General features: G+C 42.2%; 4 protein-coding genes across 5 annotated transcripts in view; 2 read left to right on the forward strand and 2 right to left on the reverse strand.

The window, feature by feature from the left end:
• Positions 1-3313: 3313 nt before the first annotated feature.
• On the reverse strand, positions 3314-3705 carry LOC311132191 (guanine nucleotide-binding protein G(T) subunit gamma-T1-like; the record flags this gene model as incomplete). The annotated part of the gene is made up of 2 exons (XM_084165411.1): positions 3314-3442; positions 3607-3705. The coding sequence occupies 2 exons, from the start codon at positions 3703-3705 to the stop codon at positions 3314-3316; spliced, it is 228 nt and encodes a 75-aa protein (XP_084021537.1).
• Positions 3706-7023: 3318 nt separating this feature from the next.
• Positions 7024-13791, forward strand: LOC311132312 (tissue factor pathway inhibitor 2-like). Its single transcript, XM_084165561.1, has 5 exons — positions 7024-7194; positions 7615-7785; positions 8094-8273; positions 10767-10940; positions 11729-13791. The coding sequence occupies exons 1-5, from the start codon at positions 7119-7121 to the stop codon at positions 11830-11832; spliced, it is 705 nt and encodes a 234-aa protein (XP_084021687.1). The 5' UTR covers positions 7024-7118; the 3' UTR covers positions 11833-13791.
• Positions 13792-61250: 47459 nt separating this feature from the next.
• On the forward strand, positions 61251-107240 carry LOC311132073 (calcitonin gene-related peptide type 1 receptor-like; the record flags this gene model as incomplete). Its single annotated transcript, XM_084165245.1, has 15 exons — positions 61251-61295; positions 66915-67074; positions 72502-72609; positions 75234-75337; positions 76047-76281; positions 78512-78622; positions 79502-79614; positions 83440-83531; positions 88584-88710; positions 92765-92918; positions 95954-96014; positions 96167-96233; positions 99668-99886; positions 100429-100470; positions 107016-107240. The coding sequence occupies 15 exons, from the start codon at positions 61251-61253 to the stop codon at positions 107238-107240; spliced, it is 1863 nt and encodes a 620-aa protein (XP_084021371.1).
• Positions 107241-142905: 35665 nt separating this feature from the next.
• The window catches only part of LOC311132398 (syndetin-like), a 214882-nt gene continuing 213608 nt past the window's right edge, over positions 142906-144179 (reverse strand). For both annotated transcript variants that reach the window (XM_084165674.1, XM_084165673.1), the window contains one exon: positions 142906-144179. This exon is cut by the window's right edge and continues 461 nt beyond it. The gene's annotated coding sequence lies outside the window, so the exon portion shown is untranslated.

A 144179-nucleotide genomic window follows, 5' to 3' on the forward strand; every position in this document is an offset into this window, starting at 1 on the left:
TCATTGCAAAGGGTCTGAATAATTATGTAAATAAGGTATTTCTGTTTTTATTTTTAATACATTTCCCAAAAAATCTAAAAACCTGTTTTTGCTTTGTCATTATGGTGTATTGTGTGTAGATTGTTTAATTGAATCCATTTTAGAATAAGGTTTTAACGTATCAAAATGGGGAAAAAGTAAAGGGGTCTGAATACTTTCCGAATGCACTGTACAAAGGTTATTGTTGACTGGTAGTGTTGCATACCAGAACAATTTCACACCGCAGAGCTGTGAATTGTGAGTCGGGGTCAAGAGCACTGTCAAGAACACTACTTTCCCCTGACATGGTTGTGTTTTACACCAAGCTGGATACAGTGCAATAACCTTCCAGTAACATCTGGGCAATTCCACTCTGATTGGATATGCAATGTGATTATGACCTTGTAGTCACTCAAGGATTTCTCGTAACCCTTTTGTGTACCACTACCAAGTTTACAATGCACGGAACCCTCAACTGTATTCTTTTAATAAACTACAGTTCCTATATTTCCCACTGGTGAGTTGTATTCATATTGTTCCGCCTTTCCTTTTTCCTTTTATATCCTTCCTATTCTTTCGCATGTCCGTTTATCTTTAACCTCCCTGCATCCTTTGGGGTTTGAATCACAAAACAATTTTGCTTCCATTTACCGCTCAGTCTTTGTTTTTTTGTTTTTATGGGGTCTCTGTATGTATTTCGAGATTGTTGTCCCCGGTGACTGTCTAGTCTAGCAATGTGGAAGCCAACCATAGTCTTGAAGGGCTGCAGGTAGGCTACTATAGAGTTTAGCTTATGCCTTGTTCCAATTAGGTACAGTATCCCTCGTCATTTAAAGAGTCACTAATGATAAACATTAATGATTGGCTGAATTCCACTTACTGGTCTCCCAGGTCTAAAATAAAAAGTGTAGGCTCTATAACCAGAGAAGAAGAGGCGAAGAGAGAGGGTTTACTCTGCCCAAAATCTGTCCACAAAAATAAGACCACGAAGTGAGGAATTTCTGCATGGAAGTCAATGTGTGTTGAATTTGGTCAACAACAAATGTAATTGCTAATGTGCTACGTCAGGCTTATTTGAGCGAATAGAACGTGAGGCTTATTTGATCGAATAGAAGTTTCATAATGGTTGGGCTCTCGCCTGCTCCCGCCTGCATTCCATCTTTGAGGATATGTATTTCCATTGTGAGAGTGGTCACTCGACTATCTTGTTAATAATAGATCATATTTGCTATAACTCAAACACCTCAGTATCTGTGGCACTCCAGGACCAGGGTTGCCTATAATAAGCCTGATTAATATGAAGGGCAGGTTTATCAAGCAGATTATTGCTCTGCTGTTTTCTGTTTCTCAAGGAGTAAATTACAGGCAATTTGCTAGTTGTTCCTGAGGAATAAGTGGGCAATAAGGACTACAATAACAATATACAAAGTATCTATATCAAGTTGATGATGTAGAATGTTACCATCCTGCAATTGATATCACTTCAAGTTCAAGACAGACGTCACGTGACAGTCAGTGGATATTTTTTTATCCCACAAGGCTGTATCAAAACAATGCGCGGCTTTTGCTGTTCTGTTTAGGTTGAGAAGCGTATAATATTGGGAAATATTGTTGTAGGACATAACTGAAATGTTATTCATATAATACGAATAGAACCTGAGTGGTTTGTGTCAACATAAAAAAAAACTTGCTGATGTTGATGGACACAGCTCGAGCTGAATTAGCCTTTATGCTAGTGACCTCTTACCTACTTTCACGTTATGTAGTGTTACTATCATTTGTGAGTTATATCACAAATATCCATACCCACGAAAGCTATATTAGTTAACTTTCTTTGTGAAATTGAATCATTATTTATTTATTCTGTTTCTGTGTTTCATTGTTGTCGTGCTATGCTTTGATAGCTAACTGGCTAGCTAGGTTAGCACTCTTTCATACCTTTTTGAGAAACTCCTTCAGTGCAAAATGTTCTATTGTGTAGAGTAAATGATCAGCCGTTGTCTGCGAACTACTGGTGGCTTTGGGTTTAGATGACACATTTCCAGTCAGCTTCATTGTACTGCTAACCACAACTCATCCAGAATGCCGCAGCCCGTCTGGTGTTCAACCTTCCCAAGTTCTCTCACGTCACCCCCCTCCTCCGCACACTCCACTGGCTTCCAGTTGAAGCTCGCATCCGCTACAAGACCATGGTGCTTGCCTATGGAGCAGTGAGGGGAACGGCACCTCTGTACCTTCAGGCTCTGATCAGTCCCTACACCCAAACGAGGACATTGCGTTCATCCACCTCTGGCCTGCTGGCTCCCCTTCCTCTGCGGAAGCATAGCTCCCGCTCAGCCCAGTCAAAACTGTTCGCTGCTCTGGCACCCCAATGGTGGAACAAGCTCCCTCACGACGCCAGGACAGCGGAGTCACTCACCACCTTCCGGAGACATTTGAAACCCCACCTCTTTAAGGAATACCTGGGATAGGATAAAGTATTCCTTCTAACCCCCCCCCCCCCCCCAAATTGTAAAGTGGTTATCCCACTGGCTATAGGGTGAACGCACCAATTTGTGAGTCGCTCTGGCTAAGAGCGTCTGCTAAATGACGTTAATGTGCCCTTGAGCAAGGCACTTAACCCTAATTGCTCCTGTAAGTCGCTCTGGTTAAGAGCGTCTGCTAAATGACTAAAATGTAAATGTAAAATGTAACCAAGGTTAATTTGTAGAAATGACGGCCACCTACAAAGCTCCTTCAAGCAGAGCCATTTCTGTGCAAGTGACAGTTGTGTGTGCGTTTAGGATTCGCTCATGCGCAATTGTCGTGTCAGGTATAATTGCAGTTGGCATAGGTTATGCCAGGCAAAGTATCAAGGTGTAGCGTACCAAGGCTGAACTTTATAATGGCAGGTGGTGACTAAAACATACTTGCTGCTTACTTTCCCGTTGACCTTTTTCCATTGAAAAAGCACTTGAAGAAAAAAACTACAGATGGTGCACACTCTGCAACATGGGAGACAAGCACTTTACTGACAATATAAACCATCCAACAAAGCTCTGACAATCATTGTCAAAAACAACTCTTATTCACTGCTTCAATCCAGGGAGATTCATTTACATGGGTTCATGAGGTTTATATTTATATATTCAGAAATGTACATCTGTTTATTTTTTTATTTATTTTTTTCGCTTCCTCTCGGTTGGCTAATGGTGATCCAGCAATGTTTCTTAGGTAGGGGGAATGTCCTTGTGCACTAGAGAGGGTCTAATCGGTGAAAGGAAAGCTCCTCTGTCTGTTCTGACTCCTGTCCTCTTCAGCAGACGACACATCCACCTTTCAACTCCTTGAATGGGTTCTTGTCCTCTGCGATGCCTTTGACCAGGGTGTCGTCTTCCACACCGGCCTGAACGGCCTCCATAAACTCAGTACAGCACTTAGACGTCTGTCGTACGAAAGAAGGGTAAACCGTTAACACACACAACTGTAATATCAAGAATGCCATTACAGTCTCATTTGATGACCAATCCATTCCACGTATTGTTATTACATAGATATTACTTTTACAACTGGAAAAATTATCAATCAAAGTAAGCTGGTCGAATTTACCAGCCATCTCTCAAGCTTGACTTCAATCTTCTTTTGGTCTCTTTCCATTTTAGCCTTATCCACATCTGTCAACTCGTCCATATTTATCACCCCCGGCATTGTCTGTCAAATAAAATAAATACATTGTTGCCGAAGGGAAGGTAAACATTATTCTTAAAGTAGAGCCACACTCACAAAAACTATTTTAAAATGTGTCTCGTAGAAGCTAAATAGTCATCATTGCATGCATTAGGTGGTACTTCATTAGTTGTTTTGTTGATTAGGGTTGTGAATATTCATTGATATTTTTTTTTTATAGTCCCCAATCCTACGCTCAGATTATCCCTTCCCTATGATTGCTAGATTAATTAATTAAATAATATTAATTTATCAAATATATATTAATTACATAAAAGACAAGGAACAAAAAGACTTAAAGCGTCTTACAAGGACCAGTCTTCCACCCCTGAATACTGCCAGAGAAATCCCTCTCCTCTCCCTCAATCCGGGTTATAAAGTAATCTGCATAAACATCCTAATCTCTTAATCTGATTAAAACCAGGCCCTTTATTCCAACACTGCAGAGGCCAAAGGTTCACTCTCCGAAGTACAGGTGTTATGAGTCTCTTTTGTTTTAACCACATGGCAGTTGTGTTGTTGAGACGTCGAAGAGTTGCAGTGAGAGTGGAAGAATATGAATAACATGTGGATACGTACAATATGTTGCCTGTGATTGTCTTCACTGTTCCAGTGCAGATAAGGGTCAAGGGGAATGACACAGCAGTTAATGTTAGCATGATAAGAAGACTAATCTGTATTTACCTTCAACCTGTCATGTTGAAGGATACATCATCATTAGGATCATCTGCATTGTTGGAAAAGGACCTGTAAGTAAGCATTTCACTGTTAGTCTAAACCTGTTGTTTAGATATAAGGGATGGATGAGCTTGAACTGAAATCATAGAGATACGGCTGCATCCATGAGATAAACTGGCTGGTTCGAGCCCCGAATGCTGATTGGCTGACAGCCATGGTGTAAGGGTTGGTGTGAGGTGTGACCCAGGTGCGGTGCAGGATAGACAGTAGGCAGTAGGCAGAGATGGTGAAACCAGGATCTTTACTGGTGGTCCCAAAACCAGGATACAAAATAACGGACTTGTCACAATAAAATAAAGGAGGAGCAAATTGGTCTCCAAAAACAGGCTGAAAACAACAATGAAACAGGGAGAACACTTCTCAAGTACCTGTACATATGTCTCGCGATCAGACACTGATTAGTACTGTTTGGCATTAAGAAACTAGCAGAGAAAACAGAGCAAGGGAACACAGGGAAGTGAGGGCATAAATACACAGGTGAACAGGTAGACACAGGTGACACCAATAGGGTCATGATTAGTTCAGACTGTGAGTGAGGAGGTGCCTAAGGTTGTCGGAGGATGACACCTAGTGGGTCGCTCCGGAACTGCGACCCCCTCCTGTAACACCGTGGTATGTGAGACCATATACCACGGGTATGACAAAACTTTAATTTTTACTGCTCTAATTACGTTGGTAACCAGTTTATAATAGCAATAAGGCACCTTGGGGGGTTTGTGGTATATGGCCAATATACCACAGCTAAGGGCTGTATCCAGGCACTCCGCGTTGCGTCATGCTTAAGAACAGCCCTTAGCCATGGTATATTAGCCATATACCACACCCCCTCAGGCCTTATTGCTTAAGTATAGTCTAAGTAACTATAAGTCTACATTTTCTATGGCTTTGGGATGAAGCAAGGTAACAAGCGTTTTCAGTGTAGAGTCTAGATCTAGGAAAGATACTGCAACTGATGCATCCATGAGATGTGTTCCTATGTATCTATTAGCCTACATGTTCTATGGCTTTTAGATGTAGCATAGTGGTCACTGGTCAGACATTATCCTGTCAAGGGAGAAAGAGTATTGTGCCATGGCGAGAATGGGGTGGCGAAGGTCATTTCTACTGAAAGGATGACAGCCTCCTCTACAATATACTGAGAGAGATGGGATCAAGGTTTAACTAAGAGGACAGTCAGGGAGAGAAAATGGCCTTGGTTTAAAATGAGTTTGTGAATGGGTTCATGTTATGAAATCATTCCCCCCTCCTGTTGCTGTTCTCTACTAGCTCTCCACCTATGTAATTGAAATGTATTGAGATTGAGGAATAGGCCTTTCTCTTCTTAGACCAAGGCTCCTATTCAATATTCAATCAATTACAGGTCAGGTACTGAGGATAATTCTGCAGTCTAGCCTACATTTGAATTGTGCTGCCTGTACGTTTTGGATTCAAGCACAGAACAAAACAGGGTGTACAGTGTGAAACAGAAAGAATCTCCACTGCAAATGAATTGGAACATGTTTGGTGCTCTGCATGAGGGGAGACAAGGTAGGTTTCTATCCAATTTGCGACAGATTTTCATGCATATATTCTAAAATCTGCATAAAACAATATGTGCATTTTCCCACCTGGTATGTGTTTCTATCAAACGGACTTTTTGCAGATAGAAGGCTGTGTGTGATGACATCGTGCACATAAAAATTACTTTTGCGGTTAAATTCCCATGTAATGAATGAAAAATACAAGTTAAATGTTTGTTTTTTTCTGTACTTTTTAACCACTTATTCGTGATATTCAATTGGTAGTTACAGTCACAAAATATGCTACAAAAGGTGGGATCTTTTTGTGTCAGTAAAATTAATTATGCAAGAAATTGCGGTGGCAACGCTTTTATGCACAAATATTGATATAATAACCATCATATTGAAGAAAACTTGGAGTCACGTGATGACATGTTGCGTGGTCCTCCCACTACAACTCGGGAAAGCATGCAGTTTATTAGGCTACAGATTAAATAAATTAGGATGAACTTCACAGGGTGGTGAAAGTGAATGGGGATGAGTTTCATGCTCATTTCCAATAAATATCGAGGGTCTTATTCTGGTGACATGATGATCGATGCTTTGCCGTTTGACAAATACAAATAATCTCGCTATTTTGTCCATAATAGTCTCATTATGTAGTAGGCTATACCAGCACTGTATCTGCGATTTGTTGGCTAGAGCGCACGTGGCAATACCAGAGTGGGCATATTCCCTATATAACTCAAAAATGTTTGTGACAAAACCACCAGTAGAGTTCAAAATGCGATGGAAACCCATTTCAATTATATTTTTTATTCGGTACATGGGAATTTAACGACCAAAGTTATTTTTATGTGCACCACGTCATCATACACAGCCTTTTATCCTCAACAAGTAAATATGTTGGAAACACATCTCTGATGGGAAATGCGGAATTTTAGAATATTCGCATGAAAATCTGTTGCCAAACCTGGCTAGTTCACACACATACTGTACATCTATATAATTATATGGAAATTACAAATGAGTCATTATCAGCTATAGCCCGCCCCTACGGTTCGTTGGGAAAACCTTTATAAGAGTATAGATGTCTGCACTTCTCGTGCGTAAAGTTAGAAGAGTTTGGATAGTTGAATTTGGAACCGATCTACAACAATGGAGTTCAGTTTATTGATTTTTCTGATGCTTTCATGCTCGCTTTGTTACGTTTTTGCATTGTCACCGAAACAAGGTAAAGAAAAATGTGATTATCTTGTATGAACTTTATTCTTAATACCGTGACTGCTAGTCACATGTTGATTGTATTCGTTTTGAGAGTTCTCAAAGCACCAAACTACCTTTCAATCCCATGATAATCAATTAAATAGGCGTTGGCTCATGCCTTTCTAGTAGTGATAAAGTTGTTGTTGACATGTACTTCAGCATGTGAAATTCATTTACCTAGGGGCTCTATTCGATCCGTATCGCGGAAATACAGCGTTTCAGTTTGATTGACAGTTAAAGGCAACGTTCCCTCATTAGCGGAGACCGCATTCATGGTAAACGCTTCAGGTTTAATAGGAATTTACCTTTCAATTTCTAGCATGCTATCTGTAACGCTAATTACAAAGCCAGCAATAGTGTTGATGTTGTGTGTTTCTTCTCATTCCAGAGGTGTGTCTTCTTCAAGTAGATGATGGACCTTGCAGAGAAGATATCCAGCGTTACTACTACAATACAATCACTCAACAATGTGAGGAGTTCAGCTATGGAGGCTGCCAAGGGAATGAGAACAACTTCATGAGTTTTCAGGCATGTAAGAAAGCATGTTTTAGGATACCAAGTAAGTTGACCTTTATTTGTATTTTTTATAAAAGTCTGTATTCGTTTAGCAATTTTGCCTTTGCATTGAAAAGTTTGCTATTTTAAATAATGTATTCATTTATTTGATATGCCATCAAGACTATTGTAACCATTCAAATCGTGAAGTTTGTGGAAATCTGGCCATTAAAGCACTATTTAGTGTTTTTGAAAACGTTTTGAAATGGACACTTAAACTTATTTAGGGTAAATGGCAATACACCGTGACACGTTTCACTTTTTAATAGTTCTTCTAAGAATGTGTGTCTTTGCACCTTCTCCCCCCACCAGAGATCCCCCAGATCTGCAGGTTCCAGAAGGAGGAGGGTCCCTGCCGTGCCATGCACTGGCGCTACTTCTTCAACATGACCACCATGCAGTGTGAGCAGTTCATCTACGGCGGATGCCAGGGCAACGAGAACCGCTTCCAGGACCAGATGTCTTGCATGGAGTACTGTAGACCACACAAAAGTATGTGGAGAATGGTCAAAGTCAACAGTCAGGCTGTGTTCTATCAGCTGTGCTGCACGATAGGGAAAGCATTTCCACATTCAGTGTTGAGTACATAGGCTCATTCCACGTAAACAATGCTATTTAGAAACAGATTCTACTGTGTTCTACTGTGTTCACTCTGTTGTGTTATTAACTTTGTATTAATTTTGAGGAAACATATTTAACTTTGCTCGCAAGAATTACACAAGGAATTATGTAGAAACAAGATTAGAGGAACCTTTTTCATGAAATCGGCCGAGCAATTTGATTGTAAACACCCACATCCTCGTCACACCCTAGCCATGAGGTCATGTAATAGTTGATGTTTACAGATGTAGGATCTTAATTTACATCTTAATTTGATCACACTGTTGCAGGACAACTTTCCTGCAATGCAGGACATTTTAAACTTGTAGTGTATTTGAGGTTTAAAAAGGCTTCTGAAGTTTGTAATTTCCACTTTAAAATGTCATACTTGATTTTCCCTTATGAAATGTATCAACCCCTACAAACATTACCATTAAAGATGCACTATGCAGAAATGGCTTCACCATTTCCTGGTTGCTAAAATTCAAATAGTTAGCCTAATTTCAGTTTATGTGACAAAACAAGCAAATATAGTGTAGAGAATTATTGTACCATTTAAACCATTGTGAAATATATTTTCCATTACCAAAACTGTTGTATTTTCAGCTGTTTGAAGCTGGTGTACAAAACCGAAAGTAAAAGACGTAAAAATGTAACTTAAGAAGCATAGAATTAGCACACATAAAACAGATCTACCGCTTCTTAGACTTGCTTTCAGAATGACAGATCTACAGTGAGTTAAAAAAGTATTTGATCCCCTGCTGATTTTGTATGTTTGCCCACTGACAAAGACATGATCAGTCTATCATTTTAATGGTAGGTTTATTTGAACAGTGAGAGACAGAATAACAACAAAAACTCCAGAAAAACGCATGTCAAAAATGTTATAAATTGATTTGCATTTTAATGAGGGAAATAAGTATTTGACCCCTCTGCAAAACATGACTTAGTACTTGGTGGAAAAACCCTAGTTGGCAATCACAGAGGTCAGAGGTTTCTTGTAGTTGGCCACCAGGTTTGCACACATCTCAGGAGGGATTTTGTCCCACTCCTCTTTGCAGATTTTCTCCCAAGTCATTAAGGTTTCGAGGCTGACGTTTGGCAACTCTAACCTTCAGCTCCCTCCACAGATTTTCTATGGGATTAAGGTCTGGAGATTGGCTAGACCACTCCAGGACCTTAATGTGCGTCTTCTTGAGCCACTCCTTTGTTGCCTTGGCCGTGTGTTTTGGGTCATTGTCATGCTGGAATACCCATCCACGACCCATTTTCAATGCCCTGGCTGAGGGAAGGAGGTTCTCACCCAAGATTTGACAGGTACATGGCCCTGTCCATCGTCCCTTTGATGCGGTGAAGTTGTCCTGTCCCCTTAGCAGAAAAACACCCCCGCTGCAGGATTTCAGTCCTTCACGGCGTAGTGTGTTACCAATTGTTTTCTTGGTGACTATGGTCCCAGCTGCCTTGAGATCATTGACAAGATCCTCCCGTGTAGTTCTGGGCTGATTCCTCACCGTTCTCATGATCATTGCAACTCCACGAGGTGAGATCTTGCATGGAGCCCCAGGCCGAGGGAGATTGACAGTTATTTTGTGTTTCTTCCATTTGCGAATAATCGCACCAACTGTTGTCACCTTCTCACCAAGCTGCTTGGCGATGGTCTTGTAGCCCATTCCAGTCTTGTGTAGGTCTACAATCTTGTCCCTACCATTAAAATTATAGACTGATCATTTCTTTGTCAGTGGGCAAATGTACAAAATCAGCAGGGGATCAAATACTTTTTTCCCCTCACTGTATAACTGACATTTCAATGTGAATTTAGTCAGGTCGCCCAAAAAGTTACATATTGCAGCTTTAATTATAATCTACATACTAATTCACATTTCCTGTTGCTGTAAGATTTTTTTTTCCTGCTGGCTCAAATTAAGATCATACATCTGTAAGTAAAGAGGAAATTAAACAAGATAAAAGGAACAGTACAAAAATACCAACCCTGACTCTAACAGCCTGCTCTATCAATACAATACTCAAGGGTCTCACAGTATGCGAGTTCCTTAATTTTCCGCAAAAATTGCCCTGAAATTATTCCATATGGCCCTCTATACAGTTGTGCTTCTGTTTATGTTCAGAAGCCGGAGATGAGCCTCTTGGTCTAAAATGAGACAATGCTAGCCGAAGAGTAGACTGCAATTACAGAGTTCTTGTTGTCCTTTTTTTTAGACACCTTTATTCCGAAATGATTCCATCCAGTGCCCTCGCTCAATTTTACATCTACTAATGTTATTAAGACACCAGAGATTAGCTTCTTGGTTTAAAACTAGATAATGTTAGCTGAAGATTAGCCTTCTCTCTCACAGAGTTCTTATAGTTGTTTTGTGTGATTGCCAGCTACTCCTGTGCTCTGCCTGGATCCCCTGGATAAAGGAGGCTGTGCTGCATCTATACCACGCTACTACTACAACTCAGCCTCCAGGATGTGTGAGCGGTTCATCTATTCAGGCTGTGGAGGAAGCAGCAACAACTTTATATCCAGGCAAAGCTGCGTGGACGTCTGTGCTAAAGGTATGATAATGGTCATGACACACATACGCATGCACATACGTGCACGCACGCACACACACACACCTACCCACACAGGTGTACCTGTGTGCATATGCACGCGCACACACATACAAACACGCACACACAGTATCCTCTATTCTTTGTTTATCTGAAGATAGAACTGGGGGGGGTGTTGTTGAATATAATGAACAACAGACTTATTACATTTGTCAGCCCAACAACCATTTACATGTTCCCCATAATTGCAGTAATGGCTACAGGGCTTCTCATTAGCGCAAGCTAACACACTGAATATATTTTTAGTATCCCAGTAATAATTTAAATGTGGCAGTTTATAGACAGGTTAAAGTTACATGTAGCTGTGTTTTTTGGTGATTATGTGACTGGAATACTGAATAGATGAACCGCTCACACATCCTGGAGGCTGAGTTGTAGTAATAGTGCGGTATACGGATCAGATTATAAGAAAAATGCTTTATGACTTTGTCAATTTCTAACTGGGGATCAAGCGCAGCCAGCTTTCAATGCAGTACAGTGCCCCAAAACAGCTGGATTACACCTCAATCTCTCAATATTGGCCACATTAATTGGATATTTGAGTAATATAAAATACAATTATACTATAAATGACAAGTATGTGTTGTTTAGATTAATCTGCACACAGTTTTCAATAGTTTTAGATGGTTTTAGTCGTGGTCAGGCTCTTCCTGCCCCCCAGCAGGCAAACCGAACGTTCTGCACGTGACTGTGATGTATTAATAACCTGTATGTCATTTTCTTTGTTTCAGCTGGGAAACCATGGAAAATCAGAAAAACAGGCATGAAGAGAACAACCACCAAAAACCGCATTAGAATAAAGCCTAATAACGGTATTAAACGGTCAACAATTTGATTCAGTGATTTTTATTCAAAGGGACATGAATTGACTGTAAATGAACAGACATTGATATGTTGAATTGTATGTTTTTTACTGCACCAGAAGTAACTAGCTACTTGCACTGCCTTTTCTATAGACCTAAACTGTGATGCACAGATGAAAATAGCGAACCAACCACTCAAATGTGAATCAACCTACACCAGCAGTATTTTTGCTGAGTAGCTTTCTCAAGACAGTGTCGGGGGCCAGTATGAAAAATGTATGCACTCACTAACTGTAAGTCGCTCTGGATAAGAGCGTCTGCTAAATTACTAAAATGTAAAAAATTTAATGTATTGTAGAATACATTTACCATGGCAACTATCATACAATATAGCATTTTATTTTTGTTAGCAAAATAATTAATGTATTTTTTGTGTTTTTAACATAGTACTTTTCAACAAAAACCTTTGGTTAGCCTTATATGGCATATTTTGGCATATTTAGGATATTATTTAAAAAAAAGCTAAACTTTGCCTTGTCTGGATAGTCCTGTTATTAAGTATGAATAAGAACTGAATGTGTGTTAATACTTCTTCATTTTCCTCTGGCTCCTCATTTGTCACGTATGCTTGCATCGTCACCTTGTCCCTTCTGGGTTTCCACTAGATAGCACAGCCACAATGTCCAAATTGGCTATTATCATAAAAAGTAATGAGAACAAAAATGCGCTTTTTGGTCTTCATTTAAGGTTAGGGTTAGTCATAAGGTTAGCAGTGTGGTTAAGGTTAGGGTTAGGTTTCAAATCAAATTTCAAGAAGATAAATAGAGAAACAGGCAGGTTTTATGACTTTGTGGTCACAAAGTCAACACAACAATGCAATCTGTGGTACATAATAACACACGGACACATTCCCGCCCATTATACAATAACATGACATGACATTTCACATGTATTTAGTTGTTTTGACATGAACCCTAACTTACAAGTTTTTGTTGAGAAACAAACATCAGAATAGAAAAGTAATAACCTGTTCTGTTTACTCTCATACATTTTATTGTATCTGGAAATATTCGTTTTGGCAGCATAATCAGTATACACAGTGCTTGACTTGGTCAGGAGCTCACCGCAACTGAGTACTGGCACCTCAAAATGTCTACTGCTTCAGTTCCTGCACCTCTGATAGAATATTGGCTTAAAACTATTGCAGAGTTCCTGCACCTAAATACAGTATAAACAGTACCGGCACACAAAATGAGTACCGGGACCAATTTCAGTCCAAGTCAAGCACTGAGTACACAGACATGTCTTTCTTGTTTTCAGTGTTGTTCCCTACCATCTCAGACATGGAAAAAAGTTTCATACATCTTCTCAAGTAGAGTCTCATAAAACTGGGCCTAGGAGCCATTTGTTGTCATCCACTCCGTTTTACCCATCCTGTGCTTTTTTCACATGATTCAATCATCCCATAAAATAACAGTTGTGGCGCTGTGATCCAGCGGCAATAAATATTTATGGAAGTCATCAAAGGTAAATTGCTAGCCCATTCAGCTGGGATATAAATAGCATAAAACCTGTCTGACTGGTTCTCTATTAGGAGTCCAGGGTAAATCATCCATTACTGAGGAGATGATGTCATAAATAGACTATATCTGGCCGTGGCTATCTCCCTGTCCTTAGATGGAGTCACAGGATGCTAGCGTTAGGAAGGAGGCGGACAGTGACACAACTCAGCAAATCCAATAGAACACCACCGGACCAGAAACGTAGGAAGCATTAAAAAGGATTTAGAAGGAATTAAAATGTTCCCATATTTTTCTGTATGCAAATTGCTACTTTGAAGTTTGAACTCCTCGCTTTTGTCAAAAAACAAAGACACATTTCAGAGAAGATCGTTCTTAAGTTTAATCACATAGAAAATGTATCCCTGTTTTTTGTTGCTTTGTTATGAGATAAAACCTCCAGCAAAAGCCATTAAAAGCTGCCCATCTCTGTAATAGACTTGGTGGTTTATTTTCTATTACAGACAAACCATCTGAAATGGAACCTATTCATTCTAAATGGTGCTGATTATGAGAGATTTGACTCACATAAGAGTACTTGAGGCCACTGTATTAATCACAGGACATTAGGTAGGGCAATTTACTGGTAATTCATTCACTGTTTTAATTAAATTACTTTTATATAGAGAACCATGAGTTCCATGTGCTAATCAGTCCATTTCATGAGTAATCAGACCCTTTAGCCCTATACCTTACATAATGTATAAGCCTAGCCTGTTGTTCTAGGGCAATTTTCAGTTCTATATACAATTGTCATTCTCAGACCCGTCGCCAGACCTCAGTCTTAAGGGGGGCATATGAAATGCATGGGAGGGCAGGGCACAATTATTATTAGCCTACAGTACGTATATTTAATAATAAATTCCCTCAAGTGGGGGGGGGGGGGGGGCACAAGCATTTTTGGGGGTGGGCCCGGCCCCCTATGGCCCGCCCATAGCGACGGGTGTGGTCATTCTATATACATTTAAATAATAAAACATGAGTATTTTTCATAAAAGCGATTGCATGTATACCAAATAATCATGTGTTCTATAAATAATATAATTGAAAGTGCTGGAAGCTAAAAGATGGTAGTTAACCAAGTTTGAGGATGACTTGGGGACTTAGGTAACAGAACTTTAGGCGCCTCCTCGTGGCAGAATTACACCCGTTACAGCTGCCCTTGGCAAACAAAAATGGATGTGCATTCCAAATGGCACCCTATTCCCTGTATAGTGCACTACTTTTGACCAAGGCCCATAGGACTCTGGTCAAAAGTAGTGCACTATATAGGGAATAGGGTGCCATTTGGGACGCAGACACTGTATGCTTGAGAAAGTGGAAAGCTATGCAACACAGGTAAACCATCCAGTAGCTCCATGTGGACTGTATATTAGTATCCATAATAAACAGAGTCTATTACCAGCATTATACCAGAGTATATTACTTCTAACTACTTTATATGTGGATGGATACGGTCCTCCGTCTGTTAGGACCTCACAGCTTGGCAAGCAGGGCCCAGAGCATAAACAGCCACTGGGTGGGGATCCAAGGCAACGTTTATTAACTGCTGGATTGAGCACGCAGCAGCACCCCTCTCCTTTCCATCCCTTCATCATCCCTCTGAATTATCCCAAAAAGGGAATCAAGAAGTTTGTTCATGTTGAGGTGACTGATATAATAAAGAACCGAATTAAATAATCCTATGAAAGAAGTACATTTTCTGACCTTTGCTCACCAGCTGGCACTTTTTGGTGTCAGTCTCCAGGTACGTCTTAAATGGCACCCTATTCCCTATATACTACACTACTTTTGACCAGAGCCATATCAGCCCTGGTTAAAAGTAGTGCACTACAAAGGGACTACAAAGGGAATAGGGTGCTATTTGAGATGCATCCTAAACCAGGTGGTCCTCTGTAGCTCAATGTGGTCCTCTGTAGCTCAATTGGTAGAGCACGGCGCTTGTAACGCCAGGGTAGTGGGTTCGATCCCCGGGACCACCCATACGTAAAAATGTATGCGCACATGACTGTAAGTCGCTTTGGATAAAAGCGTCTGCTAAATGGCATATTATATTATTATTATAAACCAAACATCTTCTGACTGAGTGCTCTGGCGCCTGGCTGTTTCCGTACCAGCACATGGCATCACACTTTCCCCAGAGTCCATCATCCAGTGTGGGATTAAGAGGAGTGTCTCTCTCTCTCACCCCTGCATGAATTGATCTCTCTGGTCTGGTCCAAGGCTGGGCTGGGCTGGCCTGGCCTGGCTGACACTCCCTGTCTATCTGTCTCACCGCCTACGTTCTCTGTCACGTGGCCATGTTATGGAAACACAGATCAACTGTACTGTATACCTCTGCTGTAGTGGTGAAAAAAGTAGTTGTGGTGAAAAAAGTTACTCTCCCTATACTTTCAATGCATTTTTCTGCAAAGGGTGGGTAAACTGTCAAGCAAAAAAATAAATAAAAAACTGGGTAAACTGCGTTTACTTGCGTTTACCCTCCACTACACTACTGCTCTGCTGTAGACATTGTAATGGGCTACAGGACTATGCATTGCTGGACTATGCCCGCCCCCACATCCAGAAAGCTTGGTATCTTAAGATCTACATGCACAAAATAAGAGCATTAATGTGATTTGAATATTCAAAGGATGTAATCAAAGGCTCTATCATTTCATCTGAATACCTACGAGAAAAGTAAAACTCCCCTAAATTAAATATTCTGCATTCACTGAACACTGGGTTTGATAGTGAATATTTTATTTTAAATCATCTGTGTTTATTCACAGACTTTTGTTATATGATGGGCGGAAGCATATACCTTTAGTCTGTAGGTAGAATCTTCCTTTGTTTTATGATAATAATATGCCATTTAGCAGACACTTTAATCTAAAGCGATTTACAGTCATGCGTGCATACATTATTTATTTTTTGTGTATGGGTGGTCCCAGGGATCGAACCCACTACCTTGGCGTTACAAGCGCCATGCTCCACCAGCTGAGCACCTTTAGTCTGTTGTTAGAATCTTCCTTTGTTTTATGATAGGCGGAAGCATACACCTTTAGTCTGTAGGGAGAATCTTCCTTCATGGCACACATGCTATGACTCTCAATGGAGATAAAGTAGATCCACCACTGTAGCCTGCATGCTGCTCGCGTGCCAGTTCGTTTTCAATCAAAGTTTGGAAGATTAAAAATTACTCAAACAAATCCCCTGAATACAGACACATTTCTTTAACCTGATGGATTTTCCAACACATTCACAAAGTAAAGAGAAAAACTTTTTCAATCTGTGCACTCCACGTGGCAGCCTCCAAAGGTTAATAACTTTATATCAAAAAGAAATGTCATCCGTTCTCAGCAGACTTGGCGCTATTGTATTCGTGTGTCTTACTAAAGTAATATTTTTTGTTAGGTTTGTGGATGGAGGCTGCTCTAGAGTGCTCCACCTCCTGAGAGCTGAACTTAGAACCCCTTGAATAAGCAAGGCGTATGCAGATGAGAGGCATGGAACCATCCTTCTTCTGTGATTACCTCCGTAGATCAAACAAAACGTTATTCTGCCAATCGAGCAAAGCTCAGAGGAACGGTCACAAAATGCTGGCCTGGCACCAGGGGAGACTGAGTGCCTCCAGCCTAAGGGTATATATGCTTCCAGCACCACAGTTTCTGGAGTAGAGTTGTAGTGGGTCTACAGCAAATAGAATGCGTCCCACAGTATTGCCACTACAAAAAGTGAGTTTCATTGTCTACACACAATAAGTCAGACAACATTTTGACCATAAAGGTCTTCTCCAGCTGATGGGATTGAACTCGGTGGCTCTACAGAAATTGTAATTTCTCATATGACAGTGACATGTGATGTGTGTGACATCACTTACCCCACTGTGCGTAGACCTGCAGGTCTTAAGATTGTGACTTTGATAAACAAATTTGGGAGGTTTGAATCTGGATGGGCATCCGTCATTTTCGACCCTTCCATAATCAAGGACCTGTAAATTCAACACAATCTACAGATTTGTTACCAAAGATGCAAATTGGAGGAGTTGGAGGAAGTCTCCAGATTTTGCCAGAGGGATCCTCTCTGTGGATCCAGACAATTGATGCCCGTGACATTATCTGCCAACGGTCGCCAGTACATGCCTTTATTTTCACCTCTAGAGCCTGAAATGTAGCATCTCCTCGTGAAACAGCTGCCGGACTCGTTCCATTTCCTCTCTACCTGGCTCAAACAATGGCCATGGTGGGCTTAAGCTGGCTGAAGATCTCTCCCTTGCTTTTGAAGGTCACTGTGGCTCCCTCATATCTATTAAAACATGGAAAACAGTGGGCGGCTTAACCACACTGCTAACCTTATGCCTAACCCTAACCTTAAATTAAGGACAAAATGCTAATTTTAGTTTTCATTAATTTCTACGAATTTGCAAATTTTGACTTTGTGGCTGTGGTAACTAGTGGAAACCGCGGCTTTGGCTTTCTAAGAGGATGCTGCCTGATGAAGGGTCAAGTGAGGACAGCTTGGCTCAGTGTTTCACGCCGTCTAAACCTTCATCCAGGTGTAATTGCCTTTTTAAAAGACCAACTCTCCCTGGTCTCTAATGGACAGATGAACTAGGGGAGAAAGGCTGAGAAGCTGGTGAGAAAGCCCCTGTGTAGTGTGGTTATTATCACCAGGGCTGTGTCTGAAATGGGACCCTATTCCCAATTCCTACATAGTGCACTACATTTGACCAGAGCAATGGAGGCTGTTGTCAAATGTAGGGCACTATATAGATAATAAATTGCCATTTCGAACGCATGCCAGGAGTTTCTTTTCTCTACCTTGTTAAATGAATATTGTGGCATCACTGATGCGCAGTGTGTATTAAAAGCATCACTAGGAGATGGGAGTTTAATTTGATATGCGGCAATTAAGGTTAATCAAATGATCTCGTGGAGACATGAACAAACACTCCTCACATATATGGAATTACTTGTGTGCCTTTAATATCAAGCAAACCTTTTGATTTCAAGAAAATTCTTAGTATTGCAAACAAAACGAATGGTTCATCCTATTTTTTTATATCCCAGCTAGCAGCTTAAAACGATCTCTAATACAGTGATGTTAGATAGCTACCTAGCTGGCAATGCTGAGAGGCAACAGTATTTTCTGCTAACTAACCAGCTAGTGTATAAAAAAAACCTTCATTGTTTTTTATTTAACTTTTCCATTGCGGATAAAAAGGGCTCAGTGGCTACTAGCTACCTAGCCCACACTGGAACTGACTAGCCTAGCTAGCTAACGTTACCTTTACAACAAGGAGGACATCGGGAAACACCCATAGGTAAGTGTCTTCTGTGTCTTGTAATTTCCCATTTAGAAGATGCATTAAGACAATTAGCTAGCTAGCTAATGCACATGGTTATATAATTGTTATTGCAGCCAGCAAGCAAGATATGATGCACTGAAGTTACTCTGAAGTTACTCTGAAGTTACTCTGAAGTTACTCTGAAGTTACTCTGGTGGTATGTGGCTATTCAAGAACAAGGGCACTACAGGTACTAGCCCTTCTCATGACTCCAGTGCTGTATGGCCTTTGGTTCTCCAGAGCTAGGTCACTACTATCTGAAAGCTTTTCATTAAATAAAATAAAATAAAATAAAATTGTATTTGTCACATGCGCCGAATACAACAGGTGTAGACCTTACCGTGAAATGCTTACTTACAAGCCCTTAACCAACAATGCAGTTTTAAGAAAATAGAGTTAAGAAAATATTTACTAACTAAACTAAAGTAAACTTTTTTTTTTTTAAGTAACACAATAAAATAACAATAATGAGGCTATATACAGGGGGTACAGGTTAGTCGAGGTAATTTGTACATGTAGGTAGGGTTAAAGTGACTATGCATAGACAATAAACAGCGAGTAGCAGCAGTGTAAAAACAAAGGGGGGGGGGTTGTCAATGCAAATAGTCTGGGTGGCCATTCGATTAATTGTTCAGTAGTCTCATGGCTTGGGGGTAGATGCTGTTAAGGAGCCTTTTGGACCTAGACTTGGCGCTCCGGTACTGCATGCCGTGCGGTAGCAGAGAGAACAGTCTATGACTTGGGTGACTGGAGTCTTTTACCATTTTTTGGGCCCTCCTCTAATATATAGGTCCTGGATGGAAGGAAGCTTGGCCCCAGTGATGTACTGGGCCGTACGCAATACCCTCTGTAGCGCCTTACGGTCGGATGCCGAGCAGTTGCCATACCAGGCGGTGATGCAACCGGTCAGGATGCTCTCGATGGTGCAGCTGTAGAACTTTTTGAGGATCTTGGGAACCATGCCAAATCTTTTCAGTCTCCTGAGGGGGAAAAGGCATTGTCATGCCCTCTTCACGACTGTCTTGGTGTGTTTGGACCATGATAGTTTGTTGGTGATGTGGACACCAAGGAACTTGAAACTCTCAACCTGCTCCACTACAGCCCCGTCGATGTGAATGGGGGCGTGTTCGGCCGTCCTTTTCCTGTAGTCCACAATCATCTCCTTTGTCTTGCTCACGTTGAGGGAGAGGTTGTTGTGCTGGCACCACACTGCCAGGTCTCTGACCTCTTCCCTATAGGCTCTGATCGTTGTCGGTGATCAGGCCTACCACTGTTATGTCGTCAGCAAACTTAATGATGGTGTTGGAGTCGTGCTTGGCCACGCAGTCATGGGTGAACAGGGATTACAGGAGGGGACTAAGCATACACCCCTGAGGGGCCCCCGTGTTGAGGATCAGCGTGGCAGATATGTTGTTGCCTACCCTTACCACTTGGGGGCGGCCCGTCAGGAAGTCCAGGATCCAGTTGCAGAGAGAGGTGTTCAGTCCCAGGGTCCTTAGCATAGTGATACGTTTTGTGGGCACTATGGTGTTGAACGCTGAGCTGTAGTCAATGAACAGCGTTTTCACATAGGTGTTCATTTTGTCCAGATGGGAAAGGGCAGTGTGGAGTGCGATTGAGATTGCGTCATCTATGGATCTGTTGGGGTGGTATGCAAATCTGTTGGGTCTAGGGTTTCCGGGATGATGGTGTTGATGTGAGCCATGACCAGCCTTTCAAACCACTTCATGGCTACCGACGTGAGTGCTACAGGGTGGTAGTCATTTAGGCAGGTTACCTTTGCTTTCTTGGGCACAGGGACTATGGTGGTCTGCTTGAAACATGTAGGTATTACAGACTCGGTCAGGGAGAGGTTGAAAATGTCAGTGAAGACAATTGCCAGTTGGTTCCCGCATGCTCTGAGTATACGTCCTGGTAATCCGTCTGGCCCCACGGCCTTGTGAATGTTGACCTGTTTAAAAGTCTTGCTCACATCGGCTACGGAGAGCGTGATCACACAGTAGTCCGGAACAGCTGGTGTTCTCATGCATGCTTCAGTGTTGCTTGCCTCGAAGCGAGCATAAAAGGCATTTAGCCCGTCTGGTAGGCTCGGGTGACTGGGCAGCTCGCGGCTGGGTTTCCCTTTGTAGTCCATAATACTTTGCAAGCCCTGCCACATCCGACGAGCGTCAGAGCCGGTGTAGTAGTTTGTCTGAGGGCATAGCGGAATTTCTTATAAGCGTCCGGATTAGTGTCCCGCTCCTTGAAAGCGTCAGCTCTAGCGTTGAACTCGGTGCGGATGTTGCCTGTAATCCATGGCTTCTGGTTGACATATGTACGTACGGTCACTGTGGAGACGACATCGTCGATGCACTTATTGATGAAGTACACTATACATTATACACTATACAGTATTATAGACAATTTTGTTTAGCATTTGTTTCTTTTTTTTGTGGCCTGGCTCTCACACTGTCTGTCCTGCCTGCCTGCCTGTCTGTCTGTTTAGGAGTTCCAGATGTGGCTGGAAGAAAGTGGTGGAGGGCATCTTCACTGAGTTGTGGGCACATGTAGGAGCTCATCCTCATGGAATTCATCTACACCAGCTGATAGTAGGTATTCTATATTAGGTAGGCTTACTACTACTTGGATAGATAGGAGGTGGAGGTAGATAATGTCTACAGTATCTAACGCTACAAGTCATTACTTGGCACTGATTCTCCTCATAGGTAGTACCAATATGAGTTTGACCTAAAAGTCATGTTATTGCATCCCGATTCTCCACCCTTCTCCCCAAAGTGTCCACTTGCACACTTTCTTGCATGGATTTAGCAATGCCAGGGTTTTTTCTGGATCAAAATGGGGTTTAGGTGGTGGGTGTGGTGGGGGCGTGGCCAACGTTGCACTCCAAGACCAAACATTTTTTCAGCCCTCCATACACATGTAGCAGAAACGGCAAAGTTATTTTCAAAGTTGGAAGAAGAAAAAACATAAATGAAAAGATTGCTTGCCCACCCCGTTCTCCCCAGTGAATTACATGTCTATCTTCTCAGCATTGTGTATCGCTGCTGTTTGAGACTAAGAGATGAGGCATAGAGATGACAAGACCATCATGCATTTCAGTATAATAATATGTCATAAATATGCAGCTTCACGCCCCCATAACCCCCTCTCTGTGTGTGTGTGTGTGCGTGCGTGCGTGCGTGCGTGTGTGCGTGCGTGTGTGTGTGTGTGTGTAGAATACAGACGGATAAATGCTAAAGCTGTAATGACATTGACGTCAGTCGAACAACTGGAAGTGCACTAATTAGGTGGGTATAGAAAAGAAAGAGCGCCAGTCAGAAGAAAGCGCACACTGAGATGCTCGCGCCTCGACGCTCTGTGTCTTTAACAGAATGCTGAAACCTACCAGGCAGTCACAATCCTAGGAGGAACTCCGCGAAACCGGAGGCAGTTAGATGCACTTGGATTACCGGTTGGTGAACTGTCACAGAGTTAACGGCTACAGACTGGTGCATTATCACCGCAAAAACGTAAACCACGCGTCAGTCATAAAAAGTAGCTTTCATAGATGCAATGAAATCAACAAAGGCAATTGTCGCAGTTGATTGATTTTATTATTATTTGTATATCGAGTGGATATTCCTTGTCCGGGTGAAAAAAAATATTGTAAATTGACATTTGGTTGAGTTAAATAGAATCACGGACGATGGAAGTCATTCTCAGAATAAGCCTGTCTACATAGGCTGCACCACCGCGCTCTATTGGACCCCTTACAGAATTTAAATCTTTCAACCAATTTTTTAGCAAGGTAAGAGCTTTCAATTATGTTGTTGCATTTATTCAATCCCATTTGGATTCATTCACTACTTTTAACGTGACTGTCACAATCGTAAAAAAAAAAAAAACTACAATAAACGAGTATAGCCTGCCAATAAACCTGATCATTGTTCAATTTTGCCATTTGACATAAATAAATTGCGTGCTCAGCTTGTGCTGAGCGGCTGGCAGTGACCTTTGCTTTCCATCAACTCTGTTTATAATACTGGCTGATATGGCAAGAATGAGACCAAGGGAATACAATGTTCTAAACACCAAAGAAGCATAATGGTAAATGTTTTATGAATTTATCCGTGACCATAAAAGGGCATATGTGTAGGTCTACTGGTTGGTTTCTGATTGATGAGCTCCCTACACTCATTAGTCATTAGTCAATGGGATGGCATATTTCGTTGACCATATCAAGCAATCGGTCTCACACAATTTAACATGGTTTGTAGGAATGTGACATTTATTTAATATCATAACAAAACAAATCACAAAATTAAATGCTGTATTGACTTTTAGAATGTTTCATACCTTAAAAGTCTACACCCATCCCTCCCAAATAGACTAATGCTGTTGACACATATTCTAGATTTTAGTTTCAGCATGTGAAATATGCTGATTCTCCCAAAGCTTATGTAGAAAACATTGCTTAGCCTACAATTTCCCTTTCCCATACCATACTGTATAGCCACTCTCAAGTCATTTGGGCAGATTTGTAAGTATAATCAGTTCAGGGATCTAGCAGTACCATTTAGTGGAGCACATCATTTTACATGTGAATCAAAGTAGCCAGTTGAGCATTAAACATTGTGCAGCACTTGCCCCTCATGAGGAGTGTGTAAAGGAGATGTCATTGTGATTGGGACTGGGGAGACAAAAAGTGTATCATTGTCAACCACCAGGCTAAATTATAATCAGTGTGGTATATCTTAGTATTATCAAAGCACCACAAGGTGTCCACTCAGATGATTTGATAGTGAGAAGAGAACTGCTGTGACACAACCTGGAACCATTCCCATTATACATTGTTGTAGCATATTTATGAAGAAGATCATTAGCAATCAATTATGTCATTCCATAGGCTACTTATGTCAAATCCATACTCGTAGAGCATCAGTAAGGCTACGTCCCAAATGCCTCGTTGAATAGATGAGTTCTGTTAATGTAATCATGTTTAAGGAAATGTATTACCCTCTGTCTGTCCGTCTAACTTTCTGTCTGTCTGTCTGAACGGGCATTGATTTGAGACGGGATGATGGGCTGAAGAGGCGATGTGCACAAATATGATGGGATCCTGTCAGAAACACGCATGAACACACACACACACACACACACACACACACACACACACACACACACACACACACACACACACACACACACACACAAAGTTGCAAAGGTCTGGTTGCTCTTTCTATCTGTGAGATTGGGGAGTGATACATCAGCTGTCTGATCAGTGACGAGCAGAGCGGCAAATATGCCAGACTGACGGGACAGCAGAGAGAGCCAGGAGGGAGATCAAATTTAAATGAAAGTTAAACCTCGGTGCTCTCATGCCCTGAAATGGCACACACACACAGAGAGAGATTGAGATTGGCACGCACGCACACACGCACACACACACACACACACACACACTCACACTACCCACCCACCCACTCCCCTCCTCCACACACACTACCCCTCCACCCACCCACTCCCCTCCTCAACACACACAGGCGAGGACACAGGACACAAAGACATATGTAACTAAGAGCTCTCTGTCAACGGAGATCACCAGTGTATACAGGCTGAGCTTGTTGTTCCTATGTATTAAACAAATTCTTCATGTTTTATTCATTTATTAATTATATCATGTACGCCACTCTGCCTCTCTCTGTCTGTCTCAGGCTATGGCTCTGTTGTCTACAACGCTCCATTCATTGCACAGGGTAATCTGACAGAGCAAAGATACTCGTCATAATTGTTTCCAGTCTAAATAGAAATGCTGCCCATTTAAAGGTACAGTCTGGGATCCGGGGAATCCGTTCAATAGTAACATTAAGACTAACATTAAGACTAGCATGTGCAACTTGGAATGAATGTAAAGTGAACTCAGATGAACAGTGGAGAAGACTCTTGTGCTGAAACTCTACAGAATGCATACTGCAGATAAACACAACAACAACCTCGCCACACTCATTCTTCCATGTTGTTGTCTTTCGAATCCCAGACTGTAGCTTTAAATGAAATGGGATTGAAATATGTTAGTTGTTGTGGGGACATGTTGTCCTTCGGCCTTTTGTGTAGTGTAGGTCGTGTGTAAGACGTGCTTTTGTGCAACTTCATGTTGAAATAGTTTTCTATTTGTCTTCCTCTTTCATTGACCTTGTAAAATTTCACAGCATCAAATTGTACTATGGGCTAAGTCAAGACGTTAGCCAGCCAGAATGACGTGTGGAGGTTTTTCCATTATAAAATACACAGTAGTGCATGAAGCCAGTGTGAGAGAATACAGCTCCCTTTCGGATACTTGTTCTCGCGGATGTGTGGATGCAGCTGCTCTCACAAACAATTATTAAGTCCCCGTAACATAGTAAAGACATTTACAGAACTAGCGATGATATGATGTAGTTATTACATTACATGTGTAAGTGTTTCAATATGTGTGCTGTCATTTTGAAATTAGTGCATATCACTCATGTTCTTGAAGCAACACGATCGGCTGTCTTCGACCTACCCATGAAATGACACCGTGGTGAAATATTTTCTTAACATTTCCTTATTCATTAAACTGCTCCAACACAAAGAGGAGCTGTTCTCTCTGGGTCTATTTTTGGATAGTCCCGGTGCGCCAGTTCTCCCCACCCTAATCGGTGAACAATTTCCAGTGATTGCCCGCGCTGTGTCTACCTAACGTTTACTCCAGGGAGAAGTTTCCCCTAGGTACAATTCTAGGATCAGCTTCCCCTCCTTCATTCCTAACTTTAACCATTAGTGGGGGAAATGGACCCAAGACCAGCGTCTAGGGGGTTACTTCCCCCTACTCTCCTATACTACAGTGTCTATAATATACTGAACACTAGTGATGGGGGAAAAATCGATACAGTTACATATCACGATATTATTTTTTATGATATAGCGTATCGTATCGTTTTGACAATATCGCAATATTATTTTTGCGCTAGTTGGCTGTACCTGCACCAAAACTTTTTCTTCATAGGTTGTTCTCCATCTTCTTTTTAAATAGGGAGCCAATTTGTTTTCAGCACTTTTATTTCCATGACTGATCAAGACTCATTTTCTCATGGCTCTCTCTTGTCTGCAGCAGACATATGGTGAGCAATACGTTTTCTTACATCGAATCGGAATAAAATCACAGTATCGAATCACAATACATATAGAATCGTGAGAATCGCAATACATATCGTATCGGCACCAAAGTATTGTGATAATATTGTATTGTGAGGTCCCTGGTAATTCCCAGCCCTACTGAACACCCCGTCTGCATCAGTAGATGGAGCTGATGCACAGTATAGTTGCGTGCTACGATCACACTTGATCCTATGCAGAGCTTATCAGAGTAGAGATATAGGCTATGATTCAGATGTAATGTACTCCAAATGAGGGAGTTCTATGTGTTCATGTAATTTTACTTCGAGGCATTTTTCTATTTGTGAAAGGTGTAAAATTCATTCCAATTAAGAAATGTCAGAAATGTGTTTATGTTTTTATCATAAAAACATGATGGACCGACTCAGAACCCAGCCCATAGCCGTTCTTTCTCATAGGGACGAATACACTTCTACAGAGAGGCAATTTGCTTGGACAGTTGCAGCAACCATGCTTTCATACTCCAGGATTGATACAATGCACCTAATGAATCCAATCTAAAATGCTTATGTTCAGTGAGCAGAAGACCGGAGATCACTAAGCCATAATGAAATTCAGCCATATTCTTGTGGTTAAAGGGATTTTGTTGTTGTTGTTGAGTATGTTCATTTGGGCCTTTGTGGAAACACAATTGTTTGTGCCAGAGAATTTCTTTAGAGCGTTCATCGCCTTCATGGACACACCTGCATATATTTGTTATCAGTGAGGCACCTCATCTTTCAAGACTTGAAAAATGCTTGCATTCTGTATGGAAGCCACACAAGCTTTCTTAGACAAAGTACCTCTCTCTCTCTCTCTCTCTCTCTCTCTCTCTCTCTCTCAATTTCAATTCAATTTTAGGGCTTTATTGGCATGGGAAACGTATGTTAACATTGCCAAAGCATGTGAAATATATAATAAACAAAAGTGAAATAAACAATAAAAATTAACAGTAAACATTACAGTCACAAAAGTTCCAAAAGAATAAAGACATTTCAAATGTCATATTATGTATATATACAGTGTTGTAAATATGTGCAAATAATTAAAGTACAAATGGGAAAATAAATAAACATAAATATGGGTTGTATTTACAATGGTGTTTGTTCTTCACTGGTTGCCCTTTTCTTGTGGCAACAGGTCACAAATATTGCTGCTGTGATGGCACACTGTGGTATTTCACACAGTAAATAAAGGATTTTATCAAAATTGGGTTAGTTTTGGAATTCTTTGTGGATCTGTGTAATCTGAGGGAAATATGTGTCTCTAATATGGATTTAAAATAAAAATATATTGTCCTTTTTTCACCCAACCTTTAACCTAAATCCAGTGACATGGTGAAATGTTTTGTTTATTTTCGCGTTGAATTCACGTTAGTTGACCAAATGTAAACCAAAACTAGATGCTGAAATGACGTCCGTGCCCAGTGGGAGGGTTGAAATCTGTCTGCAGATTATTTGAGATCTCTGTCGTGAGGATGTTGACCATAGATATCTTTTGATTAATGAGCAGATGTTCTATGCGTCATACATCTACGTACTGTACAGTATATCATGAGGTTGGGATGAAAAAAGCAGAATGGATCTGTCATCCTCTGATAAAACTGAGGAAAACACTGACACAGTCAGAATTGAAATCTTAGTTCTCATTCCAGCCGTAAGAACAAGACTTTGCCTAAGTAAAAGGCCTCCCCACTGTTTTACAATAAAGGTCTTACACAAGTCTCTATCAGAGAGACTGGAATAACTGTCTGGTTGCAAATTATAATTCATACAGCTGTATGTTTTCTCTCAGAGATTCCTTAACAATTGGGAGACGTTTATAATTCTGACTGATTATGCTTCCCCTTTCCAAGTCTCTTGGTCAGGATAATCCCTCAATGGGAATTGATTTTCCTACTCCTAATTGATTGTGCTTTGCCTGGCCACCTATACGTACAGTTGAAGTCGGAAGTGTACATACACTTAGGTTGGAGTCATTAAAACTTGTTTTTCAACCACTCCACAAATTTCTTGTTAACAAACTATAGTTTTGGCAAGTCGGTTAGGACATCTACTTTGTGCATGACACAAGTAATTTTTCCAACAATTGTTTACAGACAGATTATTTCACTTATAATTCACTGTATCACAATTCCAGTGGGTCAGAAGTTTACATACACTAAGTTGACTGTGCCTTTAAACAGCTTGGAAAATTCCAGAAAATGATGTCATGGCTATAGAAGCTTCTGATAGGCTAATTGACATCATTTGAGTCAATTGGAGGTGTACCTGTGGATGTATTTCAAGGCCTACCTTCAAACTCAGTGCCTCTTTGCTTGAAAACTCAGTGCCTCTTTGCATGGGAAAATCAAAAGAAATCAGCCAAGACCTCAGAAAAAAAATTGTAGACCTCCACAAGTCTGGTTCATCCTTGGGAGCAATTTCCAAACGCCTGAAGGTACCATGTTCATCTGTACAAACAATAGTACGCAAGTATAAACACCATGGTACCACACAACCGTCATACCGCTCAGGAAGGAGATGCGTTCTGTCTCCTAGAGATTAACGTACTTTGGTGCGAAAAGTGCAAATCAATCCCAGAACAACAGCAAAGGACCGTGTGAAGATGCTGGAGGAAACAGGTTCAAAAGTATCTATATCCACAGTAAAACGAGTCCTATATCGCCATAACCTGAAAGGCCGCTCAGCAAGGAAGAAGCCACTGCTCAAAAACCGCCATAAAAAAGCCAGACTACGGTTTGCAACTGCACATGGGGACAAAGATCATACTTTTTGGCGAAATTTCCTCTTGTCTGATGAAACAAAAATAGAACTGTTTGGCCATAATGACCATCTTTATGTTTGGAGGAAAAAGGGGGACGCTTGCAAGCTGAAGAACACCATCCCAACCGTGAAGCACGGGGGTGGCAGCATCATGCTGTGGGGGTGCTTTGCTGCAGGAGGGACTGGTGCACTTCACAAAATAGATGGCATCATGAGGAAGGAAAATTATGTGGATATATTGAAGCAACATCTCAAGACATCAGTCAGGAAGTTAAAGCTTGGTCGCAAATGGGTCTTCCAAATGGACAATGACCCTAAGCATACTTCCAAAGTTGTGGCAAAATGGCTTAAGGACAACAAAGTCAAGGTATTGGAGTGGCCATCACAAAGCCCTGACCCCAATCCTATAGAGAATTTGTGGGCAGAACTGAAAAAGCGTGTGCGAGCAAGGAGGCCTACAAACCTGACTCACCCAAATTATTGTGGGAAGCTTGTGGAAGGCTACCCGAAACGTTTGACCCAAGTTAAACAATTTAAAGGCAATGCTACCAAATAGTAATTGAGTTTATGTAAACTTCTGCCCCACTGGGAATGTGATGAAATAATTAAAAGCTGAAATAAATAATTCTCTCTACTATTATTCTGATATTTCACATTCTTAAAATAAAGTGGTGATCCTAACTGACCTAAAACAGGGAATTTTTACTAGGATTAAATGTCAGGAATTGTGAAAAACTGAGTTTAAATGTATTTGGCTAAGGTGTATGTAAACTTCCGACTTCAACTGTAACTGTCATTTTGGCACTTTAGTGCAGCAGCCTATAGTTATTCAATGTCATAAGGTACGCCAGGAACACCAGGAAAAATCATCCCCAGATTGTTTTTTTCTATTCTATTGATTATTAACCCTAGGGACTTCTTGGTGACTTCAAAGGAAGTTTGCATCCCAAAGGGCACCCTATTCCCTATATAGTGCACTAGTTATGACCAGGCAAAAGTAGTGCACTATGTAGGGAGTAGGGTGCCATTTGAGACGCCCCCGAACTGATTAATATTATTTGTTAAACCTTCTTAATCTCCTGTTTGTGTGGGGGCTATTTCTTCTGGGTAGGTATTCGAGAACGAAACAAAAGTGGATACTGAAGACGAGTTAGAGATTTTAGATTTTTTTTTTCAAATGTTCAAAAATATTATTGAAATGTTTTGTATACTTTACCAATTGTAATCTAATTTAGGCTACTGTTTTGTGAACACTGTTTACACAGTGGAATTGTCTCCGCCTAAATGAATATGCTACCAATTTCCATTGGTAGCAATGTAAATTATGCAACAATGCTGTGGTATCAAATCTCTATATACTCTCTATACTTGATAAATGTATTGGTTTTAGAATTGGTTAAAAACAATTGATTAAAAGCTATTGTTTTCGACATTGCAGCTCTAACATGCATCAACTCAGCCTTAGATAACCAACAATAAAAGGGTCTGTTGAGCATTACTAACCATAGTCAGTGTCGAACAGGCCCTCGGCTACCGTTAAACAAGCTTGTCAGAGCAATATAGCGGCCCGACTTGAGTTCTCCGTCCCAGAACCAGAGCGTGCTTCTCAGTGAACTATTTAACGAGAGACCGGGGGCTCGTGATTAAATAACTAGTGTCCTCTCTGTACATTGACACTGTTCTCTCTCTCTCTCTCTCTCTCTCTCTCTCTCTCTCTCTCTCTCTCTCTCTCTTTCTCTTTCGCCATCTCACCCCCTCAATATTTGTATTTTATTTCACACAGCAAACTCTTGTGATGTTTTTTCTGAGACTCTCCTCCCAGCTCTGGTGCTTGTTTTAGTTTTGTGTGTCTGTGATAGCTGGACCGTGCTCCTAGCTCATCTGTCCTCCTCTGATTATCCACACCCCACTACATCCAGATGCAGCCCAGTTAGTCCCACACCCAAAAGACTATACTGGAAAGCTCAGTGCAGAAGGGAATCCTAATGCTTCTCGGCTTATCTCGAGCCACACATTATTTTAATCGCTTTTCCCATTTCTGCCAGCCGCAAGTATAAGCCTACTTCCTCAATGATTACATGTGGGAATTTGTCTTTCAGGACAAAGGGTGAATTTTGTTTTGATTAATATTTGGATATGAATTTCGCCTACACTGCATCTCAGCAAGTTGTTTTGTTCTTTTGATGAATAGTTTTTGAATTTATTCAGCATTTGCCATGCCGATGTTCAGAGAGATAGAACCTTTGATTACAATGAGGTCATTTTCTCATGATGTGGATAGATAATGATATATGCTGCCTCTGCCTGTCTTTGCCTGTCACTGCCAGGTTGAGATGATGAGTGATAGAGGAGAAAAAGGAGAAAACGTTAGAAAAGCGCATCACTCCGTCTTCGAGATGGAAAGGGAGGGAGGGTAAGAAGGGATTCTTGGGAAAGGACTTCTCTCCTGGTGATAATTGAAAGCACACACTAAAAGAATGTGAGTGAGTTTTTCTTGAAAAAGGAGGATATCAAAGCTCATGAGTTATGATCCACAGATGGATTATCATATATAGAAAGGCTTATACTGAGTCAACATACAGTGCCTTGCAAAAGTATTCATTACATTTACGTCATTTAGCAGACACTCTTATCCAGAGCGACTTACAGTTAGTGAATACAATTTTTTTTTTTTATACTGGCCCCCCGTGGGAATCAAACCCACAACCCTGGCGTTGCAAACGCCATGCTCTATCAACTGAGCTACATCCCTGCCGGCCATTCCCTCCCCTACCCTGGGCCAATTGTGCGCCGCCCATGAGTCTCCCGGTCGCGGCCGGCTGCGACAGAGCCTGGATTCGAACCAGGATCTCTAGTGGCACAGTTAGCACTGTGATGCAGTGCCTTAGACCACTGCGCCACTCAGTGGCATCCCCCTTGGCATTTTTCCTATTTTGTTGTGTTACAACCTGTAATTTAAATTGATTTTTATTTGGATGTCATGTAATAGACATACACAAAATAGTCCAAATTGGTGAAGTGAAAGGAAAAAAATAACTTATTTCAAAGAATTCTCAAAAATAAATATCGGAAAAGTGGTGCGTGCATATGTATTCACCCCCTTTGCTATGAAGCCCCTAAATAAGATCTGGTGCAACCAATTACCTTCAGAAGTCACATAATTAGTTAAATAAAGTCCACCTGTGTGCAATCTAAGTGTCACATGATCTGTCACATGATCTCAGTATATATACACCTGTTCTGAAAGGCCCCAGAGTGTGCAACACCACTAAGCAAGGGGCACCACCAAGCAAACGGCACCATGAAGACCAAGGAGCTCTCCAAACAGGTCAGGGACAAAGTTGTGAAGAATACAGATCAGGGTTGGGTTATAAAAAAATATCAGAAACTTTGAACATCCCACGGAGCACCATTAAATCCATTATAAAAAAATAGAAAGAATATGGCACCACAACAAACCTGCCAAGAGAGGGCCGCCCACCAAAACTCACAGACCAGGCAAGGAGGGCATTAATCAGAGAGGCAACAAAGAGACCAAAGATAACCCTGAAGGAGCTGCAAAGCTCCACAGCGGAGATTGGAGTATCTGTCCATAGGACCACTTTAAGCCGTACACTCCACAGAGCTGGGCTTTACGGAAGAGCGGCCAGAAAAAAGCCATTGCTTAAAGAAAAAAAATAAGGAAACACGTTTGGTGTTCGCCAAAAGGCACGTGGGAGACTCCCAAACATATGGAAGAAGGTACTCTGGTAAGATTTCTGGCCATCAAGGAAAACGCTATGTCTGGCGCAAACCCAACACCTCTCATCACCCCGAGAACACCACAGCCTCATGCTGTGGGGATATTTTTCAAAATAATTAGGAATACACTGTTTTTGATTTGCCAATATAGAATGAATGACCATTGTTATTTTTCATGAATTTGTTTAACTAATTGTTCTATCCATTCTAAATCATACTAGCTAATTCAAAAGTAATACAATGTACATTCCTTCACACTAACTATGAAACTCCAGGCAGAAAAAATATAATATTCTACAGCAGTTCATGAAATATTATTATCAGCCTATCAAACTCTCAAAAATACACCAACGTGTCTGTGATCTATAAAGACGTACAAAACTCGGCTCAAGTCTAGATTGACATAATTTCACTTGTGGCATGCTCACCCTAATGCCAAGTCACAGACTCAGGGCCAGGGAAGTGGTTATCAACATTTTCCTGGACCATCCGACGTATCTTTTAGTGCCAATGGAAGAATGAGAGGAGAAAAGTTGATTTATGATGTCTTAAAAAGATAACCGCTACTTTTGCCACACTTGCAGAGTTGTTATATTGCAAGAAATACAAATGTGATAAGGAAAAATGCACTGGCCTGCTGGTGAACACCAAACAGCTTCTGGCTGAGAAGGATTTATTGCCTTCTCTTCTAATCAATGCAACACAATGGATGGCCATTCTTCATCATTAGTTTTCTAGAATCAAATGTCCCCTGAGACTTCCCAACACTGCTAAATAGTCCTGATTGATTTGCATCTACTGTATTATCGGAAACAAAAATGCTTTAAGACTGAATAAAAAGAATACCATCACAAAGGCTAATGCCTCAACGTAATGATTTCACATTACATAGCATTGGACCACACATCGTTATAAGATAAAATCAGCAAAGTCCTTTTCATTTGTTTGCCTCACCTCTATTATTTGTACTTCTCCACATAAAATGATTCATCTTAGTTAAATCTGTGCAGTGTATCTCACCTTAGACAGACCTGGGAAATTAGCCTAAAAGATGGGGGGGGGGGGGGACAGAGAAACTGTATGGATGTATCTCTGTATCTCTCTCTCTCTCTCTCTCTCTCTCTCTCTCTCTCTCTCTCTCTCTCTCCTTTTCACGTGGAAGCCATTTCTTTAAGGGTTGTTTTGGACACAGGACATGCAACTGTATGGATGTGTCTGGCTTCATTGAGAATCTCTCTCTCTCTCTCCCTCTCCCTCTCTCTCTTTCTCTCTCTCTCTCTCTCCCCTTCTCATGTGGAAGCTATTTCTTTAAACGGAACGCAATTCCTTCGATTGAACATTCCACCGTAACAAAAACCTTTCTCATTGTGACATTAAAGGATCCTGGATTCAAGGTATGCAGTGATCAAAAGCCGCTCTCCCACATGGCTCGGAAAGGCATAGCAGTAATCAGGTTAATAATAGATTTCTCCCTCCAGTGTTGTTGTCACATGTAGTTCCGCTTACGTCCCCAGTAGGGGTCGATATGACAGAATGCACTACAGTGAATAGGGGACGCTAGCGCCATAGAAATAGAATAGGGCATTAGAACGGGATCAATTATTACATTTTGATAGAATTAGATCCATTATTCAGGCTCAATTAAACTGGGGAAGAATGTGCTGCTGGCGCTGTTCGTTAATGATTTGGGAAATCTTTCAACGTGGCCACGTTCCAGGACTGGGAATACAGTGGCAGCTCCGCTCTGATCTCGTGTGACTGACGAATCTGCTACAGAAATCAGATCCTTTCTATTCCCAGCTAAAAAAAACGATTGACTATTGACACAACATGTGATTGAACATGTGGCAAATAGGTTAAATGTTTTATTTTATGGGTGTGATTAATGATGAGGATTAGTTGGCCAGGGAGAAGGGTCCAGGGCTGGGCTGTCTTCTAGAGTGACTCTGTCCCAACGGGTGCCAATGCAGCTGAACTGTCTGTGTTGCCTGACAATGAGCAGAGCTTCAGAACCAGAACCCTCTAGTCTCAGGCTACATTAACAGTTTGGGACCATCACTCATTTTGATTGAGATTTACTGTAATACTTTTATTAAAAAGCTGACAAAGCGATGAGTTTTGTCATAAAATGAAGTGAAATGTAGGTTTATAATCATGGTGTGTTTAAATGGTTTATTTTAGCTGTACATCTTTAAATCATTTTGCAAAATGAAAAAAGGCCAGTGAAGAGAAAAGGTCGACGTCAGAATCACAGCTGAACTGTACATGCACTAGTAGACTAGCATCCTATACACCTTTCATGTCTCTGTCATTTCTGAAGGAAACTGGGTGTTAATAATAGGTTTATCACGCTGAGTTAGGGATTCCTTCTTTGGCTGTCCCTGAAAATACATCAAAGCTGGAATAACCATACAAAAATATTGTATACACTGTATAAACTCTAACATACACAATGTTATGGTTTAGTCACTGGTAATGTGTTTATGAGAGTGTGGAGGAGAGAGAGAGAGAGAGAGAGAGAGAGAGAGAGAGAGAGAGAGAGAGAGAGAGAGAGAGAGAGAGAGAGAGAGAGAGAGAGAGAGAGAGAGAGAGAGAGAGAGAGAGAGAGAGAGAGAGAGAGAGAGAGAATGCAGGCAATCAATTCTGTGGTTTGGTGGTAGCTGGCATGCTGACTGACTGATGCTCAGAGAACCAACAGAATAATGAGATGATACCATTCCATTCTTCTAAATTCTCTTTAACCCAACCTCTGCCTCTCTTTTCTCCTCCCATACCTAATGTATATCTGTCATAATGTTCTAATGGCTGTGCTTGCCAGGTTTGCAAGTACGCTCACTCATTTGCATAAGAAATTAAATTTTATGTTCCCCAGTGCTAGTAAAAAATATATGTTGAAGAGATTTGCATGGAATGAACATTGGACAATTATTGTTTTTTTATGGTACACAAGCAATATTTATCTCTTGTTTTCAGAGAGAAAGACTTGTAAATGCATCGTTAGGTAAAGATTTTCCTCTGAAAGTAAGTTGGGGGTCTTCTTTCCATGGGGGGAAAGAAGCCCAATAACAGTCCTCTTCGCATTAAGGTTAGTCAGTGTGTAGCCTACCCCTTGGCCATATTGCATCATGGAAGACCGACATCCCCCTCGAGTCTCCATTGACTTGACTGGGCTCTGTCTGCTTCTCTGCTCTCACAGAGGCTGCATCCCAAATGGCAGCCTATTCCCTATATAGTACATGACTCTGTCAAAAGTAGTGCACTATAGAGGAAATAGGGTGCCATTTAGGATGCAGACAGAGCTATTTCTAGCAGTTTATCGGCTCCTACCCACTCTGATTTATCGGACTAATGTTGCTTCCCACAGCTCTTAGACGCTCCCTTTGTGCACCTATATTTCTCCTTGAGTATGTCTGTGCACTTTCTCTTTGAAGCTTTGAACCTCTCCGTTTGAGTCCCAAGATTGAGTGTTAGGATTAAGTAGGATTTCTGACCTCTTTGGCCTTCCACCTAGTCCACAGATCTATTATCTCTCCTAGATCCTTAGCTTTTGACCTTATCTTGGTTTGACTGGATGTGTCTTAATGCTTCAGCAACAGTTGTGCTGTTATGATCACATTCTCCTATTTCAAATCAAATCAAATTTTATTTGCCACATGCGCCGAATACAACAGGTGTAGACATTACAGTGAAATGCTTACTTACAAGCCCTTAACCAACAATGCAGTTTTTTGAAGAAAAAGCAAAATCAAAAAAGTGTTAAGTAAAAAAAATAAAAGCAAATAACTAAAGAGCAGCAGTAAAATAAAATAACAGTAGGGAGGCTATATACAGGTTGGTACCGGTATAGAGTCAATGTGCGGGGGCACCGGCTATTTGAGGTAATTGAGGTAATATGTATATAATATATGCATAAATAATAAACAGAGTAGCAGCAGCGTAAAAGAGGGGGATGGGCTGTGGTGGGGGGGCAGTGCAAATAGTCCGGGTAGCCATGATTAGCTGTTCAGGAGTCTGAACTTGGGGGTAGAAGCTGTTGAGAAGCCTTTTGGACCTAGACTTGGCGCTCCGGTACCGCTTGCCGTGCGGTAGCAGAGAGAACAGTCTATGACTAGGGTGGCTGGAGTCTTTGGCAATTTTTAGGGCCTTCCTCTGACACCGCCTGGTATAGAGGTCCTGGATGGCAGGAAGCTTGACCCCGCATCACTACCCTCTGTAGTGCCTTGCGGTTGGAGGCCGAGCAGTTGCCATACCAGGCAGTGATGCAACCAGTCAGGATGCTCTTGATGGTGCAGCTGTATAACTTTTTGAGGATCTGAGGACCCATGCCAAATCTTTTCAGTCTCCTGAGGGGGAATAGGCTTTGTCGTTCCCTCTTCACGACTGTCTTGGTGTGTTTGGACCATGATAGTTTGTTGGTGATGTGGACACCAAGGAACTTGAAGCTCTCAACCTGTTCCAATACAGGCCCGTCGATGAGAATGGGGGCGTGCTCAGTCCTCTTTTTTTCCTGTAGTCCACAATCATCTCCTTTGTCTTGATCACATTGAGGGAGAGGTTGTTATCCTGGCACCACACAGCCAGGTCTCTGACTTCCTCCCTATAGGCTGTCTCATCGTTGTCGGTGATCAGGCCTACCACTATTGTGTCATCTGCAAACTTAATGATGGTGTTGGAGTCGTGCCTGGCAATGCAGTCATGGGTGAACAGGGAGTACAGGAGGACTCTCAGTAGCACCCCTGAGGGGCCCCCGTGTTGAGGATCAGCGTGGCAGATGTGTTGTTACCTACCCTTACCACCTGGGGGCAGCCCGTCAGGAAGTCCAGGATCCAGTTGCAGAGGGATGTGTTTAGTCACAGGGTCCTTAGCTTAGTGATGAGCTTTGAGGGCACTATGGTGTTGAACGCTGAGCTGTAGTCAATGAATAGCATTCTCACATAGGTGTTCCTCTTGTCCAGGTGGGAAAGGGCAGTGTGGAGTGCAATAGAGATTGCATCATCTGTGGATCTGTTGGGGCGGTATGCAAATTGGAGTGGGTCTAGTGTTTCTGGGATAATGGTGTTGATGTGAGCCGCTACAGACGTGAGTGCTACGGGTCGGTAGTGATTTAGGCAGGTTATCTTAGTGTCCTTGGGCACAGGGACGATGGTGGTCTGCTTGAAACATGTTGGTATTACAGACTCAGTCAGGAAAATGTCAGTGAAGACACTTGCCAGTTGGTCAGCGCATGCTCGGAGTACACGTCCTGGTAATCCATCTGGCCCTGCGGCCTTGTGAATGTTGACCTGCTTAAAAGTCTTACTCACATCAGCCTCGGAGAGCGTGATCACATAGTCATCCGGAGCAGTTGATGCTCTCATGCATGCTTCAGTGTTGCTTGCCTCGAAGCGAGCATAGAAGTGATTTAGCTCGTCTTGTAGGCTTGTGTCACTCGGCAGCTCGCGGCTGTGCTTCCCTTTGTAGTCTGTAATAGTTTTCAAGCCCTGCCACATCCGACAAGCGTCAGAGCCGGTGTAGTACGATTCAATCTTAGTCCTGCATTGACTCTTTGCCTGTTTGATGGTTCATCGGAGGGCAAAGCGGGATTTCTTACAAGCGGCAGCTCTACCCTTTAGCTCAGTGCAGATGTTGCCTGTAATCCATAGCTTCTGGTTGGTGTATGTACGTACGGTCACTATGGGGACGACGTCATCGATGCACTTATTGATGAACCCAGTGACTGATGTGGTGTACTCCTCAATGCTATCGGCAGAATCCCTGAACATATTCCAGTCTGTGCTAGCAAAACAGTCCTGTAGCTTAGCATCTGCGTCATCTGACCACTTTTTTATTAACCGAGTCACTGGTGCTTCCTGCTTTAGTTTTTGCTTATAAGCAGGAATCAGGAGGATAGAGTTATGGTCAGATTTGCCAAATGGAGGGCGAGGGAGAGCTTTGTATGCGGATCTGTGTGTGGAGTAGTTTGTTTTCCTTTGGTTGCACATTTAACATGCTGGTAGAAATTAGGTAGAACAGATTTAAGTTTTCCTGCATTAAAGTCCCCAGCCACTAGGAGCGCTGCCTCTGGATGAGCGTTTTCCTGTTTACTATTGGCCTCATACAGCTCATTGAGTGCAATCTTAATGCCAGCATCGGTTTGTGGTGGTAGATAGACAGCTACGAAAAATATAGATGAAAGTCTCTTGGTAAATAGTGTGGTCTACAGCTTATCATGAGATACTCTACCTCAGGTGAGCAAAACCTTGAGACTTCCTTAGTATTAGATTTTTTGCACCAACTGTTGTTTACAAATATACACAGACCGCCACCCCTTGTCTTACCGGAGTCAGCTGTTCTATCCTGCCGATGTACATTTACATTTTAGTCATTTAGCAGACGCTCTTATCCAGAGAGACTTACAGGAGCAATTAGGGTTAAGTGCCTTGCTCAATGGCACATTGACAGATTTTTCACCTAGTCAGCTCGGGGATTAGAACCAGCGACCTAAGCTACCTGCCGCCCATGATGTAGTGTATATCCCGCCAGCTGTATGTTATCCATGTCGTCGTTCAGTCACGACTCGGTGAAACATAAGATATTACAGTTTTTAATGTCCCGTTGGTAGGATAACCTTAATCTTAGGTCATCTAATTTATTTTCAAATGATTGAACATTGGCTAATAGGATTGATGGAAGAGGCAGTTTACTCGCTCGCCGTCAGATTCTTACAAGGCACCCCGACCTACGTCCACGATATCTCCGTCTGTTTCTCATGCGAATGATGGGGATTTGGGCCTTGTCGGGTGTCTGTAGGATATCCTTCGCGTCCGACTCGTTGAAGAAAAAATCTTCGTCCAATACGAGGTGAGTAATCGCTGTCCTGATATCCAGAAGCTCTTTTTGGTCATAAGAGACGGTGGCAGAAACATTATGTACAGAATAAATGACAAATAACGCAAAAAAACACACATAATAGTACAATTGGTTAGAGGGCTGTAAAACGGCAGCCATCTTCTCCGGCGCCATTTCTATCTATTTCTATTCATGACTGTCTTAGCAGTTCCACTATGACGCTGACCCTTTTATTATCTAGTAATACCTATGCGAAACAGGCATAATAAACTTTCCTTACAATTCAGTTCTAAGTTTAAAAAGATGGCAATATTGTGCACTTGTTGTCTGACATATAGGAAAATGTATACACTCATACAATATATATATATATATATATATATATATATATATATATTTACAATAATCGGGATGTCATTTTTCTCTGTGTTTTCCCTTTTCACGGCCTAAAGGGCCTAAAGCTCTGCCAGCAGTATTGAATACGCCACTCTGGATCTGTCCTTCACTGTCTGCTTTTGGAGAGGAGAGGAACAAATGTCACTCACTGACAGATGAGATGTACGTTGGTGAAAAAGTCAAAGGAAATGAACAGACTCAGTATAAACAGAGGGAAAGTTGGCTAGATGAAAGGACTTGTTATTCTCCCCCTTAAAATAGCCCTCATTCCTCATTCAAACGTAGATATCCGCAAAATAGGCCTGAAATCAAGGATTTTTTATCCCCTCAAATACAACTATTATTCAATGTTAGAGAGGGGCCTGAAATCAAGGGGTCTACCTAGAAACAGAAGAGCAAAACAATACAAAATCAGTCCAGGTATAATAATAATAATAATAATATAATAATATGCCATTTAGCAGACGCTTTTATCCAAAGCGACTTACAGTCATGCGTGCATACATTTTTGTGTAATCAAAATGGCGGAACTGTCAGAACAGAATCTGTTCGTTGGAAAGAAAAGAGCACTGTTGTTCCTTTTAATGAAATTACATTTTTCGTTTGTTTCCGTTTGTTGATATCAAAGAGCAGACAACTGTGAAAATACAGGGGAAATGATAGGATATTTGACAGCTGTCTGCCACCCCAGCACAGCTGCATGCCTTCATTGCCTTGCAGTAGAGCAAAAAGAGGATGTCATGATCGTGCAAGCATTAATACCCACAGGGCTGGAAGCAGGGTGGATTTACAAGAAGAAGTGTGTAGGATTTAGAGATAACTGGTTGTCTGCAACAGCTCCTGAATGAAATCCTGAGAGAAAAACTAAGTCCTATTAGTCCTAGACCACAGTTTAACAGTCTGGTCTTGCAAGTATTTGGGGTTCATGAGTGTGGACTATTATCCTGGTTAGATACTGTACACCAGAACTGGGTTACAAATACCTACATCGATTCAAATACTTTATCTGTTTCTGTTTGAGCTTGCCTGGCTTAATAAACAAACAGGACAAACAAACAAACAAGTCAAAAAAACTGCAAACCCTGCCCATATGGCACTTCAAGTAGACTCAAGCAAACGTTCCAAGTATTTGAATAAAAAATATATATATTTGAAGCCCAGGTCTGTGGTACACATGGTGTTTTCATCCATATAGTAACTCTCCATGTACTTCCGATGTTTTCAACATCACAGGAACATATCAATGTACTGTAGTTCTGTGTGACCTGTGAATGAACTAACATGTTGGTTCCAATCATTAGTTATAATTCTTCTCTATACTGTTGGCACAGTGGCGAAAGAAGCTGCAATAGAAACATTTTCTATTTTCAGGTAAACAATACATTTGTTTGAATCTCTGAGTAGCAGCACCACTGTCTAGATAACAAATTCCAAGTAAGTACATGTATGTCACTTTCACATTACCTAGTTCCAGTACATAGTGATAGTGAGGAGAGTGAGGGAAAATGGTCAATCTTCCTCTTTATTCCAACACCTCCATCGCGTCCCAGGGGTCCCAATGTCATAAGCACAGAATACAATCACACACATGTAAATCAGTCTACAGAGATGTTAAAGCAGCAATCAACCAGGGCCCTTAGTGCACTACTTTTAACCAGGGCCCTTAGTGCACTACTTTTGACCAGGGCCCTTTACTTCCTCCTAGTGAGTGTGTTAATGAATCATGCTTTAAATATGTAGCATGCTGTTACTAAGAATGAATAATACCCTCAATATTCATACTGTTACTAAGAATGAATAATACCCTAAATATTCATACTGTTACTAAGAATGAATAATACCCTAAATATTCATACTGTTACTAAGAATGAATAATACCCTAAATATTCATACTGTTACTAAGAATGAATAATACCCTCAATATTCATACTGTTACTAAGAATTAATAATACCCTAAATATTCATACTGTTACTAAGAATTAATAATACCCTAAATATTCATACTGTTACTAAGAATTAATAATACCCTAAATATTCATACTGTTACTAAGAATTAATAATACCCTAAATATTCATACTGTTACTAAGAATTAATAATACCCTAAATATTCATACTGTTACTAAGAATTAATAATACCCTAAATATTCATACTGTTACTAAGAATGAATAATACCCTAAATATTCATACTGTTACTAAGAATGAATAATACTCTAAATATTCATACTGTTACTAAGAATGAATAATACCCTAAATATTCATACTGTTACTAAGAATGAATAATACCCTAAATATTCATACTGTTACTAAGAATTAATAATACCCTAAATATTCATACTGTTACTAACAACAGGACTTTGTTCTCTGCCTGACATAAATAAAAAACCTGAGTGTATTTCGGACAGCTGTTAATGCCCAAATGTTTTTTAGAGAATGGAGATGGAAAGATGGAAAAAGCTGGCTCATTTTGAGATATTGCCTCGCTCTAAAAAGGAGCGCTTAAAGGTTCTATCCTCAGAGCACACAGACAGGCGAGTAAGGAAGCTTATGGGTCTGAGTTATGACAGGGCGGACTGGGAGTTACGAGACCTGACAGTATTCCATGTTGTTATATTCAAAGTGTTGAAGGAGGAAATGCTTGTTGATTCTCAGCAGGAGCCTTCACAAACATTAAACCCCCGTTGTAAATCTCCACCCAATGCTGCCTGAGAAGAGCCTCAGGCTCCAAAACACTGTCCAACATGGCCTTCTCCTGTTAAAACAAAACTCTTTCCTTTTTCATATTGTATCCACTATCCATATTACTCCCCCTCCCTAGCCCTGTAACGCTCTCCCCATTCCCCCATCTCCACCCTCCGTTCCGCTGCTGGCTTGTAAAGGAAATGCGTGGGTTGCCGTATAGCGTGCCGAATCAAGTGTACATGGAGTAGTAAACGCCTGATGGCTTGCATTGAAGAGGCTCACCACCAGAGTACTTGACACTGCCTGCCTCTCTCTTCCTGTCTTCCATTCCATTCTGTAGAAAATAAAAGCTGCTCTCACAGTGAAGGGTGCTCCTTCTCAATGGCAGGAAAGGATAGGAAAGTGCTGGGGTGTGTCTCAAAAGGCACCCTATTTCCTATATGGTGCACTTGTTTTGAAAAGAGCCCTATGGGCCCTGATAAAAAGTAGTGCACTATAAAGGGAATAGGGTGCCATTTGGGACGCAGCCCTGGCCTGCTCAGGCAGGGAATAACCCCCTTTTCTCTGTTAGAATAACTGGGAGAAGGACCAAGTAAACATTGGGTTACAGATCAATAGCATTTGCTCTTATGACCCGTAAATATTGAACTTTACTTGGATTTTTTATAACAAAATGGGCTTTAAAATGTTATTGAACAAGATAAGTATTGGTCTTTAGGATAAAAATGCTGACTGTGTCATTGGATGCCTTGACACATGTAGTTATCCATTACTGAAAGGATAGGCGGGTTACTGAGCTCTTTTATCCAAGCTGGTCTTCACAGTAACAACATTGGTATAGAAAATTGTTCTATTAAATTTTTTGTCCATTCAGGTGTTAGCTTGCGGCTCAAAGTTAAACAACAGAGATCTAAACACTAAACATTTGTTGTATCCAACACAGGCAGGAGATTATGGCTGTGTATTATCCTCCTAAATACAGTATCTGCATGCGGCACCAAATGTACAAATCCAATTTACCTGGATCTGACTCCAAGACGGAGATTAGAATAAAGATCTCTCATTCGGCGAGAACAGCAGAATGCTGCACACCGCCGCCGTTTGGTAGGCCTCCAATTTAATCACACCCAACAGGTTTTGTGCCCATAAAGCCACAGCTAATATACGTAATTCTGTGGTTAATTGCTTACAGTTGCCGTTTTCCCTCCATTAGTTTTATATAATTCCATATTTTTTTATGCTGTCAGGCCAGTCTCCGGGGGCTGCGTCATTGAATATATGCATTGTCTGATTCTGGGGGAATAGCAGCAGCTGGATCACATGTGGAAATGGGGCGGAGAGGCGGAGACGGATAGACTTGAAATGGGACAAGTCTCAATAGAGGAACTCTGTTTGGAACAGAGGAGGAGAGGATATAGAGGTTCATGAATCAGGAGATCAGGAGGAGAGGATAGTTCATGAATCAGGGGATCAGGAGGAGAGGAGGAGAGGATAGTTCATGCATCAGGGGATCAGGAGGAGAGGAGGAGAGGATAGTTCATGAATCAGGGGATCAGGAGTAGAGGAGGAGAGGATAGGTCATGAATCTGGGGATCAGGAGGAGAGGAAGAGAGGATAGTTCATGAATCAGGGGATCAGGAGGAGAGGATAGTTCATGAATCAGAGGTTCAGGAGGAGAGGAGCAGAGGATAGGAGTTTCAAGTTGTATTTTATTAGTCATATGTACAGGATACACAAAAATGTACAGGATCCAACGAAATGCTTACTTGCAGGTTCCTTCTCAACAATGCAACAACAATAAGAAATAATAAAATATAAGAATACAAACATAAAGTAAATGGCAGTAGAATAGAATAAACATTTTAGCATCAGTATAAAACAGGAAGACACAGTTTATAGGAGAGGAGGATATAGAGGTTCATGAATTAGGGGATCAGACTACGGAGGAGTCACTCTGTGATTGGGGAGGGGGACAGTAGGGGGGACGAGGGGGTGACACTAAGCACATGAGGATTCTCTTGCGTCAGTGGGATCCCACATCTGGGAATAATAAGACCCAAGGTCAATCATTAGCAGTGAGTGAGAGTGACTGTCATCCAGACAGTGATAAAAGTTTCACTGAGGTAATTTACCTCTTTAACTTTCCTCCTGTACCAGATTACCCCCGACTTGACCTGAACAACTAACACATGTGAGCTGAGCTTAGTGGAGAATGAATGGGACTCTCAGGTATTGTGTGGATTCTAGAGAATGTGTTACCTCCGCTATTCAAGACGTCTTATTTACACACAATAAACATGTCACCCGCAATACATATGCAACACTCCTATACAAACCTCCCCCATGAATGTACATAAATATGGCATCGTTGTCACAAATATAATTTATGCACTCCAAGGCCAAGCCACTCTCTATGTAAACATACACATTACTCCTACAGAACATACACTGAGTGTACAAAACATTAGGAACATGACATAGACTGACCAGGTGAACACAGGTGAAAGCTATGATCCCTTATTGATGTCACCTGTTAAATCCACTTCAATCAGTGTAGATGAAGGAGAGAAGACAGGTTAAAGAATGATTTTTTAAAGCCTTGAGACAATTGATACATGGATTTTGTATGTCTGCCATTCAGAGGGTGAATGGGCAAGACAAAATATTTAAGTGCCTTTGAAAGGGGTACGGTAGTAGGTGTCAGGCTCACCAGTTTGAGTTTGTCAAGAACTGCAATGCTGCTGGGTTTTTCCCAAAGGACATCCAGCCAACTTGACACAACTGTGGGAAGCATTGGAGTCAGCATGGGCCAGCATTCCTGTAGAACGCTTTTGACACCTTGTAGAGTCAATGCCCTGACGATTTGAGGCTGTTCTGAGGGCAAAATGGGGTGCAACTCAATATTAGGAAGGTGTTCCTAATGTTTTGTACACTCAGTGTACGCTATTATGTTACTATCTCCCCCATACAAAACTCCCTACGTGTACTGCTGCCTACACACTTCCAGAGCCATATATTTAAGATAGATATAATGAATCATTATAATAACATTTTAATAACATTTTTAATGTATGGCTCTGCACATGTCCATTTAGTCAGGTCTGGCTCTGGTTTAAAGTAACTGTCCAGTTCTTCCAGATTTTTATGAAATATTACCTATAATTAATTACAATATGAGTGAAAAAAAATGTAATTAAGTATGTGAAAAAGCAGCTTTTCTGTGTTGGAATTGTGTGGGCATACCCCAACAACAGAATGTTGTGGGTGTTTACTGGTCAAAAATATTCATGCAAGTAGACCGCTGATTGGCCAGCTCATCCTCTTCAGGAGGATGACATTATCCTCTATGAGGAAAATAGCAAGCATTTTTTTAATACAAGTTTGAGGTGGGGTTTTTGAAGTGTTTTTTCTTTAATTTATGTTTTGGCCACAAATAAGAGTATAGGATGAGCCAACAACATTATTTGGGTATGAGTTAACAGAATATGAACTTTTAAAGGTGAGATTTTCACTGGACAGTTACTTGACTCGTGTGGCCAAACCCATGACCAAATAATGATGTCTAATACAATGACATGTCAGGGCCAGAGAATATTCACCCTGGAACAGATCATACTGGCTGGAAAAATGAACCCTGGAACCCCCCAGGCCCAGACAGAGAGGTGACGAAGGACAATACCAGCCCACCAAGAGGTGACAGACATACTGATAACTAAAACAGAGAGAGATAGAGAGGAAGGGGGAGAGAGATGGAGCGAGAGAGTGAGAGAGAGAGACAGCGAGAGAGAGAGAGAGAGAGAGAGAGAGAGAGAGAGAGAGAGAGAGATACCCAGTGGTAATGAAAATACAAAAAATATCATAACAATTTTGGCTACACCTAAATTCAAGTCCAAATTCAAGTCTCCAATTTAAAGCACTTCAAACCCAAGAGCTGAGCCCAGAAACTAGCCCTCGGTTAGCTGGTGTTGGACCTAACTAACCAAGCTGATCCTTACCAAGTACAGGCTGAGTGACCACCAATTGGCAATAGAAACCGGCAGACATAAAAAGACATGGCTACCCAAAGAGGAGCGTGTATGTGGTCACTGCACGACAGGGGAGGTAGAAACAGAGTTGCACTTTCTCCTTTACTGTGAGAAATATTCCTCACCAAGAGATTCATTATTCACAGAAATTACAACATTTATTCCAAACTTTAACTTATTAAACCTAGAGGAAAAACAAAAAATACTCATGGGCAAAGGAGCAACGTCTCCTCTTGCAGCCAAATATGTATTTGCCTGCCATAGCCTGAAGGACAATGAATAATAACATCTGCATAGTAAGCAGTAACTTACTTATAATTAGTATTATTGTTATTACTATTATTATTGGGTGAAATACCTGAGTCTGCCATCACAGCAGCAAGATTTGTGACCGATTGCCACAAGAAAAGGGCAACCAGTGAAGAACAAACACCATTGTCAATACAACCCATATTTATGTTTATTTATTTTCACTTTTGTACTTTAACTATTTGCACATCGTTACAACACTATATATACACATTCAGTGAGGGAAAAAGTATTTGATCCCCTGCTGATTTTGTACGTTTGCCCACTGACAAAGACATGATCAGTCTATAATTTTAATTGTAGGTTTATTTGAACAGTGAGAGACAGAATAACAACCAAAAAATCCAGAAAAACACATGTCAATAATGTTAAATAAATGGATTTGCATTTTAATGAGGGAAATAAGTATTTGACCTCTCTGCAAAACATGACTTAGTACTTGGTGGCAAAACCCTTGTTGGCAATCACAGAGGTCAGACGTTTCTTGTAGTTGGCCACCAGGTTTGCACACATCTCAGGAGGGATTTTGTCCCACTCCTCTTTGCAGATCTTCTCCAAGTCATTAAGGTTTCGAGGCTGACGGCAACTCAAACCTTCAGCTCCCTCCACAGATTTTCTATGGGATTAAGGTCTGGAGACTGGCTAGGCCACTCCAGGACATTAATGTGCTTCTTCTTGAGCCACTCCTTTGTTGCCTTGACCATGTGTTGTGGGTCATTGTCATGCTGGAAAACCCATCCACGACCCATTTTCAATGCCCTGGCTGAGGGAAGGAGGTTCTCACCCAAGATTTGACGGTACATGGCCCCGTCCATCGTCCCTTTGATGCGGTGAAGTTGTCCTGTCCCCTTAGCAGAAAAACACCCCCAAAGCATAATGTTTCCACCTCCATGTTTGATGGTGGGGATGGTGTTCTTGGGGTCATAGGCAGCATTCCTCCTCCTCCAAACACGGCGAGATGAGTTGACGCCAAATAACTCAATTTTGGTCTCATCTGACCACAACACTTTCACCCAGTTCTCCTCTGAATCATTCAGATGTTCATTGGAAAACTTCAGACGGGCATGTATATATGCTTTCTTGAGCAGGGGGACCTTGCGGGTGCTGCAGGATTTCAGTCCTTCACGGCGTAGTGTGTTACCAATTGTTTTCTTGGTGACTATGGTCCCAGCTGCCTTGAGATCATTGACAAGATCCTGCCGTGTAGTTCTGGGCTGATTCCTCACCGTTCTCATGATCATTGCAACTCCACGAGGTGAGATCTTGCATGGAGCCCCAGGCCGAGGGAGATTGACAGTTCTTTTGTATTTCTTCCATTTGCGAATAATCGCACCAACTGTTGTCACCTTCTCACCATGCTGCTTGGCGATGGTCTTGTAGCCCATTCCAGCGATGTGTAGGTCTACAATCTTATCCCTGACATCCTTAGAGAGCTCTTTGGTCTTGGCCATGGTGGAGAGTTTGGAATCTGATTGATTGATTGCTTCTGTGGACAGGTGTCTTTTATACAGGTAACAAGCTGAGATTAGGAGCACTCCCTTTAAGAGTGTGCTCCTAATCTCAGCTCGTTACCTGTATAAAATACATTTTTGTTGTTGTTATTCTGTCTCTCACTGTTCAAATAAACCTACCATTAAAAATATAGACTGAAAATTTCTTTGTCAGTGGGCAAACGTACAAAATCAGCAGGGGATGAAATACTTTTTTTCCCTCACTGTAATATGACATTTGAAATGTCTTTATTCTTTTGGAACTTACTGATGGTCACTCTGAATGAGCTCCAGAGTTCCTCTGTGGAAATGGGAGAACCTTCCAGAAGGACAACCATCTCTGCAGCACTCCACCAATAAGGCCTTTACGGTAGAGTGGCCAGACGGAAGCCACTCCTCAGAAAAAGGCACTTGACAGCCCGCTTGAAGTTTGCCAAAAGGCACCTAAAGGACTCAGACCATGAGAAACAAGATTATCTGGTCTGATGAAACCAAGATTGAACTCTTTGGCCTGAATGCCAAGCATCACGTCTGGAGGAAACCTGGCACCATCTCTACGGTGAAGCATGGTGGTGGCAGCATCATGCTGTGGGGATGGTTTTCAGCTGCAGGGACTGGGAGACTAGTCAGGATCGAGGGAAAGATGAACAGAGCCAAATACAGAGAGATCCTTGATGAAAACCTGCTCCAGAGCGCTCAGGACCTCAGACTGGGGCGAAGGTTCACCTTCCAACAGGACAAATACCCTAAGCACACAGCCAAGACAACGCAGGAGTGGCTTCGGGACAAGTCTCTGAATGTCCTTGAGTGGCCCAGCCAGTGCCCGGACTTGAACCCGATCGAACTCTCTGAGAAGTGGCGCCGGAGAAGATGGCTGCCGTTTTACAGCCCTCTAACCAATTGTACTATTATGTGTGTTTTTTTGCATTATTTGTAATTTATTCTGTACATAATGTTTCTGCCACCGTCTCTTATGACCAAAAAGAGCTTCTGGATATCAGGACAGCGATTACTCACCTCATATTGGACAAAAAAAATGTATTCAACGAGTCGGACGTGAAGGATATCCTACAGACACCCGACAAGGCCCAAATCCCTTCATTCGCATGAGAAAGAGACGGAGATATCTTGGACGTAGGTCGGGGTGCCTTGTAAGGATCCGACGGCGAGCGAGTAAACTGCCTCTTCCATCAATCCTATTAGCCAATGTTCAATCATTTGAGAACAAATTGGACGATCTAAGATTACGGTTATCCTACCAACGGGACATTAAAAACTGTAATATCTTATGTTTCACCGAGTCGTGGCTGAAAAACGACATGGACAACATACAGCTGACGGGATATACGCTACATCGGCAGGATAGAACGGCTGACTCCGGTAAGACAAGGGGTGGCGGTCTGTGTATATTTGTAAACAACAGTTGGTGCAAAAAATCTAATACTAAGGAAGTCTCGAGGTTTTGCTCGCCTGAGGTAGAGTATCTCATGATAAGCTGTAGACCACATTATTTACCAAGAGACTTTTCATCTATATTTTTCGTAGCTGTCTATCTACCACCACAAACCGATGCTGGCATTAAGATTGCACTCAATGAGCTGTATAAGGCCATAAGTAAACAGGAAAACGCTCATCCAGAGGCAGCGCTCCTAGTGGCCGGGGACTTTAATGCAGGGAAAGTTAAATCCGTTCTACCTAATTTCTACCAGCATGTTAAATGTGCAACCAGAGGAAAAAAAACTCTAGACCACCTTTACTCCACACACAGAGACGCATACAAAGCTCTCCCTCGCCCTCCATTTGGCATATCTGACCATAACTCTATCCTCCTGATTCTTGCTTATAAGCAAAAACTAAAGCAGGAAGCACCAGTGACTCGGTTAATAAAAAAGTGGTCAGATGATATAGATGCTAAGCTACAGGACTGTTTTGCTAGCACAGACTGGAATATGTTCCGGGATTCTTCAGATAGCATTGAGGAGTACACCACATCAGTCACTGGCTTCATCAATAAGTGCATCGATGACGTTGTCCCCACAGTGACTGTACGTACATACCCCAACCAGAAGCCATGGATTACAGACAACATCCGCACTGAGCTAAAGGGTAGAGCTGCCGCTTTCAAGGAGCGGGACTCTAACCCGGACGCTTATAAGAAATCCTGCTATGCCCTCAGACGAACCATCAAACAGGCAGAGTCAATACCGGACTAAGATTGAATCGTACTACACCGGCTCTGACACTCGTCGGATGTGGCAGGGCTTGCAAACTATTACAGCCTACAAAGGGAAGCACAGCGGCGAGCTGCCCAGTGACACAAGCCTACCAGACGAGCTAAATCACTTCTATGCTCGCTTCGAGGCAAGCAACACTGAAGCATGCATGAGAGCACCAGCTGTTCCGGATGACTATGTGATCACGCTCTCCGTAGCCGATGTGAGTAAGACTTTTAAGCAGGTCAACATTCACAGACGGAATACCAGGACGTGTACACCGAGCATGTGCTGACTAACTGGCAAGTGTCTTCACTGACATTTTCAACATGTCCCTGACTGAGTCTGTAATACCAACATGTTTCAAGCACACCACCATAGTCCCTGTGCCCAAGGACACTAAGATAACCTGCCTAAATGACTACCAACCCGTAGCACTCACGTCTGTTGCCATGAAGTGCTTTGAAAGGCTGGTCATGGCTCACATCAACACCATTATCCCAGAAACCCTAGACCCACTCCAATTTGCATACCGCCCCAACAGATCCACAGATGATGCAATCTCTATTACACTCCACACTGCCCTTTCCCACCTGGACAAAAGAAACACCTACGTGAGAATGCTGTTCATTGACTACAGCTCAGCGTTCAACACCATAGTGCCCTCAAAGCTCATCACTAAGCTAAGGATCCTGAGACTAAACACCTCCCTCTGCAACTGAATCCTGGACTTCCTGATGGGCCGCCCCCAGGTGGTAAGGGTAGGTAACAACACATCTGCCACGCTGATCCTCAACACAGTGGCCCCTCATGGGTGCGTGCTCAGTCCCCTCCTGTACTCCCTGTTCACCCATGACTGCATGGCCAGGCACGACTCCAACACCATCATTAAGTTTGCAGACGACACAACAGTGGTAAGCCTGATCACCAACAACGATGAGACAGCCTATAGGGACGAGGTCCGAGACCTGGCCGTGTGGTGCCAGGATAACAACCTCTCCCTCAACGTGATCAAGACAAAGGAGATGATTGTGGACTACAGGGAAAAAAAGAGGACTGAGCACGCATCCATTCTCATCGACAGGGCTGTAGTGGAACAGGTTGAGAGCTTCAAGTTCCTTGGTGTCCACATCACCAACAAACTATCATGGTCCAAACACACCAAGTTGTGAAGAGGGCACGACAAAGCCTATTCCCCCTCAGGAGACTGAAAAGATTTGGCATGGGTCCTCAGATCCTCAAAAAGTTATACAGCTGAACCATCGAGAGCATCCTGACTGGTTGCATCACCGCCTGGTATGGCAACTGCTCAGCCTCCGACCGCAAGGCACTACAGAGGGTAGTGCGTAAGGCCCAGTACATCACTGGGGCCAAGCTTCCTGCCATCCAGGACCTCTACACCAGGCAGTGTCTTAGGAAGGCCCTCAAAATTGTCAAAGACTCTAGCCACCCTAGTCATAGACTGTTCTCTCTGCTACCGCACGGCAAGCGGTACCGGAGTGCCAAGTCTAGGTCCAAAAGGCTTTATTGTTCATGCATAGTCACTTTAACTCTACCCACATGTACATATTACCTCAATTACCTCGACTACCTGGTGCCCCCGCACATAGACTCTGCACCGGTACCAACCTGTATATAGCCTCCCTACTGTTATTTTATTTTACTGCTGCTCTTTAGTTATTTGCTTTTATTATTTTTTACTTAACATTAAAAAATGCATTGTTGGTTAAGGGCTTGTAAGTAAGCATTTCACTGTAATGTCTACACCTGTTGTATTCGGCGCATGTGGCAAATAAAATTTGATTTGAAAATAGCTGTGCAGCGACGCTCCCCTTTCAACCTGATAGAGCTTGAGAGGATCTGCTGAGAAGAATGGGAGAAATTTCCCAAATACAAGTGTGCCAAGGTTTTAGCTTCATACCCAAGAAGATTCGAGGCTGTAATCGCTACCAAAGGTGCTTGAAGAAAGTACTGAGTAAAGGGTCTGAATACTTATGGAAATGTCATATTTATTTATTTTACAAATTTGCAAAAATTTCTAAAAAACTGTTTGTCATTATGGGGTATTGTGTGTAGATTGATGAGGAAAAACAACAATTGAATCCATTTTAGAATAAGACTATAACGTAACAAAATGTGGAAAAAGTCAAGGGGTCTGATTCCAAATGCACTGTAGATAGATAGATAGATAGATAGATAGATAGATAGATAGATAGATAGATAGATAGATAGATAGATAGATAGATAGATAGATAGATAGATAGATAGATAGATAGATAGATAGATAGATAGATAGATAGATAGATAGATAGATAGATAGATAGATAGATAGATAGATAGATAGATAGATAGATAGATAGATAGATAGATAGATAGATAGATAGATAGATATATAGATAGATAGATAGATAGATAGATAGATAGATAGATAGATAGATAGATAGATAGATAGATAGATAGATAGATAGATGGATGGATGGATGGATGGAGGGAGGGAGGGAGGGAGGGAGGGAGTGTCACGCCCTGGCTCTGGGGACACTGTTATGTTGAGCCAGGGTGTGTAGATCAATGTGTTTTGGTTCTATGGGTGCTATTTCTATGTTGGCCAGAGTGGCTCCCAATCAGAGGCAATGAGTGTCAGGTGTTGCTGGCTGTCTGATTGGGAGCCATATTTATGCAGTCAGTTTTTCATTCGTGTTTGTGGGATTTTGTTTCTAGTCTGTTTATGGTAGACCGTGAACTGTCACGTATCGTTTGTTGTTTTGATCGTGTCTCGTAATAAAGAGTATGTTTGCCTGCAACGCTGCGCCTTGGTCCTCATCTGTTCCTGACGATCGTGACAGAAAATCCCACCACAACTGGACCAAGCAGCGAGTCGAGGAGCCATCGCCAGGGAAATCCCTAGCAGATCTCCGTGGCAGCCTCGACTGGGTCAAGCCGAGTGAAGAGCAGAGAGAGTGGACTTGGGAACAATGGAGGAAGAGCTTCGACTGGGTCAAGCCAATTGAGGAGCTGAATAGCGGGAGTTGGAGGCAGAAGAGCGAGAGTTGGGCGAGAACTATAGAGGCCTGGCCCACGGGGAGGAGAGACCCCCAGAACATTTTTAGGGGGGGGCTCACGACGTCGGGGCAGCAGGAGGCCGCGATAGAGCGGTCCAGCGGGTTGGCAGAGGAGGCCGCCAGGTTACGGGGGCCACTGATCGAAGAGGGGATGGAAGGTGTAGAGGCACGGCGAGAGGTACTGGGGTGTGTTACCAGTCCGGTCCGGCCCGTTCCAGATCCCGGTGTAGGGCCAGTGGTGTGTGTCCCCAGTACGGTCCGGTCTGTTCCTGCTCCCCGCACCAAGTCAGTGGTGCGCTTCGTCAGCCCGGCTCGGCCCGTTCCTGCTCCCCGCACCAAGTCAGTGGTGCGCTTCGTCAGCCCGGCTCGGCCCGTTCCTGCTCCCCGCACCAAGTCAGTGGTGCGCTTCGTCAGCCCGGCTCGGCCCGTTCCTGCTCCCCGCACAAAGTCAGTGGTGCGCTTCGTCAGCCCAGCTCGGCCCGTTCCTGCTCCCCGCACCAAGTCAGTGGTGCGCTTCGTCAGCCCGGCTCGGCCCGTTCCTGCTCCCCGCACCAAGTCAGTGGTGCGCTTCGTCAGCCCGGCTCGGCCCGTTCCTGCTCCCCGCACCAAGTCAGTGGTGCGCTTCGTCAGCCCGGCTCGGCCCGTTCCTGCTCCCCGCACCAAGTCAGTGGTGCGCTTCGTCAGCCCGGCTCGGCCCGTTCCTGCTCCCCGCACCAAGTCAGTGGTGCGTTTCGTCAGCCCGGTTCGGCTCACTCCTGCTCCTCACACCAACCCAGTGGTGTGCGTTGTCAGTCCAGCACGGCCCGTGCCTGTTCTCCACACCAAGCCAGTGGTGGGCGTCGTCAGTCCGGCACGGCCCGTGCCTGTTCCACTGGTGCCTGGTTCGGCACTGGTCAGATGTTTTACGCCGGAGCTAGAGCAATCCGCTCCATCAGTGTGCAGTCCAGCTCCGGCCAGCGGGGCCAGACCGGACCAGGGGTACTTTGGGGGGTTGGAGAGGGAGCGGGGATCAGGCCCGGGGCAGGATCCGCCGCCTAGGCAGAGTGCCTACCCGGTCCCTCCCCTGTGGTATTTGGTTGACGCGGTCGGAGTCCGCGCCTTTAGGGGGGGGGTACTGTCACGCCCTGGCTCTGGGGACACTGTTATGTTGAGCCAGGGTGTGTAGATCAATGTGTTTTGGTTCTATGGGTGCTATTTCTATGTTGGCCAGAGTGGCTCCCAATCAGAGGCAACGAGTGTCAGGTGTTGCTGGCTGTCTCTGATTGGGAGCCATATTTATACAGTCTGTTTTTCATTCGTGTTTGTGGGATTTTGTTTCTAGTCTGTTTATGGTAGACCGTGAACTGTCACGTATCGTTTGTTGTTTTGATCGTGTCGCGTAATAAAGAGTATGTTTGCCTGCAACGCTGCGCCTTGGTCCTCATCTGTTCCTGACGATCGTGACAGGGAGGGAGGGAGGGAGGGAGGGAGGGAGGGAGACCCAGGATGGAAAAGCAACGGTGCTCAGTGTCAGCCAGCATTCCCTCACTTTGAGATATCTCTTTTCACTTCCATAATGAAATAACTTTTAGGGATGAAGTTGTTATTCTTTCATTGAGTTTGTGGCTTGAGCTTTGGTATGAATACATTTTGGGTCTGCTTTGAATTCAAAAATTATTTTTCTAGGTAGGACATAAGAGCAAAGAGCTACATTATAAAATGATGAACCACTTAAAATAGAATAAATTGATTCACAATACAAGTCCAAAAATCGAATAATTTATTACACGTTAATTTGAAAACTTTGCTGTGGCGCATGGCCTAATTTTTCCCAAACTACACTACCAGTCAAAAGTTTGGACACACCTACTCATTCAAGGGTTTTTCTTTATTTTGTACTATTTTGTACATTGTAGAATAATAGTGAAGACATCAAAACTATGAAATAACACATAAGGAATCATATAGTAACCAAAAAAGTGTTAAACAAATCAAAATATATTTTATATTTGAGATTCTTCAAATAGCCACCCTTTGCCTTGATGACAGCTTTGCACACTCTTGACATTCTCGCAACCAGCTTCACCTGGAATGCTTTTCCAACAGTCTTGGAGGAGTTCCCACATATGCTGAGCACTTGTTGGCTGCTTTTCCTTCACTCTGCGGTCCGACTCATCCCAAACCATCCCAATTGGGTTGAGGTCGGGGGATTATGGAGGCCAGGTCATCTGATGCAGCACTCCATCACTCTCCTTCTTGGTAAAATAGCCCTTACACAGATTGGAGGTGTGTTGGGTCATTGTCCTGTTGAAAAACAATAAATAAAGAAAAACCCTTGAATGAGTAAGTGTGTCCAAACTTTTGACTGGTACTGTACTTGCTGTGGCTTGCGAAAGTATTCACCCCCCTTGGCATTTTTCCTATTTTGTTGCCTTACAACCTGGAATTAAAATGGATTTTTGGGGGGTTTGTATCATTTGATTTACACAACATGCCTACCCTTTTGAAGATGCAAAATATTTTTTTTTGTGAAACAAAAGAAATAAGACAAAAAAACAGAAAACTTGAGCGTGCATAACTATTCACCCCCCCCCCCCCCCCCCCCAAAGTCAATACTTTGTAGAGCCACCATTTGCAGCAATTATAGCTGCAAGTCTGTTGGGGTATGTCTCTTTAAGCTTGGTACATCTAGCCACTGGGAGTTTTGCCCATTCTTCAAGGCAAAACTGCTCCAGCTCCTTCAAGTTGGATGGGTTCCGCTGGTGTACAGCAATCTTTAAGTCATACCACAGATTCTCAATTGGATTGAGTTCTGGGCTTTGACTAGGCCATTCCAAGACATTTAAATGTTTCCCCTTAGACCACTCGAGTGTTGCTTTAGCAGTATGCTTATTTTAGCAGTAAGCTCAATTTTAGTCTCATCTGACCAGAGTCCCTTCTTCCATATGTTTGGGAGTCTCCCACATGCCTTTTGGCGAACAACAAACGTGTTTGCTTATTTTTTTCTTTAAGCAATGGCTTTTTTCTGGCCACTCTTCCGTAAAGCCCAGCTCTGTGGAGTGTACGGCTTAAAGTGGTCCTATGGACAGATACTTCAATCTCCGCTGTGGAGCTTTGCAGCTCCTTGAGGGTTATCTTTGGTCTCTTTGTTGCCTCTCTGATTAATGCCCTCCTTGCCTGGTCCGTGAGTTTAGGTGGGCGGCCCTCTCTTGGCAGGTTTGTTGTGATGCCATATTCTTTCCATTTTTTAATAATGGATTTAATGGTGCTCCGTGGGATGTTCAAAGTTTCAGATATTTTTTTATAACCCAACCCTGATCTGTACTTCTCCACAACTTTGTCCCTGACCTGTTTGGAGAGCTCCTTGGTCTTCATGTTGCCGCTTGCTTGGTGGTGCCCCTTGCTTAGTGGTGTTGCAGACTCTGGGGCATTTCAGAACAGGTGTATATATACTGAGATCATGTGACAGATCATGTGACACTTAGATTGCACACAGGTGGACTTTATTTAACTAATTATGTGACTTCTGAAGGTAATTGGTTGCACCAGATCTTATTTAGGGGCTTCATAGAAAAAGGGGTTGAATACATATGCAAGCATCACTTTTCCAGTTATTTTTTTTATTTCACTTCACCAATTTGGACTATTTTGTGTATGTCCATTACATGAAATCCAAATAAAAATCAATTTCAATTACAGGTTGTAATGCAACAAAATAGGAAAAACGCCAAGGGGGATGAATACTTTTGCAAGGCACTGTATATGTATTGATGTTTTCTTCCTGGGAGATCGCTGGTCAGATTTTCTCATATATAAAACGTCAGCAACTTATTATCTTTACTGTCGTGTTCTTCTCTCCTAATCTAGTTCTCAAATTTCTAAAAACCAAACCACTAGCCTAAGTGGCTCAGTAGAGGTCCCTACCCCTCTACACGTAATCCTTGTAGCCCCACTTGATCCACATCACCTTCCTGTCCCCTGCGATGTGCCTGGAACAGTGCTACTGCTGCTCTAAAGTGCCATCTTATTATAGATGGACTCTCCAGCTAGTGAGTGCCTTTCTCTGTTCTCTGCATGGGAATTACACACACAGAGCCCCATCTCAGTTGTGGGTCCATTCACAGTATTGTAACTCCACATACCACACTTGTCATAGGCACAGATAATGGCCCATTGATTTTAAGGTCTCCATATATCTCTGTGTAGAGGTTGTTGAGCTACTGAGCTAATGGGTTAAGCAGAGATACTGTAGCTCTGTGAATCCTCCAGCTGGAAAATAAACATGCCCAGAGAGTTAAATCAGTTATAGTCTGGGGATTAGCCTATGAGGCTGGGGTTAACTAGCTAATGTGTGCCTAAGATATTAAGGCTCATGCAGAATGGAAGGCACATTATTTATTTATTAAGGCAGAGTGGATAGTACTGTTCAAACTTATCCTGGGAAAAACTATTTTGTTGAGAGAAATTGAGAGGGAGATGGAGAGAGAGAGACAGACAGAGAGAGATTTAGAGAGTGAGACAGAAAGAGAGTAAGAGAGAGAGAGGGAAAGAGAGAGAGGGAAAGAGAAAGAGAGAGAGTTTGAAAGAGAGAGAGAGAGAGAGATTGAATTGAAATTGAATTGAGAGAGAGAGAGAGAGAGAGAGAGAGAGAGAGTTTGAGAGAGAGAGGGAAAGAGAGAGAGAGAGATTTAATTGAAATTGAGAGAGAGAGACACCCAGGATGTACCTAGGAAGTCTTTCAAGTCAACACACATATCCCTATATAAACTGAACAAAAATATTAATGCAAGATGCAACAATTTCAAAGATTTTACAGAGTTACAGTTCATATAAGGAAATCAGTCAATTGAAATAAATAAATTAGGACCTATTCTTTGGATTTCACATGTCTGGGAAAACAGATATGCACCTTAAAAAAAAGGTTGGGGCGTGGGTCAGAAAACCAGTCAGTATCTGGTGTGACTACCACTTGCCTCACGCAACGCAACAAATCTCCTTCGCATAGAGTTGATCAGGCTGTTGATTATGGCCTGTGGAATTTTGTCCCACTCCTCTTCAATGGCTGTGTGAAGTTGCTGGATATTGACGGGAACTGTAACACGCTGTCGTACACGTCAATCCAAAGCATCCCAAACATGCTCAGTGGGTGACATGTTGCATTTGTATTATTGTTCAGTGTAATATATTATTATATTATATTATTATATTATTATATTATTATAATATATTACATTATATTATATTATTATATTATATTATTATATTATATTACATTATTATAGGATTCTATTATATTACATTATTCTATTATTCTATTATATTACATTATATTATTACATTATTATATTATATTACATTATAAAATTATAAAATTATCATATTATTATATTATAATATAAAATGATTATTATATTATTATATTATATTATTATATTATTATCTTATAGTACATTATATCCATAAAGCCTATAGTGTTTCTCCTTCTGTCTTTGTCCAAACACTTGATAAACTGTTGACTATAATGGCTCGCAATTCACTTATGTCCAATTTTAGTCAATGGATATCAGTATTGATGTTGACTGGAGTGTCATTCATCTTGTTGAAACTCAATTTCTGTAATAGAGTTCTCTCTCTAATGTGCCACACGTCTTAGAGGGCTGTCTGAGGCAGGTAGTGCACTGAATAGGGAATAGGGTGCTATTTGGGATGAAGTTAAAGAACCAAGAAGACTAACGGCGCTCGACTGAGTGTGAATACAACTGAGTGTGAATTCAAACAGCTTGTATCCTAATGGGTGGTTGCTAGTTTCTTAATAGTTTCTCAAGCTCTGACCCATTTACGATCTATCTTCTTCCGCTGCTGTCATTTGATTTATGTAGTTGTTGGTTTGAGTTTCATACATTTTTAAGGCTAGTCCCTCTGGTTGTTCCCTGTGGTATACTCTGTGGACCGTGTCCTTGAATGAAGGTCAGTTTTTCTCCACATTCCCCACAGGTCAATGTGTTCCCAAAGTTTTCGTTTCTGGCAACATAATCTCCTGCGGACAGATTGCGTAAACATAAGTGATTCAGTGGATCTGTCACGATACAACAGGATGCATGACATGACGAGCAGCATTAGTTCCGGTGCTGAGGAACAAATCACAATTTAATCGAGCATCTTAACAATTGGGTGAGACTTTAGTTCTGGGTTAACCGAGATTACAGGCAACACTACAATGTCACGTTGAAATATCCAGAACTTTCTCCAAAATGGACATTTCATGAAAAACTTGCTCTTCAAGCAATAACTGTCTCTGTTCCCTTGATGTCTTGGTTTATAACTTAGTTTAGCAACAGTATCAGAGGAGTTCCTGTATGGTATTTATAGCCCATAACAGTATATAATTAACACTGTGCCTTCGGATCAAAGATCCAACACATGCTAGCCTGAGGGACACTGCCTCACAGTAGTAAGACAGGATCAGGATCAAGGTAAAAAGGTAGAACTGGCACTTACATTACTATCCCCAATCCCCACCCTTCTCTCCTGCCTTCCTTCTCATGGCTGGGTGCCACAGAAATGTACACTTACCCCGCAATTCCCATTTTTCTCTCTGTGCACCATTTCACAGGCGGGTGGGTGGGTAAGCCATGCCAGCAGCAGGTAAGTGCCTTGTTCTCTGTGTGGCGCTGCCCTCAGCCATCTGGCAGGGGTAGGAGCTGGAGCTGGCATGCTGAGACAAACAGGAGCTTTAACTGGCTGTGCTCGGCAGGAGTTCAATGGAGTTCCACCTAAGCATTGATCTGTGGTCAGTTTTACTGTTTCCCCTACTAATGGTTAAGGTTAGAATTCCGGGAGGTTATGCTGATCCTAGATCTGTGCCTACAGGTAACTTCTCCTCCAAGCTGTTCAGATGACCATGTCTGTTCTGAGGATGAGTTTTCAGGATGTATGGTAGTGAATGCACTTGCACTGATATCATTTCCTTTCCTACACTGCTCCTTAGCCACATCAATACTGTTCATATAGGGCTTATAGTTTTTTATTGACACATTAAAATAATGAAGTGCTTAATCACAGCAACTTTAATTAAGTGCTTAATCACCTCTCCAGTTCTTTCTCCTCTTAGACTGAACACACTCCCCCAGCCCCCGTCTGACCTCCAAAGCCAGTCACAATGACATGCTTACTGATGTATGTCTATCAACTGAGAGTGGAACCTGCTGTGGAGCCCCAGTGAGGTGTGGAAAGCTAACAGCAACGCACTGATTGGCGTAACACAGCATAGCAATGGGTTTACAATGGGGATCTGCAGGGCCAACGTAAAGAGACCTGAGGGGAATTCTAATCTAACTCCCATGCATGGCAGTCCAGTCACTCAACCTGAGAAAGAAGCACCACTGTTGACAGTACAGTGATTAACTAACATGAACTATTTTGGTCTGCCTCTTGTTTTGTCTGCCTCGATCGATCTCATTCTCTCTCTCTTGATTGCTCATTATCTCTCTCTAGCTCTAGTTTTCTCTCTCTCGCTCTAGTTCCCCCCCCCCCCCTCTCACACTAGTTTTCCCCCTCTCTCTCTCTTTTTGAGCAACTATCATTAACTTTTTTGTGTCAGTCAAATACATGAATGCACACTACACACACACATACACACACACATAGACACACACACACTACACACTACACACACACACACTCACACCGCAACCCGGGACAGAAAAACTTGAATTGCCCCAGAACAGTCAATATAGGAACCACTGTTGCAGTATATTAGCATTCAGGAGAAATGAATGTTGTGCTGTACTCAACCCTCAAGGCCGCCTAATCGTGATTGAAAACAACAACCTGGTTCTGTTTGTTTATCCAATTTCCTGCTAGAAAAACGAATTTTCCTTTCTCTTCTCTGTCTCCACAGACTTGGCTGGGACCAGACAGTATGGGGTTAAAAAGCTCCTACTGGCTTTTGATATCTTTCATGGTGGTGAGTACATCTTCAGCTTCTCATTAACATAAATAATTGTTGTTAGATTACTTTTTTTGCTGTGTTTATTACTGTAATACAGTTGATATATTACTGTAATTTTTTACCAAATTGTACAGGATTTGTTCTGTAAATGTGTTTCAACTTGATAAAATACCATGTATTGTTTCAAAGTCCAAATTAAACTGCAATACGTTTTGCTATGCTGGTTTTCAATGCATAGAGAAAATCAGAGAGATTCATTTGATGTAGTTCACTAATGCGTTAATCACTAATTGGTTCAGTTTGGCAACTAGAGGCATGGATGATCTTTCAGCCATGACGCTAAAGCTCTGCAGATACTTTCTATGAATGGCAGAGGTTGGTTGGCTGGCGTGCATCTGCGTTTGTGTGTGTGTGTGAGTGTGTGTGTGTGTGTGTGTGTGTGTATGCGGGTGCTGGATGCATCCCCACTTGTTTGCCAACCCTCATCATACTTTACTTAAACCCAATGGTCAGCTGGCATAGAAAACCAATGACCTTAGCACAAATGCCACTGTCTTTACCTTTTGTTTCTTTATGATCTTGAAACTCACCGTTATCAAGGCAGCAGATATCAGCCTAATGTATTATTCATGAAATGCAAAGGGTATTATGTGTGATGGTAATTTGTTAGAACATTCATGTAATTACAGTTCGTAAATACCATGTCTTGTTTTGAGGTGTTTTTACTCATGCACGACTATGCTAAGGGAGGGGGGGGTGGTCCAACTCGAGGTGTTAAAAAAAAAGGCACCCCCCCCCCCCCCCCCCCCCCCCCGAAGGCTGAGGGTTCGCCGACCACAGTCTCCTTGGCTGTCTCATTACACTACGATCAGAGCCGGTTGCAGAATATGATCAACTAGGGGTAAATCAGATTTTCAACATTTTATGTTATATTTATAATTATATCAAATGTATGCAACGGATTTTCCACCAACAGGTTTCTGTGCCAATGCACCACACACAACCAATAAGCAATGAATAACTGCATAACGATTACCGCATTCGAGCGCTTATCATCGTGGTTTGCGTTTTCAACACCACAATCAAATAGAGTATGTCAATCTCGACAAACAGAAAATACATCCCTCCCTACTCAGTATCGAAGGCTTGGTTTGGCAATCTCTGAATGTCATTAAACTTTTTTGTGTTTTGTAACAGATTTTTTTGCCGTTTTGTCTCTTTCCGTTAATCAAAAGGTTGTTGCGCAGTTTGGATGCTGGAATTATATTTGAGTGGAGTGGATGAATGTGCGCAGGTAGCCTACAGGAGACCTTTGAAGTAGCCTAATCAGATTAAAACATTGTGACTTATGTGTTTATGCCACATGTGTTATGTATTATATGCCACTTATGTGTTTATGCCACACATACATTTAGACTATATTGAAGCATTAGGTTCTAGGTAGAGGAATAGCCGCTATGATCGGAAAGGAGGCAGAACGCTTGTTAAACTTTCCTGAATAACTGGGCCTGCTGGGAGCCTGCCTTCAGAAAGTATTCACACCCCTTGACTTTTTCCACATTTTGTTGTGTTACAGCCTGAATTTAAAATTGATTAAATTGAGATTTTGTGCAACTGGCATACACACAAAACCCCTTAAAGTCAAAGTGGAACTATGTTTTTTTACAAATTAATTACAAATGTAAAGCTGAAATGTCTTGTATAAGTATTCAACCCCTTTGTTATGGGAAGCCTAAATATGTTCAGGAGTAAACATTTGCTTAACAAGTCACATAATAAGTTGCATGGACTCACTCTTTGTGCAATAATAGTGTTTAACATGATTTTTGAATGACTACCTCATCTCTGTACCCCACACATACACTTATCTGTAAGGTCCCTCAGTCGAGCAGTGAATTTCAAACACAGATTCAACCACAAAGACCTGGGAGGTTTTCCAATGACTCGCAAAGAAGGGCACCTATTGGTAGATGGGTAAAAATTTAAAAAGCAGACATTGAATATCCCTTTGAGCATGGTGAAGTTATGAATTACACTTTGTATGGTGTATCAATACACCCAATCATTACAAAGATACAGGCATCCTTCTTAACTCAGTTGCCCAGAGAGGAAGGAAACCAATGGTGACTTTAAAACAGTTACAGAGTTTAATGACCATGATAGGAGAAAACTGAGGATGGATCAACAACATTGTAGTTACTCCACAATAATAATCTAAATGACAGAAGGAAGCCTGTACAGAAAAGAAGGAAGCCTGTACAGAATAAACATATTCCAAAATATGCATCCTGTTTGCAAAAAGGCACTAAAGTAATACTGCAAAAAATGTGGCAAAGCAATTCACTTTTTGTCCTGAATACAAAGTCTTATGTTTGGGGCAAATCGAATACAACACATTACTGAGTACCACTCTTCATATTTTCAAGCATGGTGGTGGCTGCATCATGTTATGGGTATGCTTGTCATCGGCAAGGACTAAGGAGGCTTTTTAGGATGAACAAAAAAAAAGTGGAATAGAGCTAATCACAGGCAAAATCCTATTAGAAAACCTGGTTCAGTCTGCTTTCCACCAGACACTGGGAGACAAATTCACCTTTCAGCAGTACAATAACCAAAAACGCAATGCCAAATATACACTGGAGTTGATACTAAGACAACATTGTATGTTCCTGAGTGGCCTAGTTACAGATTTGACTTAAATCGGCTTGAAAATCTATGGCATGACTTGAAATAGCTGTCTAGCAATGATCAACAACCAACTTGACAGGATAATGTGCATCTATTGTACAATCCAGGTTTGCAAAGCTCTTAGAGACTTACCCAGAAAGATTCACAGCTGTAATCGCTGCCAAAGAGGATTCTAACATGTATTGACTCAGGGGTGTGAATACTTATGTAAATGAGATATTGCTGTATTTCATTTTCAATACATTTGCAAAAAAAATTATAAAAACATGTTTTCACTTTGTCATTATGGGGTATTTTGTGTAGATGGGTAAGAAACAAAATCTCAATTTAATCCATTTTTAATTAAGGCTATAACACAAGAAAATGTGGAATAAGTCAAAGGGTATGAATACTTTCTGAATTCAATGTATGTGGCCACAGGATGACTTGGGAGAATGATGATCGGCAACAGACAGGAGACATCAGTATCACAAGTAGAAATACAGCCAGACTGCTTCTGTGCCTTTCTAGAATCTATCAGAGTAGACCCAAAACTGAAACAAATGGAATGAAACATTCAAATAACAGGGCTTTTACGCCATTATTCAAATGACATTTTCACTGCAGTTTACAGCCTAGAGTAATAGAATTGTACTCACTTGAAAACAATAATGCAGTTATTCATTGGCTTGTGGTGTTGTAGGCTTGTCTAGGTAGGATAATTGTATTGTCCCTAAACAAGATCAATAGGGGAACTTTTGGAACTGTGTGTCTTCATGAATGAATGACATTTTATTTTTTGTGTGAAATGACACGTTGGCAACCCATCCCTTACGGGATCAATTGACACATAAATACATATTACAATAATTCACTTTGATAATTCAGTGATAATTGTTACGGTGTTCTGTGCAGTGCGCACCACATTAAAGAGTGAAAAATAAATCACTACATAATAGTAAATAAGGTTATCCAAGCAATATTTATAACCATAGAGCAGTAAAAATAATAAATACAAATAAATACAGATAAATAAATACATGTCCAATGACTCACCTGGCCTCTCCGCTGCCTATCAGCTATTCCTCTATCTTGTGGATATATATTGAAAATGTGTGCAGATTTGAATGATTTTATCTGTGGTATGATTGCTAGTTAGCCTATTGCAGATCTGAACAAACGATCCACCTACCACTATCGTCACTATGAATGGTGGATAGAGGGCAGGATAGACCCTTAGACTGGTAGACTATACTGACATGTGGTAAAGTAAGCGCGCAGAAAAGCGTAATGCATAAGGGAAGTACTGATGATAATACCTTTGTACTGATGATAATACCTTTGTACTGATAATAATATCTTTGTCCATTTGGTCTTCTATTCATCAGTGTCGATGTGAAATTAAATGTTCACCTGATGATAAGTTGGCTGTCGATAAGTGTTTGTACGATGTAATTACATTAAATTTGCCTGCCTGGCTGAGTGTAAAAGGTCAATGGAATTTATGCTGATCTTTTTCATCTGGCTGATGTTCATGCACTTGTCTTTGTTTTCTTTGTGTCCAGTGAAGCTTTACTCTAACGCTTCTGAAGTAACTATTATTTCAGCAGGACACGTGGAGGAAAGGATAGAGGAGTGACCTTTGTGAGGTTTACTCACTGTCTGGACCTTTAAAGCTGACATTGGTGGTGGCCTGGTGGTCGTATGTATGACGTCATTTACTTCAACGTTTGGAGTGACATCATATGTACGGCTGCTAAACTGCTACATGGGACATCGTCAATATTCCGAAAAACTCTCTCAGACGAAAAAAATAAAAATCTCCCCCCTCATTCCTTTTATGTTTGTGTCTGTAGCTCAGTATGCTTTAAATTGTCAGGTAAGACTGATGTACTGTTCCCAGGAGAAGGAAAAGAACGCTCCAAAAGTTAAACAGGAAGAGATTACAGTAATTAAAAAAGAGAGAAAGGGATGAGGGAGGAGGTTAGGGTGGGTGGGAGGAGGGAGGAGGGAGGAGGGAGGAGGGAGGAGGGAGGAGGGAGGGAGGAGGTTAGGCGGGTGGGAGCTGTTTGCGAGCAAATCTCTCCAAGCTATTGTGTTAATATTTATGTAGAATTAATTAAAGTGTGGAAGTGGAGAGAGAACAAGAGAATAAGAGAATAAGAGAGAGAGAGAGAGAGAGAGAGAGAGAGAGAGAGAGAGAGAGAGAGAGAGAGAGAGAGAGAGAGAGAGAGAGAGAGAGAGAGAGAGAGAGAGAGAGAGAGAGAGAGAGAGAGAGAACAAGCCACGGTGCTTTGAGTGGCTAAATTCTCAGTAGAAATATTAGGAGAGGTGAGTCACACTCACGGCGACATATTGGACACAGATGCTATTAGAATCTTGATTTCCTTCTCGTCTTTGTGCAGCGAAGTGTTATCTACATCAGCGTTGGAGACGAGACGAGCTCCCATGGTTTTTTAAGCTTATTTTCCAAACCACACAATAGGAGAACGGACAGGATCAGAGAGATGCTCTTGTCCTCTTCACATAAAAAAATCAACCCCTTTTTATAAGTTATTTTGTGAGTTCTCAAATGCATTTGACTGTGTGGCGGGAAATACATGAATGAGTCAACCACGGTTTGACAACACTATCGATAGAGTATTCGTAGGTTCTTGTATGCTAGTCATCTGGAACCACTTCAATACACGTTTCAAGTACAGCATTGTGACTCTCACTTAAGAAAAGCACAAGATGATACTCTATTTGTCTATTGCTTTAAGCATGAAACACCAGTGCATGTGGGAGTATACTGTCAATAAATCGCTCTCACAATTCTCACAACACAATACAAATTGATTCAGCTCAGTGCAATTAGTTTCAGGGCAGCACAACCTAAGTGAAACCTACACATACATCACTATCTAGTCACTTAGGTGTTCAATAGCTATATTGTGGTAAGATGAAGTGGTTGCTGTGTCTTTGCAGAGCGGAACTGTTGCCGGGGAGTCCAGCTCTGAGCCTGCTAGCCCAGACACATCTCTCAGGCCTGTCCTTACCATAATGGAGGATGAGAGGCTGACCATGACCGAGGGTCAATACAAATGTCTTGAACTTTTCCGCCGAAACCAGCAGCACAACAGAACAGGTGAAGCACAAATCACTCATTTGAAAGTACAAAAATTGATGTACCAATCCCAGATTGCCCCTTTAATCTAATCACACTACTTACTGGGAGACTGGGATCTGATTACTGGAGCTCTTTGAGAAAGCACTAGTGTTGATGCTATGACCTTTGTTGCGTAAGTACATCTTAGTGGATGGATGTGTAATCAGTGCTCCCTTGATGCTATAGGTAACAGAAATGCTGTTACCTGGACTTAAAGGAAAATTTCACCCAAAAACTATCTTTTGGTTTTTGTTTCATTAGTCCATTGTTGACAGTCGCAAAATGTTTTGCTTGTCACCAATCAAGTTTTCAAGATAGTATGTAACTTTGAAAATACATAAATAATTCCCATATAATGCAAAACGCAGCATCATATGATGCAAAATGCATCATACGGAGATGATTTCTATATTTTGAAAGTTACATATCTTGAACATTTGTTTTCCTTTAAGTGTAGTGATATATGCCTATAAAATACTTAAACTCAGTGATATAGGCCTATAAAATACTTAAATGCAGTGATATATGCCTATAAAATACTTAAATGCTGTCACGACTTCCTCCGAAGCTTCCTCCTCTCCTTGTTCGGGCAGGCTTCTGCGTTCGTCGTCACCGGCCTTCTAGCCACTGCCGCTCCTCTTCTCATCATTCCATTTGTTTTGTCTTGTTTTTTACACACACCTGGTTCATATCCCCCCATCAGTCCCTGTATAAGTATTCCCTCTGCCCCCCATGTCTTTGTGTGTGATTGTTTCCATGTGGAGGTGTCGATAGCTCGGTGGAGCATTATGTATTTTATCGCTGTGATATTCACCCGTGTGTTTTGTTTTTGCCGTTAAGTCGCACTGTAGTTGTTTTACGCATTGCTGCGAACCGCTGTATTGGCCGAATAAACCAGACTTTGCCCTGGAGTTTAGAACTCTAGCGGCTGGGTCCGGGTGGAACGAGCGGGCCCTCATCGACCACTTCCGATGCAGCCTGCGTGAGGATGTCCGAAGGGAGCTAGCCTGCCGGGATACCACGTTGATCTTCAGCCTACTGGTGGACATGGCCATCCGGTTGGACAACCTGCTGGCTTCGAGAGGACGTCCTGGAAGGGGCCTGCCCGTTTCACCCCCCTTCAACCCGGATCACGTTCCGATTGAGCTGGGTGGTGCAGCGTTCCGGGAGAACGGAGGATGACAGCTCCAGTGTCACTCTTGTGGCAAGAGAGGACATTCTGCTGTACGATGTCGTCAGAGTTCTTCTGGTTCTGGAGACGGCAGGCAGGGCACTCTCACGTCACCCCAGGTAGTGCAAACCCACACTCGTTCAGAGCCCTCTGCTGCGCATTTCACCATCCACGTCAACTTCCCTGATTACACGGTAGTTCCCCAGTGTAATGCGCTGGTAGATTCAGGCGCAGCTGGGAACTTTATGGACAGGTCTTTAGCTCTTAGTCTATGTATTCCATTGGTTTCCCTGTCTATTCCATTACCCATCAAAGCACTTGACAATCGACCATTAGGGTCAGGTTTTGTTAGGGAGGTTACAACACCAGTCACTATGATTACGCAGGAGACCCATAATGAGCAAATCACGTTTCACATTATTGAGTCCCCTGATTTCCCTGTTGTGTTGGGCCTTCCCTAGCTAGCACTACACGACCCCACCTTTTCATGGCCACAGAGGGCTCTCACAGGGTGGTCACGAGAGTGTCAGGGTAGGTGTCTAGCTGTTTCCGTTGGTGCGAGCATGGTATAAAGTCCAAACAATACCTCCACCGTGCGCATTCCCCCCGAATACCTCGATTTGGCGCACACGTTTTCCAAAACGTAGGCGACCAAATTACCACCCCATCGGGCGGGGTATTGCGCGATAAACCTCTGGTTAGACGCTGTGCCGCCCACGAGTCATATATAACCCCTGTCGCAGGCGGAAACGGAGGCTATGGAAACATACGGTTACGAGTACATGTGTCAGGGGTTCATACATCCCTCCACTTCACCCGCCTCCTCGAGTTTCTTTTTCGTGAAGAAGAAAGACGGGGGTCTGCGCCCTTGCATTGATTACCGTGCACTTAGTAAAACTACCATTCGCTATAGTTATCCTCTACCCCTCATTTCCTCAATGCATGGGGCACGCTTCTTCACGAAATTAGATCTCAGGAGTGCATACAACCTGGTGCGTATGCGGGAAGGGTACAAGTGGAAGACAGCATTTAGCACAACCACGGGGCATTATGCATACCTGATGATGCCGTACGGGTTGATGAATGCTCCTTTGTGAACGAGGTGTTTCGAGACATGCTTGGTCACGGTGTGGTGGTCTACATCGATGACATCCTGGTGTATTCCGCTACGCGCGCCGAGCATGGGTCCCTGGTTCGCAGAGTGCTGGACCGACTGTTGGAGCATGACCTGTATGCCAAGGCAGAAAAGTGTCTGTTCTTCCAACAATCCGTCTCCTTCCTCGGATACCACATCACCACCTCAGGTGTGGAGATGGAGGGAGACCGCATTTCAGCCGTGCACAATTGGCCGACTCCAACCACGGTAAAGGAGGTGCAGCGCTTAATTGGCTTTGCCAATTACTATTGGAGGTTTATCCGGGGCTTTGGCAAGGTCGCAGCTCTCATCACCTCTCTGTTGAAGGGTGGGCCGTCCCGGCTCCGCTGGTCTGCTGAGGCTGACAGGGCTTTCAGTAACCTGAGGGCTCTGTTCACCTCAGCCCCGGTACTGGCCCATCTCGATCCATCATTGCCGTTCGTAGTGGAGGTGGATGCGTACGAGGTAGGGGTAGGCGCTGTCCTATCCCAATGCTCGGGCACGCCACCCAAGCTCCGCCCCTGTGCCTTCTTCTCTAAGAAGCTCAGACCGGCGAAGCAGAACTATGACGTTGGTGATCGGGAGCTGTTGGCTGTTGTCAGAGCCCTGACAGCGTGGAGGCACTGGCTCGAGGGGGCAAAACACTCTTTCCTCGTCTGGACTGACCACCGTAACCTGGAATACATCCAGGCAGCGAGGAGGCAGAACCCTCGCCAGGCCAGGTGGACCTTGTTCTTCACCTGGTTCGATTTCACGCTGTCCTATATACCAGGCACAAAGAACGTGAAGGCAGACGCACTGTCACGGCTGTACGACACAGAGGAGAGGCCCATAGACAACAGCCTCATACTCCCGGCCTCCTGCATTGTGGCGCCGGTGGTGTGGGCGGTGGACGCGGACATAGAGCGGGCGTTACGCACAGAGCCATCTCCATCTCAGTGCCCAGCTGGGCTGCGTCTAGTGTCCGTGATCGTCTTATCTATTGGGCACACACGTCTCCCTCCTCTGGTCACCCAGGCATCGGCCGTACAGTGCGCTGCCTGACCGGGAAGTACTGGTGGCCTACCTTGGCTAAGGATGTGAGGGTGTATGTCTCCTCCTGCTCGGTGTGCGCCCAGAATAAAAAACCTAAGCACCTTCCAGCGGGTAAGTTACAACCCTTACCAGTTCCACAATGACCATGGTCCCACTTATCGATTGACTTTCTAACTGATCTTCCCCTCTCTCAAGGGAACACCACCATCCTGGTCGTTGTGGACCGCTTCTATAAAGCCTGCCGCCTCCTTCCTCTGCCCGGTCTCCCCACGGCCCTGCAAACTGCGGAAGCCCTGTTTACTCACGTCTTCCGGCACTACGGGGTGCCAGAGGACATAGTGTCTGACCGGGGTCCCCAGTTTACGTCTAGAGTCTGGAAGGCGTTCATGGAACGTCTGGGGGTCTCGGTCAGCCTGACCTCTGGGTTTCACCCCGAATCTAATGGGCAGGTGGAACGGGTGAATCAGGATGTGGGTAGGTTCCTGCGGTCCTACTGCCAGGACCGGCCGGGGGACTGGTCGGTGTTCTTGCCATTGGCCGAATTTGCCCAGAACTCTCTCCGCCACTCCTCCACTAACCTATCACCATTTCAATGTGTTTTAGGGTATCAGCCGGTCCTGGCACAGTGGCATCAGAGCCAGACCGAAGCTGGACGATTGGTTTCGGCGCACGGTGGAGACATGGAATGCCGTCCACCTCCAGCGCGCCGTGCATCGCTAGAAAGCCAACGCTGACCACCACCGCAGTGAGGCCCCGGTCTTTGTACCGGGTGATCGGGTCTGGCTCTCGACCCGGAACCGGCCCCTCCACCTGCCCTGCCGGAAGCTGAGCCCGTGGTTTGTGGGGCCATTCAAAGTCCTGAGGAGAGTTAACGAGGTTACGTATAGGTTGCTGCTCCCTCCTGATTACCATATTAACCCCTCGTTTCATGTATCTCTCCTCAGGCCGGTGGTGGCTGGTCCGCTCCAGGTGTCTGAGGTTTGGGAGGTCCCTCCGCCCCCTCTGGACATCAAGGGGCCCCTGGCGTACTCCGTCCGTTCCATTCTGGATTCAAGGCGTCGGGTGGGGGGCATTCAGTACCTCGTGGAGTGGGAGGGGTACGGTCCGGAGGAGCGGTGCTGGGTCCCGGTGAAGGATGTCATCGATCCCTTCCTGTTGCCGGATTTCCACCGTCGCCATCCAGCTCGTCCTGCTCCATGTCCTCCTGGCCGTCCCCGAGGCCGCGTCGGCGCGCTGCTGGAGCTGCGCGTCAAGGGGGGGTACTGTCATGACTTCCTCCGAAGCTGCCTCCTCTCCTTGTTCGGGCAGGCTTCTGCGTTCGTCGTCACCGGCCTTCTAGCCACTGCCGCTCCTCTTCTCATCATTCCATTTGTTTTGTCTTGTTTTTTACACACACCTGGTTCATATCCCCTCATCAGTCCCTATATAAGTATTCCCTCTGCCCCCCATGTCTTTGTGTGTGATTGTTTCCATGTGGAGGTGTCGATAGCTCGGTGGAGCATTATGTACTTTATCGGCGGGATATTCACCCATGTTTTTTTTCCACAGTGCGCCGTTAATTTGCACTGTAGTTGTTTTACGCATTGCTGCGAACCGCTGTATTGGCCGAATAAACCATTATTCTGTGATTTACACCTCCTGCGCCTGACTCCGTCCAAATCACCCGCTACAAATGCAGTGATATATGCCTATAAAATACTTAAATGCAGTGATATAGGCCTACAGAAAACTTAAATGCAGTGATATAGGCCTACAGAAAACGTAAATGCAGTGATATAGGCCTATAAAAGACTTAAATACAGCGATATAGACCTATAAAATACTTAAATACAGTGATATAGACCTATAAAATACTTAAATACAGCGATATAGACCTATAAAATACTTAAATGCAGTGATATAGGCCTATAAAACCACCATAGCTAAATGGATGGAGCATCTCGGCTATTATGGAAAGTGCTAGACATGAATCGTTAACACATGGTTCAGCAATAGGGAGGTAGCCTGAAGTGTTATTAATGAACAGCTAGCTATAGATATTAAAAAGTAATTCTCCCTGATGCAGGTGTGTTCTGTAGTCGTATGTGGGATGGCTTGTTGTGTTGGAACGAGACTCCAGTGGGGAGCTACGCCACACAGAACTGCCCAGACTACCCCAGCCTGGACACCTCTGGTAAGACCACACACTGATAAATGATCCAATCTCTGCAGAGGGAATTGGCCAGGCCACAGGTCGATTATAGAGATGATAGGGGTGACTAGAGGTCATTTTGACCAATAGTCTCTATAGGAATGACAATATAGCATCTTTCTGCACCTGCTTTCACTCGAGTTCTGATGTAGGATCAGTTTGCCTTTTAGATCATAATGAATAAGATTATATGGTAAGGAGGGACCTGGTCCTAGATCTGTATCAAACAACAATCTAGGATCAGGTCCTCCCTGTCCCTGTAATCTTATTGAATGTGATCTAAAAGGCTAAATTGATCCTAGATCAGCACTCCTACTCTGAGATGCTTTTTGAATACAGGCCCTTATCTGACCAATCCGACCAGTAACGCAATGACTGCAATGAGAGTTGGACTAAAGAGCGTAGAGTATATACAGTGTCTTTCAAAAGTATTCATACCCCTTGGTGTTTCTCCTATTTTGTTGCATTACAACCTGTAATTTAAATGGATTTTTATTTGGATTTCATGAAATGGACATACACAAAATAGTCCAAATTGGTGAAGTGAAATTTAAAAAATAACTTGGTTCCAGAAATTCTAAAAAATAAATAACGGAAAAGTGGTGAGTGCATATGTATTCACACCGTTTGATATGAAGCCCCTAAATAAGATCTGGTGCAACCAATTACCTTCAGAAGTCACATAATTAGTTAGATTGCACACAGGTGGACTTTATTTGAGTGTCACATGATCTGTCACATAATCTCAGTATATATACACCTGTTCTGAAATGCCCCAGAGTCTGCAACACCACTAAGCAAGGGGCACCACCAAGCAAGCGGCAACATGAAGACCAAGGAGCTCTCCAAACAGGTCAGGGACAAAGTTGTGGAGAAGTACAGATCAGGGTTGGGTTATAAAAAAATATCTGAAACTTTGAACATCCCACCATTAAATCCATTATTAAAAATGGAAAGAATATGGCACCACAACAAACCTGCCAAGAGAGGGCCGCCCACCAAAACTCACGGCCCAGGCAAGGAGGGCATTAATCAGAGAGGCAACAAAGAGACCAAAGATAACCCTCAAGGAGCTGCAAAGCTTCACAGCGGAGATTGGAGAATCTGTCCATAGGACCACTTTAAGCCGTACATTCCACAGAGCTGGGCTATATGGAAGAGTGACCAGAAAAAAGCCATTGCTTAAAGAAAAAAATAAGCAAACACGTTTGTTGTTCGCCAAAAGGCATGTGGGAGACTCCCAAACATATGGAAGAAGGGACTCTGGTCAGATGAGACTAAAATTGAGCTTTTTATTTCACAATAAAAAATATTTTGCATCTTCAAAGTGGTAGGCATGTTGTGTAAATCAAATGATACAACCCCCCCCAAAATCAATTTTAATTCCAGGTTGTAAGGCAACAAAATAGGAACAATGCCAACAGGGGTGAATACTTTCACAAGCCACTGTAGATTGTTATCACTGGTGATGCAACAAGGTTTTTTAATGATGTCACCCTTTTTTGGTTCGGTTGAAGCCAGCTGTCTTGGAAAGCTTGGCTGGGTTTTATGTACAGAACCGTTGATTAGCTGCTGGGGGATGACCGGCTGCTGGGTTAGCGTGCTTACAGAGAGGGAACATTGTGATCTCAGGCATTATCGAACAGGAGATTCAACTCACGCTTTAGGGATTAGAGCAGGGAAGAGTTTCCCTAAGTCTGTTATATTAAAGTATTGTGTGATGCCCATAACTTACATCTTAAGCTTTGGTGGTAAATTAGTTGAATAACAAGGAGCTGGCTCTCAGTGTTATGGAATAACAAGGAGCTGGCTCTCAGTGTTATGGAATGACAAGGAGCTGGCTCTCAGTGTTACGGAATGACAAGGAGCTGGCTCTCAGTGTTATGGAATGACAAGGAGCTGGCTCTCAGTGTTATGGAATAACAAGGAGCTGGCTCTCAGTGTTATGGAATGACAAGGAGCTGGCTCTCAGTGTTACGGAATGACAAGGAGCTGGCTCTCAGTGTTACGGAATGACAAGGAGCTGGCTCTTAGTGTTATGGAATGACAAGGAGCTGGCTCTCAGTGTTATGGAATGACAAGGAGCTGGCTCTCAGTGTTATGGAATGCAGTCATGCTCAATTGAGTAACAGAGTACCACTTAAAGGGGCAATATGCAGTACAAACAACATGAGAGAAAAAACGACCCACAGGTCACAAACTGGTTGAATCAACATTGTTTCCACGTCATGTAAAAAATGTTGAATCAACATGAAAAACGTATTGGATAAAAAAAAAAATAGTATATGTAAGGGAATTTCGTATTTTTTTCACCCAACTTTTAACCCAATGACATGGTGAAATATTTTGTTATTTTTACATTGAATTCACGTTAGTTGATAACTCAACCAAATGTTAATCAAAACTAGGCTTTGAACTGACGTCTATGCCCAGTGGGTAACTATTGCCTCTACAGTTGATATTACAGTCCAGTCAGCTATAGCAGTGGCTTCATATATAGCACCTATCACACTGATGGATTCAACAGCTGCCAAGTCACCATTACTCATCGCGGAAATTATATCGCTAACAATTAACGTTACCATTCATTTATTTTGTTGTTGCAGGAAAAGTGTCAAAATATTGTGATGAATCTGGTAATTGGGTCCAAAGTCCCTTCATTAATAAGACCTGGTCCAGATGTCTGAAGTTCTCGAAGGACAAATTAAAGGTAATTGGAGATTGATTCGTTCTCAGTTGATTAATGGACAAAACGGTACAGGTCTGTGTGGGATGGTCAATGCATCCCAAATGGCACCATATTCCCTATAAAGTCCACTACTTTGGACCAGAGCCCTATGGGCCCTGGTCTAAGGTATTGCACTATTTAGTGAGTAGGGTGCCATTTGGAACGCAGCCTGGGTGTGTAGGCAGGACCGCAACAGCTCTAGTCAAACTATTCTTAATCCTTATTCTGTTTGTGTTGTCGGTCTGTTGTGTTTCCTGGTTATTATTCCTTTGATAGTTTAACGCCATAACTAGAGCCAGGAGGTTTTCCTAGTCTGGTCTCTTGATCAGGTACAACTCTTGGCCCCGCCTACCCATTCTGTATGTTGTCTGTAGTGTTTTCTGCTTGTTTTTAAAATGTTTTCTACTTTACTTTTCTTCTATTACTTATTTATTTGTATTTTTATAATCACTGCTACTGTTCGCTGTTGACAAATAGAAATCCTCCTGCTGTATTCTATCTGTGTGTGTGTTTCTTTATGGTGTCTGTCCCGTTACATGTTGTTCTTCCCCAGAAGGTGACTCTCCATGGTCTGCTAGAGCCAGGGTCTGTGGAGCACACTGTGGAGACTCCAGTCAGCCAGAAGGTGACTCCCCATGGTCTGCTAGAGCCAGGGTCTGTGGAGCCCACTGTGGAGACTCCAGTCAGCCAGAAGGTGACTCTCCATGGTCTGCTAGAGCCAGGGTCTGTGGAGCACACTGTGGAGACTCCAGTCAGCCAGAAGGTGACTCCCCATGGTCTGCTAGAGCCTGGGTCTGTGGAGCCCACTGTGGAGACTCCAGTCAGCCCCAGGGTCAGTCAGGAGGTGGAGGAGAGGAAGAAGATCATCGACGGTCAATACAAATGCTTTGAGAAGATGAACAGAGACCAGCCTTATAACAAATCAGGTAGTGATGATGTGCGATACTCTAATACTGCTTTCACATAGGATTTATGGTATTTTGCCTGTACTTTTTGGGGGGCATTTTTACAATTTCTACAAACATTTTGCCTGCATAAGCCTTTCATACCTCCCATGCACATGCTGGCATCCTGGTGAGGAGTTGTAGTAGTGGTGTGCAGATGTGGGTGGGCGTCTATTTTAATAAATCCATTGAGAAAATACACAGGTCCTAAGAAACATTATAAGACTAATCAAATTTATTTTCAAAAGAATAGAATGCCATATTTTGAATTTAATTATGTTACTGGTCTGTGCAGCCTATATGGCTGCAGCATGCACTTGAAATCAATAGTTATTTTGTTAATTAAACAGACAAGACACACTTAGGCTAACCTGATCACAGTCAACACATATATTTTATAGTAGGCTAAGAATAAAATACGAATAATATTTTTCCCACACAACTTGCGTCATGGCAACGCATGGAACCGCTATCATATAAAAAAAGGTGATATTTTGAAACAGGGCCCAAGGCAAGCCCATGCTTTTTTGATCCACGTTTCATCTCTTTCCTACCCTCACTCTGCCTTGTTAGGGAGCAGGCATTAGGGTCTTACATTGAGAGTATCTTCATCATGATACCCATGGAAAATAATATAAATAAAATAAATCTATATTTTCAAAAGCATGTGAATCTCCTGTTCATATTTCACATCCTCGGCGGGCTTTTGGAGTTACCTGTACGCGATCTAGCAAAAATAATGGCCTACACTTGATTTAGGCTACATTATTTGACTCGGTACCGGTACCCCCTGTATATAGCCTCGTTATTGTTATTTATTTTATTGTCTTACTTTTTATTCATTTTTTTACTTTAGTTTATTTAGTAAATATTTTCTTAACTCTATTTCTTGAACTGCATTGTTGGTTAAGGGCTTGTAAGTAAGCATTTCACGGTTGTATTCGCATATATGATTTAATTTGATTTGATGCTAAATGTTTCTGATCAGTGATAGAGGACCAAATGAGCTATACCACCTCCTCTTATTTGCCCAGCCAGAGAATTAACCAAATATACAGACGGAGATTCAGTGAAACAAAATCACATTGATTGATTGAGACAAGTCACAGGCTTTTTGGTCGGGAGTAGGCCTAGGCTACTAAATGACTGCGAGTGAAGAGCAAAATAATCCACTTGTAAAACTACATAACATGCTGGCAAAATGTTTTGATCAGTGCTAATAAATGAGCCAACTAGACAAGATGATTATGAGCAGCCCTCAGCTCAACTTGGTTAACATCTCCACAGCCTAATTGTAAACTAACCAACATCCAAACAAAGATTCAGTGAAAATAAACATCTGACATTGATTGATTTGATCAAGACCCCAGGGTTGTCTCAAAGCAGCGCTTAAACAGTTGACCACAAGTGGGTAGGCTATTGTTTACATTGTATTATAACAATATTGGATGACTGGGCAGTTTCAGTAAGCAACAAGTTGATGCCTTCCATTGCATTGGCCTACTTTATTCCAGTATTTTCCTAATTCAGTGATTATTTATTCCCACAGTAATTCTTTATGGATCCGTCCAGTTGTGGTTAAGAAAGTCATGCATGTGATGGGCTTTGGGAAGAGATGGGTGAAGTGACTTACATGCCTTGCAAAGTTTAGAACTGCCAAGGAGGATTGTAGTAACAGGCGCTGCTTAGCAACCACCTCGAGTTTAAGAGCGTAGTGCGTGCCAAAATGCCGCCTAAGCATTACGGCTACATTTCATAGTAGGCAGAACTTTACCTCAATCATGACTAGGTCGGTTGCCGGAAATAAAAGTAGAGGCTTTGTATCCAGCAATACCTTTCATATATAAAGAAAAGTCGGCAAAAAGTTGACGGGATGCTAAAGTTGGCAGAAAAACGTATTGGTTTAAAAGGTGTATCATAATACCGACTCAGAGTGTGTGATTATTCCAGAATATAATTAGAATAGAATACTTTTCACAGTCACTTCAAGGTTACAGCACACAATCAGAAGAACCCACAAAGACAGGTACGGTCACAATGTCACTGTGCAGAATTCCGATAAACATGCTATTCCAGTAGACAGATGACAGACGAGTGTGGCCAAATGGTTCATGTAGCCTACAGCTGGTTTCACTAAGCTAAATTACGTAGTGTATTCACAGTGAGTCTTCATTAGTGTGCTGTGTCTGGTTGTGTGTTGCTGGCGGTGCAGGGCTGTACTGTAACCGGACCTGGGATGGCTGGCTGTGCTGGGATGATACACCTGCTGGGACAGTCACCTGGCAGAACTGTCCCAACTATTTCCCTGACTTTGACTCCACAGGTAAGGCCTGGCTATAGGAGGTGTTTGTTTATGTGACCTGTTTGTCCCTATGTGTGTGTGTTTGTTTTCAATGCTATTTTTTACTATGTCAATTCTGCATTTCTTTACTTTCTGTAAACTACAAGCAAGAATAAATAAAGTCAAAGTTCTGGTTGGTCAGATGCTCCAATGCTGACTTGTTAATACATTTTGGATCATTTTAATTTAAAACAATAACAGTAAGGTACTTAATTGTTACCCAGAAATGATTTGATTTGACATAAAAACAGCTGCAATTGGACCTATAATTCAATATTCATGGTGTCTAGTGGTTGCAAAGCTTATGGACATGTTGCACAGTTTAAGTGTTTATGTTTAAAGGTCAACTTTGGGCTCACAAAACGGTCCAACTTCGCCTCTTTCTCAATTTTCAAACAAAAATGGGGTGTTAATTTGGTGGTTCATCGATGTGTCATCCTGGTCATGGGCGCCGTGACCGACGTAACTAGTTTGTTAGCTAAGCTAGCCACTTGTAGCTAGCCAGTAACTCCCCTGTATGTGTTAACGTCATTTCACAGGATTTGTTTTTGGACGGAAGCTGTAGAGATCGATAAGAAATGGCACTTCTATAGCCAAATATCTCATTCATAATTTTTTATTTAATTTTTTTGCATTAAATTACCTGGTATGATGGTGCATTGATCAGTTATACAGTTTAAAGCTGTTATTTTTGATTTTTTTGTCCAAAGTCGACCTTTAAGTGTTAGACTACCATAGACTACTTTCAGGGGGAGGAACCATCTAACATCAAGTTGTAAAATAGTGAACTACTCCTTTAAGTGTCTAAGTTTTAAACATGTTTCATAGCGTGTCATTAGTCCTACTTGATTGTTTCATCAGAAAAAGCTACAAAGATCTGTAGCGAATCAGGACAGTGGTTCCGCCACCCAGACACCAATAGGACGTGGTCCAACTACACCCTGTGTAACTTCCACACTACAGGCAAGCTGAAGGTAAGGGTTGTAAAGGGGTGATCCATCAATCCCATTTATTCATGCTATTTTGAGCATACTCTTGATCCATTTTACAATCACAATAAGGGGACATTATGTCAAGGGGATAATACAGGTATATTCAATGCAGAGGAGGTCATAGAGGGAACAATTGGTCAAATTAAGCTAGATATGGTAAATATGGTACAGTAAATGTACCAAAGCTTACACTTGATTACATTTTACAATCATGATATATGGAGGAGGTCATAGAGGGAACAATTGGTCAAATTAAGCTGGCAAAGATTTATATTTCTGACCAGTGAGTAGTAGTAAAACTCCTGACCCTAGCAATGGGAAACAGGCAGGGCCGGTTTCTTAAATCAATCATTGACATTTTAGTCATTTAGCAGACACTCTTATCCAGAGCGACTTACAGTTAGTGAGTGCATACATTTTCATACTGGCCCCCCATGGGAAACAAACCCACAAACCTGGCGTTGCAAGCGCCATGCTCTACCAACTGAGCTACAGGGGACACACATTTCTAATTGATTTATAAAGCCCTTTTTACATCAGCAGATGTCACAAAGTGCTATACAGAAGTGGGACATCATGAGGACACAAAGAACGCTATGACTATTTGTCTACATCAGTGTTCACCAGCCTTTTCTGAGTCAGGATCTCTTTCTGAGTCAAAATACAAGCCGAGATCTACCGCTCAGTTAAAAAAAATAAACATGACTTGAAAAACAAGCCTATGCAACACTAACCAATTAAAAACAGTTCTGGAGCAATGAGGTTTGTGCAGTAGGCTATAGGCCCAATACATTATCACTGCATATTGGCTATGCTTGAATTGCCCATGATCTTCTCAGACAATTTTGAAATTATATTTTACAAATGTAGGTATATGATCACACTGGTAATAGATAATTTGTTTTATTACTTGTGAGGCACAGCTGAGTGAGCATAATCATATTTCTTTTTTCTACTGGGCTGATGGCCTGCATCTGATGATCAGCCTGAGGGGAGGGAGGGAGCAGCAGTGAGGCTGCCTCTCACCTGACTCACCGTCCCTCCGCTCTCCCTCCCTCCGCTGAGAAAAGGGGACACAGTCTTCCAGCTGATGGCGAAACTCAAGTCACACTGCATTATTTCTGCCTCATACACCATTTCCTGTTGTTACTCCTATGACCAGAGAAAGTGAAATATTCCTAGATATAAAAAAAGACACAAGCCGCTAATAATAACAACGCAAGCTTATCGGAACACTTTGCTATACTCCATGGTGCAGTGATGCCTGGAGAAGTGGGTATACTCTAATTCTGCCCAAAAATAATTAAATGGCCATCCCAGCGAAAGAAAGGCACCCTGTGTGAAAAATGCTATGAGAAACAGTGACATACACTCTGAAGGACTTAAAATGATAAATCCCATGTTGGTCTTTCACAGTCAGGCCAACCCAAGCTGTGCTGTACTGTGCAAGTAGGCTAATCGTAGGCCCACTATTGAAACAGAAATCAGAAATTCACAGGTTTCAGATTTTTCCCAATTTTTTCAGGTTTTAGCTCTCAAAGTCACACTTTCTTAAACAACAAAATATGATGTTCTAAGTCCATAACAATGCTTGAACCACATCAGAAGACCAAGTTTGAGGTCTGGGAACAATCTAAGAAATGTTGATTCTTTAGGGTAGTTACCCTTTAATTCAAGTGTGCAGGCACCTATCACTGTTGTTTGGTTAGCTGTTTCTGTCACATGAGATGGAGTTTGCAAAAGAAATGGCAACTGGATTGATGCATATAATCATGATATCATTCTGACAGTTAGGGATAGGCTACTTTGTAGCTGGGAAAGCCTTTCCATCTACCAGAAGACGGTTAGGCCTATCATTAGCATTGCTATATTTGTCCTGTTCCTTAATTGTTTGACAGATTTTTATTTCATATTATGAGGCATGTCTTACCTTGCTTCAAAGTAGCCTATAGCCAAAATCCCACCATAGAAACGTGGAGGCAATTATGTTTTATAAAGACTTACTCATAATATACGTTCTCCTGTGCTATTGGTTTTCTTTCAACTTTCTTTAATTGTCTAGCAGCCAAAGGCATTATCCTAGTCATATTAGCAACACATGATAGTTGTTGCATCTTTAAATCCCTCCTCTTTCTAAATGTCTAATGGATATTTCCATCTCTGTCCATGAACCCGCTCTCATGTGCATTTTAGAACAGTGTTTTCCCGCAATTGCATTTTGAAAGGTTCACACATAGGCCTACATTGCTGCGTCTAAAATGTGAAGAAATAATAGTTTATCAACATTTTAAGCTAAACATTCTGATCTGTTCCATCAGCCTTATTAATTGAATCGGCGTATACTTCCACTACACTACTTTGATACATATCAGTGGGGATTAAGAAGTGAGTATACGCAATGCCCACTGAAAAATAAGTGGGTATGTGACATATACCTGCGTATACCCTCCACTACACCACTGACTATACTCATTCATTGCAGCTGCAGTGCTGGTTGTAGTGTGAGTGGAAGTAGGGAGAACGTGAATTATATGGCTTATAAAAGTGTTGAACAAAGTTTTGACAGTGCTGAATAACAACTTAAACATGAACTTACTCATAAAAACAGCAGCTCTTTGCTGTCTCTAGTCAATATCACAGTATCAACTTTGCTGTGCGTTCGAGGTTTCTTTTTACAGTCTATGGCTCGAGGAAACTGTGCAGACACAGTGATCTGAGCTATCTGATTGGCCAGCAGTAGACCTATACGTGCACTTGATTTGCTCTCTGGGCCTGCCGGGTAGGCAGAGTTCTACCTTCAGACATATAAAATGGTTAAAAATGGGAACACTTTGCCTTCCCGGCGCTAGGGCTGCTGAATCAAGTGCACCTGCCACCAACAGCTCAAAACTAATAAAAAAAATAGGAACGCAAGGCTTTATCGTTGTTGTTTTTTTACAGAAATGTTTGGTGATTGACTAGGAATGCCTTGGAGATTGACCAGTCGATCGCGAACAACCAGTTGGTGACCACAGTTCTACATGATAAATGGTTCAAGCGTGGCTTAGTCACACCATGATTAGAGTATGGATGAAAACCAGCTGTGCTGCAGATCTTAAGGACCTGATTTGAAATATCCAGGTCCTAAACCTTAAAGGGATGCATTGGGATTTTGGCAGTGAAGCCCTTTATCTGCATCCCCAGAGTCAGATGAACTCGTGGATACCATTTATATTTGAGCTATTCCTGTAGCCTTTGACATTGCGGTAACACTAGTTCATATTGGCTCGCAAACACTTCCTTCCTACTGGACATAGAGTCATAAAAATGGTATCCACAAGTTAATCTGACTCTGGGGAAGTAGATAATCATAATCATAATTGCCCAAATCCCGAAGTATCCCTTTAAGGTCCTAGTCTCACCCCTTTCATATTTTGTTTACATCAAGGAAGCAAATGGAAGTCAGGGATAATTAAGCAATAAGGCACGAGGAGGTATGGTATATGGCCAATATACCACGACTAAGGGCTGTTCTTATGCACAACGCAACGCGGAGTGCCTGGCTACAGCCCTTAGCCGTGGTATATTGGCCATATACCACAAACCTCAGAGGTGCCTTATTGCTATTATAAACTGGTTACCAACGTAATTAGAGCAGTAAAAATACATGTTTTGTCATACCTGTGGTATACGGTCTGATATACCACGGCTGTCAGCCAATCAGCATTCAGTGCTTGAACCACCCAGTTTATAATGGTTCATGAATGTCCTTGATGCACCACTGTATGGTCCTATTTGTTTGAATGTCCATGTATCTGTGTTTTCCAGATGGCCTTTATCCTGTACTACATGGCGATTGTGGGCCATGCCTTCTCCATAGCCTCCCTCCTGATCTCTCTGGCCATATTCTTCTACTTCAGGTAATTATAGATGCTGCTGTTGATTTCTTTATGAGACAAACTACTGGTTTGATTAGGGAGAGTATTCTGTCTTGGGATTCTCAAAGCTTTTTTTTTTTTTCACTTGATTAATAAATACTTCTGATGATGGTAATAATGATGACGATGATGATGATGGTGATTATGATAAAGATGAAGATGAAGACGCACCTAATCGTGATGAAAATGAGGATGTTGATGATGATAGTGGTGATAAAAATGATGAAAACTATGATAATAATGATGACTGTGATTGATACAGTTCAGATGGTATAATATATTTCTCCTAAGGATCTGAGAGTGCTTTATCACTCATCTTGTCATTATTCAACTGAAAAGATGGCCGTGTGTTTCCTCTGAGATAACTTAATTGTAAAGATGGCCGTGTGTTTCCTCTGAGATAACTGAATTGTAAAGATGGCCGTGTGTTTCCTCTGAGATAACTGAATTGTAAAGATGGCCGTGTGTTTCCTCTGATATAACACTGGCAGTGCGGACGTGTGAAAATGTAATCTTCACATTGAGGCTAAATGTGTTTCCCACACAATTATGGAAATCTTCTCAACGGATTGTGATTGTTACCTTTATACAACACTCTGGTTTCCAGTTTGTCATTTTCTGTGATTGTGTTTGGTAGCATTTGAAGGGAAGACGTATTGATTGGATAATATTGTTTTCTTTTCCTCTCCAGAATTTCTTAATATATTGTTTGACATTATGATTATCACACACTATTTCAAGTTTTAACATCTTTAGAAGCTGAACATCAGAAAATAAGCTTGGTTTGTTATCTGCATTGGATTATGGTCCTTGACATCCAGCCTACCCTCTTAGAAAAAAGGGTGCTATCTAGAACCTAAAATGGTTCTTCGGCTGTCCCCATAGGATAACCCTTTTTGGTTCCAGGTAGAACCCTGGTTCCAGGTAGAACCATTTTAGGTTCCATGTAGGACCCTTTCCACAGAGGATTCTACATGGAACCCAAAAGGGTTCGACGTGGAACCTAAAAGGTTTTGGCTATGGGACAGCTGAAGAACCCTTTTTTCTAAGAGTGTAATGAAACTGAATCTCTCATATTTAGGAGGAGCAGTAACAGGGTCACTGAATGTTTTACTCATTCTGATACATATGGCCTTTCAGTTTCATGCTGGCTTATTTCAGTGTAACTACTTTAAAGTTCACGACCAAAGAACCATGAATTCAGGACAGTTTAAGGAATGTTTTAGTCATTTAGCAGATGCTCTTATCCAGAGCGAGTGAGTGCATACCTTTTTTTTGTTTTTGTTTTTTGTTTTTTTATACTGGCCCCCCGTGGGAATCGAACCCACAACCCTGGCATTGCAAGCGCCATGCTCAACCAACTGAGCTACACGGGGCAGGAATGAGTTGGCTGTGCTCTTATTTAAGTGCAGGGCAACCTTAATGGTACTCCCTTACGGGTTCTCATTCTAAATATAGGTTGAGAGTACACACTTAAGGAGGAATTGCATATTAAGGAAAACTGCTGGGGAATTTCAATGGAATAGGGGTCAGTAAAGGTGATTACATCAAAGCTAATCACCTCAGAGCAATCCGTACATGCAAGTGCAAGCAACTGACTACCAAGATCTTGTAAAATAATGATTAGTCTTATCGAAAATGAATTTTCTTCAAAAACAGATTGCAAGGAAAAATTAGAGAAGTTAAGAGTATGTTGAAAACTTTACATTCTCCATCTCCCAAAAAAATAAGCAACAGAAAAAACGACACAATATGGCCATCAAATTATTCAAAAAAGACTGTGAAGAAATGTTTGATAAGCTATGAATATGTCCATACACTCAAAAAAAGTGCTATCTAGAAGCTTAAAGGGTTCTCCGGTTGTCCCCATAGGAGAACCCTTGAATAATCATTTTTGGTTGCAGGTAGAACCCTTTCTACAGAGGGTTCGTTCTATATGGAACCCAAAAGGGTTCTACCTGGATCAAAAAGAGTTCTACCTGGAACCAAAAAGGTTTCTCCTGTGGGGACAGCCGAAGAACCCTTTTGGAACCTTTTTTTCTAAGAGTGTATAACCATTAGGCCATTATCCTTGAAGAAACGTTATGGGGGATATAACTGCAGGAGCAAAAACAACATTTCTGCATCATATTGGTTAACACCGACTTGGGATAGTTCTCATTTGGCTCAGTTGCCAGTGTGGAAATTCAGAAAATGTGGACATTTGGCGTGTTTCAAATCTCAATGGATATAGCAAGTAGGGTGTTAACCAGCAAATGCAGCTGTGGGTCAACGTAGGTCTTGTAACAGACTGCAATGTTCCACAAAGTTTATACCTGCTCATAAATCTAGCTAAGACATAGTGCAGGTGCACATCTTAGATGCTGAATAGCTGCTATCCAAAACAAAAGTAAACGCTCAAACTACACTGTGTCTGTGTCTTGACAAGAATCAGATACAATACATCCTTTCTTGGCATTGTAAAGCGTCAATGGACGACCAAAGCGATCAGCTAATTATGACCTCAATGAAGTTTTAAAGATGGCAAGCAAATCATTGCTTTTAGGGGAACATCGTTTTTATGATCATGGCACTATATTTATAGGCTGATCCCTTTAAACCTGAAAGTCTTAATGTTGTATTATACTTCCCAGATGTGCAGTTTACAGTGGCATTTGACGCAGTACAGCTGCACTATCTTTTTATTTATGGCCTCCCCTTCAGCACTGCCAGGACTCGCTGATAAAAATACTCTGGCTTGCCGTGGAAAAGTAGAGTTGGGTTAGCTTTAAAAATATTGTATCACTGTGCGGTCTGATCCTGTCCTAATGCATACATGATGCTTGTTGTCATTAAATGGCTGTCTGTTTTGACAGAGCCTGTCTGATTAAAGGGTCAATGTACATGCGGTTAGCATTTTGGTAGTTCCTGCTTTTACTGTACCTTGCATGTCAGAAGTTGCCCTGACACTCCTTTAGCTTGTTTAGGTGTAGTCTGAGAACATCCTTACAGCATCTTCAGATAAAGAACGTTCTTCTGTCTGTTCTATTTTCTGCTTATCCTAGTTTGAAGATATTCTGCTAATACACTTCCTTCGTCCTTTTACTTGTGTTGGGCCATTTAAAGGTAGCCTCATTCTCAAAGACATCACACACCACTGACCCAGAACACGTCATTTTCTTCTTCTTCTTCTTCTTCTTCTTCTTCTTCTTCTTCTTCTTCTTCTTCCTTTTCTTCTTCTTCTTCTTCTTCTTCTTCTTCTTCTTCTTCTTCTTCTTCTTCTTCTTCTTCTTCTTCTTCTTCTTCTTCTATAAACAACACATTTACAGCAAGACTGCTACATTAGCTTCCTAATGACTGGAGACAGATAACAGGACCTTGTTGCTGTACACAGGTTTGGCACAAGGTGTTTTCACTCCAGTAAACACTGTTTCAACCTATCTTTAATTGCTCCTGCTTGGCATTACTTTACTAACCTTTTATAGAAAAATAGTATCATTTGTTTCCACTGCCATCTATATGGATGATGAAGCTTTTGATTACTGCTGATTTTACCCCCTCTGATTCGTCAAATGACTTATTATGTGACTGATATCAGATTCCGTGTGAATCAGGAATCTCCACAGGGACCTCAAATACAGTTGTCAATAATATTTTTTGACAACTGATTCCACTTGTCGAGCGTCGTGCGTGCCAGTATTTAACACGGCTGAACCGAAGCAAATGATTTCAGTTCCTTTGGTGTTGCTTGAGAGAATTATTGTATATTGTTATACCAGTTTACAGCATGCTCTGAATGGAATGACAATCTTTATTTATATTTTACAAGAGGATCCTTCGTTCAGATGACTGCAACATCTGACAAAGTCATTATGGGCCAGAGTTAGACGTTCCAATGGTTCATGTTATTTATCGTCCTGTTTACTTCATCAAAGCTTGAGAAAAAAAATCAGTAGGATGAAATATGTTAAAGTTGCAGATGAGTTTTTATTGCAACATGCAGAATGGATTTTTCATCATGAATATTCATTATTTGACAGATATTTAAAATGTGGTCTCATTCGAAATTCGATTTGCATACATTCCCATGAAACAATTTTTATTATTGCTCATGACAAGAATAATATTCCTCCAGTTTTGCAGATTATATTCTCATCTGTCTATCAACTGTGAAGTTATTTTTCATATTTCGCATACTAATTATTTATATTGAAGCTTGTTCTCTTGTTTCAGACTTACAATTTACACTCTCTCTGTAGCACAACAATTCTGTAGCCAATGTTCTCGACAGCATTCCTTGCATATTTTCACACTAGAAAATTGGATAACCAGCTTCATCTTTGGCTTCTATCATTTAGTAAATTGTTTGCTGTAGCTCTCTCTGTGAATGTCTGCTGGGGTAACCGCAGCCAGACCCACATTATATGTTGCTCTCTCTGTGAAAGTCTGCTGGGGTAACCGCAGCCAGACCCACATCATATGTAGCTCTCTCTCTGAATTTCTGCTGTGGTAACTGCAGCCAGACCCACATCATATGTAGCTCTCTCTCTGAATTTCTGCTGTGGTAACTGCAGCCAGACCCACATCATATGTAGCTCTCTCTGTGAATGTCTGCTGGGGTAACCGCAGCCAGACCCACATCATATGTAGCTCTCTCTGTGAATGTCTGCTGGGATAACCGCAGCCAGACCCACATCATATGTAGCTCTCTCTCTGAATTTCTGCTGTGGTAACTGCAGCCAGACCCACATCATATGTAGCTCTCTCTGTGAATGTCTGCTGGGGTAACCGCAGCCAGACCCACATCATATGTAGCTCTCTGTGAATGTCTGCTGGGGTAACCGCAGCCAGACCCACATCATATGTAGCTCTCTCTGTGAATGCCTGCTGGGGTAACCGCAGCCAGACCCACATCATATGTAACTCTCTGTGAATGTCTGCTGGGGTAACCGCAGCCAGACCCACATCATATGTAGCTCTCTCTGTGAATGTCTGCTGGGGTAACCGCATCATATGTTAATGTTATTATTATGCTATTTGTTTGTCTTCTCTCAGGAACCTGAGCTGCCAAAGGATCACCCTTCATAAGAACCTCTTTGTTTCCTATGTCCTCAACTCCGCCCTAACCCTCATCTACCTCATAGCAGTGGTCAACAACCCAGATGTGGTGGGAAGAAATCCAGTAAGTTTCACTTTACTCTAGTTTACTTTACTCACCCCATATCACAGTCAAATACATCACAGAAATACATTTCACCTTTAAGGTAAAGTAGATAAATGGGAAGAGGAAATATAATGTACATCTCTCAGTGTTGCACTGCATGATCAAAAATAATTGTTTGAATTCTTAGAACGATGTAACACAGCCCTCAAGCACTATTTTATTTCATTCAAATTAGTTTACTCTATATCAATCAACTGCAATGCAGCTGTTTTTTCTAAAAGCGTTTGTTCAAATATAATTTGTTCTTTTTTAGCATATCTTTTAATGTGTTATGCCATTAACAGACTGCCCAGAACTATCCTTCTCTTAGCTCTCAGAGTTCTATCATCTGTCAGACTTTTGAACAGCTGCAACTCGTTGAGATTCAGTCAGATGTGAATTCTTTGTATCCTGAGGTCTGTTAAGGTGAAGATAGTAAATCTGCCTCCATGGAATGAATGTAACATTACTGTATATGGAATAATCATCCCTTTCTGGTACTTTCAGTATTGTCTTTTAAGGGACATTTTCATTGTCCACCTTTCAAGGAAATTATTTGAATAAATCAGCTTCTTATTATACAGTATTGTGACTCAGCAAGACAGAGTTACAGAGTCGCAGGCTTCTGTTCCGAAAAAATACAAAGAAAAAAATCAAATTAAAAAAACAAGTCAGAGAATTGTAGAGATTATCTTAATGTCGAAAAATCACTTTAGAGATGTCCTTCAGTTTAGCCAGACACAGAAAATAACTACCGTCTGGGTTTGATTTCCAGCCTCTCTTCTGCTCTTCTCCCCGTACCATCACGTTCTCACTGGAGAAACACACTTCAAGCCTAATCCAACTGGCATATTCACAGTAGAAGGTTTATTCAGATATACCAGCTGACCCTGGTGATCCAACCAACAGGGAGGAAGGAATGACAGCTTTCAAAATGAATATGAATAGCTATGTTCTAGCAGCATTGGCTCAGAACCATCTTTCCCAATCTGTTTTAAATTTATTATAATCTGCTTGTTTTGAAAAGCGACAGAACCAAATTGCAGTTTGTCTTTCACACCTCAGACAACATGGTCTTGATTTCCAGGGGAATACACATACTACACATCTTTAGTGGAACATGTTGAAATTCTGGAGCGCCAAATTTAGACTGGGTCGGTCTGTGTTCTGACTGCATGTTTGATTTAGGGATGTGATGCTCTGTTGGGAGAATATACTCAGCTCTCTCTGAACAAAAAGAACAAGGTCTCTTTCTCTCTGGCGGATCACAGCAGAGACTAGTAGTCGGCCAGTAGTGAAAGAGGAGTGGATCCCTAGTGCTCAGGTCAAGTAGGCCAAAGACATGAGACACACTTTGGAATCATCAGACATTAGTGCCTTAAACTCTGTTCCATAAAACATTGAGAACCATCCAGACTGTCCCATTACATTAGACTGGATGCCTCAGTTGGGGCTTCAAGTTGAGGTTTAATGTGGTTATGAAGTGGTGAGAAATGAAGTGTTCTGATCATACCAACAGACCTTAGTGATGAGTCGACTGTCTTTCAGCATACATGTAATGGCACATCTGGACTCCATGGCAGTGCCAGGAGTCGTGAAGGGCAGGGAGTGAGTGAGGGAGGAGAAAAAGGGAGATGGAAGGAGGAGAAATAGGAGGAGGAGGAGGAAGGAGGAGGGTAGAGGAGGAGGTGACATATGGCTAAGAGTTTGTGGGTGACTGACAGGTTTTGAAGGCTGCGTATGCTGTGTATACGGACCTCAGGGACAGAAGACTAGCTAATACCAATGCCAGTATCTTCTAATTAGATCAGCACACTTGGAGACAGAGGGCTGAGAACCAGGAATCTCAACATGGAAAAACTAGAGGATGAGCCTCAGTGAATATGCATGGGCCTGTCGCAAATGGAACTCTATTCCCTATATAGTGCACCACTTTTGACCAAGTCCCATACACTGTAAAAAAGATGCTATCTAGAACCTAAATGGGGCCTTCGGCTGTCCCCATAGGAGAACCCTTTGAAGAACACTTGTAATTAGTAGGAAATACAGCTGTGGAAAATATTAAGAGACCACTGCAAAATTATCCGTTTCTCTGGTTTTACTATTTATAGGTATGTGTTCGGGTAAAAATAACATTTTTGTTTTATTCTATAAACTGAAAACATTTCTCCCAAATTCCAAATAAAAATATTGTCATTTAGAGCATTTATTTGCAAAAAATGACAACTGGTCAAAATAACAAAAAAGATGCAGTGTTGTCAGACCTCGAATAATGCAAAGAAAATAAGTTCATGATCATTTTTAAACAACACAATAGTAATGTTTTAACTTAGGAAGAGTTCAGATATCAATATTTGGTGGAATAACCCTGATTTTCAATCACAGCTTTCATGCGTCTTGGCATGCTCTCCACAAGTCTTTCACATTGATGTTGGGTGACTTTATGCCACTCCTGGTGCAACAATTCAAGCACCTCGGCTTTGTTTGATGGCTTGTGACCATCCATCTTCCTCTTGATCACATTCCAGAAGTTTTCAATGGGGTTCAGGTCTGGAGATTGGGCTGGCCATGACAGGGTCTTGATCTGGTGGTCCTCCATCCACACCTTGATTGACCTGGCTGTGTGGCATGGCGCATTGTCCTGCTGGAAAAACCAATCCTCAGAGTTGGGGAACAATGTCAGAGCAAAAGGAAGCACGTTTTCTTCCAGGACAACCTTGTACGTGGCTTGATTCATGTGTCCTTCACAAAGACAAATCTGCCCAATTCCAGCCTTGCTGAATCACCCTCAGATCATCACCGATCCTCCACCAAATTTCACAGTGGATGCGAGACACTGTGGCTTGTAGGCCTCTCCAGGTCTCCGTCTAACCATTAGACGACCAGGTGTTGGGCAAAGCTGAAAATTGGACTTATCAGAGAATATGACCTTACTCCAGTCCTCTACGGTCCAATCCTTATGGTCTTTTGCAAACCTCAGCCTGGCTCTTCTTTGCTTCTCATTGATGAAGGGCTTTTTTCTAGCTTTGCACGACTTCAGCCCTGCCCCTAGGAGCCTGTTTCGAACCGTCATCGCCATGCACTTCACTCCAGCTGCCGTTTGCCATTCTTTTTGTAGGTCACTTGATGTCATCCTACGGTTGTTGAGTGACATTCGAATGAATTGGCGGTCATCCCGGTCAGTAGAGAGTCGTTTTCGCCCTCTGCCGGTCTGTAGCTTTGTTGTCCCCAATGTCTGCTGCTTGACCTTGTTCTTATGAACCGTCTTTGAAATGTTAAGGATGGAAGCAACCTGACGCTCACTGTATCCCTCTGCCAGTAAAGCCTGAATTGACTCCTCACTCAAAACATTCCTTTTCAACTCTTTTGGCATGGTCAATAGTTATTTTTTTATTAATATTACTTTTGAGGTACTATTAGCACTGTTTTTGCCATCCAGCTGGTCCTATTGCAAGAGGATAGTGATGACCACAGCAGTGGTTTTTATACTTTTCGTTAAATAAAATGTGGTTCATGTGATCACCTAATCAGTACCTAATTCAGTAGAATGAGAGGTGTGCCTGTGTTGGAATTCAACAGACACTGGAATGGAATGGCTGTCATACATGTAGAGATGCTGATTTAAGAAACATTTGCAGTGGTCTGTTAATTTTCTCCACAGCTGTAGGGTGCCATTTGGGACACAACCCCATAAAAAAAATAGGAAGTGAGTAAAAGACAGAAAGAGACATATGATAGTATGGTGTTGACTGACAAGAATGTGGGGATATTATTGAACAGAATGTAGGCTGCTTAACAGTCTATTTTTCTTATTTTTCACATAAACATAGTGTAATGTGGAGCGAGGGATGCACTGTGGCTCGAGCAGTAGGGGGTAAATGGATAAACATCCTCCTCTCGGGAAAATCATAATACCCCGCTAACGATTTTGTGTCAGGGCTGGTTGAGTGTTGGGCTTTGTGTTGTTGTTATTGTTGTTGAATGTTGTTGTTATTGTCTCTGTGTGACTCCCTGTGATCCTAATCCCCTGCAGGTTGGCTGTAAGGTGTTGCACTTCTTCCACATGTACATGCTGGGCTGTAACTACTTCTGGATGCTGTGTGAGGGGATCTACCTGCACACGCTCATTGTGGTGGCTGTGTTCGCCGAGGAGCAGCACCTACACTGGTACTACCTCCTAGGCTGGGGTGAGTCTCACTACCTGCCTTAACCACAGATCTAGGATCAGATTACTTTAAACCAACAACAACAAAAAACTCCAAATGGTATGCAATAAGGCTTTCTGTATTGGTTATAGCCAGCAATAAAAGGTTAGCAGTCAATTGAAAGTTGAAAGGTCACAAAAACAAAAACTAATTTAGGCAAATCAAAAACTACTAAATGTCCTTAAAATCTGATGTCCCAAAAACTGTTAAATTCTTTCCACTAAAAGATAAATTATAAGAAGTGTAGGAGAGTCAATCAACAAAGGAAAAAACAATCTGATTATCTACATACTGACAAGATGCTGGACCGCTCATATGCTGTGTTCATAACCAAGTGAGAAGGTGGTATTTACCAACATTTTCGGCAATTAAATGCAACAAAAATAACATTATTTATAAAAAGCAATCTAATTAATATGTTTTTTTAACACAAAAATGTGTTTACATGCATGATAGTTGTACTTTTAGTAGCTTGTGGCCATTAGCCAATCAGCGTTTCTGAACGAGTTCAAAGCCTGTGAATGCATCCAACTGGTATGTACGGCTTCACAACTGGTAATTACCACCTTCCCACTTGGTTATGAATGCAGCATAACAATGGGAATAAACGTCCACAAAGGCGGAAGGCAAGCGGGAGGAGACGGGATCAGGCTGGAACATTCTAGCTCATAAGAAGGCACATACGCATGTGAACAGCAGCGACAACTCCGATATAAAATCGTTTTTCTCAAAGTTGCCAGAATGCCATGTGTGTCCACTTATGTCAGTACATTCGTAACAACCTAAACATTACGAAACTTCTATTTGATCAAATAAGCCTCACATTGTAAATTAGAAATGTCATTATTTGTTGATCAAAGTATTTTCTGCTTCTCGCTGTATTTTCGCCCGGACAGATTTTGGGGTGCATTTAGGCCTCTCACGTCACATCTTTCTCTCTGGATAAACTCACCTTCGTGATGATAGGAAGTCCATATGTGAGAGTAGTCCAGTAATTCCCTTTCTCCAGGCAGATAACCCAAAGGAACAGGTTTCTACCACAGGGGGCCAGTGGCACCTTAATTTGGTTAATTGGTTTCCATGTGTTTGATAAAGTACCATTCCATTCACTTCATTCCAGCTATTATGATAAGCCGTCCTCCCCTCAGCAGCCTCCTGTGGTTCCTACAGCACACACTATTTTAAATGTCATTCATTGTTCCTCAAACCACGGCCATTTCTCTCTCCTCTTTCTACTCACATGACCCCATACTTAAAGTGACAGGTGTCATTTTTAACCATCAAGAGACATTAAATGTAATGATGCAGTCGTTTAGCCAGAATGTTTTTATTCAACGGATAAATCAGAGGTAGGCTATTCACCTTTATGTTGACCTCGCTAGAACTGAACCAATAACTTTGACAGTACACCTTGCCCATCTGTTTTTGGGTCACATAAAAGAACATTGTAAACAGCTCCCACCATCGCTGAACCACACATAGATCAACTTGTGTGTCACACAACAGAACGGGACACAATCTGTGTCGGGACACAGGATCAGAGACAACCCTGAGGTCACTGTTAACCGCAACACTCCCCGTGTGTCGACCCCGCCACACCCTGCATCAGATTGACAGCTTTATTATTATGAGTGACGTGTTATAGTATGAGCCCTGGCCATCCGATAAGTGGTACAATATAACTGTGAATGGTCAGCCATTATTAAAGATGCCGCGATATAACCTTGGGGCAGTAGCTACAGTATCATACACACAGCCACCCAAAGGGATGGAGGGATGGATGGAGAGAGGGCGGGAGGGAGGGGTGGATGGAGAGAGGGATGGAGGGATGGATGGAGAGAGGGCGGGAGGGAGGGGTGGATAAGAGAGAGGGATGGAGGGATGGATGGAGAGAGGGCGGGAGGGAGGGGTGGATGGAGAGAGGGATGGAGGGATGGATGGAGAGAGGGCGGGAGGGAGGGGTGGATAAGAGAGAGGGATGGAGGGATGGATGGAGAGAGGGCGGGAGGGAGGGGTGGATGGAGAGAGGGATGGAGGGATGGATGGAGAGAGGGCGGGAGGGAGGGGTGGATAAGAGAGAGGGATGGAGGGATGGATGGATGGAGAGAGGGCGGGAGGGAGGGGTGGATAAGAGAGAGGGATGGAGGGATGGATGGAGAGAGGGCGGGAGGGAGGGGTGGATGGAGAGAGGGATGGAGGGATGGATGGATGGAGAGAGGGCGGGAGGGAGGGGTGGATAAGAGAGAGGGATGGAGGGATGGATGGATGGAGAGAGGGCGGGAGGGAGGGGTGGATAAGAGAGAGGGATGGAGGGATGGATGGAGAGAGGGCGGGAGGGAGGGAGGGGTGGATGGAGAGAGGGATGGATGGAGAGAGGGTGGGAGGGAGGGGTGGATAAGAGAGAGGGATGGAGGGATGGAGGGATGGAGGGATGGAGGACCTTGATAAATGACTTCCAAATGGACCCGCAGTTCGGAATCATCTGTTTCATCTGTTTATGGCCCAGCAAATGAGAACCCCAATAAATACTGGCATGGTTGTGTTGTTTATAGGGAAAGGATTTAACCAGACTCGGTAAGTAGAGGAAATGGCTCCGTGTGGGGTTGTTCTTGCTCAGCTTGTAGCAGACAACATGATGCTATAAGCTTGTTTTGACTTTAGAAAGAGCTTCCATTGGCTATTTGGTTAACTGTCTATTCTGTCAGGTATCTTCACTTTAAATTACATGATCATGCTTAACAGCCTTAAAGGGATAGTTTAAAGGGATATCCACTTACCTTGGCTGTGTTTATGCTAATTTCTATTTTAAGTGAACTTCCCCTTTAACTTCTTCTAAACAGTCTACAGTACAGTAGATATACAATAAGTTACGCTTATAACTGAGGAATTACACACTAATTACTGTAGTAAAAACATTATAACTGTTTACGTTATAATAAACACAACATAATTAATTCATGAATTGATTAATTAACGTTTTGCAGATGTCCTTACAGTGTCTGTCTTCTTGTTTCCAGGGTTTCCCTTAGTGCCTGCATCCATTCACGCTGTAGCGAGGAAGAAGTATTTTGATGACAAGTGAGTAATGGTCCTCTGCAGTAGTATTGTAAATAAGCTGAGCAGCTGTGTGGTCGGCTGCAGTACACAGATCTAAAAAGAGAAGAAGAATACTTTATTGTCTGTTTGTAGAGAGGGACTTGTTTGACGGCGGATGTTTCTCCTTCCTGTAGCTGCTGGATGAGTGTGGAGACCCATCTGCTCTACGTGGTCCACGGTCCCATCATGGCAGCGCTGCTCGTAAGTCACACCCTACTCAATTTAAATTCCTAAAGTGGACACTCAGAGGCTACATCCTGTACAGCCTGGTCTCATAGACTAGACGTAACATAGCAAATGTAAATCCGGGACACGCAAATTAGTATGATATGTTACATTTGGGATGGTTACATAAGACAGAAAGTTACTTAATGCGAACATATAGCAACTCAAAGGTTGCACTTACGAATCTCATCACGGACAACTTTAGCAAATTAGCAACTTTGCAACTATAATAGACAAAAATATAAACGCAACATGCAACAATTTCAAAGATTTTACTGAGTTACAGTTCACATAAGGAAATCAGTCAATTGAAATAAATTCATTAGACCTTAATCTATGGATTTCACATGACTGGACAGGGGTGCAGCCTTGGGTGGGCAGCCAGGCCCACCCACTGGGGAGCCAGGCCCAGCCAATCAGAATGAGTTTTTCCCCACAAAAGGGCTTTATTACAGACAGAAATACTCCTCAGCATCACTCCCACCCCCCCTCAGACGATCCCGCATGTGAAGAAGGCGGATGTGGAGGTCCTGGGCCGGCGTGGTTACACGTGGTCTGCGGTTGTGAGGCCAGTTGGACGTACTGACAAATTCTCTAAAACAACGTTGGAGGCAGCTTATGGTAGAGACATGTACATTAAATTCTCTGGCAACAGCTCTGGTGGACATTCCTGCAGTCAGCAAGCCAATTGCATGCTCCCTCAAGACTTGAGACATCTGTGGCATTGTGTTGTGTATCAAAACTGCACATTTTAAAGTGGCCTTTTACTGTTTAATCAGCTTCTTGATATGCCACACCTGTCAGGTGGAGGGATTTTCTTGGCAAAGTATAAATGCTCACTAACAGGGATGTAAACAAATGTGTGCACAACATTTGAGAGAAATAAGCTTTTTGTGCTTATGGAACATTTCTGGGATTTTTTATTTCAGCTCATGAAACTTGGGACCAACACCTAACATGTTGTGTTTATATTTCTGTTCAGTGTACTTACTACTTTTGAGCTACTTTGCAACTACTTAGCATGTTAGCTAACACTTCCCCCAAACCTAACCCTAACCTTAACCCTTTAACCTAACTCCTAACCTTAACCCTAACCTTAACCCCTGACCCCTAACCCTAACCCCTAGCCTAGCTAACTTTAGCCACCTAGCTAACATTGGCGTTAGCCATTTAGCCACCTAGCTAACTTTAGCCACAACAACTTGGAATTCGTAACATACAGTACCAGTCAAAACCTTGGACACAACTACTAATTCCAGGGTTAAAATGTTCTACATTGTAGAATAATAGTGAAGACATCAAAACTATGAAATAACACATATGGAATCATGTAGTAACCCAAAAAGTGTTAAACAAATCAAAATATATTCTTCAAATAGCCACCCTTTGCCTTGATGACAGCTTTGCACACTCTTGGCATTCTCTCAACCAGCTTTACCTGGAATGCTTTTCCAACAGTCTTGTAGGAGTTCCCACATATGCTGAGCACTTGTTGGCTGCTTTTCCTTTACTCTGCGGTCCGACTCATCCCAAACCATCTCAATTGGGTTGAGGTCGGGGGATTGTGGAGGCCAGGTCATCTGATGCAGCACTCCATCACTCTCCTTCTTGGTAAAATAGCCCTTACACAGCCTGGAGGTGTGATGGGTCATTGTCCTGTTGAAAAACAAATCATAGTCCCACTAAGCCCAAACCAGATGGGATGGCGTATCGCTGCAGAATGCTGTGGTAGACATGCTGGTTAAGTGTGCCTTGAATTCTAAATAAATCACAGATAGTGTCACCAGCAAAGCACCCCCACACCATAACACCTCCTCCTCCATGCTTTACGGTGGGAACTACACATGCGGAGATCATCCGTTCACCCACACCGCGTCTCACAAAGACACGGCGGTTGTAACCAAAAATCTCTAATTTGGACTCCAGACCAAAGGTCAAATTTCCACCGGTCTAATGTCCATTGCTCGTGTTTCTTGGCCCAAGCAGGTCTCTTCTTCTTATTGGTGTTCTTTAGTAGTGGTTTCTTTGCAGCAATTCGACCATGAAGGGCTGATTCACACAGTCCCCTCTAAACAGTTGATGTTGAGATGTATCTGTTACTTGAACTCTGTGAAGCATTTATTTGGGCTGCAATTTCTGAGGCTGGTAACTCTAATGAACTTATCCTCTGCAGCAGAGGTAACTCTGGGTCTTCCATTCCAGTGGTGGTCCTCATGAGATTGGGTGAATGCACCAATTTGTAAGTCGCTCTGGATAAGAGCGTCTGCTAAATGACGTAAATGTGCCCTTGAGCAAGGCACTTAACCCTAATTGCTCCTGTAAGTCGCTCTGGATAAGAGCGTCTGCTAAATGACTAAAATGTAAATGTAAATCATGACAGCCAGTTTCATCATAGCGCTTGATGGTTTTTGCAACTGCACTTGAAGAAACTTTAAAAGTTCTTGACATTTTCCGGACTGACTGACCTTCATGTCTTAAAGTAATGATGGACTGTCATTTCTCTTTGCTTATTTGAGCTGTTCTTGCCATAATATGGACTTGGTATTTTACCCCCCCTACCTTGTCACAACACAACTGATTGGCTCAAACGCATTAAGAAGGACAGAAATTCCACAAATTAACTTTTAAGAAGGAACACCAGTTAATTTTAATGCATTCCAGGTGATTATCTCATGAAGCTGGTTGAGAGAATGCCAAGAGTGTGCAAAGCTGTCATCAAGGCAAAGGGTGGCTATTTGAAGAATCTCAATATAAAATATATTTTGATTTGTTTAACACTTATTTGGTTACTACATGATTCCATATGTGTTATTTCATAGTTTTGATGTCTTCACTATTATACTACAATGTAAAAAATAGTAAAAATAAAGAAAAACCCTGGAATTAGTAGGTGTGTCCAAACCTTTGACTGGTAGTGGACATACAGGTTGGAGCAGGGGGCTGCCATACTAGGCGCACGTGGAGCAGTTGTTGTGGGAGGTTAAGTGCCTTGCTAAAGAGCAGAATGGCAGGAAATGGCATCTAGGATTCGATACCAGCAACCCTCCGGTTTGCCTGCTCACTTCCCGCCAGATTTCTCCCGTCAGACTCGGGATTCAAACTGGCATCCCTCCTTGTTGCTGGCTCACCTCTCCAACCGCTAGGCTACCTGCCTCCTGCATATATACATATGGTTCATGGATTTTCTGCTAGATCAAAACTTAATAGGTAGCTGTTATTGGAGCTATAATCCTGTATTGTTATACTGTTGAATGTGCAACACTTCAATCAAAGCAAATGGTTTTTTATGCTGGTGCTAAGACTTCCATTGTTCAGGCAAAATCATTATAATCAGATTAGATTTCAGCTCTTTCAGACACTGCAACCATTTTCAGCCATTTATAAAATCCCTTCTTTCTCTTTTTTCCCAGGTGAATCTGTTCTTCTTGCTGAACATCGTGAGGGTGCTGGTTACCAAGCTGAGGGACACCCACCGGGCAGAGTCTAACATGTACATGAAGGCAGTGAGAGCTACCCTGATCCTGGTCCCTCTCCTGGGCATCCAGTTTGTAATCTTCCCCTGGAGGCCAGAGAACCGCCTGGCAGGGGAGGTTTACGACTACATCATGCATATATTAATGCATTACCAGGTAATGACTACATCATGCATATATTACCAGGTAATGACTACATCATGCATATACAGTATTACCAGGTAATGCTACTGATCGCTATGACTACATCATGCATATATTACCAGGTATGACTAGATCATGCATATATTACCAGGTAATGACTACATTATGCATATATTAACACATTACCAGGTAATGCTACTGATCTCTATGACTACATCATGCATATATTACCAGATATGACTAGATCATGGATATATTACCAGGTAATGACTACATCATGCATATATTAACACATTACCAGGTAATGCTACTGATCTCTATGACTACATCATGCATATATTACCAGATATGACTAGATCATGGATATATTACCAGGTAATGACTACATCATGCATATATTAACACATTACCAGGTAATGCTACTGATTGCTATGACTACATCATGCAACTGAGTGTATGCCAGCAGCACAGTCCTTGCCAAAGCTCTGATCTGACATATGGTAATATTAGCGAGAGTATCTGATGTTTGTTTGTTTGTTTTGCTTTTCCTCCAGGGATTACTAGTGGCAACGATATTTTGCTTTTTCAATGGCGAGGTAAGCATTACTGTGCTAGCACAACTTTTCAACAAAACACAAGGGATATTTTTCTTCCCTTCCCATTCAGTTCAACTCTTGGATAATTTGTTTGTTGAGGTACAGTAGACAGTATACAGTAACAGTTTACGCTTGAACCTCTGAAGAACCCTTACCCTTTGTTAAAGTACAGTTTTAATTTAACCTTGAAGAACCCTTACCCTTTGGTAAAGTACAGTTTACGCTTGAACCTCTGAAGAACCATTACCCTTTGGTAAAGTACAGTTTTAATTGAACCTCTGAAGAACCCTTACCCTTTGGTAAAGTACAGTTTTAATTGAACCTCTGAAGAACCCTTACCCTTTGTTAAAGTACAGTTTTAATTGAACCTCTGAAGAACCCTTACCCTTTGGTAAAGTACAGTTTTAATTTAACCTTGAAGAACCCTTACCCTTTGGTAAAGTACAGTTTTAATTGAACCTCTGAAGAACCCTTACCGTTTGGTAAAGTACAGTTTTAATTGAACCTCTGAAGAACCCTTACCCTTTGTTAAAGTACAGTTTTAATTGGCCATGTTGAGGGGATGACAAGTCAGATACCAATGAAACAGCTCATCGCTGCCTGGTGGCGTTTCACCTGACACGACTCGTCTGTCCCGTCACGCACACCATTTCACTGAGCGTTTCCAGGTCAACAGGCGGCCATCTTGTGCACCTGATAACACATTGATGAGTGGCCCGTGGTGATAGAGTTATCCCTAATGAGTGGGAGGGAGCGTCTCTGCTGCTGACTCCTGTACAGCAGCAAGGACAACAGCAGTAAGGCCATCTCAGATGAAGAGGAAAGAAGACAGACACTTGAACCTCTCCGGGGCGAATCACCCACCCTGTCTGTCTTTCTGACTGTCGCCCACTCAGCTCAGCCTGCAGCTGTTTGCTGTCAAGATTCACCTGCATGAACTTTACCTTTTGAATTTTTAAAGGACATTGCTGTTTTGTTTTTTTAAGAGACTGTGTAGACTTGTTTTGAAGTCATATTGAAGATGATGTCATCTAGAACGCCAGAGGTTTAAACCCATGCCCACCCACCCAGTCAGTTAATGTCATACATTGAGAGAACGCATTTGATAGGTCAGGGTTTGCGTACTACTTGGCCAGTCAGAGACAAGAATAGGCTGACTGAGCATTTTCTTCGCTTGAGAAACTAGAAAACAAAAGCAATGCGCAGACCAAGAAAAACTGAGACCTAATTTGAATACTCAGCATGAGGTGGTATCTGGCACTGACAAAAACACAGTGAATTAACACAGCGTTCGTTCATTATCAAGCGCAGTGTTAAATCATGTTTTATACATTGGGAATTATTTCTGGGCCGGGAAAACAAGCCAATCTTTAGCTCATGCATGAGCAACCAGACCTCATCAGCGTCACTCCATCGGCTCCCGTAAACAAGTTCGACGTGTTGGAAGAACAGATTCAGTTTCGGGGGGGATAAAAGGCGCATTGACACAAAGTAATTGTTTTTTCGGTTGGGGAATGTTTGTTTGCTTTGCCGCATAATGGTTCGTACTGTCTCTGGGACATTCGTTTTTGGGGCTGAGTTCATTCCCCGATTTGATTCTGTGGCCAAACTGCATAGACCTAGGGTGCATTCCAAATGACACCCTATTCCCTATATTCCCTACGGGCACCCTTTTCCCTAAGGGCCCTGGTAGTGCACTACAGTATATATGGGAATAGGGTGCCATTTGAGACTCAGCCCTAACTACACAGTCTGTTGAATAGCTCTTGTCAAGTTAAGCCAATGGGAAAAAAGTAGTACTTATTTTTATGTTTTCTAGGTTACGTCTGAAATGGCACCCTATTCCCTATATAGTGCACTACTTTGGACCAGAGTACAATTAGTTGATAAAAAAGGAAAGAGAAACCCTGTGCACAGCAGTGTGTCTAGGTCCAGCTGCTGGTTTTGGCAGGAACAACGAGTATTACAAAACAAGAGTAAAAACAGGACACTGAAGAAAGAAATGCGATCGGTCGCCTGTCTTTTTTCATTGTGCGTTTCTTTCTTGTTTTTGAATGCTAGTTGTTGATATGCTCTGCATTAGATAATGGGAGAGTGTAGTGTGTCCTGTCCTCATTTTCCCTCAGTAATTAGTGTGCCGTTGTTCAGGAATTAGACATTCCTTGTTCTGCCTCAGCCCGTTCTTCTGAGTTAACTATTGGCTCTATTCATTCTATATCGCGGAAGTTCAGCGTTACAGCATGATTGACATTTAAAGGCAATGTTCCCTCAATAGCGGAGATTGCATTCACTATAAACGCTGCATATGTCGGCTCAATCGGAAATTACCGTTACATACTTTATGGCACAATCTGTAACTCTTCAGCAATACAGATTATAATAACAATAATTATTGAATAGAGACCTATGTCACACACTGCTTTGATTAACATTTTTAGACTGCACACGTTTCATGCAGTATAACGTTATCAAACAAGATAACGCTCCTTAATCAGATCGGTGCTGTGCTCAAGAAGTTGATAGTCTCATAATGTAAAATGTACAAACTTAGTTGGTGATTTTCAAAAGAGTAACAGCAGATAAACTAGCCTAAATGGACACTTATGTTCACGTGTCTCTTTTGAAAAGTGCCTAACTGTTGCATAAATGCCTCAAGCTACTCTACCTGCACTAAACTCAGTGAGGAAGGAAGGTATTACCCTTCAAGTAATCACAGGAAATGGGAGCCTAGATTGTGATTCAATTCGGTTCTTGCCAAATTCATGTCTACAAACTTCCATTAACATTTATCAAATCAATCCACATTTCCTGAGCTGTCACATTAAATTGAGTTAATGATCAAGCATATTAAATTGAGTTAATGATCATGCATATTGATGAAAGTGTGTGGTTAGGCACTAAAATGTAGCCTAATTCTCATACACTCACATGCACACACACATTATTTTTGTATTTTTTTGTGTGTGATTACTGATAAATTAATTTATACATTTATAATTAGTAGGTTTTGTTATCTGTATTAATACACTTTTTTATTTATTTTTTACTTATATATGAACAGTCGTGGTCAAAAGTTTGGGAATGACACAAGTATTGGTCTTCACAAAGTTCGCTGCTTCAGTGTTATGAGATATTTTTGTCAGATGTTACTATGGTATACTGAAGTATAATTACAAGCGTTCCATAAGTGTCAAAGGCTTTTATTGACAATTACATTCAGTTTATGCAAAGAGTCAAAATTTGCAGTGTTGACCCTTCTTTTTCAAGACCTCTGCAATCCGCCCTGGCATGCTGTCAATTAACTTCTGGGCCACATCCTAACTGATGGCAACCCATTCTTGCATAATCAATGCTTGGAGCTTGTCCGAATTTGTGGGTTTTTGTTTGTCCACCCGCCTCTTGAGGATCGACCACAAATTCTCAATGGGATTAAGGTCTGGGGAGTTATCTGGCCATGGACCCAAAATGTTGATGTTTTGTTCCCCGAGCCACTTAGTTATCACTTTTGCCTTATGGCAAGGTGCTCCATCATGCTGGAAAAGGCATTGGTCATCACCAAACTGTTCTTGGATGGTTGGGAGAAGTTGCTCTTGGAGGATGTGTTGGTACCATTCTTTATTCATGGATGTGTTCTTAGGCAAAATTGTGAGTGAGCCCACTCCCTTGGCTGAGAAGCAACCCCACACATGAATGGTCTCAGGATGCTTTACTGTTGGCATGATACAGGACTGATGGTAGCGCTCACCTTGTCTTCTCCGGACAAGGTGTTTTCCGGATGCCCCAAACAATTGGAAAGGGGATTCATCAGAGAAAATGACTTTACCCCAGTCCTCAGCAGTCCAATCCCTGTACCTTTTGCAGAATATCAGTCTGTCCCTGATGTTTTTCCTGAAGAGAAGTGGCTTCTTTGCTGCCCTTCTTGACACCAGGCCATCCTCCAAAACTCTTTGCCTCACTGTGCGTGCAGATGCACTCACACCTGCCTGCTGCCATTCCTGAGCAAGCTCTGTACTGGTGGTGCCCTGATCCCGCAGCTGAATCAACTTTAGGAGACGGTCCTGGCACTTGCTGGACTTTCTTGGGCGCCCTGACGCCTTCTTCACAACAATTGAACCTCTCTCCTTGAAGTTCTTGATGATCCAAAAAATGGTTGATTTAGGTGCAATCTTACTAGCAGCAATATCCTTGCCTGTGAAGCCCTTTTTGTGCAAAGCAATGATGACGGCACATGTTTCCTTGCAGGTAACCATGGTTAACAGAGGAATAACAATGATTTCAAGCACCACCCTCCTTTTAAAGCTTCCAGTCTGTTATTCTAACTCAATCAGCATGACAGAGTGATCTCCAGCCTTGTCCTTGTCAACACTCTCACCTGTGTTAACGAGAGAATCACTGACATGATCGCAGCTGGTCCTTTTGTGGCAGGGCTGAAATGCAGTGGAAAAGTTTTTTGGGGATTAAGTTCATTTTCATTGCAAAGAGGGACTTTGCAATTAATTGCAATTCATCTGATCACTCTTCATGACATTCTGGAGTATATGCAAATTGCCATCATCAAAACTGAGGCAGCAGACTTTGTGAAAATTAGTATTTGTGTCATTCTCAAAACTTTTGACCACGACTCTACAGTTATTAAAACTAGTTTTTCAACCACTCCACAAATGTCTTGTTAACAAACTATAGTTTTGGCAAGTCGGTTAGGACATCTACTTTGTGCATGACACAAGTAATTTTTCCAACGATTGTTTACAGACAGATTAGTTCACATCAGAAGTTTACATACACTAACTGTGCCTTTAAACCACTTGGAAAATTCCAGAAAATTATGTCATGGCTTTAGAAGCTTCTGATAGGTTAATTGACATAATTTGAGTCAATTGGAGGTGTACCTGTGGATGTATTTCAAGGCCTACCTTCAAACTCAGTGCCTCTTTGCTTGACATCATGGGAAAATCAAAAGAAATCAGACAAGACCTCAGAAAAAAATTGTAGACCTCCACATGTCTGGTTCATCCTTGGAAGCAATTTCCAAACGCCTGAAGGTACCACGTTCATCTGTACAAACAATAGTACGCATGTATAAACACCATGGGACCACGCAGCCGTCATACCGCTCAGGAAGGAGACGCATTCTGTCTCCTAGAGATGAACGTACTTTGGTGCGAAAAGTGCAAATCAATCCCAGAAGATGCTGAAGGAAACAGGTACAAAAATATCTATATCCAGAGTAAAACGAGTCCTATATCGACATAACCTGAAAGGCCGCTCAGCTACGGTTTGCAACTGCACATGGGGACAAAGATCGTACTTTTTGGAGAAATGTCCTCTGGTCTGATGAAACAAAAATAGAACTGTTTGGCAATAATGACCATCGTTATGTTTGAAGGAAAAGGGGGGCGGCTTGCAAGCCGAAGAACACCATCCCAACCGTGAAGCACGGGGGTGGCAGCATCATGCTGTGGGGGTGCTTTGCTGCAGGAGGGACTGGTGCACTTCACAAAATAGATGGCATCATGAGGAAGGAAAATTATGTGGATATATTGAAGCAACATCTCAAGACATCAGTCAGGAAGTTAAAGCTTGGTTGCAAATGGGTCTTCCAAATAGACAATGACCCCAAGCAGACTTCCAAAGTTGTGGCAAAATGGCTTAAGGACAACAAAGTCAAGGTATTGGAGTGGCCATCACAAAGCCCTGACCACAATCCTATAGAAAATGTGTGGGCAGAACTGAAAAAGCGTGTGCGAGAAAGGAGGCCTACAAACCTGACTCAGTTATACCAGCTCTGTCAGGAGGATTGGGCCAAAATTCACCCAACTTATTGTGGGAAGCTTGTGGAAGGCTACCTGAAACGTTTGACCCAAGTTAAACAATTTAAAGGCAATTCTACCAAATATTAATTGAGTGTATGTAAACTTCTGACCCACTGGGAATGTGATGAAATAAATCAAATCATTCTCTCTACTATTAAATAAAGTGGTGATCCTAACTGACCTAAGACAGGGAATTTTTACTCGGATTAAATGTCAGGAATTGTGAAAAACGGAGTTTAAATGTATTTGGCTAAGGTGTATGTAAACTTCAGACTTCAACTGTAGATTTGTGGTGTGGTTTTCGTATAAGCCCTTGGGCTTCCAACCACAACTGCACGCCCATTTTTTATTTGATTTGTTTATATCTGTATTGTTGTCTATCACTTGTTTTCTTAGGTGCAAAAAAATATATATAAAAAAAAGAGTTTGTGTGATGAGCGTGAGGTACAAACAGGCTATGTGTATTTGTTCTTTGCACCTGTCTCTGCCTAACAAGTCTATTACTCTCTGGATGTCTGTAGAACCCTGATGAAGGCAACAGCTGAAATGCATTGATTTAATAATAAAGAAGCTTTTATGGAATGTACTTCCATTGTCCTCCAAGAGTGGCTAAAGATGGTTGTACCCCCTCTCTCTCTGTGAGTGTGAGTGTGTATGGGTGTTTATGCATTTTGCATGTGTACTCACCCATTAGAGAAAACAGTTGATAATCTGAATGTGCCTTTTTCTCAGGTGCAGGCGGCTCTGAAGAGACAGTGGATTCAGTACAAGGCCCAGTGGGGTCAGAGACGGCGGGACCACTGCTCCATGCGCTCTACCTCCTACACCGCCACTTCCATCACTGAGGTGCCCGCCTTCATGTACCACCACGACTGCAACAGCGAACACTTAAACGGCAGACACACCTCTGAGGACTCTGAGCTGGTGGCTCTTAAGACAGGGGAGACGTACGCCTGACAAGCGGGAGGCAGTCTGAGTGTCGGAGGAGAGAAGAGTTAGTAGAGGAACCAAGATGGAGATGTTTCTCTACTATCCCGCCGCAGTTCCACATTTCAGAGACAGAATGGGTGGGTTCAGCCCCAGACTGTGAAGGACAAGACAGTGTGTGTCTGGACAGTGATACAGTGATATCTCTCCCATGAGTTGGCCAATGATGGCTGATGCTTCATTTACATGACTTTGCTGCTGCTATGGCTGCTTATTAAAGACACTAAGATATACAGTACAAGAAACGGGAGCCGCGTTTGAAATGTGGCAGGTCCTAAAGCTGCTATCTGTGGGACTCTTCCCACACATTATGGGAATGTTGAGGATGATGGTGATGATTATAATGATGTTGATGATTATAATGATGATGAATAGGAGGAGGATTATAATGATTATAATAATGATGATGATAATGATGATGATGATGTTGATGGTGAAGGTGATGATGATGATGATGATGAAACTGTATTGTTGCTTTGCCTATACCAAAGGGTGTGTGGGGTGGGCTGCCAGTACGAGAGGCATGCTCTGTGTGAACTGAATCCAACACTGAAGAGATCCCCTGAAGGTCACATACTGACGGACAGCACAGTGCATGTGTATGTGTGTGTGTCCGTGGCGACACAAGAGGTCAAAGGTTTAAAAGGCTCCCTGTGCCTAAGCTCTGGAATCCTGTACATAATGGTTCACCAGTTTCACTTTAAAAGTGTCAAAGTGTGTTTTAGAGGATTTTATTTTTCGGACGAAATGTTTTTGTTCTTGCCAACGACTTGTTCTTTAAATACCTGCCATCTGTCCCGTGAAGCTAGCGAGCTCCTCCAGCCTGCTTTACTGTTAGTACAGCTGCTGACTGTGCTTGTGTTGTTTCAGTCACAAGGACTGGATTTAAAGAGTGCAGAAGATACAGAATGGCTTGAAATGGGCTCAAAAGAGAAAGAGTAAAAAGGGTTGATTAACTTAGTATAAAAATAAAGACAGACTGAAGGTAACGTGTTTAAGAGCCATGTGTTTAGCAGACACATGTTTGAGTACCACCTGGCTCTTGAGACTATTTTCAGTGAAATAGTCTGTATATCGTTTGCCGTGTCCATTTGCCAAAAGGTCTAATGTGAAGCTTGTATGATTCCACAATAATCATAATTTTTTGTTTTGTGCTTAAATTAAATCCATTCCAATATGTTCAAATTATTTTCTATATGTCATATCAGTTATAAATAGAGATGACAGGGAATGAGGAGGGAGAAGCACAAGCATTTCGCTACACTCGCAATAACATCTGCTAACCATGTGTATGTGACCAATACATTTGATTTGATTTGTGAAGAGGAGAGGAGAAAACATGGTTACCTGCATAGTATTCATACATCAATAATAATAATATAAACAATAACAATATACACTTTTTAAAAGAAAAGTCTTGACAATCTAGGCCTAGGAAGATGTTTCAAGGTAGAACCCTCATTTCCCCAGGCAATTATCTAAATCGAAAACATAATTACATTGAAGTAGCATCCTTCTATTGTACAGAATCTGTCAAATGTGAAGAAAATCATTCTATTTGAGGGCTATTTCAAAGATTCTGTTGACATTTATCTTGTGGTGAATACATGCATCTAATATATCATGCTCTTAGATCCTAAATGAAAGTCTTTGAGGCATTTCAGTCAGGGGTCAATTCAATCCGTAGCGCAGAATATCTGAATTGAGCGTAGTGAGGAATGCCTTGCTCTTAGCCAATCTGCTAGCACAGGCTAATTTCTAGGAGTGTGATTTTGGTTTTATGTCACAAAGGCTGTCCTAAGGAGTCAGGAATAGAAACAGTGAGGTTATAGCTCTTATTTACCTTCTGTTTCTCAGAAATCCTAATCTCCACCTAATCTCAAATGTATTCCTTTGTAGGTTGCGCAACCATAACAGATTCCTAAATTAGACACATGGAAAACCAATCTAAATCATTGAAATTGAACGTAATCGCTTAGCACACTGCTTTGTATTGAGTTAAGATGTGTGTGAGTGTTTATCAGTGTGTAAAATAGAGATAGTGATCCATGAGCCTTGAGGCCTTCTGATGTTTAGATTATTCCCATCTTCACATTAATGGTGTTTAAAGATAGCCATCTGCTAGGATTTAACTCCAGGGGACATTCAGAAACAAAGAACAGCTCTGGAGCAGCCCTGATCTGGATATAGTGTACACTCTTAGAAAAAAAAAAGAGTTCCAAAGGGTTCTACTGCTGTCCCCATATAACCCTTTTTGGTTCCAGGTAGAACCATTTTGGGTTCCACGTAGAACCCTCTGTGGAAAGGGTTCTACCTGGAACCAAAAAGGTTTTCTCAACAGGTTCTCTTACGGGGACAGCCAAAGAACCCTTTTAGGTTCTAGATAGCACATTTATTTCTATGAGTGTAGCACTATGCTAGATAGAGACCAATACTTTAGCAGAATACCGAGGACAGCCTAGGGGACTCGAAATACGTTTTTTACTCATATTTAATCCTAAATTGTGCATACAATGAAATCCACAGCAACAATGTGATTTATAAATCTAGAACAATTTATAAATGAGGCCTCAGGTGCCCTGACCCATAGCAGACTAGTCTGGACTTGAATGCCGAAGACACATCTTCCTTTGGGGACAATCAAGTTTATCTTATCTTATCTTAGACCCTGTCACACTAATTGAGCCAATCTAATTTATTTTACAGCTTAAATTCCTATTAGGCCAGGATCAAATAAATATTTACACTTGCACCAACGTATACTGAATCCAATATCTTTGTGGTTGTGGGGCCATCATGGAAGATTTGAGACGGAGACAATCAGTTTGAAATGGAAGAAGGCCATTAGATGAGGTCTCTATAGGCTCTATTCAATCTGGAAGTTCAGCGTTACAGCGTGATTGAAATGTAAAGGCAATGTTTCCGCGTTAGCGGAGACTGCATTCACGGTCATATGAGCTAATTCTGTCTGTTTGATACCGAAGAAGGTGTTAACCACTGTGAAGCCTTATAGATGATTTAAAAAGTGTTTGATCCATCCATATTTTGAGGTTTATTTGTTCTGGATATGAACACAATGTTACGTATTTTTTTCCATTTGGAGGAAGATTAATATTTCTGTATATTTAGTATGTTCATGGCTATGTTGTCCAGTGCCCCTGTAAATATGACAGCAGAGTTTGTGTAATAGATGTTCACACTGTGAAATGTTTTGACCGCTGTTTTTGGTTCTTTTGTTTCGCTTGTGTTTGGCGCTCGACCTCCCTCTAAGCTCTTTGTGTGGCGTTACTTCAAAGAAGATAAAAACACTTCTTTTTTTTTTGCACAAATTGACCAGCTTTTTGTTTGAAAGCTATTACAATCAGAAATATATTGGAAAAGATTCTCTGTTATTTATTTACTTCCTGCACGATAATAGGTTACCTCTAGTGTGTGTGTGTGTGTGTGTGTGTGTGTGTGTGTGTGTGTGTGTGTGTGTGTGTGTGTGTGTGAGTGTGTGTGTGTGAGAAAGGGAGCAGAAAAATATGGTTTTAAAAGTTCAAAAATACCTCATCACAGATGTACATCTCAACAGACAACAAACAATCCTCACTGTATTATTTGTCTATAAAAATGTCCAACCTAAATTATTTAGGCGTACTTTGATATCTAGTGTCCTTTATGGAAAAATACACATTTCAAGGTTCAGAAGATTTGGTGGTAAGTATGTGAGGGAAACGATGTATAGTGAGTTTGACTTCATTTATATTCCTGCTCTCTCATTCATCAAACCATCATACAGTAATGCTTTTGACACCCATTATACAACATGAAGGATGTGTCTCAAATGGCACTCTATTCCCTACATAGTGCATTACTTTTGACGAGGGTCAATAGGGCTCTGGTCAAAAGTAGTGCACTATGTAGGGAATAGGGTGCCATTTGAGACGCAAACAAAGTGTGGGCACATCAGAGCTCAGTTGTCCTCTGAAAAGGAGCGTTCTTCTCATCATTAGACTCTGGTAAAGGTTGTTATCATCCTAATAAGGAAAGCTTTTGCTTTTCTAAGAGCCCCCACAACTATAGGGTATCTATAACATGAAGTACAATTTCAAGGTCTGTTGGTTCCTAAGCACAGCTAAAAAGGAAAAAGCATTCCGCCCCCATATTCATAGCATTGTATGTTTGTAAACCCATAATAAGTCAGTCACAATGAAGTTGGATTTGTAAAGCCATTCCAATAATATTATTCAAATTGCTGTTTTACAATACCGTATACAGGCAAACCCCAACCCATAAAAGGGAATCATTAAATGATAGTGTTCAACTTGAAACTGGAGAGGAAAATTGAGCAGTATGCAGAGAGACTCCTGTTCAAGATGGAGGACGTTCATATTCATTTTGCTCAATATTTATTAATACACAATAGGGGGAAATCCTCAAACTTTAATGTTGCAGGAATATACGGTATAACCTACAGTTGAAGTCGGAAGTTTACATACACAAGTCTGGTTCATCCTTGGAAACAATTTCCAAACACCTGAAGGTACCACGTTCATCTTTACAAACAATAGTATGCAAGTATAAACACCATGGGACCACGTAGCCGTCATACCGCTCAGGAAGGAGACGCGTTCTGTCTCCTAGAGATGAACGTACTTTGGTGCGAAAAGTGCAAAGGGTGTTGCTTGCAAGCTGAAGAACACCATCCCAACCGTGAAGCACGGGGGTGGCAGCATCATGCTGTGGGGGTGCTTTGCTGCATGTGGGACTGGTGCACTTCACAAAATAGATGGCATCATGAGGAAGGAAAATTATGTGGATATATTGAAGCAACATCTCAAGACATCAGTCAGGAAGTTAAAGCTTGGTCGCAAATGGGTCATCCAAATGGACAATGACCCCAAGCATACTTCCAAAGTTGTGGCAAAATGGCTTAAGGACAACAAAGTCAAGGTATTGGAGTGGCCATCACAAAGCCCTGACCTCAATCCTATAGAAGATTTGTGGGCAGAACTGAAAAAGCGTGTACGAGCAAGGAGGCCTACAAACCTGACTCAGTTACACCAGCTCTATCAGGAGGAATGGGCCAAAATTCACCCAACTTATTGTGGGATGCTTTTTGAAGGCTACCTGAAACGTTTGACCCAAGTTAACCAATTTAAAGGTAATGCTACCAAATACTAATTGAGTGTATGTAAACTTCTGACCCACTGAGAATGTGATGAACGAAATAAAACCTGAAATAAATCACTCTCTACTATTATTCTGACATTTCACATTCATAAAATAAAGTGGTGATCCTAACTGACCTAAAACAGGGAATTTTTACTAGGATTAAATGTCAGGAATTGTGAAAAACTGAGTTTAAATGTATTTGGCTAAGGTGTATGTAAACTTCCGACTTCAATTGTATTTATTTAAACACATTTGTTCATTCATAAGGATTGGCTTGATGCATACTTTACACTGCAGATCTCATTGAAGGATTGGAGACTAGTCTATTGGAATTCAGAGAGTTCTCCTCCCTTTCTGACATGGAATAAACAGGTGGTGAATTCACCATGTCTGTGAAGTTTCATGAATATCCTGAATCACCTTCTCTTAGGATTCAAACTAAGTAACGGTAGACCTATCTCAGAGACCAGACATAGACATACATAGATAGACCCAGGGTGCAGAAAGGGACTCAAAATTGCTTGTTGTTGTTGTTTGAGAGCCTTTTATTCTCTTCCTGTTGGTTGGGCATGTCTGTGTCCCCTAGTCTCCCACGCTGAGACGCCAGACCCAACCACATCTCCTCTCGTTCCCTCCCTGGCCCTGTAAACTTCAGTCCTGACCCCTCTCTCTCCCATCCTCCTCCCTCCCTCCCTCCCTCCCTCCCTCCTTCCTTCCTTCCTTCCTTCCTTCCTTCCTTCCTTCCTTCCTTCCTTCCTTCCTTCCTTCCTTCCTTCCTTCCCAAGGCAGTAATATTTTCACCTGTTATGCAATCCAGCTCAGTGATCCTAGCGGTAGGGGTCTGTACAAACGTCTTATTTTTGGTATACAGCGTTTCACGTGACCACAAAACATTGTTTAATTGGGATTGTCTCATGACTGGACCTGCATCAGCCTATTCCAGCGCTAAGCTTATGGTCCTCATTGAGCATTGACCCCAACAGGAGCAGCTAATGGTCAGATAAAGCTGTACGTTACCAGGGATAAGGTGACCACAGGGGAGTAATCATGTACAATGTACTTTCTATACCCTTTGGAATTTTACCTCACACCAATGTTTACAGAATGTCTCCTGTCAATGGTTAAAGCTTTACATGCTTCATTCATTGCTGCCTCTCAAAACTCAATGTCATAGTGTCCCATCTGCTGTGAATGCACTGCACCAGATTACCTTTGGCATTAGATTTTTCATATTGGAGAAGATCTGTACTATCAATCATGGGTCTAATAATGGAAGTCCTTCACAAGTGATTATGTAACAGCCTACAATTAGTTTGTGTGAGAGTGCAACTATTTATTTTCTTCAGTATTGTTTATAGAGCAGTTTTATTTTGGGCTTCCTCCATGTGCTGGCGTTGTTGGCCCCCTACTGGGATAACGGATCTCCTACCAAACACACACACACACACACACCATCATACACATTGATCAGCAGATCTGTCAGCCTTTAGGTCCAATCCATCAGGAGGGTCCAGTACAGTGTGTGTGTGTGTTTGTGTGTGCGTGTGTGTGTGTGTTTCTGTGTGCGTGTGTGTGTGTTTCTGTGTGCGTGTGTGTGTTTGTGTGTGCGTGTGTGTGTGTGTTTGTGTGCATGATGCTTTTCTAACCGCAAATCACGCATTCTGATCTTCACCCTCAAAGACAGGGTCTGCGTCCCAAATAGCACCCTATTCCCTATATACACTACCGGTCAAAAGTTTTAGAACACCTACTCATTCAAGGGTTTTTCTTTATTTTTACTATTTTCTACGCTGTAGAATAATAGTGAAGACATCACAACTATGCTATAACACATATGGAATCTTGTAGTAACCAAAAAAGTGTTAAACAAATCAAAATATATTTGAGATTTGAGATTCTACAAATAGCCACCCTTTGCCTTGATGACAGCTTTGCACACTCTTGGCATTCTCTCAACCAGCTTCATGAGGTAGTCACCTAGAACGCATTTCAATTAACAGGTGTGCCTTCTTAAAATGTAACTTGTGGAATTTCTTTCCTTCTTAATGCGTTTGAGCCAATCAGTTGTGTTGTGACAAGGTAGGGGGGGTATACAGAAGATAGCCCTATTTGGTAAAAGACCAAGTCCATATTATGGAAAGAACAGCTCAAATAAGCAAAGAGAAACGACAGTCCATCATTACTTTAAGACATGAAGGTCAGTCAGTCCGGGAAATGTCAAGAGCTTTGAAAGTTTCTTCAAGTGCAGTCGCAAAAACCATCAAGCGCTCTCATGAAACTGGCTCTCATGAGGACCGCCACAGGAATGGAAGACCCAGAGTTACCTCTGCTGCAGAGGATAAGTTCATTAGAGTTATCAGCCTCATAAATGGCAGCCCAAATAAATGTTTCACAGAGTTCAAGTAACAGACACATCTCAACATCAACTGTTCAGAGGAGACTGTGTGAATCAGGACTTCATGGTCGAATTGCTGCAAAGAAACCACTACTAAAGGACACCAATAAGAGGAAGAGACTTGCTTGGGCCAAGAAACACGAGCAATGGACATTAGACTGGTGAACATTTTTCCTTTGGTCTGGAGTCCAAATTTGAGATTTTTGGTTCCAACCGCCATGTCTTTGTGAGACGCGGTGTGGGTGAAGGATGATCTCCGCATGTGTATTTCCCACCGTAAAGCATGAAGGAGGAGGAGGTGTTATGGTGTGGGGGTGCTTTTCTGGTGACACTGTCTGTGATTTATTTAGAATTCAAGGCACACTTACCCAGCATGGCTACCACAGCATTCTGCAGCGATACGCCATCCCATCTGGTTTGGGCTTAGTGGGACTATGATTTTTTTTCAACAGGACAATGACCCAACACACCTCCAGGCTGTGTAAGGGCTATTTTACCAAGAAGGAGAGTGATGGAGTGCTGCATCAGATGACCTGGCCTCCACAATCCACAATCCCCCGACCTCAACCAAATTGAGATGGTTTGGGATGAGTCGGACCGCAGAGTGAAAGAAAAGGAGCCAACAAGTGCTCAGAATATGTGGGAACTCCTTCAAGACTATTGGAAAAGCATTCCAGGTGAAGCTGGTTGAGAGAATGCCAAGAGTGTACAAAGCTGTCATCAAGGCAAAGGGTGGCTATTTGAATATAAATATAAATATACAATTTTTTGATTTGTTTAACACTTTTTTTGTTACGACATGATTCCATTTGTGTTGTTTCATAGTTTTGATGTCTTCACTATTATTATACAATGTAGAAAATAGTAAAAATAAAGAAAACCCTTGAATGAGTAGGTGTTCTAAAACTTTTGACCGGTAGTGTACACTCTTAGAAAAAGGGTTCTAAAAGGGTTCTTCGGCTGTCCCCATAGGAGAACCCTTTTTGGTTCCAGGTAGAACCCTTTTGGGTTCCAGGTAGAACCCTTTTGGGTTCCATGTAGAACCCTCTGTGGAAAGGGTTCTAAATAAAAACCCAAAAGGTTCTACCTGGAACCAAAAAGGGTTCTTCAAAGGATTCTCCTAAGGGGACAGTCAAATAACCCTTTTAGGTTCTAGATAGCACCTGTTTTCCCAAGAGTGTAGTGCACTACTTTTGACTAGGGCCCAAAGGGCTTTGGTCAAAAGTAGTGCACTATGTAGGGAATGGGGGGCCATTTGAGATGCAGACAGATAGCGATATGACGTAGGGATGATATGACAGTAGGGCAACCTCCTGCTTAGCTTACAGATGTCAACAACAACAACCATTTGACATTACAGCCTCTCCTTACTGTGTTAACATTATGTTGCAATAGATAGACTTCTTTAATCTATTGTGTAATTTTACACAATGACAATAGAAGATGCACAGAGGTCATAAAAACCCTTTGCCATCGACGAAGGTGGAACACAGCCCTCTGTTACATCAGAGCTTTGGCTTGCTTGTGATCCCATCCCTTTGTTTTGAAGTGCTTGCTGAATTATTCAGGAAACACAATACAATAACACAGTTATTGGATTTTAAATGGCACTTGGTGGTGTGTGTCACGCTGTCAAATTAGCATCCCTCAGATGTCTTCTGATACCCTGAACTCCCTCCTTACGGATTATAATACAATGCACACAGCATAATCATCAACAATGACCTAAGTAGCATAAATACTTTGATATGTAAGCAAGTTACTACAATACACATGGTGTAATAATCATCACTGAGTATTCTGATTTAAATCCTTTCATATTAAGTGTAAGTGGTTCAACAATGCCCACTAGAGCACCCCTTAATCCTTTTATGTAACATTTACTTTCAATTTATATTAGTATCTTTTTTTGGAGATTAATTTGTAAAGCAGGGAATGAGACAAAAGACCAACAAACATCAGAGACTGGGCTGAAAGCTTCCATTCATAACCATTCTACTGCTGCCATTCATAACCATTCTACTGCTGCCATTTATAACAACCTACTGCTGCCATTCATAACCATTCTACTGCTGCCATTCATAACCATTCTACTGCTGCCATTTATAACAACCTACTGCTGCCATTCATAACCATTCTACTGCTGCCATTCATAACCATTCTACTGCTGCCATTCATAACTATTCTACTGCTGCCATTCATAACCATTCTACTGCTGCCATTCATAACCATTCTACTGCTGCCATTTATAACAACCTACTGCTGCCATTCATAACCATTCTACTGCTGCCATTCATAACCATTCTACTGCTGCCATTCATAACCATTCTACTGCTGCCATTCATAACCATTCTACTGCTGCCATTTATAACAACCTACTGCTGCCATTCATAACCATTCTACTGCTGCCATTCATAACCATTCTACTGCTGCCATTCATAACCATTCTACTGCTGCCATTTATAACCCACCTACTGCTGCCATTCATAACCATTCTACTGCTGCCATTCATAACCATTCTACTGCTGCCATTCATAACCAACCTACTGCTGCCATTCATAACCATTCTACTGCTGCCATTCATAACCATTCTACTGCTGCCATTTATAACCCACCTACTGCTGCCATTCATAACCATTCTACTGCTGCCATTCATAACCATTCTACTGCTGCCATTCATAACCATTCTACTGCTGCCATTTATAACCCACCTACTGCTGCCATTCATAACCATTCTACTGCTGCCATTCATAACCATTCTACTGCTGCCATTCATAACCAACCTACTGCTGCCATTCATAACCATTCTACTGCTGCCATTCATAACCATTCTACTGCTGCCATTCATAACCATTCTACTGCTGCCATTCATAACCAATTCTACTGCTGCCATTCATAACCAATCTACTGCTGCCATTCATAACCAACCTACTGCTGCCATTCATAACCAACCTACTGCTGCCATTCATAACCAACCTACTGCTGCCATTCATAACCATTCTACTGCTGCCATTCATAACCAAACTACTGCTGCCATTCATAACCATTCTACTGCTGCCATTCATAACCATTCTACTGCTTCCATTCATAACCAATCTACTGCTGCCATTCATAACCAACCTACTGCTGCCATTCATAACCATTCTACTGCTGCCATTCATAACCATTCTACTGCTGCCATTCATAACCATTCTACTGCTGCCATTCATAACCATTCTACTGCTTCCATTCATAACCATTCTACTGCTGCCATTCATAACTAACCTACTGCTGCCATTCATTGCCATTCTACTGCTGCCATTCATAACCAACCTACTGCTGCCATTCATAACATTATACTGCTGCCATTCATAACCAATCTACTGCTGCCATTCATAACCATCCTACTGCTGCCATTCATAACCAAATATTGCTGCCATTCATAACCATTCTACTGCTGCCATTCATAACCAAACTACTGCTGCCATTCATAACCATTCGACTGCTGCCATTTATAACCCACCTACTGCTGCCATTCATAACCATTCTACTGCTGCCATTCATAACCATTCTACTGCTGCCATTCATAACCAACCTACTGCTGCCATTCATAACCATTCTACTGCTGCCATTCATAACCATTCTACTGCTGCCATTTATAACCCACCTACTGCTGCCATTCATAACCATTCTACTGCTGCCATTCATAACCATTCTACTGCTGCCATTCATAACCATTCTACTGCTGCCATTTATAACCCACCTACTGCTGCCATTCATAACCATTCTACTGCTGCCATTCATAACCATTCTACTGCTGCCATTCATAACCAACCTACTGCTGCCATTCATAACCATTCTACTGCTGCCATTCATAACCATTCTACTGCTGCCATTCATAACCATTCTACTGCTGCCATTCATAACCAATTCTACTGCTGCCATTCATAACCAATCTACTGCTGCCATTCATAACCAACCTACTGCTGCCATTCATAACCAACCTACTGCTGCCATTCATAACCAACCTACTGCTGCCATTCATAACCATTCTACTGCTGCCATTCATAACCAAACTACTGCTGCCATTCATAACCATTCTACTGCTGCCATTCATAACCATTCTACTGCTTCCATTCATAACCAATCTACTGCTGCCATTCATAACCAACCTACTGCTGCCATTCATAACCATTCTACTGCTGCCATTCATAACCATTCTACTGCTGCCATTCATAACCATTCTACTGCTGCCATTCATAACCATTCTACTGCTTCCATTCATAACCATTCTACTGCTGCCATTCATAACTAACCTACTGCTGCCATTCATTGCCATTCTACTGCTGCCATTCATAACCAACCTACTGCTGCCATTCATAACATTATACTGCTGCCATTCATAACCAATCTACTGCTGCCATTCATAACCATCCTACTGCTGCCATTCATAACCAAATATTGCTGCCATTCATAACCATTCTACTGCTGCCATTCATAACCAAACTACTGCTGCCATTCATAACCATTCGACTGCTGCCTTTCATAACCAACCTACTGCTGCCATTCATAACCAACCTACTGCTGCCATTCATAACCAACCTACTGCTGCCATTCATAACCCACCTACTGCTGCCATTCATAACCATTCTACTGCTGCCATTCATAACCCACCTACTGCTGCCATTGATAACCATTTTACTGCTGCCATTCATAACCCACCTACTGCTGCCATTCATAACCAAGCTACTGCTGCCATTCATAACCATTCTACTGCTGCCATTCATAACCATTCTACTGCTGCCATTCATAACCAACCTACTGCTGCCATTCATAATCAACCTACTGCTGCCATTCATTACCATTCTACTGCTGCCATTCATAACTAATCTACTGCTGCCATTCATAACCATTCTACTGCTGCCATTCATAACCAACCTACTGCTTTAAAACTGCACGAGTGGTACAATGTAATGGGATTCGTTATTACTTAAGATAAGTTTCTTATTCTCCTGCCGCAACGTTTGCATCCCAAATGACCCCCCCCATTCATAACCAACCTACTGCTGCCATTCATAACCAACCTACTGCTGCCATTCATAACCATTCTACTGCTGCCATTCATAACCATTCTACTGCTGCCATTCATAACCAACCTACTGCTGCCATTCATAACCATTCTACTGCTGCCATTCATAATCAACATACTGCTGCCATTCATTACCATTCTACTGCTGCCATTCATAACTAATCTACTGCTGCCATTCATAACCATTCTACTGCTGCCATTCATAACCAATCTACTGCTTTAAAACTGCACGAGTGGTACAATGTAATGGGATTCGTTATTACTTAAGATACGTTTCTTATTCTCCTGCCGCAACGTTTGCATCCCAAATGACCCCCCCCCCCCACCCCCCCACCCCCACATTTAGAGATGCTGAATGTTTCAGGACTACAATGATATACTATTTAGAGATGCTGAATGTTCTAGCACAACGATGATACACTATTTTGAGATGCTGAATGCTCCAGTACTTCGATTATATATTATTTAGAGACGCTAAATGTTCCAGTGCTACAATGATACACTATTTAGAGATTATGAATGTTCCAGTACAACGATGATATACTGTTTGGAGATTATGAATGTTCCAGTACCACGATGCAAATAGTCCGGGTAGCCATTTGACTAGCTGTTCAGGAGTCTTATGGCTTGGGGGATGAAGCTGTTAAGAAGCCTTTTGGACCTAGACTTGGCACTCCGGTACCGCTTGCTGTGCGGTAGCAGAGAGAACAGTCTATGACTAGGGTGGCTGGATTCTTTGAACATTTTTAGGGCCTTCCTCTGACACCGCCTTGTATAGAGGTCCTGGATGGCAGGAAGCTTGGCCCTAGTGATGTACTGGGCCATACGCACTACCCTCTGTAGTGCTTTGCGGTCGTAGGCCGAGCAGTTGCCATACCAGGCAGTGATGCAACCAGTCAGGATGCTCTCGATGGTGCAGCTGTATAACTTTTTGAGGATCTGAGGACCTCCTGAGGGGGAATAGGCTTTGTAGTGCCCTCTTCACCACTGTCTTGGTGTGTTTGGACCATGATAGTTTGTTGGTGATGTGGACACCAAGGAACTTGGATTGTTATTTATGTTTCACATGATAACTCTCTCCCCTTAGCTCCCTAATGGTACTTGTGCATTATGTCATTACCAGATTTTCAAGGAAAATAATTAATTTTCAGAGGGTGCTCAAAGGATGGTCTGTTCTGGAGAGTAGCTTCTCAGAACAAATCGTTTATTGTCCTTTTGTGTATGTGTGTGTATGTGTGTGTGTGTGCTTGTTTGTGTATGTGCATGTGCTTGTGAGTGTCTGTGCATGTGTGTGTGTGTGTGTGTGGGTTATGAAGGACCAGTCATATCTCTTACCAGCCCACAGCGTCCCGTGTAAAACCACCAATCTGCCAGAGATGAGCTGATTAGACTCGTTAATGTTAATTGGTTATGACAGGGACAATTGTATCCCTGTGTTTTTGTGTAGAGGAAATAATTTTAACAGTGTCACTAATTGCAGCTTTACTAGAAGAAGCCACTTCCACTGGGAGAGGGAACGTAACTTTACAAATAATTACACTGTCCTAACACTTAGTTAAACAAGCTCTGATTACTACATGCTACTAAAGATGATGTTATATATTGTTTTAACAAATTAGTTAATTCATTTATAGTCTGTGGAACATTCTTCTGTTATAAAGGGGATACAAAGCTAAAATACAAAGCTGAGGTACACACACACACATACACACACACACGCACATGGATCAACAGGCAACAGGAGATGGGTAAAGAATTGACTGTACCCTCATGGCTGAGATTCATAAAGCCAATTGTTTTGCCATTTATTTAGAGTATCATACCATTATTAAACAAGGACACACATTGGACATCTCAATCAGACAGAGGGGTGGGTTTTATTTAACTCAACGTTGGCTGTATTTCATCTGACTTTCAACTGTGTCTTGGATTGACAAGACCCAAATGGCACCCTATTCCCTACATAGTACACTACTAGTGCAAAATAAAGGGAATAGGGTGCCATTTGGGATGCAGACTATGATGAAATAGTCTGATGGGAATGTAGAGCCTTGTAAAGCAGTGGTTAGATTCTAGAAGAGCACGGATTGAAATTATTTAAATCCAAGTTCCACATCCCTCAACCTCCACGGTGCTAACACAGTTTTACGAGGTGTCCCAGTCACAGTGGGAGCAGCGATAACTTGTTTCCATTTGCTATTCCACGGGTATAAATTCTTCGTCTGCTGGCGCTAATGAAAACCAGGTTGAAAGGTGTCTGGATGCTAGTCGGCAACTTTGATGGAAGGTAGCAAGAGCTACTATCTCTCTGTGTGTGTGTGTGTGTGTGGACTGAAAGTGGCAGGCACTCTAAAGGAAGTGTTTTTCCCTAGGGCTACAGACCAGGGTAGTTTGGAGCTGCTCAGAACCCATAGATTGGCCTTGTTGTTGACAGCCATTCAGGCCTGACTCAGGCACCAAGATCTAAGACATCACTATATCCCCTGTCAGGCCTGAGTAGAGATTCTGTAATCATCTGGTTCAGGCCAAACGTCTCCAGATATCTTCAGGATCACTCGTTATGGATGATGGAGTTCGGAGGGCTTTCTGTTCCTACAGCACAGACAACAGCATAGTTGGAAGAGTGGGGATAGATAAAGTCATTTCTCAACTGAACAGTGGAAAGTCAAACGAAAATGTGACTTTACACACACACACAGATGGTTTTAAAGATATCTCAGGACTCGGGAGACAGGTTGGAAATCATTTATTTATCCTCAGCTCCTCCATCGATTGTTTCCCACTCAGATGGTGTGATGCTGCGATCTGCTGCCAATCTGCTCCCAGACACGTACAACCTGAAGGTATATTATAATCTTCATGATGAATAAGATGACAGGACTGTGAGGCAGTGGAGGAGAGAGGGAGGTGGCAGGAGGGGAGGGAGGGGGCGGTAGAGGACTTGTTGGTGAGAAATTTAAACACGACTTGCATTTCTCAATCCTGTTGTAGATCAAAGCTACTGTTTTCCTGTCATCACTAGTAGCATTATACACACTCTAACTTTCCTCCCACTGAAGCTTCAGTCAGGAAACGCTAGCAGGGAAGATTAGATCTGCATAAATAGGAAAATAACTTCATTCTTAGGACTGTTGTGGTGTACATCTTTTTTATAATACGAAGGGAGTCTAGTGTAAGGAATATATGGGCTGTGAAGTTTCAGTCAGGTAGCTGTGGGCGGAGGCACCCTAAAGTGAACTGGAGATTACATCTGTATAAATAGGAAAACTAAGTCTGAATTCTTAGGATTGCTTATGTGTCAGAAAGATTTATCAATTTCGGTATAACAAATAATAAATAATAATAATATGCCATTTAGCAGACGCTTTTATCCAAAGCGACTTACAGTCATGCGTGCATACATTTTTTTTTTTGTGTATGGGTGGTCCCGGGGATCGAACCCACTACCTTGGCGTTACAAGCGCCGTGCTCTACCAGCTGAGCTACAGAGGACCACTAAGATCAGGATCAGTGAGTATAGCCTGATTCCAGATCTGTTTGTACTGTATAGCAAACTCCCGCGGTCTTTGAAACACAGCACAAACAGATCTGAAAAAAAAAAAAAAAAGTGGTCACCACTTTTTCAAAGAAAATAAATGTTCAAAGAGTGGGAAGATAAACTAATCTTAACAAAGCCTTACTGCACAAAAAGTCCAAGACCACATAAACCGTGTGCCATTGGGTAATTTGTTGTGTCGGACTGACCCAACCATAAACCTTTGCTCAGTAATACATGTATAAATCATAATAATCATCAGCGTTGACCACTGTGCTTCTGCAGAAGGGAACTCATTTCACAATAGCTAGGTTTCCATCAAATTGGTGACATATTTTCATGCAAATATTTTAAAATCTGCATAAAGAAAATATGCGCATTTTCCCACCAGTGATGTTTCCACCAAACTGATGAAATAGTGCACACAAAATGTACTTTTTCACTTACGTTTTCATGTACCGAATAAAAATCTAAAGTTCAATGTTTCTATCTGCATTTTCAACTATACCGATAGTTTTGTCACAAAAACTGTTGTGTTAAATAGCAAATGTGCCTACTCTGGTCTTGGCACCTGCGCTCTAGCCAACAGCTGGTAGATACAGTGTGGGTAGGCTAGTCTACATGATGAGATTATTATGGATAAGAGTGAGAATATTCTTATTTGTCAAACGGCAGTCAAACATCGACCATCATGTCACCAGAATAAGACCCTCGATATTTATTGGAAAGGAGCATCAAGCTCATCACCTTGCACTTTCACCACCCTGTGAAGTTCATCATAACTTGTTTCATCTGTAGCCTAATAAACTGCATGCTTTCCTGAGTCGTAGTGGGAGGACCACACACCATATCATCGCGTGACTTCAAGTTTACTTTTATATAATGTTATATCAATATTTCAATATTTGCACATAAAGGCGTTTCCACAGCCATTTCTCACGTAATTTATTTTACAGACACAAAAAGATCCCACCATGTCGAACAAACAAATTATCTATCAGCATTTATAAAATTGTACCGAAACTTCCTGTTTCCATCACAGCAGTCGTGAATTTTTTTTATACGGTATGACTTTACTTGCATAAAAACTGTGGATGGAAACGTGGTTAGAGACAAACCATAGAGCTGGGGGATAGACAGGGAGACAGAGAGACAGACAGGGAGACAGCAATAGAAGATTTATGAGAAGGAGATGTTCCTCCAAGTCAGGTTTCCTGAGTGGCTATTAGCATTCTGATAGTCATGTCTGGTATAGGGGTTCTGATTCTGACTAGTGGTACTTCAGGGCATAAGGGGGAAAATAGGGTTCAACCTCCTCCCAAATCACTCAGCACACACCTATCACTAACAGCCAAGACGTGGTGGTAGCTCTTCTCAGAAAGCCTGATGAGCAAACAGTTTGTGGTTGTCTAGAAATCACAAAGTTACAAGACAGACCGTTGTTTATTCAGGCCAGTATCCTAACTGCTCAAGGCAGAATTCAACTTCAAACCTCTAGAGATGGCAGAACCATACAATTAAGAGGAGAACTAGATAGATCCCTCTACAGCCCAGGGCCAGTGAGAGTAACATGTAGAGAGAAATTGAGGATTTATGTTTCTCTTTATTTGCCTCACTGGCAGGGATCCCTCAGTTGTGCATTTCACTAAAGCGGCAGCCTTTTAAACTAGACGGCAGGAGTGCTGAATGAGAAATTTCATGCACTCCATAGGGCTTTTAACCTCTACGGGATCGGTGTCCCGTATACGGGACGGTTGAGCTAACGTGCGCTAATGTGAATAGCATGACTGTTGTAAGTAACAGCAAACTTTCCAGGACATAGACATGTCTTATATATCTAAAATCCAATTTACAGTAGCTATTACAGTGAAAAACTACCGTGCTATTGTTTGAAAAGAGTGCACAACAACAAAAAACATATCACGGCAACTGGTTTGATACATTCACATCTGTAGGTAAATAATGTACTTACATTCAGTAATCTTGCTTTGATTTGTCATCCTAAGGGTCCCAGAGATAAAATGTAGCATAGTTTTGTTTGATAAAATCCATTTTTATATTCAAATGTAGGAACTGGGTTCTACAGTTTGGACCCCTGCTGTCTCTGGCTCCACACCCACCCCGCCCGGCCATCTAGATGTGTGAAAGTTAGTGTATAAGCTAATGATCCATCATGTATGACATTCCTGGGAGTGTGTAAACTTACATTTTGTATTACCATATCATGTTTGTATGTTCTCTATAGTTATGTACTTGAAAATGTATCAATTGGCCTTTCTCTTGCATTTCAAAGATGATGGAACAAACAAAATAATAGAAAACGCATGCTTTTTTGTTTGTATTATCTTTTACCAGATCTAATGTGTTATATTCTCCTACATTGATTTCACATTTCCACAAACTTCAAAGTGTTTCCTTTCACTGCCCTATCCCATCTGGACAAGAGGAATACCTATGTAAGAATGCTGTTCATTGACTATAGCTCAGCATTCAACACCATAGTACTCTCCAAGCTCATCATTAAGCTTGAGGTCCTGGGTCTGAACCCTGTGCAACTGGGTCCTGGACTTCCTGATGGGCCACCCCAGGTGGTGAAGGTAGGAAACAACATCTCCATTTCGCTGATCCTCAACACTGGGGTCCCACAAGGGTGCGTGCTCAGCCCCCTCCTGTACTCCCTGTTCACCCATAATTGCGTGGCCAAGCACGCCTCCAACTCAATCATCAAGTTTGCAGACGACACAACAGTAGTAGGCTTAATTACCAACAATGACAAGACCGCCTACAGAGGTGAGGGCTCTGGGAGTGTGGTGCCAGGAAAAGAACCTCTCACTCAACGTCAACAAAACAAAGGACTTCAGGAAACAGCAGAGGGTGCACCCCCCTATCCACATCGACAGGACCACAGTGGAGAAGGTGGAAAGCTTCAAGTTCCTTGGTGTACACATCACTGACAAACTGAAATGGTCCACCCACGCAGACATTGTGGTGAAGAAGGCGCAACAGAGCCTCTTCAACCTCAGGAAGCTGAAGAAATTTGTCTTGGCACCTAAAACCCTCACAAACCTTTACAGATGCACAATTGAGAGCATCCTGTTGGGCTGTATCACCAACTGGTACGGCAACTGCACCGCCCGCAACCGCAGGGCTCTCCAGAGGGTGATGCGGTCTGCCGAACGCATTACCGGGGCAAACTACCCGCCCTCCAAGACACCTACAGCACCCGATGTCACAGGAAGGGCAAAAAGATCATCAAGGAAATCAACCACCCGAGCCACAGGCTGTTCACCCCCCTATCATCCAGCAGGTGAGGTCAGTACAGGTGCATCAAAGCTGGGACCGAGAGAATAAAAAACAGCTTCTATCTCAAGGCCATCAGACTGTTAAATAGTCATCACTAGCACATTAGAGGCTGCTGCTGCCTATTGAAATTACTGGCCACTTTAAGAAATGGAACACTAGTCACTTTAATAATGTTTACATATCTTGCACTACTCATCTCATATGTATATACTGTATTCTATTCTATAATATTCTACTGTATCTTAGTCCATGCTGCTCTGTTATTCCATTCCTTACTAGATTTGTGTGTATTGGGTATATGTTGTGAAATTGTTAGATATTACTTGTTATATTTTACTGAACTGTCGGAGCTAGAATCACAAGCATTTCGCTACACCCGCAATAACATCTGCTAAACACGTGTATGTGACAAATACAATTTGATTTGATTTGATTCAAATGGTATCAAGAATATGCATATCCTTGCTTCAGGTCCTGAGCTACAGGCAGTTGGGTATGTCATTTTAGGAGAAAATTGAAAAAAAGGGTCCGATCCTTAAGAGGTTAAAACCGTCCATTACAAAGCAGTGGTATGGACACACAGCGGTATGTACACACACACACACACACACACACACACACACACACACACACACAGGTTGTCAGAGCAGCAAAGCAGAACACTGTGTAATTGCTATTATAAAAAAGAAACACTGTCACCGTTTCACGCTAGCTGAGGTCAAGTTAAACCTTCATTTTCTGTTGACTTGAACTGAAGGCTGTGGCTTTCCGTGGGGGAAATGGGAAAAGGGTGGAGCGGAAAGGAAACATTGAGCTACGAGACAACACACGGAGGGAAATGGATGGAATAGAATACAAATGTCATCAAAATGGAAGCGAAATAAAGAAATGTCAGATTCAGCATTTGAACAATGCTAAGTGGTCCATGACAGACAGTGGATGATTGAATAAGTCTACAACCGGTTAGCTGTCATCTTTTAATCCACAGATGGAATGGAGCTAGAGCCCAGGCAACCGTTGCCATAACTACTGGTAGGCTACTGCATTCTGACAGGATTTACCATCTACTAGGTGTGGCACACGCACACACACACACACACACACACACACACACACACACACACACACACACACACACACACACACACAGAGAGAGAGAGAGACAGGACATATACCCCTCTTCTTAAGGACTCTTGGAAGATTAGTCCAAATGAGGACTAAAAGAGAGCCAAATAAAATCTAAATCTCCTCCTGGGATTTGTGTACCATTGGAAGGGCAGCATCCTGTTAGGGAGGTCGGCTGAGGCCTCAAAATGGTTATGCAGCTTTGTCTCCTTGATTTATCTTCTCCAAAATCAATGGGAAGGCATGCAAACCTAATCTACCTGTCAGGTAATGTCGGATTTGTCTGTTATACACTAAAGGTAAGGCTCCAGCTCTATTAGTTATATAATGAACTATAAAGAAAACAGGCTTTACATTGCCTTGTGTTCAGTACACAAACCATTAAGAACACCTACTCTTTCCATAACATAGACTGACCAGGTGACTCCAGGTGAAGGCTATGATCCCTTATTGATGTCACTTTTTAAATCCACTTCAATCAGTGTAGATGAAGGGGAGGAGACAGGTTAAAGAAGGATTTTTAAGCCTTGAGACAATTCAGACATGGATTGTGTATGTGTGCCATTCAGAGGGTGAATGGGTAAGACAAAATATTTAAGTGCCTTTGAACAGGGTATGGTAGTAGGTGCCAGGTGCACCAGTTTGTGTTTTTAATTTTAATTTTATTTAACCAGTTGAGAACAAGTTCTCATTTACAACTGCGACCTGGCCAAGATAAAGCAAAGCAGTGCGATAAAAACAACAACAACACAGAGTTACATATGGGATAAACAAAACGTACAGTCAAAAATACAACAGAAAATATATACAGTGTGTGCAAATGTAGTAAGTTATGGAGGTAAGGCAATAAATAGGCCATAGTGCAAAATAATTACAATTAGTATTAACACTGGAATGCTAGATGTGCAAGATATTATGTGCAAATAGAGATACTGGGGTGCAAAAGAGCAAAATAAATAACAATATAGGGATGAGGTAGTTGGGTGGGCTAATTTCAGATGGGCTGTGTACAGGTGCAGTGAACGGTAAGGTGCTCTGACAACTGATGCTTAAAGTTAGTGAGGGAGATGAGTCTCCAGCTTCAGAGATTTTTGCAATTCGTTCCAGTCATTGGCAGCAGAGAACTGGAAGGAATGGCGGCCAAAGGAGGTGTTGGCTTTGGGGATGACCAGTGAGATATACCTGCTGGAGCGCATACTACGGGTGGGTGTTGCTATGGTGACCAATGAGCTAAGATAAGGTGGGGATTTGCCTAGCAGTGATTTATAGATGACCTGGAGCCAGTGGGTTTGGCGACGAATATGTAGTGAGGGCCAGCCAACGAGAGCATACAGGTCACAATGGTGGGTAGTATATGGGGCTTTGGTGACAAAACGGATGGCACTGTGATAGACTACATCCAATTTGCTGAGTAGAGTGTTGGAGGCTATTTTGTAAATGACATCGCCGAAGTCAAGGATCGGTAGGATAGTCAGTTTTATGAGGGCATGTTTGGCAGCATGACTGAAGGAGGCTTGTTGTGAAATAAGAAGCCGATTCTAGATTTAACTTTGGATTGGAGATGCTTAATGTGAGTCTGGAAGGAGAGTTTATGGTCTAACCAGACACCTAGGTATTTGTAGTTGTCCACATATTCTAAGTCAGACCCGCCGAGAGTAGTGATTCTAGTCGGGCGGGCGGGTGCAAGCAGCGTTCGATTGAAGAGCATGCATTTAGTTTTACTAGCGTTTAAGAGCAATTGGAGGTTACTGAAGGAGTGTTGTATGGCATTGAAGCTCGTTTGGAGTTTTGTTAACACAGTGTCCAATGAAGGGCCAGATGTATACAAAATGGTGTCGTCTGCGTAGAGGTGGATCTGAGAGTCACCAGCAGCAAGAGCGACATCGTTGATATACACAGAGAATAGAGTCGGCCCGAGAATTGAACCCTGTGGCACCCCCATAGAGACTGCCAGAGGTCCAGATAACAGGCCCTCCGATTTGACACATTGAACTCTATCTGAGAAGTAGTTGGTGAACCAGGCGAGGCAGTCATTTGATAAACCAAGGCTATTTAGTCTGCCAATAAGAGTGCTGTGATTGACAGAGTCGAAAGCCTTGGCCAGGTCGATGAAGACGGCTGCACAGTACTGTCTTTTATCGATCGCAGTTATAATATCGTTTAGGACCTTGAGTGTGGCTGAGGTGCACCCATGACCAGCTCGGAAACCAGATTGCATAGCAAAGAAGGTACGGTGGGATTCGAAATGGTCGGTGATCTGTTTGTTAACTTGGCTTTCAAATACTTTCGAAAGGCAGGGCAAAATGGATATAGGTCTGTAACAGTTTGGATCTAGACTGTCACCCCCTTTGAAGAGGGTGATGACCGCGGCAGCTTTCCAATCTCTGGGGATCTCAGACGATACGAAAGAGAGGTTGAACAGGCTAGTAATAGGGGTTGCGACAATTTCGGCGGCTAATTTTAGAAAGAAAGGGTCCAGATTGCCTAGCCCAGCTGATTTGTAGGGGTCCAGATTTTGCAGCTCTTTCAGAACATCAGCTATCTGAATTTGGGTGAAGGAGAAGTGGGGGGGAAATGGGCAAGTTGCAGCGGAGGGTGCAGAGCTGGTGGCCGGGGTAGGGGTAGCCAGGTGGAAAGCCTGGCCAGCCGTAGCAAAATGCTTGTTGAAATTCTAGATTATATCATATATTTATCGGTGGTGACAGTGTTTCCTAGCCTCAGTGCAGTGGGCAGCTGGGAGGAGGTGCTCTTATTCTCCATGGACTTTACAGTGTCCCAACACTTTTTGGAGTTAGTGCTACAGGATGCACATTTCTGTTTGAAAACGCTAGCCTTTGCTTTCCTAACTGATTGTATATATTGGTTCCTGACTTCCCTGAAAAGTTGCATATCGCGGGGGCTGTTCGATGCTAATGCAGTACGCCACAGGATGTTTTTGTGCTGGTCAAGGGCAGTCAAGTCTGGGGTGATCCAGGGGCTATATCTGTTCTTAGTTCTGAATTTTTTGAATGGGGCATGCTTATTTAAGATGGAGATGAAAGCACTTTTAAAGAACAACCAGGCATCCTCTACTGACGGAATGAGGTCAATATCCATCCAGGATACCCGGGCCAGGTCAATTAGAAAGGCCTGCTCGCTAAAGTGTTTTAGGGAGCGTTTGACAGTGATGAGGGGTGGTCGTTTGACCGCGGACCCATTACAGACACAGGCAATGAGGCAGTGATCGCTGAGATCCTGGTTGAAGACAGTGGAGTATTTAGAGGGTAAATTAGCCAGGATGATATCTATGAGGGTGCCCATGTTTTCGGATTTAGGGTTGTACCTGGTAGGTTCCTTGATAATTTGTGTGAGATTGAGGGCATCTAGTTTAGATTGTAGGACGGCCGGGGTGTTAAGCATATCCCAGTTTAGGTCACCAAGCAGTACGAACTCTGAGGATTGATGGGGGGCAATCAATTCACATATGGTGTCCAGGGCACAGCTGGGGGCTGAGGGGGGTCTGTAGCAAGCGGCAACAGTGAGAGACTTATTTCTGGAAAGGTGGATTTTTAGAAGTAGAAGCTCAAACTGTTTGGGCACAGACCTGGATAGAATGATAGAGCTCTGCAGGCTCTCTCTACAGTAGATTGCAACTCCGCCCCCTTTGGCAGTTCTATCTAGACGGAAAATGTTGTAGTTGGGGATGGAAATGTCTGAATTTTTGGTGGCCTTCCTAAGCCAGGATTCAGACACTGCCAGAACATCAGGGTTGGCGGAGTATGCTAACGCAGTGAATAACTCAAACTTAGGGAGGAGGGTTCTGATGTTAAAATGCAAAAAGCCAAGGCTTTTACTGTTACAGAAGTCAACAAATGATAGCGCCTGGGGGGTAGGAGTGATACTGGGGGCTACAGAGCCTGGGTTAACCTCTACATCACCAGATGAACAGAGGAGGAATATAATAAGGATACGGCTAAAGGCTTTAAGAACTGGTCTTCTAGTGCGTTGGATACAGAGAATAAAAGGGGCAGATTTCCGGGCGTTGTAGAATAGATTCAGGGCATTATGTACAGACAAGGATATGGAAGGATATGAGTACAGTGGAGGTAAACCTAAGCGTTGGGTAACGATGAAAGAGATAGCATCACTGGAGGCACCGATTGAGCCGGTCTCCGCGTGTATGGGGGGTGGGACAAAGGAGCTGTCTGAGGCAGGTTGAGCGGGACTGGGGGCCCTACAGTGAAATAGTACAATAAGAACTAACCGAAACAGCAATAGGCAAGACATATTGACATGGGAGAGAGGCATAAAACAATCAACTGCAACGCTGCTGGGTTTTTCACGCTCAACAGTTTCCTGTGAGTATCAAGAATGGTCCACCAACCAAAGGACATCCAGCCAAATTGATACAACTGTGGGAAGCATTGGAGTCAACATGGGCCAGCATCCCTGTGGAACGCTTTTGACACCTTGTAGAGTCCATGCCTAAATGAATTGAGGCTGTTCTGAGCAACTCAATATTAGGAAGGTGTTCCTAATGTTTGGTATACTCAGTGTATAGGACACATGACACAGGCATCACTTTTTTTTTAAAGGAGCACTGATAGGCAACATCAATATATTTGAACCAATCCTGTCTAGAACAAATGTATTTTTACCCCTAGAAATTGAGAAAGGTGAGGGAGCCATTATCCGTTTTAATGGGCGCCTCTGCTCTGCTCCAAGCTACAATCAGCCAAAAGACTAGCCTACTGCAATACATAAAGATATATCTTAAAGTAGCTGTATGTATGATTGATGACAGTGAAAACTTTTATGGGACCCAAAGGGAGAATTCGTCAGACGCCAATAGCTAACAAAATAACAGCGCAAAGTGTTACAACAACACAATTATATTTCTCAACTTATTAGCAGAGACCAGCAGATCTCAACCAGAACAAAAACACTGAGACAGCTATTGGTTTTAGGACAGAATGTATAATGGTCCAATATTTCATGGCTATTTGATCTGTTCTAGATATCTGCCTGTTTTATATATTCTACGTTTTAACTATAATTCTACAATGTAAAATATTGGTCTATATACTGAATCTATGGTATTGCTTCCATAGGATGTACAGTGAACATTTGTGTTAATAATAATAATAACAACAAGACTGTGAGAAAGGATTTCCAGATACAGTACGAAAGAGAGGTACATGCTAAACTTTTGTTGTCCCAGTGCCCAAAATACATCACTCCGCCGAGCAGTTTTGTGATATGCAATGCAGCAATGCCGGGGACCATGAAAATAACTATCTAAAATCATCTATTTGGGTGTTTTTGTTTATTTATCGCAGCATGAATATTCAGTCAATTCATTTAACTTGTGCACACATCACGTCTGTTCAGCTGTAGTGTTATTCATGGGCCATTGGTTTGACGGGGGTGGATAGGAGCTGAATAAAAGATTGCTGCAAATGGTCTCATGGCAATTCTTGTGTGGGTGGATCCTCTGAAAATGAGAAACCATTATTTTTTATGTTCAAGCATCGAACTTGTTCTTTTTATTTGGTTTTATTTGTTTTAGCACACAGGTTTTTAATGGGTTACTAAGCGCATGTAAACAACAATAGCACAGTGGGAATCAGCATAAAGACTATCATTAACATAGCTAATAATAAAGAAAGAACAGAACACAATCTATTCACTGGTTCCATGTGACAAAGGAGTCAAAGAAACAGATAAAACGTGGAAAAAAAAGCAGCACAATAGTTTACCTTTTCGTTATTTTAAAGTCCTTCAATCTAACATCATTACAATAGTGAAGATTGCATTTCAAACTGACAACAAATCGATATTGAGAGCTAGACAAAGGGCTTGGTCTGATGAGGGAGGAAATTGGCCTGTGTGTGTTCCAAATGACACCCTAGTCCTTATAGACGGGTTGATTGATTAGCAACAAAACCAACGTGTGCGCAACTATGGGGCAAAACAGACGGGGTTGGCTTAGATTGTTGACAACATGTAAACTATATTTTGTCTCCAATGTTTATTGAAAATTATGATAATGCCCTTTTAGTATCAGAGCTGTTTGAAAAGACCGCCTGTAATGTCAGCCTGTTTTGGTGGGATGGAGTTTTGGCCTTCCATGGTGACATCACCAGGCTGTAAATGAGTTAATAGACCAATAAAAAAGAGAGTTCCAAACCTCTCTGAAAATAACAGCAACGTTTTCCCCTCCCCACTCAGACCACTCAGACAGTTCTAGCTACATTCTTGCTTGAGAAATTGCGCTTTGCTAAGAAACTATTTTTGTTTATTTTTTACCATTTTAATTGAAAACAATCACAGAAGGGTATTTCATTGTTACCTAGAAATGATTTGATATTGAGATAAAATGGCTGCAATGGAACTTTACCTTTACAAAGCCCTTGACAAGGTGCCCACTACTCCTGTATTGTAATGTGCGCGTGTGTATGAGTGTGTGTGTAGACTCCCCATCAAGGTCTCCATTTGACAGGAGTGGGTCACCTTTAACATGTTCCCCCCATGGTTCCATCTGCCTGAAGACACATGTTACAGTGACCGATCGTCTGTTGTCAATCCTCCACTGTAGACTACAGACCCTGCCTCCCAGCACTCACTACCATTCCCCTCCAGAGACCCTATTGTACAGCCTTGTGAAACCAGTCTGACCGCTTCACTAATGTTTCCTTTCACTTCAAAATGTGAAATATCGCGAGATCAGTCTGGTTTCATGAAGCTACCTACAAGCTCAGCTTTTACCAGGGATTTGAATCCCAGGTTTTCAAAGTCGGAAACACTTTATTTGGATAGTCCATCTGTAGATGCTCTACAGACTATCTACAGACTCAGTAACATTTCAGCTAACTATCTACTAACCCTAACTCTAACCCTAACCCTTATCCTAACCCTAACCTTAACCCTTACCCTTATTCTAACCCTAACCATAACCTTAGCAAGCAGTTGCTTATCAACATATAGTTTGTTGATAGTATGAAAATCCGGACTATCCAAATAAAGTGTGACCTCAAAGTCTTACAGGATGAGAACCAATGGGGACAGAGGAATATCATATTAGCTAAAAAGAAATAAGTTCCTGGATGGTAACTCAATTTTTTAGACGAGGTACTGAGTTTACCACTTGTAGAGTTATTAGTCACTTTTAATGCCGTCTCAGATCCTCATCAGAAACATTACATGGAATTTATCTTCTGAAGTTACTGCTGAATATGAAACCCAAACCCCACAGGTTTACACTAAACGAATCCATTTGTGACACCTTAGCCGAGCTAACGAAGCTTCAAATTAGCAGCAACTGTTGTAATCACATTCAGTTAGCAGTGCCATGAAAGTTTATGCAGCAGAACGTCACATTCAGTAACCCACTCCAGGCTGTTACTGTAATAGACGAGACAACAGTAGGGCTATAATACAGGTTTATCCATAAACATGAAATAATTGTATCGTTGATAATGTCAAAGACACGGGTTGTTCACAATAAAAATGTAATTAAATATCTAATTGTATACTCTTCACTAACATAAAATAGAAAAAAAATAGCATTCTGGAAGTTTAACAAAGTGCAGGATACGCAGTCTTTATCTACGTATAAACTGCAGAATGAATCAATGCAGAACAATAAAAAGTCCTCATTTTCAAATGAAACTGTAATTTCTCCTGACCTGCAGTAATCTCAATGACACTACACTGGGCTATGTGTTTTCACCTGGTTGGTTCTGAGGTAAATTATTAGACAGAATTTAATGTAAAGTACACTAGCTGTGCACCCTTTAAAAAATTGAACTAATGTAATTTGAATCTTGGAGTCCGAGCTCATTGGATATAATTTCCTGAATGACTTCCTGAAGTTGCAAGTTTTGATTTCCATAAATCTCACAGAACTCTGAAAGCCATTAACTATTAAACCCATCTCCGGTCCTGTGCATGAGAAAGCATTGACAATAGCCTCTCCTTTCCTTGATAGAGTCTGATTTGTGAAAGCCTAAGATCAATAAAAGCTTTTCAATAAAATACACATGCAATATGTCTTTCTCCAATGACCAGAGGGGAAATAGATTGGTCTGATTAAACATTTCCAAAGGCTACCAATGCACATTCTCAACGGTAATGGTTTGAGTGTGTGTGTGTATGTGTGTGTGTGTTTGACTGAAGTGTTCATTCCCAAAAGGCTCTGAATGACCTCCTCAATCCTTAGTCTCCACCGTGTCTGTCTGTCTGTCTGTCTGTCTGTCTGTCTGTCTGCCAGACTCCCTCTGAAGGCCCTCCTCAACCCTTAGTCTCCACCTTGCCTGTCTGTCTGTCAAACTCCTGACAAGTTGACTAAATCCTCTCCTGACTGTGAGTGACTGACGGGGATGAGATGGGTTCACTGCCACCCCCATCAGCTCTCACCCCTCTCCACTCTCTGTCTGGTCTGTTATACAAGCTAGAGAACTAGGAGTTAAGAGTATCCATTATCCCCAGGTCATTTGAGGGAACCCCTATGATCTATGACCACTGAGTCATATCATTTCTGATTGACCAGGGGAGCTCCTCTGTCTGTTGCATCACAATTTCCAGACAGACAGGGGCCTGACAGGTCACTGATGGCAGACACTGTTATTATGCTACAAATTACTTAAGTATACACTTCCTCTGACCTCGTGCCAATATAATAATAATAATATGCCATTTAGCAGATGCTTTTATCCAAAGCGACTTACAGTCATGCGTGCATACATTATTTTTATTTTTTTTGTGTATGGGTGGTCCCGGGGATCGAACCCACTACCTTGGCGTTACAAGCGCCGTGCTCTACCAGCTGAGCTACAGAGGACCACAATGGGAGAGCACATTCAGAGCCATGATATAGCATTGTGTCGACCACATAGAAATGCATAGAATGGATGAGAGGCTGGGGAGTTACAAAGGAATTAAGCTTCCGTGGAATTCGCCAAAAGTTGAATTGCCTTTGTAGCTCTCTAAGCCAGTACACACCAGTAGAGAAATCCCTTGTGTGTTTTCACCCTCATCAAAGCCCAGCCTCCTGGGTGTTTTCACCCTAATCAGAGCCCCAGCCTCCTGCGTGTTTTCACCCTCACCAGAGCCCTAGCCTCCTGCATGTTTTCACCCTCATCAGAGTCCCAGCCTCCCGGGTGTTTTCACCCTGATCAGAGCCCGGACCTACTGCGTGTGAAGGGGAACATGAGGCTGTGTTATGAGAGAAAATATCAGGAGACTGGCCGTGAATACGTCCCAAATGGTACCCTATTCCCTTTATAGTGCACTACTTTTGGACTTATGGGCCCTGGTCAAAACTAGTGCACTATCAAGGGAGTAGGGTGCCATTTGGGACAGAGACCATGACAGTCATCTAATGGACCAGAATGATCATGTTGATGGAGCTGAAACAGTATTTCTGTCTCTGACTGAATGTTTGTGGATTCATGCTGCGTCTGGCTATTTATGTTTGGTTGGAGTTGTTCCACGTCATGCTTGGGTGTCCAGGCACACTGTTTCTATCTGTGTTTGTACAGTTTGTTTACAAGGTGTAAGTGATCGTCTGTGTGTGTGTACACAACACAACAGAAAGTGTATTTTCCTGAGGCCACATTAGCTGTGGTGAGCAGGGCCGGCTCTAGCCTTTTGGGGGCCCTAAGCAAGATTTGGTTGGATACATTTTTGCAGTTTTAAAACTAATTTCTTCAAATTCTACACATTTTGCCATGACTTATGCCATGTTAATGATATGTGAGTGAGAGTGACTAACAAAATCAATGTGGGCCCCCTGGAGACGTGCCCGGTACGGTATTCGGCCATGATTACTACAAGTTTAGATAACTGGCTAGACTAACTTGCCAATCTAAAAATTGTTAGCTGACATGGCTAATTGAGTGACTGTCAGTGACTGACAAAACAAGAAGAAAAACAGCTGAAAAAACTTGCACCTTGTGTGTTCTACTATTCTAACTCTCAACAGTAAGTTGAGACCCTGACTAAGTCGTCGTCGCCCCCCTTGCTTATGCCGGCCATGGTGGTGAGTCAGCATGTCTTAATGCCAGTGAACAGTGCTGAAGAAACGTGGAGCTCTCTCTCTCCCTCTCCCTCTCTCTCTCCCCCCTCCCTCCTCCCTCCCTCCCCTCCCTCCCTCCTCCCTCCCTCCCCTCCCTCCCTCCCTCCCTGGGCAGTGTTAGTCCAGCTCTAACACCCACACTGCGAAGGACTGGACCTATGGTATAAATAATTATTCCCTTGTCATATCGAGATCACGACTTATTTAACTCATGATCACGACATAACAAAAGTTATTTTGTCGAGATCACAAGATAATCAAAAGTACCACACATTATCCATTAATTTGTTCCGATGCACGATAACCACCTCATCAAGGAGCCCTGTGGCTGCATTGATCGCAATGCGCTCATGGGGCATTTAAGCCCTGAGCGATGCCTGACAGGCAGCTATGTGTCCCAGGCTACATGCCACCCCCAAGACCACAGCCAATCGCATACAAGGAACAACGCAGCTAACTTGGCTAGTCTTTTAAGCTAGCTTGTTATCCATGTTGGATGTTAGCTTCCATAACTGATATACAATTATAAAAGGGACACCATGTTTTGTGGTAATATTTGTGGGTAAGCTCCATTCCTGACAGGTTGATCAAATTCAATTTCAGCCTCAGAGGCTGAGAAATCAGGATTCTGCCTTGTAGGCTGTTTCATAGGTAAGGCTCCTATGAAACAGCTCACCCACTCTGTAAATTGAAATATTATCCATAAAACATGATGTGTCCCTTACAAGCATATATATATCAGTAATACAAGCTAACACCTAGCAGAGATAACAAGCTAGCTAACTAGCTACAAGACTACATAGCTAGCTAGCTCACCCACAAGACTAGCCAAGTTAGCTGCATTGTTGATTGCATGGGATTGGCTGTGGTCTTGGGGATGGCACACAGCCTGGGAGACAGGGCTGCCTGTCAGGCATCATTTAGGGTTAGATGCCCCACAAGCTTTTAGCTCAAGGTACGGGACATTTAGCTTGCTAACATTCTTATTTATAAACTGATGAGCTCCAAACACAAATGAAAGCATGTCGTCAGCATGAAATGTACCATCCCATAGTGTAGCAATCAATAAAAACGCAGAATTCATGGCTTCTTCAATGATGGCAAGTCATCCAGGTCCTGAGGCAGCAAAGCATCCCCAAACCATCACACTACTACCACCACCACCATGCTTGACTGTTGGTATGAGGTTCTTACTGTGGAATGCAGTTGTAAACATTTTGACTCGTCTATCCATAGAAGCGTATTCCAGGAGTCTTGACGATCATCCAGGTCCTTCCAGGTGCTTTTTGGCAAACTTGAGTCAACTTTTTGGATGACATGGTTCCAATTATGTCTGGCAAAAACCAAACACTGCATTCCACAGTAAGAACCTCATACAAACAGTCAAGCACGGTGGTGGTTGATCATAGATCTAAAATTTACCCTAGAAATATTATTGTTGGGAGATCTGGAGAGACCTGGTCAGTCAATTACTAATATACTAATACTTTTAGTAAAAGTATTTATCTTCAACTCGCAATCTGTGGATTCTATTCGATTAGATATATTCAAATTGTATGTTAAACATCACAGCATAGCTGAAAGATATACAGTGGGGAAAAAAAGTATTTAGTCAGCCACCAATTGTGCAAGTTCTCCCACTTAAAAAGATGAGAGAGGCCTGTAATTTTCATCATAGGTACACGTCAATTATGACAGACAAATTGAGGAAAAAAAATCCAGAAAATCACATTGTAGGATTTTTAATGAATTTATTTGCAAATGATGGTGGAAAATAAGTATTTGGTCACCAACAAACAAGCAAGATTTCTGGCTCTCACAGACCTGTAACTTCTTCTTTAAGAGGCTCCTCTGTCCTCCACTCGTTACCTGTATTAATGGCACCTGTTTGAACTTGTTATCAGTATAAAAGACACCTGTCCACAACCTCAAACAGTCACACTCCAAACTCCACTATGGCCAAGACCAAAGAGCTGTCAAAGGACACCAGAAACAGAATTGTAGACCTGCACCAGGCTGGGAAGACTGAATCTGCAATAGGTAAGCAGCTTGGTTTGAAGAAATCAACTGTGGGAGCAATTATTAGGAAATGGAAGACATACAAGACCACTGATAATCTCCCTCGATCTGGGGCTCCACGCAAGATCTCACACCGTGGGGTCAAAATGATCACAAGAACGGTGAGCAAAAATCCCAGAACCACACGGGGGGACCTAGTGAATGACCTGCAGAGAGCTGGGACCAAAGTAACAAAGCCTACCATCAGTAACACACTACGCCGCCAGGGACTCAAATCCTGCAGTGCGAGACGTGTCCCCCTGCTTAAGCCAGTACATGTCGAGGCCCATCTGAAGTTTGCTAGAGTGCATTTGGATGATCCAGAAGAGGATTGGGAGAATGTCATATGGTCAGATGAAACCAAAATATAACTTTTTGGTAAAAACTCAACTTGTCGTGTTTGGAGGACAAAGAATGCTGAGTTGCATCCAAAGAACACCATACCTACTGTGAAGCATGCGGGTGGAAACATCATGCTTTGGGGCTGTTTTTCTGCAAAGGGACCAGGACGACTGATCCGTGTAAAGGAAAGAATGAATGGGGCTATGTATCGTGAGATTTTGAGTGAAAACCTCCTTCCATCAGCAAGGGCATTGAAGATGAAACGTGGCTGGGTCTTTCAGCATGACAATGATCCAAAACACACCGCCCGGGCAACGAAGGAGTGGCTTCGTAAGAAGCATTTCAAGGTCCTGGAGTGGCCTAGCCAGTCTCCAGATCTCAACCCCATAGAAAATCTTTGGAAGGAGTTGAAAGTCCGTGTTGCCCAGCGACAGCCCCAAAACATCACTGCTCTAGAGGAGATCTGCATGGAGGAATGGGCCAAAATACCAGCAACAGTGTGTGAAAACCTTGTGAAGACTTACAGAAAACGTTTGACCTGTGTCATTGCCAACAAAGGGTATATAACAAAGTATTGAGAAACTTTTGTTATTGACCAAATACTTATTTTCCACCATAATTTGCAAATAAATTCATTAAAAATCCTACAATGTGATTTTCTGGATTTTTTTTCCTCATTTTGTCTGTCATAGTTGACGTGTACCTATGATGAAAATTACAGGCCTCTCTCTTCTTTTTAAGTGGGAGAACTTGCACAATTGGTGGCTGACTAAATACTTTTTTGCCCCACTGTATGGTGCGTAGAAATCCGGAGAGGGTGGCCAGCAGAGATAGGTGGGATGGGCTGAGGGAAGCTGAGGGTTGGGATGTGGAATTAGAGACAAGTGGGAGTGGAGTTGCTGGGCGGGGGATAGAATGACGGTCAAAGATAAAAGTCAAAAAATAAAGTCAAAATAAAACAAAACAAGTAAGTTTGAATGACCCTGAGGGGCAGTGTTGTTACAGCTAATGCCTGTTTGCCTGAGGCTGATGCCGCGCAGGTGTTTGTACACATGCATATACACACACTCTCATTCAAATGCACACATGTGCACATACAGGGACACACACACATACACACATGTAAATAGTGCCATACATGCACTCAAAACATATTCAGTTGGCCTTGTGTTTTTTGTTGTTTTCTGTTTTCCTTTGTCTTTTTTCTCTTTTGTTCATTTTGTTGGTTGTTGGTGTATTTGGGGACGGGGGCTTGGCGGGGACGGGGGCTTGGCGGGGACGGGGGCTTGGCGGGGACGGGGTCAGGGGCTTGGCGGCGACGGGGCGATGGCGGAGACGGGGCGGGGCGGGGACGGGGCGGGGACGAGGGTCTTGGGGGTGGGGAATGGATGATTATTATTATAAATTTTTTCTCGGGGTGGTTGAGGGGCAGCTCTTGGGGAACAGTGGGAGGGATCTTGGAGGGCTGGTGGCCTGGCGATTGGGAGCTTGGGCTGGTGGCTGATAGTTCGCTGGTTCGGGTCCCCGTTTTGACCTTGTGGGAGATCTGTCGACATGCTCTTGAGCAGGGCGTTGACCCTGGTTGCTCTGGATGGGAGTCTGTTAGATGACTAATGTGATGTAGATGTTGAGCTGCTTCACTGCAAGTATATTGTATGTTTTAATATTCAACATAAAAAAAAAAAGGCATGGTGGTGGTAGTGTGATTGTTTGGGGGTGCTTTGCTGCCTCAGGACCTGGATGACATGCCATAATTGAAGGAGCCATGAATTCTGCTCTGTATCAGAGAATGTCAGGCCATCCATCAGTGAGCTGAAGCTGAAGAACAGCTGGGTCATGTAGCAAGACAATGATCCAAAACACACAAGGAAGTCTACAGCAGAATGGCTGAAAAGCAACACATTTAAAGTTCTGGAATTGCCTAGTCAAAGTCCAGACCTAAACCCCATGAGATGTTGTGGCAGGACCTGAAACGAGCAGTTCATGCTCGAAAACCCATAAATGTCGCTGAGTTAAAGCAGTTCTGCATGGAAGAGTGTGCCAACATTTCTCCATAGAAATGTGAGATACTGATCAACAACTATGGGAAGCATTTGGTTGCAGTCATTGCAGATAAAAGGTGGCACAACCAGTTATTGAGTGTAAGGGGGCAATTACTTTTTCACACCGGGGCATTGGATGTTGCATACTTTAATTAAACATTTTGTGTTATTTGTTCACTCAGGTGTCCTTTATCTAATATTAGGTTTTGGTTGAAGATCTGATAACATTCAGGATCCAAAATATGCAAAAATAGATCAAATCAGATAGGGGGCAAATACTTTTTTTCATGGCACTGTATCTATCTATCTATCTATCTATCTATCCATCTGTCCATCTGTCCGTCTGTCCGTCTATCCATCTATCCATCTATCCATCTATCCATCCATCCATCCATCCATCCATCCATCCATCCATCCATCCATCCATCCATCCATCCATCCATCCATCCATCCATCCATCCATCCATCCATCCATCCATCCATCCATCCATCCATCCATCCATCCATCCACCCGTCTGTCTGCAGAACAAGGATAAGTCAAAGAGAGCAAGGCTGGGTTTAAACGTTAGTGTGTTTATTGTGTTACTCTATAATCATCTTACTTTAGTCTACAGCGCCAACATTTAACGATTTTATTTTAACAATAGTACACTTGAGTTTTATAATATGTAGTCTAATTGTGTCTTTTTAAATATTATTTTACAGTTGACAACAAGATACAGGGTACCGCCAGTAAACAGATGATAGCACACTTCCAGTACTTATCGTATATAAAAAGTCCTGAATCCAAACAATAAATAAAAATGATGTTTTAAACACAAAACATTTACAGCATCATCTTGGTATAGTTATGCATGAAAACATAATGGAATCAGTTGCGATATCAAAAACTTATATTTTTACAGATGCAGTGACAATGATGGACATTGTTTGTTTGGACAATAAAAACACTTTTACATATATGACTGGGAAAGAAACGAGTGCATCAGTTGCAAGATATCATCTAAATACACGTTAGACCTAGTACATCATCTATAACTAACCATTCAATATGTTCAGAATCAACATTATATCAAGATAAATCATTTATGGACGTAACAAAGCACAGGTACAGTTATAGTCCTGGACTTGAACAAGCTCTGAGGTGAAGATTCCCTTGTGTACAGCTCTAGCATCAGCTTCCCCTCCCCCAATCCTAACCTTTACCATTAGTGGTGGAAATGCAAAACTGACAAGATCAGCGTCTGTGTCTTCACCCTACACTACTGGAACAACAGAACAAACATAGTGCCGTCATCCTCATTAATGGACACTTTAAGGGCACTAGAGACTGGATGTCTCCATAGGCGTTAACCTAAAGGAAAGTATTTCATCAAACATCCCATGATCTTAAAAAAAAAAACGTGTTTGCGCGTACATGTGATACCAACTTTTCCTGGATTTCAATGGAAAAATGGAACGTTTTCTCAACTCAGCGATATTCCAGTCGCTTAATAGTCATACAAGTCAAAAATAAAATATTGAACGATTCAGTTTTTCCCCAGGGCCGGCGTTGCTCCTGAGCGGTTTACAGACGGGCAGAAAGAACTACATTATGCTATAGCCATACAGGAAGAGAAAAAGATAACTGTCTGCCAGTTGATTCACACGTCATGGAGTATCATTTCGCATTTCAAGTCATTTATCTTAAAAACAAGAGTCCTTCCTCATATACACGTATATTCACGACGAACAGGAAAACGGAGTATCTCCGTGGAAACCTAGAAAACGCAGCGGAACTGTAAGCATATAGGACATCAAAATGAGGGGCATACACAATAGTAGCCT

The sequence above is a fragment of the Coregonus lavaretus genome, assembly GCF_964263955.1.
Source record: "Coregonus lavaretus genome assembly, chromosome: 7".
In the NCBI taxonomy this organism is placed as follows: domain Eukaryota; kingdom Metazoa; phylum Chordata; class Actinopteri; order Salmoniformes; family Salmonidae; genus Coregonus; species Coregonus lavaretus.

Coding starts and splice junctions, on each gene's coding strand:
- LOC311132312 (XM_084165561.1), top strand. CDS start 7,119: ATGGAGTTCAGTTTATTGATTTTTCTGATGCTTTCATGCTCGCTTTGT. Junction 7,786..8,093: donor AGCATGTTTTAGGATACCAA/GTAAGTTGACCT, acceptor TCCCCCCACCAG/AGATCCCCCAGATCTGCAGG. Junction 10,941..11,728: donor CGTGGACGTCTGTGCTAAAG/GTATGATAATGG, acceptor TCTTTGTTTCAG/CTGGGAAACCATGGAAAATC.